At 47.3% G+C, this 143540-nt stretch overlaps 2 protein-coding genes across 5 annotated transcripts; one reads left to right on the plus strand and one right to left on the minus strand.

Annotated features, from left to right (window-relative positions):
* Nucleotides 1–811: 811 nt before the first annotated feature.
* Nucleotides 812–87654, minus strand: WHRN (whirlin). 3 transcript variants are annotated; one of them, XM_053281863.1, is made up of 13 exons: nt 86823–87654; nt 56882–57097; nt 43709–43834; nt 33113–33315; nt 31516–31552; nt 24889–25101; nt 23281–23493; nt 20168–20200; nt 13399–13473; nt 11657–12263; nt 7739–7917; nt 6305–6427; nt 812–1765 (listed from the first exon to the last, which is right to left on the minus strand). In XM_053281863.1, exons 1-13 carry the CDS (start codon nt 87651–87653, stop codon nt 1583–1585), a joined length of 3039 nt encoding a protein of 1012 aa, XP_053137838.1. In that variant the 5' UTR covers nt 87654; the 3' UTR covers nt 812–1582. The 3 variants fall into 3 exon arrangements, with proteins under 3 accessions (XP_053137838.1, XP_053137837.1, XP_053137840.1); XM_053281862.1 differs by having other exon boundaries at nt 7739–7944; XM_053281865.1 differs by lacking the exon at nt 812–1765 and adding an exon at nt 1786–2359 and having other exon boundaries at nt 7739–7944.
* Nucleotides 87655–132969: 45315 nt separating this feature from the next.
* ATP6V1G1 (ATPase H+ transporting V1 subunit G1) lies at nt 132970–141277 on the plus strand. Of its 2 annotated transcripts, XM_053281876.1 has the most exons (4): nt 132970–133108; nt 135386–135471; nt 138669–138769; nt 140572–141277. In XM_053281876.1, the coding sequence occupies exons 1-4, from the start codon at nt 133053–133055 to the stop codon at nt 140743–140745; spliced, it is 417 nt and encodes a 138-aa protein (XP_053137851.1). In that variant the 5' UTR covers nt 132970–133052; the 3' UTR covers nt 140746–141277. The 2 variants fall into 2 exon arrangements, with proteins under 2 accessions (XP_053137851.1, XP_053137852.1); XM_053281877.1 differs by lacking the exons at nt 132970–133108; nt 135386–135471 and adding an exon at nt 133135–133617.
* Nucleotides 141278–143540: the final 2263 nt, after the last annotated feature.

Below are 143540 nucleotides of genomic sequence, written 5' to 3' on the forward strand. Positions count from 1 at the left end.
TGTCCTTTTTTAGATGTGGTGGCCAGAATTGTACGCCGTACTCCAGGTGTGGCCGCACCATAGTTTTGTATAAAGGCAATATGATATTAGCAGTTTTCTTTTCAATCCCCTTCTAATGATCCCTAGCTTGGAATTGGCCTTTTTCACAGTTGCCACACATTGAGTCGACATGAGAAATGGCCTGAAATTCAGCAGCTTGACCAGGAAAAGGACAGGGAAAGGAAAGCCAGGTGGGATGCAGGATTTTACTAACCCTCAAGGTCTCTTCACACATAATATGTGTAAAAAAACCTATGCTTTTTAAAAGCGTACACCTAAGTGTGAGTGTGACAAAGAGGTGTTGAAGAATGCACCCAAGACCTGGCACAAGGGAGCTTGTTGAGTGTAGCCTTGGTGGCAAATCTGAATTTGTTGGGCCCTGTTCAGACTTTATGTTGTGTGTGTGTGTTCAGATTTGTACACACGTACGTGTATTTGTGGGAATGACTGTACTTGCGTTCATTTAAAAAGGCCTCCTGAAATACATGGTGCTGATCGGAAGTGTATTGCTGTCCCTGTGTTCAACGCAATGTGAACAACTGCCTAGGCATATATGTGTATATAGACTGCACTGTGTTGAACATAACATGTGACTACAGCTTTGGTCTGCAATGTGTGAAACGGCCTTCGTGTAACCAGCGTTGGACACATGGAGCGAAAGAAACCCCAGGGTCCCTCGGACTGTGCCGAAGCTCCTTTTGTCCGCATGCTCCATCTGGTGTTCGAATCAGCTGCCCCGCAATCCATCCCCTCCAAAAAAGACGCCACTTGGCTCTTTCTAACATGTTTGGTTTATTGAAAAATTAAAAGCACAAGCTCTTTTGTATATAAAGACAATGACATTGCCGGCCATTTACAAGGCATCCTCCGTTGCTGGCTGAATGGATAGGAAGGCAGAGTATTAAGAACCTCATGCCAGGGTCACAGAGATTTGGGCCCAGAGCGGGGCACTGCATGAGCATTACAGGTGGTGCCCCCTGGAGGTGACTCCCTCCTCTAGCGGTCCTCAGGAACCAGGGGGCGGGGCAATGCATGGCTCCTCCCCTAGTCTACTCACTGGTTCTCTGCCACAGCCACAAGGTGCTTCCATAAAAGTGCAGGGGGCAGGGCGCAGAGCTATTGGGGACAGGTGAGGCTGTCAGACTGGTGACTGGCCAAGTCACTCAGACACAGAGACAAAGGGTCAGAAATGGGACACCTAAACCATGGTTTACCAACCAGGCGAGGATGATGGATGCACACCCTTGTTTCTCCTCCACATTCTTTTGCTCCTTCTTCCCCCAGATGCTCCTCTCTGGCTTCTCAGGTCTTGGAGTGAGGTCAGCGGTGGGATACGTTCACAGGGAAGCTGCCCAGAGCCCACCAACCCAAAGTCTATTTGGCCAGAGTTCTGGGCCTGCTGCGTGCTGCGCGTACTTGTCAGGCTCCGTGCAGGAGGCTACTGGGGTGTCGTGACTGTGCACGGGTGTGTGTCAGCCCTCTCCAAAGCCTGAGCTTTCCTTCCCTCTCTCGTTTGGCTTCGGGGCCTTCTGCAGCCCCACCCCTAAAGTGCGATGTTAAACTCGGTGACTAGGAAATCGACGTAGTCTTTGTCCTTTGTCTTAAAGGCCTCGGCGATGAGGCGGGCCGCCTCGCGGTGTTCCTTCCCTCGCAAGGCCACGCCGTTCACCTCCAGGATCACATGACCCACCTTCAGCTTCCCGCAGTTGTGGGCAGAGCCTCCTCGCTGCAGTCCATGAGAGAGAGAGAGAGAGAGAGAGAGAGAGAGAGAGAGAGAGAGCCTATTTAGCATTACACAAGTGTTGCTGTCCTTCTTAGTCTGACCGGGTTTATTGCGACGGTTTCGCCTGACAGACTGGTAGCTGGTCAGGGGCCTGACCAAAAAAGAGAGTTTTATTTATTATAGTCCCACTTTTCAGCCCTAGACTGGCTCGCAGAATCCGCACAGTTCTAATTGGAATACTTGGAGGCGTTTAGGGTAGTCCCTCCTGGTCACTAGGAACTATCATAGTCCAGACTCTTCCCTCCGAAAGAGGGGGCAGGAATTGCTGCCGATGGGTCGTCAGGGGCCAGCTGATGCCACAGGTGCCAGCCCGCACAAGCCCCTCTCAGTTGCTTTCTGCATATTTCTTGGCATCATTGTGCATGCACTTGCCTAATGTGTTGCCTTTCCGCTAAACGCAGGGAAAGGCAAAGAGCTGAGCCGAGTTCTCTTAGGTCCTATCCCTGGATTCCTGGAAATTCAGCTTGCCTTAGAGCTCCCTCTTGCTAGCGGAGAAAGAAGCCGGGCGATGGATCCCTAGGCTTGATGGCTTGGCACCTAATGGGTTAAATGAGGAATTGCTTTTGGTGTAGCTGAATGTGTTTCCCTCTTTATCTCCGGTGTGTCCATTGACAGTCATGAAGCCTTTATATAGCCCCCCTCTTCAATCAGACCAGCAATTGTGAATGAGAGAGTTGTTTTGATTTCTCCAGGAGCAGGGTGTGGGTCACTTCAGTGTTTGTAAATGCTGCAGTGGGTTTGCATTCTATTTAAGCAGCTTTGTAGATCTTTATACCTGATATACTTTTTGTTGGCTATAGGCATTCTTCTACAATCGTTTGTTAATGTATTTATTTACTTACAGCTATTATGTTTCAGACTGTTTTTCACAGTTGCTAATTGTTCCATTTTGTTTTGTATCTATGTCTCGTAGTTCTGTTTTTTCAAACAGTGTTCATTTTTGCGTTAAGCACTTGCATTTCCATGTCCTCTTTCCCCACTGACTTCTCTCTGACTTCTTCCCCTGACAAAGATCTGCTGCTCAAAACACGTTGCGATCTCTGAAGAATACACTTGTGTTTGCACCATTCGATTTGTTTCCACATTACTCTGTTTATCCTGGCTGACATTTTCTAGCAGCTTTCTGTAGCCTTATGAGCTAGAGGAGTCATACACCTCCGTGGCTGGAGATGCTATCCCTTGATGGCCTGGGATCACTCTCCCCTGCTCTTGGAATGGGGTGCTGAGCAGGGGAACACTTTCTCACACCTTTGAATTGGTATGTGAGAGAGAATCGGGCAGATGCCAAGTTGAGCTGGACCCAAAAAGAGCTTAGGAGGGCTTACGGGGATCCAAGTGGCTACTCTCTTTGGGAATCTGACACAAGCTGGACAGTCATATGTTGAGGCTGCTCCAGTTCTGGATTCCTTGCCTTAAGCAGGAAGCTGGACTATATGGCCTCCAGGGTATCCTCTAGCTCATGGGTTCCCAGCCTCTTTTAGCAAGTGTGCCACTTCTGTCGCAAACCTTCAGCTCAGGCACTCCGTGCAGATTCGTGTGGGAATTGTGATTCCCACAATTTGTGTCTGGGAATCATGTAAGATTCTCCAGCTTCCATCCAGCTTATAAGCAGCCTTCCTGAAATTCATGCAAAGCTCACTTGTCCTATTGCAGTGGGAGTATTCCTGAGTAACTAAATCTGGATGTAAGCCAGTGACTGGAACAGCCCACCTTACAATTGTAAGTGTGACTGTGCATAAACACATATGCCTTAAAAACACAAGTGTGACCCCCTAGCAAGACCGGCTACTACAGTAATGGGCTCGCATCTGCACCAAAGTTCTCGTAACCTGTCTTATGACAGGTATTAAATTAATGGGGCAGCCAAGTTTACTTATCCAACCCAGTGCTAATTTCCTGAAGCCTGTTGGCAAGCGTGCTGAGCTTCAGGACATGGCCAGCCCATCGGGACCAGAGGGGGAGGAGGGTCTTCACCCTCCTCCCTCCTTCTCCTTCTGCAGTGGACTTAGCTGGGGATGCGTCTTCTCCAAGCTGGCAATCTGCAGATGAGGAACAAACAGCATGGCTGCCATGTGGGGAGGCAGGACGGTCCCCTTGAGAGTCCTTCATGTGCCTCTAGGATTACTAGGCCCCGCTCAACCCACTGGGAACTCTTGCTCTAGCTCTGGTTATCATCTTTGCTTTCCAGCCACAGGAGTGTTTATTTGCTTCCAATACACTCTGCTCACTTATTTGGAGCCCCCTAATGGTGCAGCGGGGAAGTAACTTGCCTAGGGAGCAAGTGGTTGCTGGTTCGAATCCCCGCTGGTATGTTTCCCAAACTATGGGAAACGCCAAATCGGGCAGCAGCGATCTAGGAAGATGCTGAAAGGCATCATCTCCTACTGCGTGGGAGGAGGCAATGGTCAACCCCTCCTGTATTGTCTACCAAAGAAAACCACAGGGCTCTGTGGTCGCCAGGAGTTGACACAGACTTGATGGCACAACTTCACTTATTTGGAACTAAAGTATTACAGAGAGATGGGGAGTCTCCTGGGCTGTCTCAGCACAATCCTATGCATACTGTATTTCCTCGAGAGCAAGTCTTGCGGATCTTTGAGTCTATCTATCTATCTATCTATCTATCTATCTATCTATCTATCTATCTATCTATCTATCTATCATATTTTTATACCACCTGATATGTACATCTCTAGGCCTGCCTAGGGTTGTACTGCATTTGTAGGGCTACCCCTGGAACTCCCTGATGCTTGAGGGAGTACGTAATGCTACACTGAGCTGCCCTGTCCAGACCCAAAAGGCCTACCAGATGGGCAACACTGGTTTCCTGGTGTCCTGAGCATCTTTTGGGCCTCAGAACAGCAGGCAGCCACACGGCAGCACCTCTAGAACACCGGGCTGATGGGTCCCCGCCCACACATCCCATTTTACAAAGATTGTTTCTGATAGCTAGGACTAACTATGGCAACTGCATGATGACTTCAGCAAACAGTTCCTTCTCTCACACCTCTGCAATTAAAAAAAAAAACCCTGAATGAACCCGAAAAAGTTGAGTGTATGCAAATTAGGTTTCCGATCTTGATCTACAAGTGACATTTTACGGCTATGGAAATCATAAATTAGAAGATTATGATCTCTAATCTTAGCTGGCATTCTTCCCTGAAGGTTCAAGGTGAATAATTCTTAGCCTGAAGGCCTGGCAGTTCAAAATAATATCTACAGAAGTTGTGAGTCATCTTTCCTCCCTTTCCTTCCCTGAACCCCAGATTGGCTTTAAATGAGGCTATTAACTAATTAAAGTCTTCAGTCAATTACATTGCAATCCTAAACACTTCCGGTGCAACTTATGCGTGTTTACCCGGGCATACACCCCATAAAATTCAGTGGGGTGTGTGCCCAGATATTCAGCCTCACTGGGTAGCCATCCATGCTGACCACAGCCACTTCTGAATCAATGAGCATAAGATGGCTCTGTTGGTTGGTTGATCAAGTCAACCAGCATTCATTTATTTATGCTAAATAAACTCTTCAAACAAAACAGCATGTATGTTTTCTTCTGTGGCTCATTGAGGAAGGGGAGGTTGGAACTGGAGAATAGGCGTGGGGGGGGGATTAATCCCCCTCCCTCTTTTCCACAGCTCTGATCCAGATTGTCCTCCCCCAGAGTATGATTGTGGAAAGGAAAAAAGATCGAGCTTCAAACACCAAATTCCCACATCACAGTACTGAGTGAGATGGACCAATGGATGGATGGGAGCAAGCCCCATGGAGCACAGGGTTGCTTCCTTCTGAGTAAGCATGCATTGGGTTGGGTTGCCAGCACAGAAGCCTTAAACTACGAGATGTTTTGTCATCCCTTGTAAATTCTCAGGTTTCTTGGGTCCTTTGATACATTTATATGCCACCGACTACAGAAGGCCGTTTAAAAAAACATAAAAACAATCCAATTTAAAAAACATACACAAATAAAAATCCCCTTAAAACAAATCAGTAAACTTCAACCAAAAGCCTGGCTGGAGAGAGGTGTCTTCAGTTGTTCCCTAAAAGCCATCCGGGATGGAGCAGCTCGAACCTCAGTGGGGAGTGTGTGCCACAGCCCTGGGGCAACTACACAGAAGGGTTGTGTTTGAGCAGCCTCCAGGCAAACTAGCGGCACCCTCAGTCAAACATCTCCGGACTATCTTAGGAGGTGGCGGGGTTCATGATGAAGAAGGCGTCCTCTTAGATACCCTCAGCCTAAGCCACTAAGGGCTGTATAGGTCAGGTCCCCAGACGTTTTTGGACTTCAGCTCCCATAATCTCCAACCAAAGGCCACTGGGGCTGGGAATTATGGGAGTTGAAGTCCAATAACATCTGGGGACCCAACGTTGAGAATCCCTGGCCTAGGTAGTAACCTCTTGGTTGTGTCTGCCTTCTGGCTTCCTCCATCTGCTGGAAAGGAGAGACCCATGCTTCGGAGACCCGATCGCCACCTCCCTTACCTGAATGGTGACGATTCGCGGCAAAGGCTGCCTTGTGTTGGCTCCCCCCTCGATGGCGATGCCCAGGGTTGGAGCGCTCTTTGTCACGCGGATCAGATGGGACATGGGTTCCAGGAGGCCCGGCTGTAGGAGGGCAGAAGAGAAAAGGACGGCTAGTGTGGTGGGAAGGAATTGTTTAGTGTGCAGACTGGAGGGACCTGGACTCCAGTCCCTATTTGGCCAGCCTGTTGCAGCCTACTGGGTCACTTTACATAGGAACATAGGAAGCTGCCATATACTGAGTCACACCATTGGTCTATCTAGCTCAGTATTGTCTTCACAGACTGGCAGCGGCTTCTCCAAGGTTGCAGGCAGGAATCTCTCTCAGCCCTGTCTTGGAGATGCTGCCAGGGAGGGAACTGGGAACCTAGATGTCCTTCCCAGAGCAGCTCCGTCCCCTGAGTGGAATCTCTTCCAGTGCTCACACTTCTAGTCTCCCATTCAAATGCAAACCAGGGCAGACCCTGCTTAGCTAAGGGGACAGTTCATGCTTAGCTAAGGGGACAGTTCATGCAGAGCACCTGGTGGCACAGTGGTAAAACTGCCACCCTGTAACCAGAAGGTTACAAGTTCGATCCTGACCAGGGGCTCAAGGTTGACTCAGCCTTCCATCCTTCCAAGGTCGGTAAAATGAGTACCCAGAATGTTGGGGGCAATATGCTAAAATCATTGTAAACCACTTAGAGAGCTCCGGCTATAGAGCGGTATATAAATGTAAGTGCTATTGCTATTGCTATTGTGACCACAAGACCAGCTCTGTCTCTCTCTCTCTCTCTCACTCACTCTGCCTGAGTGATTGTGTGTATTTCCTTGAAAGAAAGCCCCCCTATTTTCAACAGGACTTAAAAGAAGCTCCAGTTCTCTGAACATATATAAGAGGAACTCCACAGGTTCATGAAGAGGGCAAACAAAGAACCGTGGGAAAGTGCATGGAGCTCCCTATTTTTTTTATACCTTCCAAGCTGTGCTCCTCCAGATGTGGCTGAACTACAACTCCCATCACGCCCAGCTACAGTTTATTTTGGCTGGGGATGATGGGAGCTGTAGTCCAGCAACATCTGGAGAACCACCGCTTGGAGGCCCTTGATTTATATTTCGCTTTCCTTCCACGGCGTCGCTCAAGGCGCATGGGCCACACCTCAGCCTGTTTCGGCTGGGCACAGGGGTTGCATCATGATGTCCGTACATATTATTCTGGCTACCTGTCTCAATGCATACCGACATAGGTCTGGATGTTGAACACATGCACACTGAAGCACTATTGACCAGCATTGAGGACGGCCCCGTGGGCAATGCCTGCCTTGCTCTGAGGGAACTGCTTTCAAGCTGGCTCCGGGGGGTGCCCTCCTCACGTGCTGAGCTTCTGCCCGGGCCTGCATCCCTAAGAGGCCTTACCGGCTTGGGGCCAGCCTCTACCAGCCCATCAGCCCTCGGGGCTTCCTGGGGGCTTCGGCTCTTGATGGGGGCTGGCGGCCGACTCCTGTCTTTGGTGCTGGGCTCCGTGTCCCCGATGTCCACGCCGCTGTCCTCGCTGAGGGTCTGCCCACTGTCGGAAAGCTGGGAGAGGGTGGAGGCTGGGGCGGACGACAATGGCAAAATGGCTGTTAGAGGAGCAGCACAGGAGAGAAAGAAGGTAGGCGGGTGAGATGCGGCGTGCGGAACAAACACAAATCCCTGCATCATTCTACGAAACATAGCACAGGGCAGGGCTGGAAAGCCCTAGAGCAGGGGTCCCCAACCTTTGGTATTCCAGATGTTGATGGACTACAACTCCCCATCATCCCCAGCTACAATTACTGTGGCTGGGGGAGATGGGAGTTGCAGTTCAGCAACGTCTTGGAGTACCAAAGGTTGCGGACTTCCAATGTAGAGAGACTTGTGTTCTATTCAAGAACAATTTCACAGGGATCAGGGCAGGGTGTGTGTGGCTGTGGGTGGTGGGAGTTGTAGTCCAACAACAGCTGGAGAACCAAGGTTGCCCACCCCTGGATCAGAGGAAGGAGACGAAAGCACCAACCACAACAGGTTTTGGGTGGGTCGACCGGCGGAAGCTGTCTAATGATTTCTTAACAAAGAATGTCGAGCCTGCAGGCTGAGAATTATTCCTCTCTCCTTCAGGGAGTGCAGCTGACTAATCTGTAACATTAAAGATAATTGCTGTGAACTTATACACAGCTATCAAACATAATTTGCAGATTGACGCTGGAAGGATGGTTGGCATCAGCTCAATTTCCCCTGTTTTATTTGCTTTCTTTATTAGGAGGCAAGGTGGAACCAAGGCAACTTGGGTGGAACCAAGACCACTCTCCATCCTAGCTGAGGTCAGAGCAGAAGCTCGGGACAAGGACAGAAAGCAGGGTGCGTTGCTCTCTCATTCATCTTTAAGCCCAACAGGAGAGACACCACCAGCTCAGGTATTTGATCTCACCAATAAAACAAGTTCCCTAGTTGTCATAACGTCCCTTAGCATGATTAACTGATAGCTAGACAAACAGTATTAAGCCTCCTTTGTCCTGGCTCTTTTGTTACCCCTCCTCCTGCCCTGATATCAGTTTTTTTTAAAATAAACTGTTCTAAGTCCTAAAGCCACTCACACCCACCTATACTGGATATCTCATATCTAACTTTCTGCCTCTTGACCATACACAGTCTCTAGCTATGCTTAGCTCTCAACCAGGTATAGCCGTGGGTTGCTCTTACAAAAACATTCTCCGCATGTAGAAAACAAGCAGCAAGAACCTCCCTTCCAACCTCACCAACATCTAGACCTTGTTTTGTCCCTTTGAGGAGCCAGGTCCTTGATAACCCTGTGGGAATGCTATTTATAGAAGATGAGAATACTACATTGAATTGAGATATGGTGGGAGAAGGCTTACGGACTCCCACTGAGAAGGATCTACTATTCAGCACAAAATTAGAAAGAGTACGCTATTGACATTTTCTGAAGAACAACTGAACTGAACACTGGAAAAAGTTTCACCGGTTGTGTTTACATAGTTCACTATATCATACTGTTCTATTGTTCTTATGTGTATATTTCTGTTGATGTTTGGTTGTGATATCTTATTGATGTACTCTATATCAAGTATCCATATCACTATATACATTTGATTGTTTCACTTTTAATACAATTTATATTCCTACATCTAGTTGGTTCATTGTCTTTTGGTTACATTAGTGGATCTGTTTTGTTTTGTGTATAATAGTTCAGATCTTTTACATGGTTGATTTGGAACCCCATTTATGGAACAGCCTCCCCAGTGAGGCTAGCTTGGCATCGTCACTTTATTCTTTTAGACACCAGGTATTTCTGCTCACCTAGCCCTTTTAAAACAGGTTTTTTAAATAAGTTTTTAAAAAAAGTTTTTTAAATGTATGCCTATTCTATTTTGTATTTCTTCTTTGCATATTATTGTGATTTGTGTGTTTGGTTTTTGTTTTTGGTCTCTGTGTTTTAGCTTTATTGTTGTTCTATTGCAAGCCGCCCACAGACCAATTTGATAAGGGGCAGTTAATAAATAAAGTTGTTATTATTAGTTTATTTTATTTATTATAATACTACGATTACGAATATTTATATACCGCTCATCAACCAAAGTTCACAAAGCGGTTTACACAGAAAAATAAATAATACATAAATAAGATGGTCTCTTGTCTCCAAAGGGGCTCACAATCACAATCAAAAAAGAAACAGGGCAGATACCAGTAACAGCCAATGGAGAGATGGTTGGATAGGGCCAGTTGCTCTCCCCCTACTAAATATAAGAGAATCGCCACTTGAGAAGGTGTCTCTTTGCTCAGTTAGCAGGGCACTCCGTCTAAGTAGCTCTAGGTGGTTTACAATAAATAAAGAATTAACAAATATTACAATAAATCGTTCCCACTGAGGTGGGTGACTTCTGGGCTGCACCACTACAGACATGGCTTCTTCTTCTTCATGGCTCAACCACGGAGCTACAGGCCCAATCACTGTTGCTGTGCGAGGGGCAATATACGGTAAACCTCAAGGTGTCTCTGTTCTTGCCTGCATTTCTTACCCCAATGGAAAGGGTAACTTTCACATAAAATGAACAGTGCTTGTAATATGTCCACACCGCCACAAGGGGAAAGCAAAGTCTCAGCTACCAATCTGCTTGCAGAATCCAACACTCACAAGAAAACATAGGGAGAGGATTCTTGGGCTCTTTAGAGAGACTGGACTCTGGCGTCCTTTGGTAGGTGACAGAGAAATGGCTCTCTCCTTGTACTGGTATTCATTACTCGTGTCAGTGGCTTCCCTGCCTGTCAATGTGTGGAACTCATTGCCACAAAATGTGTTGGTAATGGCTGCTGGTTGAGATAAAGTAGAACTGTGGGTGGAGGAGGAAAGGTCTCTCAATGGCTGTATGGCCAATGGCTGTATGCCTCCATGGCCAAAGGCAGTATGCCTCTGGATTTCAGGTGACTGGGGACAAAGAACAGGGGGGAGGTTTTGTCTTTCTGACACTGCAGACTCTAGTAAGGCTACTGGGACAGCCAATTTAAGGGCCAAATGATAAGTGGCAATAAACAGCCATCAAATTGCACCCTTGTTTCTTTCCCTCTAAATAGTCATGTGGGGTGGGGAGCCAGATTGAGACTGTGGGCTTGGTGGAGGGTGTCTTTAACCCTTATCCCTTTATCCAGATTGGGGCTCCGCATAGCTAATAGTTGCTCCAAGAGAGAAGCTCCCATGAATACCAAAGAGGCAGCTCTAAATCTTTTGTTTGCTTTAAACCACAGTTATATTGTTTTGGTGGTTTTTTCACAGATGGGTTTTGATGGTTTTTCACTGGAGGGGGGGCAGAGGAGGAGTTTATGAATCTAGGGGGTTAATCCTGCAGATCAATGTGAAACAAGTGTTGGTAATTTTGTTTGTTTATTTGTTTGTTTGTTTGTTTAAGAAAAAACATCAGAGGATGAAGCCAGTTTAGAGTGAGGGCAATACTTCTTTCCCTCCCTCTGGAGCCTTGGGAGTTTAAAATGAAAAGATGACTCCACCAGTTGCACTGAAGCTTGTGTCTTCAAATAAGAGCAAAGGCAATGCTTCCAATTCTCCATATACTGGAGTCTTAGGAGTTGAAAAGAGAAGGCGGCGGGAGGGGGGGGATGAACGACATTGCATTGGGTCTTATAGCTTTTGTGAAGAATTCTCCACAAATCTAGTGTTTGTTTTAATGGAACACACTGTGCTTCGGTGCATTTTGTATAACTACTCTTTTCTCCATTCCAAATGCAAACTGCTCCTGATATGCCCTGAGTTGATACAGCAAGCTCTACAGAAAAAGATCTAACCTCTAGCTTGGGGCAAGGACCTCACTTCGTTCACATCTGGCTCACTGTTGGGACGATGAACTTCCACCATGATGAAGTGCTGGGTGGGACTAGCCTCTGGACCACCCTTCTCACTGGGAGGGGGAGGAGCTGGGTGGGGTGGGGGAGGGGGAGGAGAAGGCGAAGGTGCACTGGGGTTTGGGAGGAAGCCTGTGGGTGGAGCCTCAGGAGAGAGATTCTTCAACCGGGTTGGCGACTGGACCCTTGGGAAGGGCCCAATGGGATGTTGGTTGACCAATGACAAATGAGCGTCCATGGTTCTTCGGGAGGCGTGAGTGGTGGAGACAGAAGCATAGATAGTGCTCGAGACGGAGTCCTCTGTGGAGGAAGTAGCCGTGGAGGAAGCGATGCTGCTCGTGTCCTTCTCTGAGAGGCTAGGAGGTGGCGTAGGGTTCCGGGGTGCCACAAAGAACAGGCCCGACTGGGAGGATTCCGAGGAAGGCCGTGTCACGGTGTCTTTTGCTGCATTCTTGTTCAGGGGAGCGGATGGGTCCGCTGGTTGAGAAGAAGAAGTGGGAGGTGGAGGCTTGAAGGGTGGAGGGTCCTCAGGGAAAGAGGAGATGTCATCCTGATAAAACCACAGAGGGGGGGAAATCTTTAGACGACATTATAGAACTGGAAATGGTGCAGAAGAGGGCAACCAAGATGATCAGGGGTCTAGAGCACCTTCCTTACAAAGCAAGAAAAAAAGAAGACTAAGTGGAGACATGATAGATGTCTACAAAATTATGCATGGTTTGGAGAGAGTGGATACAGACAAAAATTTCTCCTTCTCTCAAAACGCTAGAAGCAGGGGCCATCCCATAAAACTGATGGCCAGGAAATTTAGGACCAAAAAAAGGAAGGACATTTCCACAAGGCACAAATCAGTCTATAGAATTCTCTACCACAGGATATGGCAACAGTCACCAGCTAGATGGCTTTAAGAGTGGCTAAGACAAATTCATGGTGGTCGGGTCTATCAATGACTTCTAGTCTAATGGTTATAGGCCACCTCCAGTCTCAGAGATAAGATGCCTCTGAATACCACTTGCGGGGGAAGAAACAGCAGGAGAGATGGCATACCTTCATCTCTTGCCTGTGGGCTTCCCAGAGGCACCTGGTGAGCCACTGTGTGGAAAAGGATGCTGGACTAGATAGTCCTTGGGCCTGATCCAGCAGGCCTGTTCTTATGATATCTTCTGGTAGTTTTTAATGCCTGGATGGTACAGTCATAAGAGGCTCTTCTTAATATTTAATTTTTTAATTTATTTTTTTAAAAAATTAATTTAAAAAAGCATATTATTTTCTAATATTCCGCATATCTAACACATGCTTGCTGTGGAATTTATGGCACCCATTAACACTCAAGCATGATCAGTGTGTTTCATCATTCCTATGACCTGCAAACCGCATAATGAGATTTCTAACTGACAGAATCAAGCTGTTCACATATCAACACAAGTGATTTTGAGCAAGAATATTGTAGGATAAATCCCAGATGGCTACTGACACCATGAGCTTGGCAGTGTCCGTGTGCGTGAAAATGAGATGCCAATTATGTTAATTTCCATGTGCCTGAAGAGACAGATTTGCTGCAACGTTCCAGATGACGAAATACGTCTTGCACAGCACCCTGAAGAAGTGTCCCAACCCTGATACAATGGGAGGGAGAGAGAGAAAGAGAGGACAGACAGACAGACAGACACAGACAGACATCTTACCAGGGAGATGTCAGGCAGGGCATTGACACTGCTTTGGCATCCGTTCCCGCCCCCTTCCAAGTCTGATGACGTATTCTAGAAACAGAAAATGGGGGTGGAATTATCCTCCACTTTTAGAGTCAGAGCAAAGCATTCTGTTCTCCACAGGGGCCAATCATATTCCTCCCCCACTGCCCAGGTTCTAGCCCAGTCCACTCCCTCTGCAGTGTTAGATTGCTGCTTGTGGGGACTGAAAAGCAATAGGGGAGCCTTTTCTAGTGTTTGATTTCTGGCTGGCTAGGGGTTTGTTTTTGACAGGGAAGTTTTGGTTTCAGTTGTGCCTAGAGAGACAGTGAGTGGGGATAAACTGCAGGCGAGTCACAGAGCTTGTGGGAGGGGACACTATCCTGAGGTAGCTCAGTTTGGAAGCAGCTCTTGAGAAGACAAGACTCAGACCAGGGGAGCTCTGCTACCCGGCGCTTTGTGAACAGGAGTTAGCTAACAAGTATCAAGGGTGTTTTGTGTGAAGTTTATCGGGGAAGTGTGCGGGGAGGCACACAAGCAGTCCCCCTTTATCAGAGAGGAGACTTCCAGCAGAAGGGGAAGGCGAGTACTACCCCACTTTTGTAATTTCCTCGGAGGACAGGGTTTGAAACCTTTAATTAGCTGACAACTGCAGCTAAGATCTAGCTTTCGAGTAAACAAGCTCTATATATTCTAAGTAGCCAATAAGACCAGTTATGAAGGTAGAATGCCAGCAGGGAAGGGGGCGCTTCGCAATGTATTGCACAGAGTGTTGCATGTATGATTGTCTGCCTGAGGGGCAGAAGAGGTGGGTGTGCACTCCATGCAAAGAGCTCCTGGCTCTCAGGGAACAAGTGGGTTCCCAGTTGGCTGACCTGGAGAAGCTCAGACAGGCAGAGAGGTATGTGGGCGAGACCCTCAGGGATGTGATAGAGGCACCCCACTCTCAGGCTGACAGCTTCCCTGCTATCATGGATAATGAAGGTCTTAGGGAAGGAGGACATCAGTCTGAGGAAGAAGAGAGGAATGCTCCCTTAGAAGGGACCCCTTTCTTGAGTTAGGAGCTCATATCCTCTTGCACAGAGGATACTCCTCCAGGGGATGGGTGCCTCTTAGTAGTGGGTGATTTGATCCTTAGGGGCATAGAAATTTCTGAAAGAACTCAAATGTGAAATTGCGGATCTCCTAGCAAAACTATGTAACTTGTCCCCATAATCAGGCTCTGTACCAGAGGACTGGAAATTACCTAATGAAACTCCAGTTTTCAAAAAGGGATCCAGAGGGCGGGGGGCGGGGGATCAGGAAGCCGCTACGTTTAACTTCTGTGTTCTGTGCTGGGTAAATTGATGGAAAGCATACTTAAAGACAAAATTGTTAAGCATATAGAAGAACAGGCCTTGCTGAAGTAGAACCAGCATGGCTTCTTCAAGGGCAAGTCTTGCCTCACTAACCTTGTGGAGTTCTTTGAGAGTGTCAACAGGCATGTGGATAAAGGTGATCCAGTTGACATAGTCTACTTGGACTTCCAAAAAGCTTTTTGACAAAGTTCCCCAACAAAAGCTCTTGAGTAAACTTAGCAGTCATGGGATAAGGGGACAGGTTCATGTGTGGACTGGTAACTGGTTGAAGGACAGGAAACAGAGGAGAGGAATAAATGGACAATTTTCACAATGGAGGGAAGTAAGAAGTGGGGTCCCCCAGGGATTTCTACTGGGACCAGTGCTCTTTAACTTGTTCATAAATGACCAAGATGTTGGGGTTACGAGCAAAGTGGCCAGATTTGCAGATGGCACTAAACTGCTTAGGGTAGTGAATCCAAGTAGATTGTGAGGAGCTCCAAAAGGATCTCTCCGAACTGGCTGACGGGGAGACGAAATGGCAAATGCGGTTCAGTGTAAGTGAGTGTAAAGTGATGCACAATGGGATGAAAACCCCCAACACATATACACTGATAGAGTCTGAGCTGTCAGTGACTGATCAGGAGAGGGATCTTGGGGTCATGGTGGACAGCTCGTTGAAAGTGTTGACTCAGTGTGTGGCAGCTGTGAAAAAGGCAAATTCCATGCTAGGGATCATTAGGAAGGGGATTGAAGATAAAAATGCTAATATCATAATGCCCTTAAATAAATCTATGGTGTGGCCACATTTGGAGTACTGTGTACAGTTCTGGTCACTGAAGGACATTGTAGAACTGGAAAAGGTGCAGAAGAGGACAACCAAGATGACCAGGGGCCTGGAGCACTTTCCTTATGAGGCAACACTACAGCATCTGGGGGTTTTTAGTTTGGAAAAGAGGCAGCTATGAGAAGACATTATAGAGGTGTATCAAATTATGCATGGAGTGGAGAGAGTGGAGGGAGAAACTTCTCTCCCTCTTTTGCAACACTAGAACCAGGGGTCATCCCATGAAATTGAAGGCCGGGAAATTTAGGACCAACCAAAAGGAAGTACTTTTTGACACAGCACATAATTAATCTATGGAATCATCTGCCACAGGATGTGGTGATGGCTACTAGGAACATAGGAACATAGGAAACTGCCATATACTGAGTCAGACCATTGGTCTATCTAGCTCAGTATTGTCTTCACAGACTGGCAGTGGCTTCTCCAAGGTTGCAGGCAGGAATTTTTCTCAGCCCTATCTTGGAGAAGCCAGGGAGGGAACTTGAAACCTTCTGCTCTTCCCAGAGCGGCTCCATCCCCTGAGAGGAATATCTTACAGTGCTCACACTTCTAGTCTCCCATTCATATGCAACCAGGGCAGACCCTGCTTAGCTATGGGGACAAGTCATGCTTGCTACCACAAGACCAGCTCTCCTCTCCTCCATGTACTAGTTTGGATGGCTTTAAAAGAGGCTTAGACAAAGCCATGGAGGACAGGGCTCTCAGGGGCTACTAGTCTGGTGGCTATAGGCACATCCAGCCTAAGAGGCAAGATGCCTCTAAATACCAGCTGCAGGGGAGCAACTGCAAGAGAGAGGGCATGCCCTCACCTCTTGCCTGTGGGTTTCTTAGAGGCACCTGGTCAAGACAGGATTAGATTAATTATGGAGGAGATAACAAGAATGGATTAGATTATAACACAAGAAAGGCTAATTTGCAGAGGACAGAACTATCGATGGCTATTAGCCATAGGTTAGTTAAGTGGAACATCCATGTACAGAAGCATGATATCTTGAATGCCTGATGCTGAGTAGAAAGGAAGGCCATTCCCTTTAGGTTCTACTTGTGAACTTCCCGAGGTACCTAGCTGGCTGCTGTTTGGAACAGTTGCAGCATGGTCTAATCCTGTAAAGTCATTTTGGCATTGTTACTGTCCATATGCAGTGCATTCCTCTTTCTCCACTGCCCACATTATTATCTCAGCCAGTCTCAGATGCACATGGGTGCCAGACGTTTCTCCCCCTGCCGCTTAAACTTATGAGCACAGCCCAAATGCCATTAGCAAATGACAAAATACAGCTGAGAATGAATCAAGGGAATCACCGACAAAAATTAGCAAAAGTTAAATTAAACAGCCAGCTAGTCTCTCCTGCAGGAGAGGACTTGGTGAGGCTGTCAGTCGGGAAGTTGCCAGCAACTGGAGCCGGGGAGAGAGAACGGGGAGGAGAAGGGACTCATCATCGGCAGAGCAGACAGACGGCACCTACCGCTGATATAATTAACACTGGGGAATTCACTAAAATGTCGTTCTTATGCATGGGGCTGACTGGGCAGACTTTAACTCTGCATTCAAATGGACCTATTAAGGATCAAACAGACGTGGAGAGAATTCTGAGCTGGGCGGGGGCCGGCACCCAACGGCCCAAAGGTCCAATCTGGCCATCTTTTGGCCCACCCGTCCATTTGTGCAGGGAGCCATTCACCTCCACCCAACCTTGGGAAAGACTGGAACTTGCCAGATTACGGCACCATTCACTTGTTTCCTGCAGGGCCCCCCTTTCCACTTGAAGACAGGCAATGTCAAGGCAGGGTTGTCCATGTAGGCAGGTGCAAGCAGGAGCTTAGGGCGGACAGGTTGAGAGGCACCCTCTGTGTCGGAAGCAGCAACTCCACCTACACCCGATGTGGCTTTCAGCATCGCCAGTCCAACAAGATGCCCCCTTCTGGAATGAGCTGCTGCTCAGGAGGGGCGTGAAATGCCAGTGCCCTCCCTGCCCTTCTGACATCTCCAGCTGCCGCCCCTCCCCGGCTCAGAATTCAGCCAATGGGCTCCGTAAACAAAGAAGATCCCCCAAGAAATGGCATTTCTGCCCATGGCCAAGCTGCTTTGCCATTCTCAAGGCACAGGGGTTGCCCGTGTGATGCTGACACGCCCAGCTTCTAGCCAATTTCCTGTTCCCAGGCAGGGTGGAGTGGAGAAGCCAGGGTCTTGGTGATTCCCCTGCAGCAGAGTTTGGACGGTAGTGATGGATCCAAACGGTCCTGACTAGCGACTATGGGTCTGGCCCTTGAAGAGGCGGGACCAGACCCAGACCCACGCTTGGGCCCTGGCACTGGGCTAGAGCTCCAGAGACGGAGCCTCTCAAGGCAGTACCCATAGAGCCTGAACCCCCTGAAGCAAGACCCTCGGGCCGCCCAAGGGCCAGGCTCCTCCCCACCATCACCCTCCCTGATATCTGCATGTCAGCACCAGTGACAGGAAAGGCAGGATCCACTGGGGAGAGGGAGGAGGAGGAAGGCCAGACTCCAGGCCAGACTGCCTGCCACTCTCCAGGCAGGGAGGTGTGTGGAACCCATCAGGAGCACTTAGGAAGCTGCCTTAGACCAAGTCAGACTACTGTTCTGCCTAGCTCAGTATTATCTACACTGACTGGCAGGAGCTCTCCAAGGTTCCAGGTAAGGGTCTGACTCAGCCCTACTTGGAGATGCTGCCAAGGACTGAGCCTGGGGCCATCTGCATACAAAACAGGTGCTTTGCCACTGAGCCACATCCCAAGGGGAATATCTTACAGCAGCCTCCTACCTTGGTTTTCACTTGCACACAATCGTTTTCACTTGCACACAATCGCAAAACGGGAGCACACCCAGCTCCCGGAGCTGGGTAGGATGCTTGTCCTACCTGGTTTACCACCATGAGAAGTGCCTTATCATCGGTGTGCCTTCTAGGAGGTGGTCCTTGGGACGAGGAGAGGGGAGTGACAAGCACGTCCCTATTTTCATATGTCAGATGCTGGAAGGGAGGAGGCAACCTCCGGTGAAGTGACCCTCGGATACTAGCTTTTTAGAAGAAAAGGTTGCCACGGGTGCAAAGTCAATGCTTGATTATTTATTTATTTATTGGCAGTAGCTTCCTAGGAGAGCCTCCATGTGCATTAAACTCACTTGTGTGGCTAAACACAGAACCACCCGTCTCCTCATAAATCTCGTAATCACATGGCGGGCTAAAAGAGAGAGAAAAAAGAATTCTCGTCCTGTCCCCATTGAGGCTGGCTCCTTTTAAAGCAAATTAGGAACCAGCACAACTCTGTGATCAGGCCAAGCTGCTCCAATTACCACAGTGCACAATTAACCTCCAGCTTACGAGACCTGCCGGCGATCCGGGCAGTCATTAGGCAGGGAAATGCTAAGCAGGCCAGCTGGTGTGCATTTGGGCAGGCACGGAGAGGAGCCAGCAAGGGGTTGTTTGGGAGTTGGACAGACACACCTGACAGCCCCCATCGGCTGTGTAAGCCATGCACAAGAAGCAAAAGGCCCAGTGGGGGAGACAGAGCAGACGGAGGAAATGCTTCAGACCATTCCTACCTGCTCTTTGCAGGTACAGGATTGAGCACGAGAACAGAAGGCCGACACTTGCATTTTCACAGGGTCATTCCCATGGCATGACAGACAGAAATCCAACTCGTGGAGATTTTTGCTAGAACATAAACTGCTCCATTGGATCAGAGCAATGGTCCATCTGGTCAACTTCCAGTTTCCAGAATGGTCTACCCCTCTTGTTTGTCCTTGGCAGCAGGCATTCAGAGATAGACTTCATTTGTACATGGAGGCTCCATTTTATTTATTTGTTTGTTTACATTTGTATCCCACTCTTCCTCCAAGGAGCCCAGAGTGGTGTACATGGTTATGTTTATCTTCCCAACAACCCTGTTAGGTTGGTTAGGCCTAGAGAGAAGAGACTGGCCCAGAGTCATCCGGATTTGAACTCAGGTCTCCACTATCCTAGTCCAACACTCTAACCACTACACCACGCTGGCTCTCAGCTCTCAAAACCATCCTCCATGAATGAACATCCCTGTGGTCAACTTCTGCTTAATTTGTTTCTAAAGCCATTTCAGTCAGTGGTCATCAGCACACCTTGTGGCAACAAATTCCAAAGATAACCCTGGCCTCTCTAGGTAGAAAAGCTACGTGTTTTTAAACCCTGGTGTGCTGTTGCCAGTCAGTGCCGAGGATAGTGAGCCAGATAGACCAGTAGTCTGACTCAGTAGAAGGCATCTTCATAGGTTCCATATGACTAGATCATTTTCAGACACACTGAGAATTCTGATTTGCATGCATCTCTAGGACAGGATCCTTCTTGGCCTCCAGTCCCATCAACTTTGCTAGTGAGCTAGTCACTAGCCCATTCCTTAGGTCACAGTGCAAGTTTCTTTTGCCAGACATCAGTGGGAACGGAAGAAGAATGGGAGGGGAGCAAAATCGATAAGCATCTATCCCATGACTCCTGCATCATGTAGTTAAGCTTCAGGTCTGATTCGGCTAAACTTGCTACCCCTTGTCACCAGGAAACAAATCATCACACTCCCCATTAAGAGTTCCTTACCTCCATGAGGTCTATTAGCCACAAGAGTCGCTCCTGGAAGGATGGGTTGTGAAAACATTTTTTAAAAAAAATAAAAGAGGGGAAGGGGAAATAGGTTAAAAGTTCAGTAACAAGTAAAAAAAATTTCAGGTATAATGACAGAACACTTCCCTCACTCAAACTTTGCAAGAAAAACAACAAATAAGGTGTATTTAGCATAATATCTTTTTGGTGTAGCAGATGGGAATCCATAACTATTTCTGCAATTGGCCTCTAAGAAATGCTCGGGATGTGCTGAAAATTCTTCTTATCAGAAGATTAAGTTCTTTCCAGATGCTGGAGTTCCAAATTACGTGGACTCATTTCTGAAAAGGAACCAATGCATCAGAACTCTCAATTTTCTTTCTGGATATGGTACAGAGCATTAAATCCTTTCTGGATTTAGTACAGAGCACCAGGTGTGTGGAGTATGTCATACTTTTCAGTTCCTTCTACTATTTGTCTTTCCCCCTTGACCACATTGCCACTATGCACCTTAACACAACTCCACAAAAAGAAAGCTTGATGTGTGATTGTATGTACAGTTGTTCTCTCGTCTTATTGTAGGCTGTTTCATCAATATGCTGGAGCGCCCGTAAAGTTGTGCTGTCAAGTCGGTGTAGACTCCTGGCGACAGCAGCGCCCTGTGGTTGTCTTTGGTAGAATACAGGAGGGGTTGACCATTGCCATCTCCCGTGCAGTCTGAGATGATGCCTTTCAGCATCTTCTTATGTTGCTGCTGCACGATAGAGGTGTTTCCCATAGCCTGGGAAACACACCTGTGCACATCAGTAAAACTCTGCACAAAAAGCATCTTGGTGCAGTTAGACAGAAAGGATTGCTGTCTTGCAGCCTCTTATCCACATGGATGTTCTTGTTGGTAATGCAGAAGGGAAACACATGCAGAAAAGTGGCAGGAACTGACACCCAAGGCAAGCTGTGCTTGAAATATTAGCTTCCTTTGTAAAACTCCTTGGCAAAATTGCAGACTGCAAGAACTTCAGCACAAAGAAGTCAACTTCACACACAATGGGGTTTCCATCCTAGGCCCTATACAAAGCATTGGTGCTGCTCTTTAAAGCGGCATATAACTTAGACCCAGGGTACCTAAAGGGCCCCCGTCTCCCCAGCAGCCGGCTCATATGTTTAGGTCTTCTTCAGAGCTTGAGGGCACAAATCACACTACCCTACTACAGAGGATTTGGGGGGCACCAGGGGTGTGGAGGCCCTAGACTTTGGCCCCAGAGCCTCAGCCCTCTATTTGAGACAAGATGAGGAACACACAGACAGAGGGCATTTTCGGAGGTGCTACCCACCAGTCACAGAACACTCTTCCTTGAAAGGCTCTCCTGGGACCAGCTTTGTCAACTTTTTAGTGCCAGATGGAAACCTTCCAGTTCACCAGGCCTTTTGCCTGTGATCTGAGCCCTCAGCAAATCTTCTGACTTCATCTGCTGCTTTCATTTGTTTCTGTTTTGCTTTTAATTATTTCCATTTAAATTATTGTCAATATGATACGAATTGTATCGTATCGTATCGTAAATTATTGTCTTGTATCAATTGTATTTACACTTCTGTATGTATGAGCTGCCAGTCCAAAGAAATGCCACAGCTTCCATCTTTCCCCAAACATCTTTGACCCCATGGCAATATCTGCCTTCCAGCAGCCACCACCAGTAGCTCCATTATTATGACAGGGCTTTCGGATTCTGAACCTGCTAATGCATTTATGATGAAAGGTGTTTTATTGCTGGCAAATTAATTCCGGGGCCGCAAGCCTGCACACTTAGAGATGATTATGATAATTTAATTAGACGCAGTGCGTGATGAGGTCTCTGATGTTAGAACAATGGCAGTGGCATTTCTGGAGGGGGCAGCGGGATTTGCGGAGGCTGGCTGGGAATGCGGATGGTCACATTTTCCCACATCGCCCCCCCCCCACAGAAAGGCGATGGGTGTGCAAACAATTCAAGGAGGTGGAAGACGTGGAGAAAATTATTTACAAGCCTTGCTGAAGAGAGCAGGCTTATGCCTACACAAGCCAACTGTTGCCTTAATTATAGTTACTTGGCTAGGGGAGGACCTGATTGAGGTTTATAGTTATGCATGGTGTGGAGAAAGTGGACAGACGTCTCTTCTCCATCACATAAAACTCAAACTTGGGAGTCGTCCAATGAGTTTGGCAGGAGATGTGCAGGGCAAGAAAGGCAAAAGAAGTTCCTCTTGCACACCACACTGTTGTCTTGTGGAACTCACCGCCACAAGATGTGCTGAAAGCTTTGAAAGGGGACTAGACATCTTTGTGGAGGAGGAGAGGTCTCTCAGTGTATTAGCCAAGCCAGATAATTATAAAATCTTAGTTAAAAGGTCTTGAAGGTCTTCAAGTTCTGCTTTTTTCTTTCTTTCCAAAATTAAATCAAGTTCAGTGGTGATTTTCCTCTGAATACCAGTGGCTGGAATAAAAACTAGGGAAAGGCTGTTGCTATCATGCCCTGCTTGTGGGTTTCCTGGGGACACCTGGTTGGTCACCATGGGAAATACGATGCTTAATGGGTCCCATTACCAGATTCCATTCCATTGCATTATCAACAAAAAAGACATTCAGCATTAACAACTTATCAGGGGGATTATTCATCCTCAACTGAAGGCCTGCCTGAACAGGATGGTTTCATCATTCTTCTGAAGATGAGAAGAGAATGGGTCATATGGGCTTTCCAGGAGAGAGAATTATAGAATCTGGGTGCTACAACCCGAAAGGCCCTGTTTCACATGTTTGCCTCCCCACCTCAAGTGATGGTGGGATGTGGAAGAAAGCCTCCCATGATCATCTGACTGTATGGGCAGAATCATGTGGGAGCAGGTGTACCCACTGCTTATTTTTAAATGTTCAGTGGAGGCCTGGGTTCCCAGGTTTCTGTCATTGTTTGATCTCTGCCATAAGCACAGGTTCCTCCCCTCCCCTCACACGACCTTGATGCCTTTCATTGAGCTCCTCAGGGTCCTTAAAATGGGGTCAGAAGAGATGATAGTGCCATGGCCGAAAACCTCCCAAGGCAAAACACTAGACCTCTATCAAGAAAGCCAGGCATACCTACCCGAGCTGAACTGACGGTGGTGGAAGTGAAATGGCTCCCAGCCGAAGAGACGGTGTCGCTGTACGACATGATTGAGTAGGAGTCCGTGCCGGTTCCCGTTCCCGAGGGCTGCCGGGCCTTCATGAATTCGATCTCCCTCTTCAGGACCAGGTTGTCGAAGCGGTCGAGGTCCTGAGGAGATATCACTCCTCTCACTTCGGACAAGAGTGAGAACTGTGGAAGAAGGGAATGTTGGAGGACTGAAATGAGACTCGCGAAGAGGATTTTTTGCCTGGACAACTGTGAAGAGATCTTGGCCTCCGGTATCTGTTGAAGTTGCTCCCAACTTTCCCTTTCAGGGTTGTATGGTGAGCAATGCAGGGAGCTGCTCCCAACGTTGCTCCCAACTTTCCCTTTCAGGGTTGTATGGTGAGCAATGCAGGGAGCTGCTCCATGAAGAATTAATTAAAAGAAAATAGATGGCTGCTGACAGATGGAAATCGAATAAGTGGTTTGACAGAACATGATGTACAACACTATCAGAGGATCTCGGCATCAAACTGGATGTGACATCGGAATGTGGGAAGCTGCCTTCTACCGAGCCAGACCTTTGGTCCATCTAGCTCGGTATTGTTTGCACCAACTGGCAGTGGCTCTCCGTGTTTCCAGGGAAGAGTCTTTCCCAGTCCTACCTGGAGATGCTGCCAGGGATGGAACCCAAGACCTTCTGCATGCAAAGCTCTTCCACTGAGCTATGGCCCCATCCCGCAAAGGGAATATTTCACAGGAGACAGTGCATCACCCATTCAAATGCAAATATCTCAGCGTAACTAGTGGAGGATAGATTTTTATTTTAAAAGAACAGAGAGTGAGATCCAGATGGGGACTGTGGCTCTTGATCTCATGCTGCTTCCCCATCAAAATCCCACCTCAAACTGCTATAGGCCCCCAAATGCCAAGGGGGCATTTCTGCAATGGCACTTTTAGAGGCCCACAGAAGCTAGGAGTGGGATTTTCTATAGGAAAATGGAGCAGAGGGGTGTGTGCCCCAGGATTGTGACCCAGACCAGGCTCCCTCCTGGCTGTTTTGTTGATAAGTAGAAGATAAAACCCAGAACTAAAGAATGGAATGTTTAACACCACATCTTCTTTAGACCTTTTGGTTTTCTAAGACTAGACAAATTCATGGAGGAGAAGATATTTACGAGCAGCCATGGTGGCTAAATGGAGCCTCCCTATCTAGAGGCACTATACCAGTTGCAAGGGGACAAAAATCAGTGAAGGGCTGTTCCCTTGATACCCTGCTTGTGGGCTTCCCAGGAGCATCTGAGTGGCCACTGTAGGAAAACAGACGGGCCTCTGGTACACTCCAGCAGGAGATCTCATGCATGAATTTGTTTAATCCCCTTATGGAGCCATCTGGAACCAACCCCCTTATGGTCACCTCCACAACATGTGGCAGTGAGTCCCATAGGTTATATTTGCATTCCCCCCCTTTTCATCCTTGCATGCTTCCCATGCTTTTGAGGGCAAGACACAGCAGCAAGGCAGGAAAGCTGGAGGTCTCTGAGCCTTAAACACAGATTGGTTAATGCCGTTCCTCTCTGCCCCAAGTTCTCTTCCCTTTACCTTGGCATGGGTGTTGAGCAGCTCAAAGAGAGCCATAACCAGAGCGTCAACTGGGATGTTGTTCTCCTTGTACTCATCCAGGTAGTAGCCCATCGTGGCTCTCTCGGGCTCATTCAGGAGATGGCGAGCTTGCTCCTCCAGCATGACGCGGCTTTGGTTCACCAGGCTGCTCAGGGTTACCTGGGATCCTGCCAGACCCCTGTAGAAAGACGGCTGTGGGGGAAGAGCATAAAACAAGACAGAGACTCTCTTGACCACTGATTAGTCAACTGACTAATAGCCCTAAGTGATTAGTGAATGAAATAGTTTAGTTCATTTAATTTAATTTATTTATTTGTGCAATTTATATACCGCCCTTCCTAAAGTGGCTCAGGGTGGCTTACATTAAAATCACACACATAATAAAACAGTTTTAAATCAGAAAACCTTTAAACCAGATTAAAAATAAAACTAGATATCATTAAAAGCCAGGCTAAGAAGATGGGTCTTCAATGCCTCCCTGAAGGCCTCTAAGGAAGATAATCCTCTCATATCCACGGGGAGTACATTCCACAACCCAGGGCCGACAACTGAGAAGGCACTATCCCAGGTCACCTCCAGATGAACCAGTGGCACCCCAAAACGGGCCCCTCCTGATGATCTTAATGAGTGTTGGGGATCTCGTAGAGAAATGCGCTCTCTCGGGTAATCCGGACCTAAGCCGTTCAGGGCTTTACAAGGTAATATCCAGCACCCTGTACCTTTCCCGGAAACATATCGGCAGCCAGTGCTACTGTTTAAGAACAGGCATAATGTGGTCTCTCTGAGATACCCCAGAGACCAATCTGGCAGCAGCATTTTGAACCAACTGAAGTTTCCAAACGACATACAAAGGCAGCCCTAAACGGAGCCCATTGCAGTAGTCCAACCTGGCATACCAGCTGGCATACCACCACTGTTTTCAAGTCATTATCCTCAAGGAACCGGTGGAGTTGTTGAATCTATTGTTCCTGGCCACAGCCTCAAGCTGAGGCACCAAGGTGGGACCCGGGTCCAAGCCAATCATGAAGACAATAGACTTTCTCCGCGATTACTCCCCAGCAGTTGGAATTCAGGTATATTGGCCCTGAAAATGTAAGTTCCACACGCCCATCCTGACAAATAGCCACTGACAGACCTCTCCTCCTCCAGGGATTGTTCTAATTCCCTGTCAAAGCCATTTCCCCACTTTTGCTTCCCACAACTAGTAGTGGGGACGCTCAGTGATAATTAGGGATGCTTCTGAAAGGAGATGCAACTTTGCGCCTATTTAACCATTGAATAATTTCCCCTGACAAAGATATTTGGGACGTGTTGGGAATTATTCATCAAACTATAAATGCATCTAATTGGATTTGCCTATGGCATTCTTGCTGCTCTTGGTAAGTCGGTTTCCTTTTGTTCCCCGAACACAGAGCAACAACAGCTGCTGGTGTTCCCAAAGAGAGCACAGGATCCGCTCTTTCAAGGGAGCCCTGGCTGAAAAGAACAAAGAAGCTGTGGTCAAACTGGACGACCCCACAAATGGATGCTAAAGGGACATGCTTCCAAACAGAAGCACCTTTTTTCCTCACCCAAAAGAGCTGGGGGATGCCCGATCCTGATTGGGACCAGGGTCCATGGGGAGGGGGATTAACTCTTTCTCCTTCTTAAGTGGCGCAGTGGGGAATTGCTTGACTAACAAGCAGAAGGTTGCCGGTTCAAATCCCTGCTGGTACTATATCGGGCAGCAGCGATATAGGAAGATGCTGAAAGGCATCATCTCATGCTGCGTGGGAGGAAGCAATGGTAAACTCCTCCTGTATTCTACCAAAGGAAACCGCAGGGCTCTGTGGATGCCAGTAATTGTAACAGACTTGACGGCACACTTTACCTTTACCCTTCTAACTGAGTGGTAGAATATCTGCTTTGCATGCGGAAGGTCCCAGGTTCAATCCCTGGCAGCATCTCCAGGTAGGGCTGGGAGAGACTCCTGCCTGCAACCTTGGAGAGCCACTGCCAGTCAGTGTAGGCAATACTGAACTAGATGGACCAAGGGCCTGACTCAGTAGAAGGCTGCTTCCTATTTTAGGAGGGATTGTAACCAAGTGGTGGAATATCTACTTTGCATGCCGACAGTCTCTGGCAGCATCTCCATGTAGGACTGGGAAGGACTCCTACCTGAAACATGGGAGAGCCACTGCCAGTCAGTGTAGACAATCCTGAGCTAGTTGGACCCACGGTCTGACTCATTATAAGGCAACATCCTATGTCCCTATGTAATTTTATTCAGGGGATGAGTTTACCTGTTTCAGTCATTAATAAATCAAGAGGGATGTTCTCATGACCATTAACCTTCTGTGGTCATGCTGGCAATTTCCTACTTTGTGTAATTTAGAACCGGACCTTGCTGATCACCAAATTCCCCTTTTCAAGCATAGCCCCTCGGACCAGGACAAATCGGTCCATAACGGACCGGGACCAGTTTGGTTCAAACTCGGACCAGCCGTCTTTTTCTTCTTCTTTTTTTGGAAGGGTGATGGTACAGTGGTTAGAGTGCTAGACTAGGACAGGAGAGGAGAGACCAGAGTTCAAATCCCTTCATCTATGAAACTCACTGGATGACTCTGGCCAGTCACTTATCTTTTAGCCTAACCTACCTCACAGGGAGGTTGTGAAGATAAACATCACTATGTGCACTGCTCTGGGCTCCTTGGAGGCAGAGCAGGATATAAATGTAAAAATGAATGAAAAAATGAAATAAACCACACACAGAAAGCTGTTAAGTGGAACAATGCTAGCACCTCCTTTCCGTCTCTAGGTGTGTAGAGTTGGCCACAAATCTCTATGACCTCTCATCTCCTGAGATGGTACCAAAGGCCAGAATTTGTGGACCTCATGGAGAAGCCCATGAGCAGAGCAGAAAGGGAATAACATTCCTATGACATGTTTCCAAAAGCAACTGCAATTCCAAGTCCGTTCTCTGCATGTGTGAATCTGCTCCAGGAAAGCCACAGCCAGTTGCAGTTTGTCCCCCGGAAGGTCAAATTCAGAGTGGTTTGAAAGCCCAAATCGCCAAAGCGACTCGAAACCTGACAGTGTTTTGTGCACAGCCCGATGTCCATTTTTCTGCCTTCCATGTGCAGAGGACACAAACTGGCTGTAATGAGATTTCCGCCCCGGAGGAAGCAACGGAGGTGGTGAGCCGTAAAGACTGTGAAACACGACATGCCAGAGAAAGACCCTCATAAATCTCTTATCAGCGAGAACCACCTGCAGAACCCGAGCAGCCGATTTCCATTTAAAAGGACAAGCTCTCCCAAAGCAGAGCTGGGTGGCATTGATATGTCCGGCAAATCGGAATTGCACACAGTGTTCGGGCTTGATGGAGCTCCCGAGGCTTGGATCAGCCTGGGACGCTGCGGATCCAAAAGCATCTGACAGAGTGTGGCCAAGGGAACAGATTCATGAATGGCAGCTCAGCTGTTCTGCGCTATCCGCCCTGTGATACTGACAGAAAAACACCAACATGCTTTGCTGATAAGTGCAGACAGTTCGGTGTTCAAAGGGCCAGTTTATATGATTAACAGGACCAATATGATGCATCCTTTCCTGGGCCGTACCACTTTGGGCAGTGGCTAATTGAGCAAAGAGGCATCTTTTGGTGGTGGTGATTCTCTTTATATTTAATCAAATTAATAATAATAATAACAACAACAACAACAATAACAACAACAACAACCAATGGCGAGGCACATGGACAGGTTAGCATTAGAAGAGGCATTTTCCAAGGGGACTCACTATCCCCTCTCTTGTTTGTAATCGCCATGACCCCACTTTCACAAATACTAAACAAAACAGGCCTCGGATACCAAACATCTAAAACATCAAGAAAAATCAACCATCTGCTGTACATGGACGATCTGAAGTTGTATGGAAAGTCCCAGTCAGAAATCGAATCACTGCTAAACACTGTCCGTATATTCAGTAGCGATATAGCAATGGAGTTTGGACTAGACAAGTGTGCTGCATGAATAATGAACAGAGGGAAAATAACAAAAACAGAAGGAATAGAACTGCCCAATGGAAGCAACATCAAGAACCTGGAAGAGAAAGAACCTTACAAATACTTGGGCATTCTCCAGGCTGATAACATCGCACACACTGAAGTTAAAATAAAAATTGGAAGTGAATACATCAGGAGAGTCAGAAATATCCTAAAGTCCAAACTCAATGGCGGGAACATCATACAAGCCATAAACACCTGGGCTATACCTGTTATCAGATACACTGCAGGAATAATAGACTGGACCCAGGCAGAGCTAGAGACGCTGGATCGTAAGACCAGGAAAATCATGACCATCAATCATGCTCTGCACCCCCGCAGTGATGTCGATAGGCTATACCTCCCTCGCAGCTCAGGTGGAAGAGGAATGCTGCAAGTCCATCAAACAGTAGAGGAGGAGAAAAGAGGCCTTGAACAATATATAAGAGACAGTGAAGAAGATGCACTTCAAATGGTCAAGAACGTGAAACTATTCAACACCAATGAAACAAAAGAGGCCTACAAGAAAGAACAAGTCAAGAACCGAGCAGAATAATGGAGAAATAAGCCCCTGCATGGTCAATATTTGCACAATATAAGTGGAAAATCAGACATCACCAAGACCTGGCAATGGCTTAAGAATGGCAACTTGAAGAAAGAAACAGAGGGTTTAATACTGGCTGCACAAGAACAGGCACTAAGAACAAATGCAATAAGAGCAAAAGTCGAGAAATCCACCACAAACAGCAAGTGCCGCCTTTGTAAAGAAGCAGATGAAACAGTGGACCACCTGATCAGCTGTTGTAGGAAGATCACACAGACTGACTACAAATAAAGGCATGACAAGGTAGCAGGGATGATACACTGGAACATCTGCAAAAAATACAAGCTACCCGTAGCCAAGAATTGGTGGGACCATAAAATTGAAAAAGTTGAAGAAAATGAAGATGTAAAAATATTATGGGACTTCCGACTACAAACAGACAAACATCTGCCACACAATACACCAGATATAACTGTAGTCGAGAAGAAAGAAAAACAAGTCAAAATAATCGACATAGCAATACCAGGGGATAGCAGAATAGAAGAAAAAGAAATTGAAAAAAATCACAAAATACAAAGATCTACAAATTGAAATTGAAAGGCTGTGGCAGAAAAAGACCAAAATCATCCCAGTGGTAATTGGCATGCCCTGGGTGCAGTTCCAAAAGACCTTGAAGAGCACCTCAACACCATAGGGGCCACAGAAATCACCATCAGCCAATTACAAAAAGCAGCTTTACTGGGAACAGCCTATATTCTGCGACGATATCTATAACAATTGACAATAAAATCCAGCCATCCCAGGTCCTTGGGAAGGACTCAATGTCTGGATAAAACAAACCAGTCAATAACACCTGTCTGACTGTGTAAACAAGATAATATTGCTAATATTTAGCAAGGGGAGAGCAACGGGCCCTATCCAAACACAGCAAAGCATCCCTCCCAGCGGCTGTTGCCTACTTAATCTTTCTTTTTAGATTGTGAGCCCTTTGGGGACAGTTTCTCAAAATAAACTGCTTTGATAACTTTGGTTGAAAAGTAGTATATGAATATCCAGAGGAGGAGGAGGACTGCATGTCTGAATGCTACCCCATGAAAAAGCTCTGCCTATATATCAGGGAGAGAAGACCATGGACAGCCAGGAAAACAAACCAATGGATCCTAGAACAAATCAATCCAGAATTTTCACTTGAGGCACAAATGACCAGGCCCAAACGATCCTACTTTGGACACATGCAAAGACACAGCTCCCTTGAGAAGTCCATAATGCTGGGGGAAATTAAGGAAAGAGAAGAAGAGGACGACCAACAGCAAGGTGGTGGACTCGATGATGACAGCCAGGAATGCACCACTGAGAGACCTTGAAGGTCAAGTTGAAGACCGATCATCCTGGAGAGAATCTATCTATGTGGTCTCTAAGAGTCGACACCGACTTGACAGCACTTAATCAACCAATCATATATCAGGGGAAGGCTAGGCTGTAAATCCCTGGATTCTTCATGAACCCGCTGCCTATTAATATCATTGGGGGAGGTCCAGTTGCAGTTCCCACCAGCTCTTTGGGTGGCGACCCCAAACCAGGTATTCTCTGGGGTTGCCCCAGGGCTCTGGAACACATTCCTATATGAAATCAGAACCTCCTCATCTCTGGTTTTTTAAAGCAATGCTTGAAAACACACTTATTTTATCAGGCTTTAGATTATAATGTTTTAGAATTTTATTGATGGTTATTTTAATGTGTTTTATATGATTTAAGGTTTTAATTGTTGGGTTTTAATTTGTAAACTGCCCAGGGATTTTATGTGGGGTGGTATATAAATGTGATAAATAATAAATAAAATAAAATAATAATTTGGGTGGAATCAAAATCTGACACCCCAAGTTTTTCTGACTCTGGTGAGATAGCAGTCTTCCCCAGTCGGTTATCTGGTATCTTTCTAAAGGGGATGAGAAACCTTTCATTTCCCAGTAGACCTTGGAATAAAGACAGACCAAAACCCTCTAAAGTATTTCTTTGCCCTGTTCCCATGCTTGTTCCTTACCTTTGCTATCACTTCTGCAGCATGATCTCCAGAGAACCTAGAGAGAGGAGGACCATTGTTAGCACCAAGGTGAGGATGATGAGGCATCAGAGGAGATGGAGATCTTGCCTACTGCATCTCAAAAGAAGAGATGAGTCCCTGAGCCAGGCCTCCAAAATTTGGCCATGGGTACTATCTCAAGGGATGAATGCTCAGAGTGATTTTTGACAATGTCTCCGCACTCCCGACCCAGCTGAGATGGAAAATAGGTGACAGCCTTGTGGCACTTACAGCTTTCTCTGTGTTAGCTTGATCCCTGAAGTCATTTTTGAACAGGGCAAAGAGCCAGCATAGTGTAGTGACTCTGGACTAGTCATGTATCTCTCAGCCTAACCTACCTCACAGGGTTGTTGTGAAGACAAAAATAACCATGTATCTGAGCTCCTAGGGGGGAAAGCGGGATATAAGTGTAAAAAAAATTTAAGTGTAACAATAGACAAAAAAAATAAGTTTAACAATAGACAAATGGTTGTACTCTCTCCATGGAGTAATGGTTTTAGAAGACATTCCTGCCAATTTTCATTTTCATGCCTCTGGCAACATCAACAAATGTTTATAGTAGTTGGTGTGCTTAAAAAAAACCTTTTTTTTAAAAAAAACCAGCTTTTAAAACCCCATTGCAAATTTGGCCACTACAGGCCCAATGGTCAGGACAATGAAAGCACGAGAACACACTGAAAGCTGAAAGCCTAGCAATGCTCTTGCCTGTTTTCCATCTCGAGGGGCATACAGGCCTTGTCAAAAATCACAAGCATCCGTCCCCCACAGGTGGTACCCACCTCCCCAGCTGGCTCATGGACTGTAAGACACTGGCACAATAGGTGGCCAGATTTCAGGATCTGGATTTTAAATCTGGCCAGTGTTTGCAACTGAACTTTGATGCTGAAGGTTTGCTTTGGAAAATAAAAGAAATGGAAATCCAAACTGAAGAGGCCAAGACCCCTGATCATGTCATGGTACATGTGTTCATTTAAAAAGGGAATCTGAGTTCAGGCACTTTCAAATGCAGGATACAGATCTGAAGTGCACTACTGTGCATGCGTTGAACATACTGTGTTAATAACTGCATGTGCATACAGATCTATTCTGTACACTGTACTACTGTGCATGCATTGCACAACTGGCATGCTAGAACATACTGTTTTAATAACTGCATGTGCATACAGATCTGTACACTGTACTACTGTGCATGTGTTGCAATACTGTGCATGCATGGGGACATACTGTGTTAATAACTGCATGTGCATACAGATCTGTACACTGTACTACTGTGCATGTATTGCAATACTGTGCATGCGTTGGGACATACTGCATTAATAACTGCACATGCATACAGATTTGTACGCTGTACATGGATTATACATGCATTGAACATAACACGTGACTAGGACTTCTCTTCAGTCCAATACAGTGGTCATCCACACATGAGCAGTCATTCACACAGCATATGCATGTGTACAGACACTTGAATGCACGCAAAGTCTGAATAAGTGCTACAGGCTTGGTGGCCACTCAGAGGAAGCAATTCCTACTAGCCTATATATGAAGTTAGACAGACCCTGCTGGGTTGACAACGGTCTCCTCAATCTGGGAGCTCGCTATCCACTTGGTCTCGTCCACCGTGGTCCGAGCGTGAGGCAGCCTCCCGATGTCTTTGACGGTCATGATGAGATGGCGGGAGGACTTGAGGAGTTTCACCGCTTCATCGTGCGGGATGCTGAGGAAACTTCTGCCATTCACCTCCAGAATCTGGTCCCCAACCTGCGGACAGTGGAAAAGAAAGAGATGGCATTGGAGAGTGGAGGTCCCAATGGACTTTAAGAATACAACTGACCACAAGGCCATAAACTCATCCTTACCCTGTGCATCCATCAAACGGATGGAGGGGGAATCAGCCCTGCCAATCACTGGCTTGGCTCCCCACAGCCAGTATACACACGGAGGACATTGTTTCTTCTTTCTCATACAAGCCAGTCCTTGCCTTCTATCAGTATAAACATGGGGTTACCATAAACTCTTTCATGGCCATAACAGGTTACATAGGAAGCTGCCTTCAACTGAATCAGACCCTTGGCCCATCTAGCTCAGTATTGTCTACTCTGATAGGTAGCAGGAAAGTCTTTCCCAGCCCTAACTGGAGATGCTACCAGGGATTGAACCCGAGACCTTCTGCATGCAAAGCAGATGCTCTACCATTGAGCTACAGCCCTTCCCCAAGCACTAGAATACCTAGTATAGTAGCACCATGTTCAGTATATTTCGGAAGTCAGCTCCTGGGAAGCAAGAGCAGGAGAGGGGGCATGCTTTCATCTCCTGCTTGTGGGCTTTCCAGAGGCATCTGGTGGGCCACTGTGGGAAACAGTGTACGAGATGGGACTGTAGCTAGTGGCAGAGCATCAGCTTTGCAGGCGGAAGGTCTCAGGTTCAATTGCTAGCCAGGGACTACAGGTAGGGTGCCTGGGCCTTACTATGAAGAACACTGAACGAAAGGAATGGAATGCTGTAGCAAAGTGCTTGTGCACTAGTTCTGGAGTTGATTTTAGAAATTCTCCCAGTTAAGCCAGAAATCAGGAGGAACAGTGCGGACACAGGGCAGAGCAAACCAAACCAGAGGAATGATCTCTCTATGGAACAGGAGATACTGGCTAATGCTTAAAATGTCAGAGAATTGGAGAGCACGATTCCACGGTCTGGAACTGTAGAATCGGAGAGCACAATTCTAGAGTCTAGAATTTTTGAATCGGAGAACATGATTCTATGGGCCAGAATTTTGGAATCAGGGAGCACGATTCTACTCCTCATCTAGGATGGAATCAAAGTCTTTCAAACCATTGTGAGTTGGAACAGCCACGTTTGACAGGTGTGGAGGATTAAGGTTATAGTTCTGCAGACCAAGAACTGTCCACTTTCTTTTTGCACACAAGTGCAAGTACAATTCATGGTTCTCCAGCAGCAAAAGCTGTTTGTTTTTCCTCCAGTCCTCGTCTGGGCCTTGCCATCACCTCTCAATTCAATTTGACCCATGGCTTAAACTACACATTAGGTGGAGCTCTATTATCGTTTTCTTCATTTTTCTTTCCCTAAACCCAAAGCAGCCTGGGGTGCCAGCTGCAATTGGATGGAATTAGAACAAGTGGAGAGAGACTGCTTGAAATGTTGCTCTCCTGTCAATTTTTTAGTGAAGAATCATTCTCCCCGAGCCAATTTTTCCCCCGTGGGAGGAAAGATATGGGAAGTCAAAGGTTTCTCCACACCATAAAATTGTCCTGTGCTTGTGGTACACACAGAAAGAATGTCAGTCTTTGAAAGCCTGGATTTGGGCAAAAACATATGGAACAACAAAACTGTCCATATTCGGTTGATTCTCATTCATTCAGATCAGTTGTTTGGCTTTTCTCCCACCCTTGGTAGAGAATTTAGACTGAGGGGAGGAGAAAAGAGTAGACATCTTCCTGCCAGTTCTTTGCCAGCGTCACCATGCCTCCTTCCCTGCTAGCATCACAGCGAGTCCTAATACCCGTTGCTATTTTTTCACTTTCCATCCCCAGGCAATACAATGAGCCAGAAGACCTTTCGCTTTGTCAGAGGTTCCCTCTGTGCGAGCGGAGGAATGACAGGCGAAACCTTTCCGCCTTCGATGCTCTTTTCCCCAGTCAATCAGGCCATAAATCATTTGCCAAGCTTAGGACAACACAGTCTGTCATTGTAGGATTTTGTGGTGTCATTTTGGAGGCCAAGTTAGGGGCTGGCAAAGGAAGAAACTGGACCCCTTTGAGCTCCCCCCCCACCCCCGCTTAGGAACGTAGGAAGCTGCCTTATACCAAGTCAGACCCTTGGTTCATCTCGCTCAGTATCGTCTACACAGACTGGCAGCAGCTCCTCTATGGTTGCAGGCAGGAATCTTTCTCAGCCATATCTTGGAGATTATGCCAGGGAGGGAACTTGGGACCATCTGCAGGCAAGCAGGCAAGTGGTCCCAATCCTAAGGGGGATATCTTGCCATGCTCACATCTATCCTCCCATTTAAATGCAAACCAGGGTGGACCTTGCTTAGCAAAGCAGATCATTCATGCTCGCTAGACCAAGCTCTCCTCTTTCCAGCTATCTGGCAGGTGTCAATGGCCTTCCAGACCTGCACACTTTTTGCCTCCCTACAGATGTGGGAACAATACCTATACAGCATATACAGGTAGTTTTAAATGCTCCACCCTTCCCTAAGTGGTAGGAAGTTCTAGGCAGCCATGGACAGGATCAGTCTCCCAATGAGACATATGGCACTTCTGCAATCTGTTTATTTGCAAATATACCCACTGATTGGTGGGCAGCAGGCAAACATCCAGGCAGACCAGTGTGAGAGGACATGGTGTAATGTTGGACTTGGAGTGCAGAGATCTGAATTCCAATTCTGATTCCACCATGAAGCTCATTGGTGACCTTGGACCAGTCACCAACTAACCCTACCCTAACCCAACCTGTTGTGAGGATAAAATCAGGGAGGGATCATGGAGAGCACCTTGAGCTCTTTGTAGGAAGGGTGGGATAAACATGAAATAAAGACATTTAAGCATCACCGGTTCCACCACACAGCCAATCCAGATAAATAGATGAATGGACAGATGGATGATGGATGAGAGCTACGTAGAGGGATGACAGAGAAGAAGATGACAGATGCAAATGGATGCATAAAAAGGTGTGTGTGTGTGTGTGTGTGTGTGTGTGTGTGAGAGAGAGAGAGAGAGAGAGAGAGAGAGAGAGAGAGAGAGAGAGAGAGAGAGAGAGAGAGAGAGAGATCTGTGTACGGTCTGGAACTCACTAATCAGGAAACCCAGGAAAATAAACCAATTTGGAAAAGCACATCTCCTTCTCACTTCCTCAATGTCTGGCAATGCATGGACCATGTTTCCAATGTCGTCAATGGCTTCTTGGTGCATGGGAACTAATTGCAATACTAATCATTCCTTTAACTCCACTCCTCTCTGACTTTCCTTTCCTTTCTCTCCCCCCCCCCCCCCCGGGCTCCATTGTATTCAGATCATTCCTACCCTCATCTCTTTTTTCGCTTGGCTTCTTATAAACAACACACCAGCTCTGAAACTCTCTGCTTTAACCACAGGCTTTGGTTCAGTCGGCTTTAAAAAATGAGAGAGAGAGGGGTGGGGGGGAGAGAACACTCCACAGTCTCTTTTATTTAGTGCTTTGATTTTGAGCTGAACAAACAGTTACTTTATATAACTCAGTTTGTAAGGATTAGATGCTTTGAGGGAGATTTTTTTTTTAATGTCCACAAGTAAAAAAGAAATGCCTCCCAGCTCCCATCTTCCTGGTTTCACCTTGGTCGTCTCACGTTTCCTTCACACAAGGTCAAGGAGGTCACTGACTCACTGAATGATTCCTCCTCATTTTGAGCCATATTAGCCTGCCCAGTTAGCCAAGTTACCCAGTTAGCCTGCCCAGTTAGCCAAGACTATTCTGCCGACATGGTGTGACCCCGGTCTCTCCTCACATCAGCCAGAATAGTGTAGCAGTTAGAGCACAGCTGCAAGACTTGGGGTCTCCTCCAGCTGTTTTTGGACTACAGCTCCCATCACCCCCAGTCACAGTGCTCAATAGCCAGGGATGATGGGAGTTGCAGTCCAACATCTGCCAGAAAACCAAAGTTGTACAGCCCTCCTGCAAGATGTAACGCTTGTGTCAGAGTGTGAGATTAGGGCTGGGGAAACCCAGGTTCAAATCCCCATGAAGGGTGACCTTAGAATACCACTGCCCTCTCAGTTGAAGCACACCTTGCAGGGTTGTTGTGAGGCTAAACAGAAAGGGGTGGAATCATGCAAGCTGCAATCGCAAATCATGGTTCTCAGGTAATGGAAATCAAGACAGGGGAGCTAGGCCCAACAGAGCACTCTTGATACGATGGCACGCATGGTTGTACCTAGTGCTTACTTGTGCGCTGCTTTGCATAAGCAGGAGCGCATTTCAGCATCAGCAAAACCCTGCACAAAATTCAAGTTGCGGCAATTGTATACCGAGACTGCTCTTTTGCAGCGTATTGTTAGTTTAGAACAGGGCAAGAGAGATGCATAGTAGAGACTGTTTCGAACAGAAAACCTTGGCAAACTGTGCATGCAATTCTGGAAAGAAGTTGAGCAATTCCCCTAGCTGAATTGGAATTCACGAGGTGTTGAATGTATGGCAGAACAAAACAGAGAGATGCAACAGGAAAAATCTGATTAGCCTTAGAGGAGCCACCTAATGGTGCAGGCAGCGGGGTAATGACTAGACTAGCAAGCCACAGAGGTTGCCGGTTCAAATCCCCGCTGGTATGTTCCCCAGACTATGGGAAACACCTCTATCGGGCAGCAATGATGTAGGAAGATGCTGAAAGGCATCATCTCGTACTGTGCAGGAGAGATGGCAATGGTCAACCCCTTCTGTATTCTACCAAAGACAGCCAAATGCCTCTGTGGTCGCCACGAGTCGACAGCACACTTTCTCTTTAGACCACTGTGGTTTTAAAAGGTAGGCAGCTGTGCAAGTGTCTTTGGAGGAACATATGCTCAGTTTGCAGGGGGAGGTCTCCTGAAGGAAACATTTCACTGGATGATATGCAGGAGGCAAAAATGATTGTTTCGCCTTTATGCAAAGTGATGGTGCACCCTCACCTTGAACGAGATGCTCCTCACCTTCGTCTCTCAAAGAGAATAAAATAGAAAGAACAGAGATGAGAAGAAGGGCAGCGAAAATCATTAGCAGCCCGCAGAGGCGACAGAGAGTGTTTGGATGGGCAGGCAGATGGAGGAAGCAAAAGAGATGAATGAGGAAAAGTGACAGATTCATTATGCCATGGAATGAATTCGGAATAGAGATGGGGAACGCAGGGCCTTCTTGATAAAGGCGTTAAGTCAATGCGAGCAAACAGCAGAACATTTAAGAGCAAGAACAAGGAATGTGTCTGGTTCTTTGGTCAATGTAGCACACGATGAGGTGGTGGAATTCAGCATGGTGAGGAACGGTGGCAGCCCTGTGCCGCCATATGTGGATCTGGGCCAAAGGAGTATAGGCTTTGCATAAGTGTCACTGCTAGGCAATGTTCATCCAGGAATGCAAGGGTGCTGGAAATATGAGTCCCAACAGAATGGGAGAGGGACTCTGGTGGCAGGCTACTGCATGTGCTCAGTCGGTCCCTATTTAGCCAAGGACAGTCCTAATTAGGAAGCTGCCATATACTGAGTCAGACCCTTGGTCCATCCAGCTCAATATTGTCTTCACCGACTGGCAGTGGCTTCTCCAAGGCTGCAGGGAGGACTCTCTCTCAGCCCTATCTTGGAGATGTTGCCAGGGAGGGAGTTTGGAACCTTCTGCTCTTCCCAAGGCGGCTCCATCCCCTGAGGGGAATCTCTTCCAGTGCTCACACTTCTAGTCTCCCATTCATATGCAACCACACTGGTGTGGACTTTGCATGTGGAAGGTCCTAAGGTCAATCCCTGGCAGCATCTCCAGGTAGGACAGGGAAAGACTCCTATCTGAAACCTTGGATTGCTGCTGCCAGTACACACACACACACACACACACACACACACACACACACACACACACACACCTTTTAATGAGAAAAGGCACTCCTTCAGAATGGCTGAAGTTCCAGAAATAATCCAGAATGGGTCTGATATTCATGACTTAAGCCCCCTCGCTAGGCTCCAGCCGACACCAGCCGTGTTTACATTGTCCGATGATGAAACAGATGTTGTTGTCGACATACCACCACCCTTGCAGGGGACTAAATAAGTAGGTGAGCTGGTCTTGTGATAGCAAGCATGACTTGTCCCCTTAGCTAAGCAGAGTCTGCCCTGGTTGCATATGAATGAGAGAATTGATGTGTGTGAGCACTGTGAGATATTCCCCTTAAGGGGTGGATCCACTCTGGGAAGAGCATCTAGGTCCCAAGGATCCCTGGCAGCATCTCCAAGATAGGGCTAAGAGAGAGACTCCTGCCTGCAACATTGGAGAAGCCACTGCCAGTCTGTGAAGACAATACTGAGCTAGATGGACCAAAGGTCTGACTCAGTATATGGCAACTTCCTATGTTCCTATGTTCTCATAATCCAAAAGTACAGGTGAAACTCGGAAAATTAGAATATCGTGCAAAAGTCCATTAATTTCAGTAATGCAAATTAAAAGGTGAAACTGATATATGAGACAGACGCATTACATGCAAAGCGAGATAAGTCAAGCCTTCATTTGTTATAATTGTGATGATCATGGCGTACAGCTCGTGAAAACCCCAAATCCACAATCCCAGAAAATTAGAATATTACATGGAACCAATAAGACAAAGATTGAAGAATAGAACAATATCGGACCTCTGAAAAGTATACAGTGTACTGTGCTTGATTGGCCAGCAAATTCGCCTGACCTGACCCCATAGAGAATCTATGGGGCATTGCCAAGAGAAGGATGAGAGACATGAGACCAAACAATGCAGAATTGCTGAAGGCCGCTAATGAAGCATCCTGGTCTTCCATAATAACTCATCAGTGCCACAGGCTGATAGCATCCATGCCACGCCGCATTGAGGCAGTAATTGCTGCAAAAGGGGCCCAAACCAAGTACTGAATACATATGCATGCTTATACTTGAAACAAATTAAGGCTTGACTTATCTCGCTTTGCATGTAATGCGTCTGTCTCATATATCAGTTTCACCTTTTAACTTGCATTACTGAAATTAATGGACTTTTGCACGATATTCTAATTTTCCGAGTTTCACCTGTACTTTTGGATTATGAGAACATAGGAACATAGGAAGTTGCCATATACTGAGTTAATGGACTTTTGCATGATATTCTAATTTTCCGAGTTTCACCTGTAGCTTATAAAGAGAGCAGGGAGTAGGGAAGGGTGTTTCCTCCTGATCCAGCATCTATTTTCGGTATTTCTTGATCAGCATCTCCCTGACCTCCATCCTCCTTCAACCGCCTGAAAGGAAATTGCTTATTTTCTTCCTGGTTCTCCTAGAGCTGTGGCTATGTAAAATGCCAATACATCCGACGCAGACAAGAGAACATCAAGCGCAAGGAAGAGATACAAAATCATAACCTCAGGCGTGTTAAGAACACCAACCTGCGACAAACAAGCCATTTCACATTTTCCGCTGACCGTAATATGTATCATTATCGTTCCATCTGTCCTTTCATCACCATTTCCAGAAAGGAGGGGATAATAATGAGAGAAGATCTGCCGAGTCTAATCCCTGTGATTTTTTTGTTTTCCACCCACTGCCTCGGGGGAGTTTAGGATGTGTTGGTGTCGTTTGCTATGCAAACGATGCAGGACAAAGTTGTTTTGCACACTGGGACTTCTCCGTACAGATATATGATGCCTTTCACGTCATCTTATTGTCCGACTAAAATAAGTAAAGACGTAAAGTCGGTTTTGACTCCTGGCACCCACAGAGCCCTGTGGTTTTCTTCGGTAGAGTACAGGTGAGGGTTTGCCATTGCCTCCTCCTGCTCAGTATGAGATGATGCCTTTCAGCATCTTTCTGTATCGCTGCTGCCCGATATAGTAGCAGTGGGGATTTGAACCGGCAACCTTCTGCTTGTTAGTCAAGCATTTCCCCGCTGCGCCACTTAAGTAGTTTTCAGACTTTCTGCACTGAGAGAACTGCCATCAAGCCAGATATCTAGGGAAATAACCCACCCATCCTTAACTTCCTGACTCAGAGAATGCAGAAGGTCCCAGGTTCAATCCCTGGCAGCATCTCCAAGTAGGGCTGGAAAAGACCCTGCCTGAAACCTTGAAGAGCATACTGAACTAGATGGACCAATGGCACAACTCAGTAGAAGGCAGCTTCCTATGTCAAGGAGGACCCATAGCTCCATGGCAGAGCAGGTCTTCTAGGTGCCATGGACCAGACCTGGGACCCTCTGCAGACAAAGCACATATTCTCCATGTTATGGACCCTCCACATATGAATGCAGAAGGTTCCAGGTCTACTCCCTGGCAACATCTGGGCGCTTTCCAGGCTAGCTGCTCATCAGCAGCAAAATGCCTCCGTTCAGGCAAGCTGCATTCAAAATGTAAACAGCATGGGGGAGCAGTCTCGCAGCAACTCACAACCTGAAAAAACAGCAACTTTTTCATGCTGGATATATGATATCCTTGCTCTATATTGCTCTATATTGCAAAACAAGGCACTGGAAAAGTGAACAGTACCCGGCTGTCCGCCTAGGGACTGCGGTATCACGATGCAGGAAGTGTGGAAGCACACTTCCGAGATACAACCTGACCCCGTTGCAGGGTCTAGTCTGGAAAGCGCCCTGCAGGCAGAGCTGCGGAAGACTCCTGCCTATAACCTTGGAGAGCTGCTAACAGTCAGGGAAGACAAGAAGACTGAGTTTGATAGACCAGGGGTCCGATTCGATTGAAAACAACTTCAGACAAGAAGAAGAAAGGAGACTATCCTTTGAATGCTTTTGCATTCTTTTACTAGTCAGCGTGTAGACCAGGTTCCCAACTTGTGGCCCTCCCGATGTTGATGAACTCCAACTCCCATCCTCCCCACCCACAATAACCTGAAGCTGGGGACGAGGGGAGTTGTAATTCAGCCACATCTGCAGTACCACAGGTTGGGAACGCCTGCTGAAGACCATCCTGAGCTTCAGCTGAGTGAGACTGTCCCCTACCTCGGGTCCCTCCTAGTTTTAAATCACCCCCTAATTTAAAGCTATGAGACAATATGGATGAAAACGGAGATGCTTCACCCAGCCTTGTGTTCCCAAGGGATGGACGGCACTCGCAATGGACAGCACTCGCAACCCCAACCACTTTCGGACGCCCTCCCTGCTGCCCACGCTTGCAGGCAGAGGAGCCCACTTTGGGGCACAGGGAAGTCTAGCAGCAGCAGTGACGCAGAAGTGCCCTCCTCTGTCGGCATGAAAGTGGATCCCTGGCCCTGCCTGGGCTGCTGGAGATCATTAGAAACCACGGCAGCCGCACACAGCTGGGCTGGACGGTGCATTATTCATCAGCACGAGGTGTTTTCATGACACTGCGCGCTGGCTGCTGTCAGGCCAGAGCGTGAGGAGGCAACTTGGGGCACTCCTCGCTCCGGAGGGCCCACACCTAATAAGGCAGCCAAGCAACTCCATTCCTAGACTCCATGTCACAAAGGACAACGGTGAAGAAGTTCTAGGATGGTTCATTAACACGGCATACAGTAGCGCCGGCTTTCCTTTCCTTTCCTTTCCTTTCCTTTCCTTTCTTTAAACTCAAGACATGAAAATGTCACCCTCTGCCCAGGAAAACAAATTAAAGATTCATAATTGCAATAACAGTCTGAAATGGAATTCAATTGCTTTTGTTGCCGGCGGTTTAGTGCTGCTGTCGAGAAGAGAGCCGGCCGGCCCCGCCTCGTTTTAGGGGCTTTCTGAAATTGATTCTGGATGCTTTTTAAAGAGGCCCTGGAGAGAACTGCCAATTCTGCATCTAACTCAAGGCTCCTTCCGTTTGCCACGTGCTCCATGAGTAGTCCGCCATAATGGGCTGTCATAGAGGGATGGGGGGGGGGCGTAATGTGTGGAGTCTTCCCTTGGGACTTCCTTATCATTAACAAGCTAGAAATGAAGCCATCACAGGCAACAAGGAATAGTGGGGAATTTTGCCTTTTTGCCAGTTTCCATCTACTCTCTTGCCAGCTTTGCACACAAATAATAGTTTGCATTTGGATGGGTGACTACATGTGAGTGCTATAAGCTATTCCCCTTGGTGGATGGAGCTGTAGCTCCGTGGAAGAGCATCTGCTTGCAAGCAGAAGGTCCCAGGTTCACTCCCTGGCAGCCTCTCCAGGTAGGCCTGGGAGAGACTCCTGCCTGAAACCTTGGAGAGCTGCTGCCAGTCAATGATGACAATCCTGAGCGAGATGGACCAAGGGTCTGATTCCGTAGAAGGCAGCTTCCTATGTTCCCATGTTGGCATGCAACCACCAGCCTGGCTTGCACCACACTTCTTGCATCTGGCCCTTTTCACCTCACTGCCCTGCCCCAAATGGACTACCTCCATTGTAGATGGTCTCAGAGCTTGGCCAACCCCAGACAGACCAATGTAACCACTATCCTGACACACTCTTACTCAGTACTTCCCAATCTATCTACTCTCACCTTCAAGCCGGTACTTTCTGCTTCTGATCCTTTGTCCACGCCTGTGATGTAAATTCCAAGAGCATATTCGGCTCCTCCTCGGATCATGAGCCCCAGAGACCGCCCTTCGTTCAGCACCAAGTTCACCTGTGCCCAAGAAAAGTGGTTAATGTTGGAACTCAATGTATTCTAATTCCCCTTTGCAAGGGAGGAAACAGAGGCACTTTTCCGTTGATGACTTCACAGAGAGCCAACCAAGTCAGTGGCAGAATGTCAAAGAAAACCTCAGTGAATCAGCACTGCCCGAATTTACTCCACTGTAGGATCTGGCCCCAATTCTCCTGTAACTGAATAAGAATTCCATGCTTTGAAACTGGCCTCAAGCTGACCCTATCTTCCCTTCATTCTGGTGCTGGCCTGCCGCCAGGAATTGAAGACAGAAGCTGCAGGTGACACAGGCGACCCCCAATGACCTCTACAAAGGAATCAGTAGAGGATGACAGCATTCAAGGACCCTGAAGCTGCACACCAAGGTGGGGAAGACGGCAGGCATTCAATGTGCTGGGCGTCTCAGCCTCCCAGGCCACTGCTTTGGGGAAATGGTTACTGATCTAGAGAAGTCTGAGCCAAAAGTTCACATAAGAGAACTTTCAGCTTGAACTTCAGGGCCTCCAGCGGGCAAAAGGTTTCCCAAAACTAGCTCACCCTCTTTCTTTTTTTACCACTAATTGTACAAAAGCCCTGGTGGTAGCTGACTTCCCAGGTCTCCTGGTGATGGGCAACCGTCTTCCACCCACCTCCCAGCATTCCCCTTGGCAAGTACAGGATGCACCCCCCTCACTCTGCTCAACGAGAAGAATCCTACGTGATGTCCTGAAGCTACCAGAGTGAGGGCGATGCTCCGGGCCCCATTTTAGGAAGAATGCAGGGAGCCAACATGGTGGCCACCAATTGTGGGGAGAGAAGGGCGTCCCATAGCTAAGTGGGGTGCTGGTTTTGTGGTTCCCTGAATGTCTCCAGAATGCCTCCCAGACTCTGCACTTTATGAACAGGCTAGTGGAATTTATTTTGGTGGGGGGGGGAGGTATGTTGTGCCAGGTCTGGGCCAAATAGCCCCTCCATTTTGCCACCCCATCCATGGCTGGTGAGATTGGGGGCCATTTCAGCAATTTGGGGTGGGTGCTTATTGGGGCAGCCACTGGTCCTCCAGCAGACCCCTATTTCCCCCTGTGAACAATACTACATCACTACTTAGCATTGTTCTGAAGGGAACTGAGTTTTTTAAATTTTTTATTTTTAAAAGCAGCCATCCTTTTGAAGAATAATTTCCCTCCGGACGATGCTACATAGCAAGGCAGTGCATATGACTGTCAATTGGGGAGGACAAGAATCCTAGCCAGCTTCGGGAGCTGTGCCTGCTTCTGATGTTTGATTGTATGCTAGCAAAAACCTAGGGAAGAGAAGCGAGGAGAGATCATCTGCGAGATGGGAGCTGGGCAGGGCAACTAATAGTGTGGACTGCCTTAATGGCATAGTGTCGTTCCAGGGCATTCTGGGGGGAAATATTAGCTACCAAGATGGCCATCGCTGTCATGGCAATGGACAACAAAAAATTCAAAAGGGGAAAGAGGCACACCTGTACTGCCATCCTTTCATCCCTGAAATCCTCTGTCCCAAAAATTAACTGGGGAAATTTCCAGCTAGTTCCATCTTTTGGGGGCATGGGGTGGGGGAGGGGAGCAAAGGGGAGAGAATATATTCTCCCTGCAGTCTCCAAACTTGATCAGCTTCTATCATGTGCACCTCTTCTCCAAGCCCAAACACAGAAAGCTTACTGATCACTAGAGAGTAATTAAAGCAGCAAAAAGCCCTCTATTTACAGATCGAAGCTGGATCACTGAAATCCCGAGTGCTCCATCAGACATGCAGGAGTGCCTGTCCTGGCTGGGGTGGTGAATGCTTTAATTGCAGTTTTTCAGCCAACTCGGAGTCTCCCGGAGTCTCTCAAGATAAAACCAGCTCCGTTTTCTATTAAAATTCAGGCTAAGTACTGCTTTGGTAGACACTGAGGCATAAAACCTCCCCGCCCCCCCCCCCCGCCCCCTTTAAATACTACAGCATATGACTTATTGACAAACTGTGGCTCTAGACTGCACGCTGAGGCACTTGGAGAAATCAGATAACAAAAAGAATGAATTTATCTCTCTTTAGACTGGGGAACAATTATCTGGGCAAAATAGATGGAAGAATTATGAAAGCTTTCCAGAAGACTCGCAATCACGGAGACAGACATCCTTTATTGCAAAGCAGAGTAGGGAAGTACATTAATCCCATATTAATTGGGGTGGGTTTGTTTTTTAAAGCTGCCACTAGATAATACGACAGAGCTGAAGATACCGATACATTTAATAAGGGGTATGGTGCTGATTTGGGGAGGGATTTTCATACGATTCCTGACATGATTAACTGCAAAATAATAACTTTCAGCGACAGAGTTTTATGTGACATTGACTTAAAGGGGAGTTGTAGGAACTATTTTGGAGAGATGGGGGGAATCATGTGCTTAGGGCCAAGGCTGATCATTACCATGATTATGTTATTCTCCATCTTTCCTCCAAGGAGCTCTGTGTAGCATACATGGACCTCCCCCATTGACACCCCTGTGAGGGAGGTTAAGCGGGAAGAGAAAAAGCAGCTGGCCCAAGTAACCCAGGAGCTCCATGACTAGTGGCCCAGAGGATGGAGGGCAGGAGCCAACCGAATAGATCCTCCCCGCCCCTCCCCTTCTCAGGGCAGCCCTTTCGTGAGACCAGGCGAGTCAGACACCAGAGGCGCCAGCAGGGTGGCCAGATGCCCCGGCTCTTTGGGACCCTGGCAAGCTCTGCAAAGAGGGCCTCACTCTTCTCCTATTCCCTGCAAAACCTGCAAGGAACACAAGGAGAGGAGAGGAGGCTGCCAGCAGGCTTCCCTCCCGTGCCACTTTCAAAGCTTGCAAAGCTCAGATCTGAAAGGGAGGCTGCCCCCCCCGACCCGGTGGTGTGGGGCAAGGCAGCATTTGGCACCCCACCTAAGGCACCGCAATACCTCGGGCCACCCCCACGGCTCCCAAAGGCATATGCAGGGGCGTAACTACCATTAGGCAAGGGGAGGCAGTCGTCTTTTAAAATCTTGTCTCTGGGCCCCCTCCAACCTTGCTACGCCCCTGGGCATATGCTTTCTCTCCAGCAGCTCTGGCACCCATCTAGGAACATAGGGAGCTGCCTCATACCGAGTCAGACCCTTGGTCCAGCTCAGGATTGTTTACCCTGACTGGCAGCAGCTTCTCCAAGGTTGCAGGCAGGAGTCTCTCTCAGCCCTATCTGGAGATGCTGCCAGGGAGGGAACTGGGAACCTTCTTCTGCTCTTCCCAGAGCGGCTCCATCCCCCAAGGATGGAAACCCAAATTCCTCACACATCTCCCATTCAAATGCAAACCAGGGTGGACCCTGCTCAGAAAAGGGGACCCTTCATGCTTGCCTCCACAGGCCCAGCTCCCCTCCCTTGGGGCTTTCCCAGACAGCAGGCTTCACCGTGGGCTTTCTGCAAGGCTTTAATGAGAGTTCCATGTTGCCCCGCAAAACTGACACAAAAAGTTGTGTTGGTTTTTTGTTTTTTTTACCCTGGATAGATATCGGGCTACACTCTAATGCACAACGAAAAACCCAAATTGTGCGTGATGTGCTCCCCGATAGCTCACAGGGACTTTGAGGTAAATTGGGCCGATATGTGAACACACCCCTCTATTCCAGAGGTGATGGGAACTAAAAGCCGGGTGTGAAAAACGTCTTGGCGAGACTGAAGATTCGCCCTTGCAGAGAAGTCACTGCATTAGATTGAGTTCCTCAGAGTGTGACTATGCAGCCAGGTCTGCAACTACAGGAAGAACAGTGTTTGTTCCTTATTCATTTTAAAATGCATATCCTGCCTTTTCCGTGGAATTAACATTTTAAACGACTTTCATATAATTCATATTTCTTACAATTAGATGTTCCTCTTTCAAAGGAACTTCAAAGGAGTGTCAGTGCATATATCTCTTCCCTTACCTCTTTTATTCACAGTGACCCTGCAAAGGACGTTAGGCCGGAAAGGGGCCCTTGGCTCAATGGTGGAGCCTCTGTTTTGCATGCAGGAGGTCCCAGGTTCAATCCCTGGCAGCATCTCCAGGTAGGGCTTGAAACTCTGGAGAGCCGCTGACAGTCAGTGCAGACAATACTGAGCTAGATGGACCATAGGAACACAGGAACACAGGAAGCTGCCATATACCGAGTCAGGCCATTGGTCTATCTAGCTCAGTATTGTCTACACAGACTGGCAGCAGCTTCTCCAAGGTTGCAGGCAGGAGTCTCTCTCAGCCCTATCTTGGAGATGCCAAGGAAGGAACCTGGAGCCTAGATGCTCTTCCCAGAGCAGCTCCATCCCCTAAGGGGAATCTCTGACAGTGCTCACACTTCTAGTCTCCCTTTCATATGCAACCAGGGCAGATCCTGCTTAGCTTAAGGGCACAAGTCATGCTTGCTACCACAAGACCAGCTCTCTTCCCGAGGGTCAACTTGTTATAAAGCTGCTGCCTATGTTTGTAGGATAGAGAATTACTGATCCAATGAACTTAACGGGTGAGCGGGAATTGGAACTTGGGTCTCTCCATCCTGGCCGGACACTACTCTTATCTAGTCTGCCCATGACAGTTATTAACAAAGCATCATCTATGGGCATGTAGCTGTACCAAGAACAAGGAGACAGGTTCCTGCTCCCAAAGGGCTCACAATTTGCAGCAGACAGAAAGGAGACAGCAGAGAAAGGGGACAGAAGCAGAGATAAGGCTGAAGTGCAGAATAAAATGCAATGACTTCATTTTACTATGCATAGGCTTTGATACAGAGGAGTATAAAGATTAGGGAGCTGGGCCAAAGTCTTCATGGGGAAATTCATAAAAGATTCAGATTCACCATCTGAACTTAGATGGGCAGTGACCAGGAAGCAGGGCCTTCTTGGTCATGGCCTCCGTGTTAAAATTTCTGCTCTAGGTGAGGTTGTTTTTCAGCACAGAACAGAAGCTGGAGTTAGCACTGGTTTCACCCACTCTGCTGAATTTGTACTGCTCACCCACTTCACTCACTCTATTCTTTGGTTCTGCATCGGTTTAATTATACATTTCATATTTGATTTTTTTAAAAAATATGAGATTGTTTTCATATTTCAGAGTTCCGCACTGCAAAACATGAATATTCACTGGCTGCCTTTGACCTGATTGTGATGCAGCTTTGCTGGTCCCTTTGAGAATTTGTGGGGTGAGAATCCAACCCATAGAAATCCAGGTGAAGATCCAGGTGAAGATGCTTCTGCCCTGAATCTCCTTCAGAAGAGAGTGTGTTCCTTCACACACCAGCCAAACTTACCTCAAAGTCCCTTCGAGATTTTTGGACCCACTCCACACACAAACGGGGCTTTGTGATGCAAATTTTAGCTTATCTCAACATATGTCTGGGTTTTTAAAATGTAGGTTTTGAGCTACTTTTCCTGAAAACGCAGGAGCAAATGGGAGAAGCACTGACGTAGAATCACTAGCATGATCAGAGGCATGGTCTCTTCAGAAATGCAGATCTATCTCTGCAGGAGCTCTCTCCCTCCCCCCCCCCTTCATTAGTTGAAGGAAAACACGGAGTGTGCTGTGTGGACTTCTTTCAAAAGAAAACCGAGAGCAGAGGGGAGGGGGTGCTTCCCTCAGTGCCACGGGCGTATTTCAAAGTGGCATTGCTCAACATTTACCCCGAGGCCTGAAGCCAAGTGCGAATAACTCCCAGCTGGTAGTCCTGGTGCATGATTGGGGGGGGGGGCAGTAGGAGGCCATCTCTGCTAATGTAAACCTTTTTTTATCTTGACTCTAGCTGATGGATCTTGGGGCGAGTCCACTGAAAATAATTGAGTAGACCCCACAAGCTTAGAATCTGCCCATCCCTGCTTTAAGGCACATGGCCCTTTTCAGGAAGGGGAGCTGGTCTAAGGAGGAGAGCTGGTCTTGCAGTAGCAAGCATAAATTGTCCCCTTTGCTGAGCAGAGCCTGCACTGGTTTGTAACTGGGTGGGTGACTACATGTGAGTGCTGTAGGATATTCCCTTTAGGGGATGGGGCCAGAGCTCAGTGGAAGAGAAGGTCCCAGGTTCGCTCCCTGGCAGGACTGCGAGAGACTCCTGCCTGTCTTGGAGAGTTACTGCCAGTCTGTGTAGATAGATGACACCGAACTAGAGGGACCAATGGTTTGACTCAGTAGAAAGCATCTGTCTATGCTCCATTTTTTGTACAATTCATGTGGCTGAACCAGAGTCCCTGGGCCAGAGTGGCATACCAACCCAATTCAAGAAATATACAGCTCTACTTCCAGCTGCTGTGCTTTTTGCATTCTCCTCCTTTCCTTGCCTCTCTGCTTGAATCCAGAGACCTCTACTTTCTCTGCCAGAAGCTCATTTGAAAGCTTTTGTTTGTTCCAACACATTTCACGCTGATTAGAAAACAGGAGGAAAGGAAGAGGAAAAAAAGAAGGGGGAAAGGGGGAAAAAGAAATATTGATGGATTTGGAAGCTGATTAGACATCAAAATTGTTCTCCAGGGTTGAGTTACCCTGGGCTTAGCACAGCCAGGAACACATCGTCCTAATATAACATATGTGAGCAAGAAAAAGGATAATGAAAATTGGGGGAAAGAGTCGTCAGAAGACTGATTGGTTGAATGAGGAGAGAGATGTTGAGAAAGTACCACATTTTCTCTGAAACTCTTGGAAGAATTCTGATAAGGGCTAAAACTGGGGTGCGTCTTTACCCACTGAAGGGCATTGCGGTGTGTGGTGGGGGAGGGCAGTGAAACTCTTGCCTTTTTGCAAACGTGTCCCAGTTCTCTTGCGGAGTCATATTCACATTTGATCACCGCCGCAAAAACCTTTGGTTTTTAGCTCCACAAAGGAGAGCCACCTCTATGTAAACAACTTGCTTGAGCATCCTTGACTGCAGAATGGTTGCTGCCTCCAAGAGCTGTGCCGAATGCTGATGAAATAGAATGTGTGGTGTTGCTGTTGTTGTTGTTTCAAAGGCATTGACTCGACACTTGTAAATCCGGCTTGGGTTCCTCATGCCTGCCTTGCTGCCACTAGAAATCCTGCTCCTCTGCTCTGAAGGTCACAAAAGCCTGCGAAAAGAACCCCAAAACCTCTTCATTCTGGCACATGTGTTGCTTGCTTCATTTTCAAACATGTACCCCTGGCTGTCACTGCAATTGTCACCCGATTTCCAAATCCAAGGTAGGAAGGAGGAACATGCGCACATATAGGAAGATGCTGAAAGGCATCATCATCTCATACTGCGCAGGAGGAGGCAATGGCAAACCCTTCCTTTATTCTACCAAAAGAAAACCACAAGGCTCTGTGGTTGCCAAGAGTCTTGGGTCTCTGTGGCCTGGAGTCTTGGGTCTCTTGGGTCTCTGTAGTTGCCAGAAGTCTTTGGTCGGAGAGAAGAGCTGGCCTTGTGGTAGCAAGCATGACTTGTCCCCTTAGCTAAGCAGAGTCTGCTCTGGTTGCACATGGATGGGAGACGATGTGTGATCACTGGAAGATATTCCCCTCAGGGGATGGAGCCGCTCTGGGAAGAGCATCTAGGTTCCAAGTTCCCTCCCTGGCAGCATCTCCAAGATAGGGCTGGGAGAGTTTCTTGCCTGCAGCCTTGGAGAAGCCGCTGCCATTCTGTGTAGACAATCCTGAGCTAGATGGACCAGTGGTCTGACTCAGTATATGGTAGCTTCCTGTGTTCCTATGTCTTCGGACACTGGCTCGACAGCACACTTCAGCTTTACCATTGTGAGGGGGACAATGTGCTCTCCAAGGTTTCAAGCAGGAGTCTCTCCCAGACCGACCTGGAGATGCTGCCAGGGACTGAACCTGGGACCTTCTGCCGGCAAAACAGATGCAGTGGTGACAGCCAACAGCCTGGATGGCTTGAAGAGGGCTTTGGATAACTTCATGAAGGAGAGATCTATCAATGGCTACTAGTCAGAGGGCTATAGGTCACCTCCAGCCTCAGAGGCAGGATGCCTCTGAGTACCAGTTGCAGGGGAGTAACAGCAGGACAGAGGGCATGTCCTCAACTCCTGCCTGTAGGCTTCCAGGCCACTGGTGGGCCACTGTGTGAAACAGGATGCTGGCCTAGATGGGCCTCCTTGGGCCTGATCCAGCAGGGCTGTTCTTATGTTCCTATGTTATGTTGTTCTCTACCACTGAGCTATGAGGGCATAACTGAAGGCAGGGAATTGGCATAGTGCCAGAGTTAGAGCTTCCTAGGCTATGCCATGGCCCTGATTCAGATCAGTCTGCCTCCTGTGGCTGGCTGGCACTCACACCCACACCCTGTATGTATGTCTTAGGGAATTGTAAGTATGGAACTGTTCACAGTTAATGTGGCCCTTTACAACGCGGGTTCTGGGAAAGAGATGCAGCAGGGCTCCCATTTTCTGTCCTCTCTTGTAATCCAAGGGGCTCCAGTGACATGCGTACCAAGCTTTGGCTGTCTCTCTCTTGTGTAAGCGCATTCACTGTTTTGACACTTGTTAATGGGCTTATACTGACACCAGAGATAGAAAGGCGAAACTGGTTACACATTTTGACACTAAGATGAGCGACCGAGGCCCAAGCGACTCTACGTATAATTATTTGCATGCTTATAGCTTTGATTTAAAACAGAAATCTCATAACACAACACACTCTGCATGCGCGCAGAACCTGCTCCTTCATTTCCGCCTTCCTGCACACGGGCATTCCACGTTTGGGGCACTTATCGGCTAGAAGGGATATACATTTTTTTCGCAATGCGGACCGAAAGGGCTGCCACACGCTGTATACATATTATCCACAATTGGCTTGATGTGTGTCGTGATCCCCATCCCAAAGCAGAGGCATCTCTCTAAACACTGTAATGCAGGTCTGAATAATCATTGGTGCTACCAGCCACTGGGGACTCCAACCGTAACCCCTGCATTTCGGACAGTGACTTTGCTCCACCAGAAGGAGCTGGGACTAGTTCATGCTGGGAATGGCACCTTCTTGCCACCATTGTTGTGTGGCTTCAACTCCCAGTCTTACCAGCAAGGCCGGGAACCAGTCCCAAGAGTCAGGGCTGTGGCAAGATTGCTGAAGTTGTCCAGTCAAAAAGTCACCATAACTTATCGCTTAGCAGAATAACTAGGCAGCAAGTGGAAGATCGCTTTGCTTCCCCAGTGGGCCTGCCCCTTCCTTAGTGGGGCCCAGATCTGGAGCACACTTTGGCTTGTAGTTCCCAATTCTCAGCAGGGGTGAGAGAATATACTTCCACTTGTCCCTTGGGACCAGAAAGCTATCTTCTAGTGTGGTTGTGGTGTCAAGGAAGGTGTTGGTCAGAGGCTCTCAAGATCTTCCCCTGCACTGCAAGATGAGTCTTCAGCCTGCCTATATACCCAACCTGGGACTCAAATACCAGGGAGTTTTGCACTGTGCAACAGTTTGTGCATCCGATTGCTACATTTTCTCTACAGGTCTGATGATAATATCCTCAATGCTGCTCTCGGAACACTTATCTGCCATAGTGTATCGGAGTCTTTAAAGAGCATGATTATGGCTATCTGCCATGTTCTTCCTGGATTGTCCAAGGCATGGAGGCCATAGATGGCTCTAATCTTTGAAGACGGAGACAAAAAGAGAAAGCGGGGGAAAGGAGGAGGACGGCTAAAGGAACACATCCTGTCTGCAGCTTCAAAGGCTTCTCACTCATGCTTTATCGCATTGACATGAAGGCGACACAAAGCAAAAGAAGAGCAAACCGACTGAAGTCGTCCTTTCTTTGCAGTCATGGCTGGTTGCCTTTTTTCTTCCCTTCTTCGCTTTAATTTCAACAGCCGTCAAAGACAGCCAGAACGTAGGGGCCAGCTCAGCCATGCAAAATCCGCTCTGTACCGTCTGTCTCAGGGAAATGCATTCTGGGGATGCATGTGTGCGAGAAACGTGATACATGGCTGAGGTTGTCTACAGATACAGCAGAGGGACCAGGAAAGAGTTGGGCTGGGTGGTGGAGGAAATCTGCTACTGTGACCAGCTGAATGCATGGGCATTGTGGGTGCGGCTTGCAGGTGCGCTGACTTTGGGGGTGGGGCCAGAAGGCAGAGTGCCCCTCCCCCGCCATGGAAACACATGAGGGGGATGAGCGGACCCCGCTTATGTGAACACTCATCTGGAGCTAGTTGTGGTGGACAGTGCAGAAATTACTTCGCATGTCTGAACACGCTTTCAGGGAACCCGTTCAGTCATCCGGACTATACTCCACATGATATATGGGGAGCATCAAATCTGAGTGTTCCTTCACATCCAGCAAACCTTGTGGAAAGACATTGCCAGGGAGAAGATTTACATCCTATCCTCCCCCCCTGCCCACCCCCCGAGCGCTCATTTCCTATACTTGGAGATTTTCTTTTAAAAATCAGTCAGTCCTGGAAGGCCTACACCACAGAAAAGTCACGTTTCTGAATGTGCCATACAGCTCGGAGAGTGCCCTGCCCTGTTTTGCAGGATGAGTCAGCCAAACATCTCTGTTCTGGGGTTGTTGCTTGCCCACCTCTGTCCCCACCCAGAGCTGCCCTTGAGGTGGATCTGGGAAGTGTGATTGCTTCTTCAGCCATCAAAACATGGGATGCCACGAAAGGAAACGGGAATGACATTTATCAAACCTTAGCTCAGAATTTACCAAGCCACTCAAAGCAAACAAATCAATGAGGACTTGCTCGTGACAACAATGCTGCCGGGGACAGGTGGGAGGAGAAACTACCTTCAGTTGTCTGAGAGGTGAAAGAGGATGATGAAATGTTTGTCCAAGTGGCATTCAGTTCATCCTCGCCACAGAGTCTGTGTAAGGTAAAGGAAAGTGTGCTGTCAAGTCGATTTCCACTCCTGGCTCCCACAGAGCCCTGCGGTTGTTTTTGGTAGAATACAGGAGGGGTTGACCATTGCTTTCTCCCGTGCAGTATGAGATGATGATGCCTTTCAGCATCTTCCTCTATCGCTGCTGCCCAATATAGGTGTTTCCCATAGTCTGGGAAACATAGTCTGGGAAACATACCAGTGGGGATTCGAACCGGCAACCTTCTGCTTGTTAGTCAAGCATTTTCTGGGTGCCAAATCCCAAGATGTCTCTGAATAACCAGTTGCAGGGGAGCAACAGCAGGAGAGAGGGCATGCCCTCACCTCTTGCCTGTGGGCTTCTCAGAGGCATCTGGTGGGCCACTGTGGGAAACAGGATGCTGGACTAGATGGGTCTTGAGCCTGATCCTTTAATTTTTTATTTTTAAAAAAATCTCAGATGCTGTTCTTGTTTGTACATCGCCCTGAGTCTGTGGACTGAGTGGCATATTAAATACCTTAATAAATAAATAAATAAATAAATAAATAAACAAACAAAATGTTCAAAGGAACATCAAGCTGACCCCGAGAGAATTTCTTTTAAAAAAACAAACAAACAGAAAACCTGTCCCTTACTAGGAAAACAGGCCCTTTTGTGGATCACATGCTAGGAATAAGCATCCTCATTTGCGACTAGAAGAGCTCAGTTTCTGTTTAACTCTAGAACTGAGCTGTTGCTTTTGGATTCCAAGGTAGGGCACAGTTTAAAAAGGGAAAGAAAGGCACTGCAGAAGGATACTTCCTAAATACATCTCAGCCTGCCGCTGGATTTCTCTTGAAGAGCCGAGTGCTCTAATGTCTTTCATGGATTCTGTGTTTCGTTGTTCTAAGGCTACCCAGCCTTAGCAAAAGGAGAACTGCAGCTGTTGATATGGAGGTGCTTGGTCAAGGATGCTGCTCGCATCCCAGACAAACCACGTGCATTGTAACTCAGGAGTTTTTGAATTATGTTAGCAACATAATTTTTTCTGCAGCTACAGAAACACCAAGGCTACTGATGGGCAAACACCCCTTGGCTCAATTCAAAATTGGCTCGGCAAACGGAGGTATTTGAAATAGCTCTTTTTTTCTGAGCCAAATTCCGCATTCATTAAGGATCTGAAGACCACATCTGGATCCCAGGTCCAATTTGGTTTTAATTCTGTGCTTGGCTGACGTTTTTAATTATTTATTGTTTTAACTGGGCTTTAGCTGGCTTTTTCTGATTTGCTGTTCACCATCCTGTTTCGTTTAAACAGTTTACATAGGAACAGCGAAAGTTGCCTTATACTGAATCAGGCCATTGGTCAAGCTCGCTCAGTATTGTCCACATTGGCCGCATTCGCGGTTCCACTCCCCCACCCCACCCCGCTCTCCTGTCTATATTCGGATTTCATGGAGAGCACTCTCTCTGCAGCCAGCGAGACTGCAGAGAGGAGGGGGGACAGGCTGTGCAGGCTTCCTTTGGGCATGAAGGACGGCCTGTACAGCCAATCATGGCCAGAGGGAGGGAGGAGCTTCTGCTGTCCTCTCTCAGGGAACACAGCCTGCGGTTCTGAATTCGGACGACATGCAGGCTACGTGGAACCTGGGGACGGGGCGATGAAACTCACCACAATCCAAGGGTTCAGATTGAAGTTTCAAAACACATTTGGACGTCACAGTAAGACGACTTCTGCCCCCTTAAACTCCAGCTCCGCGTTATGTGCGAAGGCAGCCAATGACTGGCAGTGGTTCTCCAAGATTACAGACAAGGCTCTCCCAGCCCTACCTGGAGATGCTACCAGGGAGGGAATCTGGGACCTTCTGCATGCAAAGCAGATGCTCTTCTACTGAGCTATGGCCCCATTCCCTAGGGGAATATCTTACAGCACTCATATTTAGTCTCCTATCCAAATTCAAACAGAGGCAGACCCTTCTTCATGCTTGCTGCCACAAGACCAGATCTCCACCCTTCTCCGCAGTTTGAAAATGAGGAGAAAAATAAACTAAGTGATGCTTCCTGTGATGACCACATTAGGAGTGAATTAGGGTCAATATCAGCCGGGTTTCCCTTTGGGAAGGAGCTCCATAGCTTGTGGGCTGGGGGAAGCAGCCGTGGGAAAGTTTTGCCCAAGCAAGGAGCCTTTTTCATTGCCCAAGCAAGGAGAAAAGGTACCTAACCCAACCTCCAACAGAAGGTTCTGCCACAGCACCACTTCTGCCATAGGGCTCACCTTTTTTTCATCCCCTTCTTGCAGAAGCTGAAGGTGGCTCCTTTTCTCGCCGTCCTTGCGTAGGGAGCTGCTCTGATGCTGGGGCAGGCCGGTCGGTGGAGAGACGCTCCGGCCCTGGGGATCCACCCAGGTGTAGATATGGTTAGTAACGTAGCCGCCAGGGATACGCCCCACTGAGTGGACGGAAAGGTTCAGCTTCTTGGAGCCCTTCAGTGCCTGGAATAGATTACAAGAGGTCACTGGCTTATTCAAGACATCACAACAACCATGGCTTCTGCTAACCATAGTTCAGAACTCAAACATGGTTTGAGCATCCAATAAACAAACCATGGTTCAGAATGGCATTGTTTACCATCTGCTCAGCAAGCAGCTTCAAACGCCCATTCCTGCCTTGTTAGCAGCCTGTTGAGGCAGGATGACAGCCCTCGTGGTCTGTGAATTCAGATGTAACAGCAAACCCTTAGAGCAAACGAGGGAGCTCTTCAGTGAGAAGAGCTCTGTGGAGGTCTGTGGGAAGAGCGGGTTTGACTCACCTCCACGCAGACAAGCAGCTCTTCATCCTGGAGCAGGCAGATAACTCACCAAGACGAGCAGTGGCTCCCACTGCAGCTTCCAGGGTCGAGGTGCCAGGACGCACCGCCGTACGTCCCCCCCCCCCCCGGAGCTCAAATAATGCACCATGCAAATGCACGGTGCATTACTGGGATTCCCACAACCCGCAAGTGTGCCAGCTGCGGCTTGTGTCTCATTTAAGAAGGAGGCTACTTAGGCGGGTTTGCAACAGTGTAGCTGCTGGGATCGGGCCCGAACCTGGTGGTTCACATGAGTGTGCAAAACCATGCTGGCCTAGAGATGTACATATCAAGTGGTATAGAAATATGATAGACAGATAGAGAGAAATATGGGCTGCTGGGCAGGTACTGGATACAGCAGATGAGAATCAGAAGGCCAGAGGCAAGATATGTCATTAAAGACAGACTGGTGCTCAGTAGACAAAGCAAGCAAGGCAAGGCGAATCTCTGTTGCCACCCAGTCAGACAGATGGCTCAGACAGAGGCCTGAAACCCAGAGCAATGTTTATACAGAGCCAGCCAGGTCTTAACTGAATGTTTTTAATGGTTTTTAAATAGTTTTAAACATTTTTTTTTAAAAATTAGGAACATAGGAAACTGCCATCTACTGAGTCAGACCCTTGGTCTATCTAGCTCAGTATTGTCTACACAGACTGGCAGCGGCTTCTCCAAGGTTGCAGGCAGGAATCTCTTTCAGCCCCATCTTGGAGATGCTGCCAGGGAGAGAACTTGGAACCTTCTGCTCTTCCCAGAGCAGCCCCATCCCCTCAAGGGAATATTGTACAGTGCTCACACATGTAGTCGCCCATTCAAATGCAAACCAGGGCAGATCCTGCCTAGCAAAGGGGACAATTCAAGTTTACTACCACAAGACCTACCACAAGTCATTGCTTTATATGACTGTTGGTTAGCTTTCTGTCTTCTTGTGCACCGCCCAGAGCCTTTGGATAGGGCATTATAAAAAATGTAATAAATAAATAAATAAATAATATATTGGTTCCTCGGGTCACTTGGGCTGAAGAAATGCAGTACTGCTTCTGCCATTATAAGGGTGACGCTGTAGTGCAGCAGAGATCAGACTGGGAACTGCGTGAGGCTGGGGGGCCCCTTGGTGGCACAGACAGCAAGGTCCTGAACTCTGCTTCCAGACCTCTTGGTTTGAGACCCTTGGTACCTTGCATGTGTGCATAGTCTTGATTGTAGGCAACAAGGGTGTGTATGTGTGCGTGGGGGGAGGATGCAGCTCTCAGATTGCTACATCATTAGAGGAAGTGCTATTATCCAAACTGCCAGTTCTGTGGGATGTTTGCCTGAATGAATGTGGTATTCCATTCAACAGAACACTTAACCAGGAGCCAAAACGCACAGCCATCATTTCCAAATCAATAGGCCTTATTTGTCAAAGAATGAAGCATTTAAGGATGTAATTTAGTATTTCTAGGAAAGGGGCTGGAGACAGCCATGCATTTCCGAGATTGTATCATTCTGGGGGATGCTTTTTAATGGGGCTGTTTGGGGTGGCATCTTTCCTCAAGGCATCGTCACTATTTTTAGGAAGGACTAGGAATGATATGGACAAGGATATTAGTTCATATTATGGAAAGAAGAGAGAAAAGAGAAAAAGAAGGAAAAGAATTCTTTACCAAACCTTTGAATTTGAGATGTAGAAAAGCCAAATGGCACCACAGGCAGAAGCTGCCCATTGCCAACAGCAGCAGTTAGTTAGATATTTATTTTATTTTATTTCTAATTTATATACCACTTTTCAACAGCAGCACCAAGGTTCTCAAAGCAGTTTAGGGAGTAAAAGGAATGAGAAGATAGTTCCCTGTCCACAAGGGGCTCACAAAAGAAAGAAGGCACAAGCAGCAGCCACCGGAAAGATGCTGTGCTGGGGTTGGATAGGGCCAGGTGCTCTCCCCTGCTAAATATAGGAGAATCAGCCCCTGAAAAGGTGGCTCTTGGCCCAGTTTAGAAGGAGTTAAGTTTCCACAGAGTAGGAAAAGGGATCCATCTTTAAGGGGCTGAAGAGGGGAGAAAGAAAAAGGCTGATGGTTTGTGTCTCGAGTGGATGGATTGCAAGTCACAACAAGATTCTGTGTTGAAGGTGGCAAGTGAAAGAAAGAGGACATATAGGAGGGTCAGCTCCTGGAAAGAGGCCTCTGTTGTGCCTCCTTCCCATTCGATACCACCCTCCTCCTCACTACTCACTGTACGGGTGGAAAAGGCAGTTGGTGGCAGCTCGGCTTCCGATATGAGTGGCCATTGATCTACGTGTGCAGGCAGGGGAGTGAGCAAGCAACCAGTGGAAGCAAGGAATGGCGGCTCCCTGCTTTCAGCCTCTGTGCGGCAAGGAACAGGGAAGAGGGAAGGAGAAGCTGCCACAGGTGGTGGCACAGAACTAAGGAGCAGGGGCACCAAAGGGCAGGTAATAAGTGTTGGCAGGTGAAGATGAAAGATACTGGCAGCTCCAAGGGATGCACAGCAGGAAAAAAAGATGGTCAGGAGTCAGGACCTTGGATAGCTCTGAGCAAGAGAGCTGGGTACAACAGGAAAGATGGGTGTTGCTCCAGCAGATGCTTTAATGCCAGTTTATGTGGCTGCTGCTGAAGAAGAGTGGATTGCTCCTGCCCCCTTCCCTGGAGAAGGCCCTGTAGCTTAAAGGGTCTTTCCTGATTTGTCAGTGTTGGCCATGCTGGGCTGACAGGTCTTTAATGGACTCAGAAGGTGTGTGTGTGTGTGTGTGTGTGTGTGTGTGTGTGCGCGCGCGCGCACCTTTAAAAAGAAAAGCAAATAAGAACAAGAGATCAAAAATAGTAAGGAAAAACTCTGAAAGTTACAGAGTGGTATGGGGAAGATAAACACAATGTGGAGACTGCCATTTTCAGCAGCAGCTCAACATTTCAGAAAAATGTGTTGCTTTGTTTTACTACAGCCAATGGTGGAAGAAGGACCTGATCGAAGCTGGTTTCCATTGCCGGCTGATGCTCTCCCTTGCCGATCTACATTTACTGCCCACTTCCGACCCTGTTGATTATACTTTGCCATTGGCACCTGGGGAACTGCTCAGTGTGACAGCAAGGCCAGAAACTCACTTTACTTGTCAGGACAGAGTGGGGGAAAGAAAAAGCCTGACAATGCTGAAGGTCATTTTCTTACCCAGTGAACAATATTCAGCAAAGCCTTAGAGAACAATTGCTGAAGGAGAAGGTCAAAGGAATGGCTTCAACTTATCCTATAGCCTCGAGTTGTATCTGACTCCAAAATCCACCACTGCGGGCAAATGTAGCTACTGTGGGTTTTTTTAGCCCCTCCTTACGAAAGGCTAGACTGACTCTCTCTCTCCCCTCCACAAAAGGATGCTGAATGTATCTAATGGAGCAATTTCATGCTAACTAGCAAGGCAATGAAGTGTACCTTTTAAGTCTTATATACAGACATGGAAGGTCTAGCAACATAAAGCTGTCACTCAAAGTCTAAGTTGATTAATCATCAGAGTTTTTGCTGATTGCTTCATCAAAATTAATTTGTTTCTGTGCTGAACAATAGTCCTGAAACAAAAAAAAGCACACTACCTTTGTTTTTAGATGAGATAAAAGGACATGAGATATCAAGTTTTAAAAAGATGGATATCCTGTCAAGTGATCCTCAAGGTGGCTCACAATCGATTGCAACAATAATTTATAAACACACACAACCCAGCATTCTCAGGCTTCTTGTCAATGGCAAAGGCCAGAAATTGCATCTTTCAGGAATCCAGCCTGGTGTCAGGGCATGGGGTTGGGCTCTTCTGGACCAACTGCTCTCCACTTCTGAGGGTTAGATTCTTCACGACTGCTTAGCATGGGCGGCGGCAGCCATGAAGCTGATGTTCTTCTGCATCTTCTCCAGCTGCTGCTGCTGCTGCTCTGAGCAGATGATGTCAATGGCTTCCATTCCTTAGAACCTTCAGAGACCGCGGCTGTTGGAGGCCTGGAGGGGTACAGTGATCTATAAAGTCCTCTGTGATGCATAAAGTCCTCTTGCCAGAGGTTCTGCCTCACCAGCGGTCACTGGCAACAAGCCCACTCCGCAGAAAATAGGCTACCAGTCTTGTTTACAGCAGGCCAGTATATTTTGTCTCCAAGGGGTCCTGCCGGTATACAAGCACTCCCACACTCCCCCCATGGTAAGAGCAGCCATTTGGATAGTAGATTTTATCAGCCGGACATGCGGTAACACGTCGCAAAAGCCAAAGACCGGGATGCAGTGTGATTTCATAAGACTATCGATCTCTCCTAAATGCAATCTTTTAATTATCTGTCGAGTCGACTATGATTTAAGTAAATTGCCTTGTTAAGAGAAAAAAAGGAACGCGTTGGAAGCAGGGAATAAGAGCGGGTGTGCTTTTAAAATAGCATTTCCCCTCTGGACTCTCTTCGTTGAGTCATAAATAGCAACAGACTGACAGCAAATAGCTTGGGGCTCTATTAAATGGATTTGCAATACAGGATTTTATTTGCTGGGATCAATGGCAGTGACATATGCTATCTTTCATGCAAATCCATTTATGTCAATAATCGCTCCTGCCAGCCAGGGTCAGGCAATATTGGAATGATCTGACCCAGAGTTGAAACCAGTTATTCCAACATCCACGGCAGGCTCCTAACTGCATGCAGCCTGCTTCCCTGAGCCCAGCATGGCATGATGGTCAAAACATCATTGGGAGGTTATGTGGAACTGGTGACAAAGGTTAAAGTCGAAAATGGCATAGCCTCCAACTGGGATATGACCCTGGGAAAATCACTGCCTTTATTTTTGCATCTTGGGGGTGCCTTGTTCAGATTTTGTTTTTCCCTGGCAAGCTGCTAGACTTGCCAGTCTTCAGGGTGTTCTTGTCCAGGGTTCTGCTCCCCCCTCGGAAATTGGGCCTCCAGGTGGTGGGGAGGCAGATTCGTCCTGGCTCCGGTGCATCTGCATATCAAGGGGCAGGGGTGTATTGGACGGGGGACGCACAGGGATGGAGGGCCGGTACCTCTCTGCTTCTCTGGCTTTTGGGGTGGGCCTGGCCATGGGGGCTGTCATGGAGAGCGCCTTCTGCACTTCTGAGCTGGCAACGACATCACTGTCAAGGGGTGCACCCCCCACAAAAGACAGTGGGCATGGGGCGGGGCAGCGATTCTGGGTAAGAGAATTGGTTGCTACCGCCAGCTATATTCCTGTTTTAACGTGTACAATGTTGGACGGTACAACCTTGGCTCATCTGCTTTGGTAATCTAGAATCATGTGCTCTGCGTGGACCTGATGACCTGCTTTCTATTTGCGGCCTGCTTGCAGACAGAGCTGTACACCACGCCTCCAGGTTGCTGGGCCACCCCCGCAACACATTCACAAGCATGCTCCTATTTTCATCGGTGAAGTGTTGGAAGGCACGCAGTAGTTACCCAGGGAGCGGTCACACAGCTGCCAGGGCTCCTGAAAAGCTTGCAGAGTCGAAGAAGAGGAACCAAGGAAGATGCCAAATACCAAAGTCAGTCCCTTGGTCCACCGAGCTCAGTAATGTCTACACTGACTGGCAGCGGCTCTACGGGGTTTCAGGCAGGAGTCTCTCCCTGCCCTACCTGGAGATGCCGCCAGGGATGGAACCATGGACCTCCTCTTCCACTGAGCTCTGGCCCCATCCCCTAAGGGGAATATCTTGTGGCACTCACATGTAGCCACCGATCCAAAAGCAAACCAAGCCAGACCCTGCTTAGCAAAGGGGACAATTCACATTTGCTACCACAAGACCAGCTCTCCCACACACATAAGAACAGCCCTGCTGGATCAGGCCCAAGGCCTATCTAGTCCTGTTTCCCACAGTGGCCCACCAGATGCCTCTGGGAAGCTGACAGGCAAGAGGTGAGGGCATGGCCTCTCACCTGCTGTTGCTCTCCTGCAACTGCTATTCATAGGCATCGTGCCTCTAAGGCTGGAGGTGGCCTATAGCCACCAGACTAGCCCTCAGCCCTGCAACCTTGGAGAAGCCGCTGCCAGTCTGTGTAGATAATACTGAGCTAGATGGACCAATGGTCTGACTCAGTATATATGGCAGCTTCCTATGTTGACTAGAGCCATTGATAGAATTGTTCTTATATTCTAAGAGGAGCAGGGTTTATTATAAGCTTTCCCCCGCCCCATGGCACAAGCAGCCCGTGCAAGCCCCTCCCCTCCCCAATCTGTGAGCTACTCAGAAAGTGAGTTCTAATTGAAAAAGGGAAGGGAAAACCTGTTCTTTGCGGAGGCAAACAGAGGTGTATCTAGGGAAAATAGCGCCTAGGGCAAGCACTGAAATTGCGCCCCCTGTCCAAGCATCTGACACCCATCTTTCAGATAACTTTACCATAATATCAGCTGAAAAATACAAGTCAAGCTCGTTAATCTTTTAATATTTCAAAAACTATTTAGCAGTGGACGTAGCCAGACCTAAAAATGCTGGAAAACTACAAATTTCAGTATGCTGGGGCTAATGAAATACCCAAATACTATGTGGAGGTGTACTTGGAAAACTAAACAGAAGTGCCTGTCTAATTCTCTACTATGCATTGTAGCATCACTATTACGTAAGTTTTAAAAATAAATGGAGAATTTGACTTTTCCAAGATACTTTGAAAATAATTAAAGGATATTCAGAGTAAACTGTGTCACTGCTTGGAATATATTCTAGTATTTCATAAAGACAGTTAAAATGAGAGAAAGAGAGCAAGAAACTCCCAGTGGGCCTTAATACTAAGGATTTCACACTGATTCAAAGACAAACTCACCATTAATAGCCATATTATTAAGACATCACATTTAACTCACTTATCACAAGAAGCAAAGTAAGAGCAAATGAATACAATCCTAGCTCATATGCTTCAGTTCAGTATTCATAAGCCCTGATTCTCTGTACATAGTTCCAAACTAAATATGTGTACAGTGACTTATATTATACATTTTTTTAACCTGTAACCCCTTCAGGAGGTTTTCTAAAGGCTGTGGAGGGGTCTGCAAAGGTTCCCCCTTCCCGCGCTGGCCTCTAGGGCCTCACAGGGACCATTTGAGCATGTGTCATGGCCAATTTTTAAAATATTTTTTTTTAAAAAAAATAATGGCTGCTCAAAACAAAATGGTCACTGCGCATGCTCAAATGGCCTCTGTGAGGCGTGGCCTGGCCTAGGGCCTCACAGAGTCCATTTGAGCATGTGCCATTTTGGTTTTGGTGGCCATTTTTTAGATTTTTTAAATTTTAGAAAATGGCGCCCCCCTTCAAGTGGCGCCTGGGGCACGTGCCCTGCCTGCCCTACCCTAGATATGCCCCTGTAAAGAAGAGCAGGGAAACAAGAGAAGGAAGGGAAAAGAAGGTGTCTTGCAAAGAAGGGAGGAGATTATCTTCCTTCCCTAACTATAGTTGAGGAGTGAGGCCTTTCCCCTCACCCATTTCTACAACTCTGTTCCTTATTAAACCACCATATCCCCAACTGCACACCAACCTAGTTCCTACTGCACTCACTCCCAATCACTGCCCAAAATTGCTCAGCTGCACATTAGAATAAACCCTGAAGAGGGTGGCGGCTTTGGGCCGGACATATTTGCACTAGTAGCACCCCCTTCCCCTCTGTCTTGAAACCCCCTGCAACAGCCAGAACCCAACCCACCCGGCCCCTCTGTTCCCAGCATCATGGCACCCCGCTAAGCCTCCAGGGGTTCCAAAAGTTTCCACCTCCTTTGCCAACGGAGCTCAGACTCTTCTCCGATCACTCGGTTTTCTCTCTCCTTCTCCCTAGAAGGACTGCAGAGGCCATAAATCAATGGCCATTAATCACTCGTTTTCTAGCAGCCAGACGAACTCCCCAGCACTCGGAGGGAGCCGTCCCACTTGCTTGTTAGCGCTCTTAACAAGATGAGCAGTCGAGCCCAATTCATTTGGTCGGTGGCAAACACGGCGGCAGTTCGCAGCAGACAGCGAGGAGTCTTAACTACCGCCCTGGCACTGCACTCCCCCACAAAACTTCCATTGATCTAACCACAATGGCTTCTGGAGCACCACCCATTCGAAGAATAGCCCTCACAAAAGCATCCACTGCACAATAGCTAATGATTCCTCCCCCCTACTACGGCATTTCCCAACAACAAAGGCTGGAATGAATTACTGAAAGCTTCTCACATTGTGCAGCCAACAGCTCCATTCAAAATAAATCACTGCATGTGCGGCGAGAGAGTAAAGGCGCACCATCCATTAGGGGGCTTTAGATGTTCCATTAAACATGTGTCAGGCATCAGGAGGGGGTCAGGCTCCCTGCTCTGGGGCTCTGGGACCAGGAAGGCTGGTTCTCTGCTCATGTGGAACAGAGGTAGCCAGCAACCAGCTTCTCCTCTCATGGGAAGCTACCTGAGCTGGAATCCAACCAGTGGTCCCTCCAGTTTGGTTCTGTCTGCACTGACTGGCAGTGATTCTCCAGGGTTCCATGAGGATGCTTTCTGTCTGGAGGTGCCAGGGGTTGGACCTGGGACCATCTGCATGCCAAGGAGGTGCTCTTCCACGCAGTTATGGCTGTTACCCTCTCAGTATTGTCTGCTAGGACTGGAAGTGGCGCTCTGGGATTTCAGGCAGGGGTCTCTCCCAGCTCTACCTGGAGATGCTGCCATCTGGGACCTTCTGCATGCCAAGCAGATGCTCTGCCACTGAGCAACAGTCCCTTCCCAAGCAGATGGAGCTGTCTTCTACTGAGTCAGACCGCTGGTGCAGCTAGTTTGGTATTATCTTCGGGACCTCAGGCAGAGAATAGTCTCTCAGCCCTGCTTCTTGAGAATCTTTTAAAAGAGACTCAACCTGGGCTGTTCTGCATGCAGAGCAGATCATGCTCTGCCACTGGGCTACACCCCCACCCCAGGGACGAAAGGCCTTGGAGGCCACCGAGCATCATTCGGCCCACCCTTGAATGCCCTAGAACCGTATTATGTCATGCTACAGTGTCATACTGGGGGGAAAGAATAGCAGCCACTAACTGCAATCACCAAGAGTCACTACTGCTAAAGAAGTGGTGGTGGCCCAAAATAAAGACAAAGATAGTTGCCACGGCCACCATCCAACTAGAAGCCCTCTTGGACCTTTTGTCAAACTTTGTCCCTGAAAAGCGAAAGTGGAAAGGCTGAAAAGGCTTCCTATAGATATCTGTGGTTTAACATCTTTACCAGCCTTTTAGAAGAGCCTTTAAGACACATTTTTCTAGTCTGGCTTTTAGTAATGACTGAATGTTCTAAATTGATGTTTTAATAGCTGTTTTGTTTTGTTTTGATTGTATTTGCTTGTGTGAACTGCCTAGAGCCTTTGGAGTCAGGTGGTATATTTAGTAAATTTTTCTTATATACTGCCTCCTCCAAAGACTCTAGGCGGTGGACAACAATGCCAATACCAATACCAATTAAAAATAAAAATAAATTAAATTAAAGGGCAAACGCTTGGCTAAACAGGTAGGTCTTAAGAAGGGCCTTAAAAGCAGCTAGGGAGAGGGCTGAATGAATCTGGGGGTATTGCTCTCTGGGGGTATCTCTATCTGGGGGTGTATATTTAAATAAAATAAAAATTTTAAATTTTAAAAAATGGTCTTGATTTCTTGCCATCTGCAAATAGGGCAGTGAAAAGGGGACAGGCCTTTGGGCACTTCTGAATGGCATGCACCAAAAAACACCACAAACAATGCACCTAGTGTACAGAGAACCAGAGTTAAAGACAGACGTCCTCTACTCTTGTTACACAGAAGAGGGAATTTAAAACGAGGAATTTAAAGCTCTCCCACCCTGCAAGTCGAGTTGTATGTCTTGGAATTCTTTTATGCCACATGAGTGCTAAGGATGCAGGCGTCCAGTTCTCCTTTGCATCTGTTAACTATGTAAGGCAGCTCAAACTGTAAATTGGAGGATCAGCCCCACCTGAGGATTCTTCTCTTTATCTGGGAAAGCATTTCTACATCTAACTGACCAGCCGCTTCTGCATGGCCTTGAAATATTTTTGGTATTCAGCAGAGGCAGGTGAGTAGTAATAGGTGGTTGTACAACCCCAGTGCCCAACCCTCTGGGCCCAATTAAATGGAGAAAGACATTATGAACAGATCCCCCAGGAGCAATGGCAGCACCGGCAAGCCAATTCTGGCTTGGCTTGTGGAAGCGAGAGGAAGGAGAGACACAAGGTAGTCTTGGAAAGGAAGTTCATTGGCCAGAGCAACAAGGAATGATGACAACGACAAATATTTAGATAATGTTTTTCAACAAAAGTTCCCAAAGTTCCCAAATAGAGAAATAAAAAATAAAGATGGATCCCTGTCCCCCAAAGGCTCACAATCTGAAAATAAACCTAAGAGAGACACCAGTAACAGCCACTGGAGGGATGCTGTGCGGTGGTTGGATAGGGCCAGTTACTCTCCCTCTGCTCAATAAACAAGGAAGACAATAAGAATGGTAGAGAATCCAAGAGGAAGAGGAAAACAGACTGCCTTCTACTGAGTCAGACCACTGGTCCACCTAGCCTAAGATTCATGGGTGGCCTCGGAAATTTTTGTCCTTCTCAACCCTTTTGCATCTATGGACCACCACCTCATTTAATTATTTTTGTAAGCAGAAGCGTACTTACCCCTGGACTTATGGGCCAGGATAGTTAATTCTGGGCCAGTACTCAGGATAGTTAATTCTGCTCTTGTCAACAATGGAACTAAAATTAAAAGAGAACCCTTTGTCTAGTGCCCCACTGAATTCTGTGACAACTGCCCCCTCTTGCCTCTCCCCACCAATGCCCATGCTATGATCATTTTCTCTGACTGGCAGCAGCTCCCCAGAATCTCAGGCTGAGCTCTCTCTCATCACCTCTTTTCCTGAAGAACCCAGAGAGTCAAACAGACCTTCTGCATGCAAGTTTGTATTCAGCTCCATCTCCCAAATGACTGAGGAACCTGCCTTATATAGAGCCAGATGATTGGTCTGTCTAGCTCAGCATGGTCTACTACACTGACTGGCAGCCGCTCTCCAGAATTCAGGTGGCGGTGGTCTCACCCAGCCCTACCAGAGATGTCAGGGATTGGACGTGTGAATGTCTGCATGTGAAACTTTCAATGGTAGAGTAATAGCTTTACTACTAAAGGTAAAAGTGAAGTTGTGCCGTCGACTCGTGGCGACCACAGAGCCATGTGTGGTTTTCTTTGGTAGCATACAGGAAGGGTTGACCATTGCCATCTCCTGTGCAGTATGAGATGATGATGCCTTTCAGCATCTTCCTATGTTGCTGCTGCCCTATATTGCTGCATAGTCTGGGAAACGTACTAGTGGGGATTCAAACAAGCAACCTCTTGCTCCCTAGGCAAGTTACTTCCCTACTGCACCTACTACGAATATTTATATTCCGCTTTTCAACAAAAGTTCTCAAAGCGGTTTACATAAAGAAATAAATAGCAAGCAAGCAAGCGAGGACCATCCTCTGTTGTTCCTGTGGGGCGTTTTTTTTGCAGGCAGCAGTTATCCCCCAGAGCCTACCCATTTCAACATGCAACACAGCATACTACAAGACACTGCATGTCAAGCATTTTGAACACTTGGGAGTGCAAAGTCAAGGCTAAAGTATTATCATCATTCACTTCCTCCTAATATGGAGATGCAGCAGAATCATCCATCCCCGGAATCTTTGGATGCATTCTGGAGGCTTCTGGCCTTGCCTCCTTTTAGATGGCTTCTGTCGGGGACAGCTAATTCTCTTGCATGTCTGCATCATTCAAACATGCCTGATAGTAGTGGTGGAGCTAATGTGGGGTAGCCCCTCCAGCGGGTGCGATTGGACTATGACTCCCATAATTCCCAACTACAGTAGCCAAGAGTCAAGGATGATGGGAGCTGTAGTTCAACATCTGCAGGAGGACCAAAGTTGTGCAGCCCCTGCTCAGCCATGAACCTCACTAGGTGAGCCTGGGCCAGCCGCTCTTTCTCTTTCTCTTCCTAATCCACCTCACAGGGTTGTTGGGAGGACATAAAAGAAGAACCCCATAAACTGGATTTTTCCAGAAGCAGTTCTCTCTCTCTTATATATCTACCTATATCAATATATCCACAGTGATTCAGCTTGAGATCTAATTTTCCTAATCCATTGTTCGGTTTCCCTTTTGCACCTCCTGCAGTACTAAAAGAGGAAATGAGTCTTTGTTATTCTTTCGGAACAAAATGTGCCTCTCTTTGTACTTTATTATTTTCCCCTTCTACGTTTGCTTTTTGGTATTTTAAAAATGGGGGTGAGGGGTGGGGAAAATAATTTTTTTTCTTTCGAAGCTCTCTTGTTGAAGTTCTCAACAAGAGAACTTGAATGTTCATATGTCGGAGAGAGACTTTCCACGAAATCTACAGCTCAGTGCTGAAGAGCACCAGGTATGTTGTCAACACAAACAGCATCACAAGAAGAACACTATAATTTCCCCAAGTGTTTGGGGGAGCAAGGAAGGAGATCATGAGACTCCTTCAATCTATGTGAGGAAAATGAATACATATTCAGCCGTGAATTACTGCTGTGTGATGGAACTCACACAACCTGGAATAATGATTTCCCCAAAACTATTTAAGTGGAGGTGGTGTGTGGGGGAACAATGCATCATTTCATCTGATTATGCATGTGGTTAAGTTTCTGCCGAGAACACTTTTGTTGTTTCATTGGTTATGTTGATGGAGAAGCTTTTGGTTTTATATGCAATCTGTCACAACCAATGAGAAGAAAACACAGGAAGGGAAAGAGGAAACAAGGAAAAGGGAATTGGTAAGGGGTGAGACTTCAGTGGTAGGAGGGAGGTTGTCAAAACAGACTGATGAGGGGCCAGTCTGGTGAGAGCTGCCCAGCAAGTGGGAGCTCTAGGATCCAAGGGCCAAGAGCTTCACAACAGTCAGCCGGAGGCACAAGCAGGCTTCTGTGAGGAGGCGAGCTTAAAGGCCCGAACTCCGAGGCTTGCAGCCTCAATCGTTGCAAACACAGGCTACAAAGGGGTCCCAACACGCTCTTTCCAGACTGGTCCCATCCCTTAAGGGAAATACCTTACAGTGCTCACACATGTAGTCTCCCATTCAAACATAATGACACATTGCGACTGATCTTCGCCAAAAGGGCGAGATTCATTCAAATGCAAGCCAGGGTGGACCCTGCTTCATGCTTGCTACCACAAGACCTGCTCTCCTCTAGCTGCCTGGCCTCAGCTGACATTAATGCCAAGAGGGTGGTTGTTCTTTTGGTAACGATAGGCTAGAAAAGCAGAATTATACTGCAACTGTGTTAGCAACAAATCCGATAAAACAGTGGTCTTGTTCAGGGTTTCCTCTAACAGGGATTCCCAGATGTTGTTCACTACAGCTCCCAGAATCCCCAGCTGCCATGGCTTTTGCTTGGGGATTCTGGGAGTTGTAGTCAACAACATCTGGGAATCCCTGTTGGAGGGAACACTGGTCTTCTTCCCTATTGTTCACTCCTAAACAGTGTTGGAGGAGTGCCCGGCCAGGGTAGGAGAGCCAGGCACTCTCTCCTTCCCTTGTTTTCAAAGAGTAAGGTAGGAGGAGGAAAGAATGATTGTGTGGAGGCCGGAAGCTGGGTAGGACTGGTGCTGCCCCCTGTCCACATTCTGTCCCTAGCATTTTATTGAGGGGGGATGAAAGACCATCCTACCACACGATTGTCCTTCCACACGATCACTCTCCCCTCCTCCTACCTTGATGTTTGGATTCACATGACCAGTTGGATTCACATGACCAGTTGGATTCACATGACCAGTTGGGAGCACACATGGCTCTTCTACCCGGCTGGTGCTCCTCTGACCTTGTTTAGGGTCATGGGAACAAACCTAACCTCTGCAGTGTATGAAATGTTGGCCTATGCATGGTTTGGTCCCTTAGTGTCCATGCTTGCAGATTTACTTTCATGTGTGAACAAAAACATTCCAACAAGGCATTCCTCAAAACGCAAAAAGAGGGACAAAAAGGGCAGTGATTTTACCAGCGACAGGTATCAGAAAATAGTGGACCAGTGTTCCTTGTGCCAAGGATTCCCAGACGTTTTTGACTACAACCTCCATCATCTCCAGCCAAAGGCCATCGTAGCTGGGGATAATGGGAGTTGTAGTCAACAACGAGGTTGTCCACACCACTGGGCGGGGCAGAAGGTTTGTTAAACTCCCCTTCCCTCCGGACGACTGCTGTTCTGTTGCTGGGAGCATGAGCTCTGGAGGCTGGAATGACATGTCCCAGCCTTCAGCTATCCCATAATGCACAACACGACATGCACAATGCACTGAGGGATTCCCCCAGGAGATGGTTGCTCCAGGGGTGTAGCTAGGGGAGAGGGGGCCCGTGTTCATCTGTCTCTCTGGCAGCCCCCCAGAGTGAGGGAGATAATGAAGAAAATAGGGAGGGATGAAGCTGGAGGGCCCTTAGGAGCTGGGGGCCCGTGTTCTTTGAACCCTTTCACTCAATTATAGCTACGCCCCTGCTAGGCGCCTGTCTCTGTGTCCGCTGGGGCTGAACGTAGCCTCAGCAAACACACAATCCCGGAGCCCGGGTTAAGGGCTTCCTCGAGCCCTTAACCCTAGCTAAGAGCCAGGTTTTAGAGTGGGGCAAGGCAGTGCTGCCCTGCCGGGATTGGGCCCAATCCCGGAGGTTCTCACGCACAGCCTAACCCAGGCTGAGCTTCCCTAGCCTCGGTTAGGGTGTGCATGAGTATAGCCTCAACATCTAAGACTCTCTACCACAGGCAACACTGATAGGGACTGTCCCTGGCAAAGAGAGACAGTTGGAGGGTATGACAGTACAAAATGGAATGGGGCAGACTTGATTAGAGTCCATATGGAAGCTTTCAAACCAACAATGCCAGTTTTTCGCTCCAGGACACCATCTTTGTCAGCTGCCCTGATCAATTAATCAAGCACTAGGGGAAAGCAAGCGAATGAGACTCATTTCCTTTTAACACACCTGGCAGGCGGCATTGTTCTAGACCAATTAGATCTGCACGTCTCCTTGGTTGTGTCTCTGTGGCTCCTTCGCGGCATCTCTCCCAGGTGCCCGAGTGGAGGCACTTGAAGCTCTTTCTAACTCGCAGATGACGGCTGCTGGTTTTTTTAAAAGGTCACTCCATCCAGCAGCCAAGCACAGGGAACATTAAAATAATTACTAGGAGATTTGATTCTGAAGAAGGAAAAAAACAATTTAAAAAAGATGCCTACTTGGCATAATCGGTGTGTGAGATGAATGCTATGAAAGTGCATCTCGGAACGAATATACCTCCAGAGGAAAACAAACGCGAAAGAACACATTTCACCCTCCAGCAACCTAAGTCTGGCAAGCCACATGATACAGCCGAACCTTCTTAGACAGAGCTGCAAAACGGGGGATAAACCTCTTAGCTTAGTCTTTCAAGGCTTTCCTTTCCTGTGTTTGTTTGGCTCCAATTTGTTCCACCACAACCTCTCTCCTGACTCCTCTTTCAGGAGTGGGAATCAGCTGCTTCCTATAAAATGGCCACACCTGGTCACAATTCAGCCAGTTGTGTGGCCTCAGCATGGAGCTCGGCCGACAGAAGCAGAATTTAGACTTTCCGTTTTCCAACTTTGAGCTGGAAACGGCCTTGGACATCTCTTCCAACTTACTAGCGAGACCATTGTTTGACTGACGATTGATCAACCCTGTCAAGTTTAGAGACCCTATGCAAACAGAACATTCATTTATTTGTATTCATAAAAATATTATAGCCAGAGAGAGCCAGGGAACATGACTAAGGAATACCCATAAGAACAATCAAAACAAACACTGAGGTCATTCCCACAATCAAAAACTGTGTTCTACCTGGGTTTGGTAGCTGCATGTGCTCCCAATTTTCACTTCTGTGAAAGCAAGGTAGGGGGAAAACCTGGGTAGAACCAATTGTGTGGAAGCAAGGTAGGAGGAAAAGCTACCCAGGTTTTCCTCCTACCTTGCTTCCACACAATTGAAGACTGGGAGCACGTAAGAACAGCTGGATCTGGCTCAAGGTCTATCTAGTCCAGCTTTCTTTTTCACACAGTGGCCCACCAGATGCCTCTGAGAAGCCGAGAGGCTAGAGGTGAGGGCACACCCTCTCTCCTGCTGTTGCTCCCCAGCAACTGGTTATTCAGAGGCATTTTGCTTCTAAATTGAATCCCAGTTTGAAGAATATCCCAACATTACTCTAAACTAGAAATTCATTCTGACAGCAGGGTGGATAAATCCCTTGAGGTCTCTGTTCTGGGAGTCTTTTAAAATCTTCACAGGCTGCTTAGCTTTCCATCAGCCAAGGCAGATGTTTTGCTACCCAGAATAGCATTTCTACAGGTTTGCAAAATGGCATCAATAATGAGGCCAAAAGGAACAGCCTGTGGAAAAACATTCAGGAGCTTGGAGGCCCTTGTTGAAAAGGCCCTGCACCTTGCAAATATGGCATCCTCTCAAAATGGCAGGGTTTCCCCAGATGTTCTCAAATGCAAATGGAAGGGAGGTGAACTCTGATGGATGACAACTCTCATCAAAAATATTAGCAGGCATCTCTCCCATAAAGGCCAAATACCAAGAACAAAATCAGGTTTAAGCTGATTTTAAAATGTTAATGTTAACATATAGAGGTGGGCCAGTTAAGAGTGGAATCAAAAGCTAAAGCAGAAGTCCTGAAAATTCCTCAGTCACCTAAAAAACATTGCCACAAAGTAGTAAATCGTGTGTGTGACCCATCGCTTCTTGTCCTCTGGCGCCCATTTAGGGGCTGTCTTATCTCGGCTCTCAAATTCCACTCTAAAAAGGTAACTTGTCTTTATACAAGCTTTCCAGTGAAATATGACAGCATTGTTTTCATCACTGGAGAGAAAGAGCAGGCAGGCGCAGCCAAGAAAGCGAGGAAAAATACCCACAGATATTTCAGCTTGTCTCAATTTGTAGGTGGAAGAATGTGAACACGAGCCAAAACAACAAGCTCTAAAAATGAAACACAAGTAGCAAAATATCTGCCTTGGCTGATGGAAAGCTAAGCAGCCTGTGAAGATTTTAAAAGACTCCCGGAACAGAGACCTCCAGGGATTTATCCACCCACCTGTCAGAATGAATGGCTGGTACAGCCTAGACTTTTTCATCACCTGTGCTATGAGATGCACTCGTTATATCAGATTGGAGCACTGGTCTGTTACACCAGTGTACTGAATGTGTCACTGGAAGTTACCTGATGTTCTGGAAGAATGGAAGAAGTGTGCTGTAATGCACCGAGCCTGTGAGCTGCGCCACTTAGGAGAGTTATCTGGGGACTCTGTGCTTATCGCTTTTATCCATCAGGAAAGAAGGACTTCCATTGCCGCCAATTTAACTATTCGGCAGTTTTGTGTCTCCAGAAATGCCCTGCCACTGCTGGCATTCACAGCTCTTCCTTAGAAGTATTCACAGCCCATCCTGGACAAAGATGCTCCTTCCATATAGCATTAATTATTTTAAATAATTAATTTTAAATTGTCTGTCTTGTACAATAAAATTGTTATAATCTTTTTATTCTGTTTTATACTGTATTTTAATTTATATATACCACCTAGGGATGCAAATATCAGGAGGTATATAAATATGAGAGAGAGAGAGAGAGAGAGAGAGAGAGAGAGAGAGTTAGTTCTTGCGTGGTCGCTCTCTCCTTGGTTTTAGGCAGCCTCCAAACCACAAATGGGTGGGAGGAGTTTCTCCCTGGAGACTGGAATTCCAAATTGCTTGGTTTTGTTTCCAGAGTTTAAGTGAAGCACTGGGAATCCTTCGTGGCTCCATAGTTTTATTCCCAAATTTTGTACAGAGCACTGCACATGCAAAGTTTGCTGCAGCTTTTGCTACCTTTGTGTGTTCAGGGGGGAAGTGTAGCTCTGACATAGAGCACATCTTGTGCACACAGAAGGTCCCAGGTTCAATCCCTGACATCTCTAGGTAGAACTGGGAAATATTTATCTGAAGCTCCGGAGAGGCAATACTGAACTAAGTGCAAAGAAGAAATCCATTCCTTCTTGCCTAAAATGGCAATTCACCAGCAACAATAGACCTCCTAGAACATAGGGCACGCTCACAACTCTCTTCTGAAACAGCAGCACCTTACCCCTTTTGGATTTGAGACTTGGGGGGCCTTCCAGCCGAGTCCCTTGCTCACAGTAGGGAACCATTACAGCATCCCTGAATGACGGCCATCCAGCCCCTGTCTGAACACCTCGAGCAAAGAGCCCACCACTGCATGAGACAGCTCATTCCACTGTCAAACAGCTCTTATCATTCAGCACTCAAGACACACCAAAGGAAACAGGAGGAGTTTCAGTCAGCATTATATACATACTATTTACCCAGATCCACCCTCTCACATAACACTAGAACCAAGGGTCATCCCATGAAATTGATTGCCAGGAAATCTAGGACCAGCAAACAGAAGTATTTTTTCCACACAACGCATAATCAACTTGTGGAATTCTCCGCCACGAGATGTGGTGACAGCCAACAACTTGGATGGCTTTAAGAGGGGTTTGGATAACTTCATGGAGGAGAGGTCTATCGTCAGCTACTAGTCGGAGGGCTGTAGGCTACCTCCAGCCTCAAAGGCAGGATGCCTCTGAATACCAGTTGCAGGGGAGTAACAGCAGGGGGGAGGGCATGACCTCCACTCCTGCATGTAGGCTTCCAGGGGCATCTGGTGGGCCACTGTGTGAAACAGGATGCTGGACTAGATGGGCCTTGGGCCTGATCCAGCAGGGCTGTTCTTATGTTCTTATGACTCTGAATTTAAGATGACCCACTTAACATAAAAAGGTTATACCTGCATTTACCCAAAAGGAAGAGGCCTTTGAATTTAAGACAAGCTCCCAATTCCTGACATTAAAGAGCTTGGAAAAAGCTTAGCCTTATATTTAGGTAAATACCGTATTTGCTTGAACCACTGGCCATTGCAGATAGGACAGGTTGCCTTCTAATCTCAGTGCAGTGTACAGAGACAACTGCTGAAGTTATCGCAAACACACCCACCAGACCCACAAATCCAGGGACATATCTCTGCAACAGCCCCAATGCCAATCCCTTCCCCCTATCTACCCAGAAACTCTTATTGCAAGACCAAATAGCAGCCATAGCACTAGGGGCTGGCTCACCTATTCCTCTTCCAACATGATAGATGCCCTCGCCTGTCAACAATGTTCCTCTTCAGTTTGTCCTAGTAAATAGTTCAGTCTCTAGGCAAGGGAATAGATGGATGCACAGAGAACATCAAAAATAGCAACTCTTAGAAACCAGTAATGGAGTGTTGCAGTGTCCCTGGACGTGCTGCAGATTTGCAAAGTCTCCATACTTCAGTAAAAGAAAAAGGGGGGGGGGGTGGGGAAACCCAAAGGAAGGCTTCCGTGTAATGCTGCATACCTGGAATTCATGAGCAAATTGAAAGCATTGAATTGCTTCTCAATCATGATTAGGGGTGGCTTTTACAGCACAGAAAGAAATGCTCTCTAGTTACACTCTGTATTTCTTGCTAATTTATCATTGCTAGTTTCTTGGGGGAGTTGATCATTCTGACATTCATATTCCATACATATAGATTCAGCAGAGGAATGAGATGCAGCTATGGAGGGAAGCATGTAGCTCGGTGGTAGAGCACCCTAGCTTGCACATGGAGAAGATCCTAGGTTCAATCTCTAGCATTTTCCAGGTACGCATTGCCCCACCCCCCAGAACTCCGATAATGCTCCGTGGGAGTGAGCGTTGCTCTATGAGGATCTCCCCTACACTTCCACGAAGCCACCCAGCAGCCCCACAGTCTGGCAGACAAACAGTAAAAGAGGGTTAGGAGAACATTTGCTCTCCTAACTCCATTAATGCCACTAGCTTGGATGGCTTTAAAAGGTGCTTAGACAAATTCATGGAGGAGAGGTCTATCAATGGCTACTAGTCTGGTGGCTACAGGCCACCTGCAGCCTCAGAGGCAAGATGCCTCTCAATACCAGTTGCAGGGTTGCAACAGCAGGAGAGAGGGCATGCACATACCTCTTGCCTGTGGGCTTCCCGGAGGCATCTGGTGGGCCACTGTGGGAAACAGGAGGCTGGACTAGATAGGCCTTGAGTCTTATCCAGTAGGGCTGTTCTTATGAGGGTGGCTTTGGAGACAGGTTTGCTGCCAAGGCACTACCAGGATTGGGCAAAATCTCAGCGGTACACACGTGCAGGCAAAACTTGGCTGGGCTTCCTTTAGCCCGGTTTTGCCTGCGCATGTGAATAGCTTCTATTTGCTGCCATTGATTCCCCCTTTCCCCACTACTGTTGGTTTGGTGACATTTCCCTCATATTACTCCTGGGTCTTCTTCCTGGGAATAGTCACAGGGGTGATCCCAGCCAATCAGGGATCATACAGTGAACACAATGTTATTATGATTTGATTGTATGTTTATTGTGGTCACAGACCAGATTAACAAGCAATAACAATTAATAGCATTGATAAGAAAATTCAAAAATTTCAAAAGTTTACAAAATCACAAACTATTCAAATTACCAATACAGTCTTTACGGAGCTTCAGTGCCACAAAACAGAACTTTGCCACATTATCTGAAATTACAGGTTTAAAATTGGCCAGCATAATTTCCAAATAAAATTGGTCTGTGTGACCAGGATAAATGGCTAAAATAGGAGCAATAAATTAATAATATTATAATTAATTGGTTTATTAAAACTACAATGGTTTCATGAAGACATCACTGAGTGATAATGAAGCCAATTAAGAGTAAGGCCAATGATTCCTGGATCAGCACTGCCCTTGCTCTGAATGTACAAGTACTTTCACCTGCTTTCAGAACAACCCCTGGAAAACTGCTCACAAGGGGAAGATGATTTTCAATGCTGCCAAGATGGTTTGAGGAAAGTACCCCCTCATCCCCATTTCATCTGAGCCCTAGTTCTAAACATTGCCTCTCATATTTCATACAGCCATCAACACTAAAACCAAAGCAGTGGGGGGAGGACACATCAAGATATATTTAATATTGATCTGGGGATGTTTCTGCATCTAAGCCATGCAGTGCAAACTTAGCAGTAGATGGAATGCCATTCTCATTTAATGTGGTGTAACTTTATAGATTGCTAGCAAAGTTCCTTCAGATTTTAGAAAAGGATTGCTGAATAGAATCTGGCATGCTTATTCCAGAGGGGCGTCATGCCGCACAAACATTGAGGATGGAGTTGATTGCCTCTTCTTGGGAGGAAAATGGGTGAGGAATGCAAGAGCAGGCAACGGAACTTGCAAAAAAGGAAACTGACACTTTTGAACTGAGTGAAAGAGTGAGGCTGTGTGAATTCAACATCAAGCACAGAATTAAGCATCCTGAGAACTGGCAACTTCTTTCTTTAAAAAAAAAAAAAATCTATTATGGCTGCAAAGAGAGGACTGAATGTATACGGGCAACAGTCAAAGCAAAGGAGCATCCAAGAAAAATTGCCAGGACTGAACAGCAAAGATTGAGGTACTCTTTATGGCATCTGGTGGACACGGATTGGCACCCAGGGGTCAGCTGCCTGAGTGCTCAGGAATTGGTATTGCAATGTAGGCAGTGCTCCCAAAGCACAGAGCTCTATCTGCCAGGCTTGCAGTAGCAGCAGAGTACCAGTTCTTACTTCCCTCTATGCAAGAGCTCTGTGATAGCGGAGCTACTGAAACAAACCAAGGTTAACCTATGCTTGCAGGTGCAGCTAGTACACTAAACCATGGTTAGGACAGATAAACCAACTTCAAGCCTTCGGTTCAAATGAGGATTTGACTGTCCAGAATAAGCCACGGTTTGTTGGCTGGCATGGGTTCAGACATACAAAGTAACCACAGTCAAGACAAATAAGCCATGCTTCTGCACAATGTATGAATCTGCCAAGGTTGTCTGATCCAACAGCTGGGACTATGCAGACTATGATCCAACAGCTGGGACTATGTTGATTGATTGATTAAGTGCCGTCAAGTCGGTGTTGACTCTTAGCGACCACATAGATAGATTCTCTCCAGGATGATCGGTCTTCAATTTGGCCTTTAAGGTCTCTCAATAGTGCATTCATTGCTGTCGTCATCGAGTCCATCCACCTTGCTGCTGGTCACCCTCTTCTTCTCTTTCCTTCAACTTTCCCCAGCATTATGGACTTCTCGAGGGAGCTGGGTCTTCGTATCATGTGTCCAAACTATGATAGTATGAGCCTGGTCATTTGTGCCTCGAGTGAAAGTTCTGGATTGATTTGTTTTATGATCCATTGGTTTGTTTTCCTGGATGTCCATGGTCTCAAAAGTCTTCTCCAGCACCAAAGTTAAAAAGCATCAATACTTTTTCTATCTTGCTTCTTCAAAATCCAGCTTTCACATCTATAGAATGTCATGGGGAAAACCATTGTCCAAACGATTCAAATCTTTGTAGGTGTAGACATGTCACAGCATCTAAATATCCTTTCCAAGGCCTTCACTGAGACCCTACCAAGTGCTAGTCTGTGGCATATTTCTTGACTGCTGGATTCTTGACTGTTGATGGTTGATTCTAAAAGGCTAGTTGCTGTACCCATTGTCATGAATTTAGGAAACCTGTGTGTGAGTGTGCTCGATTCAGTCCCTTCTGCACTCCATTCCCAGTGAAACAGCTGATTAGGGGGATTTAAGCTAAAAACCTGGGAGAATCAAAAGGCCTCTGCCTAAAGGTCAACAGCATACATCAGTGTTCTTCACTGTAAGGCCTGGGGACCAGTGGCGGTTCCCGTCAACCCTAAGTGCAGGTCCCCGGTTGTCTGTTGGACCTCTGTGAAACTTCAGCCAAAGCTGAATACTCTGCACAAGCCCCCTGGCACCATGCAGAAATTACCACTCCTACCGTGCTGTACTGCACTTTGTCCAGCACCACAGAGCTGGAAACAGAGTCATCTTGAGCCGCTGCACTATCTTGGAAGGTGTGCACCAAGTGCTGGGAAGTGTAGCCCTTCCCAGCGCTTTCCCAATAGATCTCTTAAGAGAGGGCTCTGTCTCTTTTAAAGCCCCCTCACAGCTTTGAGGAAAGTGTGATATGGTTCAGAGCCCAGCACAGTGGGAAATGGCTGTCTGATTCGAGGTGTTTTGCCAAAGGTGTTTCTGCAAATTCACGTCTGTCCCGCTGAGCTGTCTAGGGTTGTGAGGGGGTTAGTAGGCACCCCCTCCCCCTTGGAACTTGGAACCATCGGTCACTCAATGTGACATTTTAAATGACTTTTTTGCGGACAAAATCTCTCATATTCGGGCCAAGCTAGATTCCACAGTTACTGCAGAGTCTACTGTGGAGGTGTCCAGCAATTCCTCTTATAGGATTAGATTGGATCCATTTTCAGCTTGTGACTCCTGAGGAAGTAGAAAAACTGCTTCGGACTGTGCGTCCTACAACCTGTTCTCTTGACCCTTGCCCAACTTGGCTTATCTTATTTGATAATCATATGATCAGAGAGAGTCTGGTAAATATTATAAATGCTTCTCTGAGGGAGGGCAGGATGCTTCTTTGTCTTAAGGAGGCTATTATTAGATGACTTTTGAAGAAAGCTACACTGGATCCCTCAGAGTTAGCTAATTACAGTCCTGTTTCTAAACTTCCATGGTTTGGCAAGATGGTGGAGTGGGTGGTGGCATCTCAACTCCAGGCAGTTTTGGATTATGCAGATTATCTAGACCCATTTCAAACTGGCTTTCGTGTGGGCTATGGGGTTGAGACTGTTTTGGTCGGCCTGATGGATGATCTCCAACTGGCTATCGACAAAGGGAGTGCAACTCTGCTGATCCTTTTGGATCTCTCTGCAGCTTTTGATACCATTGACCATGGTATCCTTCTGGACCTCTTGATGGAGTTGAGATTGGGTGGCACTGTTTTACAGTGGTTCCGCTCCTACCTCTCTGGCAGATTCCAGATGGTGTTGCTTGTTGATTGTTGTCCTGTAAAGCAAGAGTTGGAGTTCCACAAGGCTCCATACTATCTCAAATACTTTTTAACATCTACACGAAATGGCTGGGAGAGATCATCAGGAGGTTTGGTGCTGGGTGTTAGCGATATGCTGATGACACCCAGATCTACTTCTCCATGCTGACCTCATCAGCAAATGGCATATCTTCCCTAAATGCCTGTCTGGAGGCAGTAATGGGCTGGATGAGGGATAACAAACTGAAGTTGAATCAAAATAAGATGGAAGTATTGACTGGGCGGTGGGGGAGGGTCCAGGACCCAAGAGATGGTTTAGATCGGCCTGTTCAGGATGGGGTTACACGCCTCCTGAAAATCAGGTATGTAGACTGGGAGTGCTCCTGCACCCAAAACTCTCCCTAGTTTCTCAGGTTGAGGTAGTGGCCAGGAGCGCTTTTTATCAGCTTCAGCTGATACATCAGCTACGTCCATTTCTAGAGGCAAATGACCTTAAAACAGTTGGTAACCTCCAGGCTTGTATGGTAACCTCCAGGCTTGACTACTGTAATGTGCTCTACGTGGGGCTGCCTTTGTACATAGTCTGTAAACTACTGGTACAGAATGCGGCAGCCAGATTGGTCTCTGGGACAACATGAAGGGACCACATAACACCAGTTTTGAAAGAACTGCACTGGCTACCAATATGTTTCCAGGTGAAATACAAAGTGCTGGTTCTTATCTATAAAGTTCTTAACAGCTTAGGTCCAGGTTATTTAAGTGAGCGCCTCCTTTGTCATAAATCCTGCTGCCTGTTACGATCTTCTGGAGAGGTCCGGTTATGAAAGCCACCGGCTCATTTGGTGGTGACCCAGGACCAGGCTTTCTCTGTGACTGCCCCAGGGCTTTGGAATATGCTCCCTGCTGAAATAAGAGCATCTTGTTCTCTGTTTGTTTTCAGGAAGAACCTCAAGGCTCTCCTGTTTTTGCTGGCTTTTCATTAGATTTAATTTTTAATAATTTTTAAAACTTGCTATTTTATTCTATTGTTTTTATTGTTATGTACTTTAATCTGTTACTTTTAAATATTTTAAATTTTGTACATCACCTAGAGATGTACATATCAGGCAGTACAGAAACAGGACAAATAAATAAATAATAAAATAAAGAGGCCCCTGCTTGAAAAATAGTGAAGATCATTGGCATAAGTCATTGGCAAACTCCCCTGGGGGAAAAAACGCCACATATGAGAAGCCACAACTGAAAAGGTCCTGTCACTACCTGTCCCACCTCCAAAGACAGGGGCACCAGAACAGGACAGTAAAATATTCTCTCGATGCACAGGTCGACACATATGTTCCTTCAGCCCCATAGCAGCCAATATTCTGCCTTGAATAGATAGTGGTGCACAGTGCGAGGTGATGCATCTCAGTGAGCTGAAGGTAAGGATCCAGCTGAGCATCGGCTTTAAAAATCAGACCCCTCCATACCATTCCACTCCTCGGTATGAAATTCAAGCTTTGCCTTTCTTTTTCTTCCCCAGTCGCTGGGATCAAAGAATAAAAGAGCAATCATCAGACTCTGTTTTGCAGGAAGCCTTCAAAAATAAGCCATCAGGGTTCCCTACAGAGGTGGGGTGGGCTCACATTCAGAGGAGCAAGTTCCTTTCAGGACCATTAGAGACTATCATGTAAATTTTCTTTGATTCAGCTGAATGAAGAGGCTCCAAAAGACACCACCTCAGCCCTGTTCATAAGATGAAACAGTCAGAAAAGTTCTGGCAGGGGAGACAGAGATGTTCAACACACCTCCGTTCTTTCCTGAATCACTGCCAGTTCTCCCAAAGCAGATCAATGGACAAAGAATTAAACAAAACAAAAAACAAAAAACCCACCACAGAACAGATTTGATTTTACAGGAAGGATATTTCACATATGCTCAGCGCTGTTCCAACCAAGCCCTCCAAGAATTTTACATAAATGCTCATTAGCGACACCTAACACTGCACATGGCGAGCAAGCAAATATAATTATCTCCATTTTAGCATCAAGCAAACTGAGGTGCAGAGATGCTTAAATGAATTACTCCAAACAAGCCTGAGAAACTGTCATCCTGTTTTTCCTCCAGCACTGCTTCGTGATGAGCTGGTAGCAAGCATTACTTGTCCCCTTAACTGAGCAGGGTCCTCCCTGGTTGCATATGAATGGGAGACTAGAAGTGTGAGCACTGTAAGATCTTCCCCTCAGGGGATGGAGCTGCTCTGGGAAGAGCAGAAGGTTCCAAGTTCCCTCCCTGGCTTCTCCACGATAGGACAAGATTTTTTTTTTTTAAATAGGACAAGATTTTTTTTATTACCAAACTACCAAAGCATACAGTACGTTGTAGTACTAAGATAGGGCTGAGAGAGATTCCTGCCTGCAACCTTGGAGAAGCCACTGCCAGTCTGTGAAGACAATATTGAGCTAGATAGACCAATGGTCTGACTCAGCATATGGCAGCTTCCTATGTTCCTGTGTCTTCTTTCCCTCTTGCAAGTGCAAAGGAACATCCCAATATCAGGAAACCGACGTGATTATTTGTCCACAATTTACCCAAACAGTCAAACATAAATTATTTTCATCAACATTCACCCCTCCTCTAACAGTGAATATCCCTTTCCATGCCTGCAATGAATGCTCCTATATTATTTGCAGGTTTCAGCAAACGAGGAAGTATTACGGCCAAAAGTCTATCTAGCTTAATCACTCTGCTTTCCACAGCAGCCAACCAGATACCTGTGGGAAGCCCACAAGCAGGGTACAAAGGCAGCAGCTCCCCAGTAACTGTTATCCAGAAGTAGACTGCATCCAAATATGGAGGTTCCATTTAGTTCTAATGACTACTCATGGATTGACCTACACACCCTGCATTTCTCTAATCTCCTTATAACGCCATCTGCATCCATGGCCATCACCACAAATTGTGGCAGCAATGAAGAAGTCTGTTCTTTGTCTATCCTGAATCTACACCTCATCCATTTCATTCTGCTTTTTCCATACCACACATAACTTGACAAACTTCTGTCAGGTCCTTCTCTTGTTCATCTTTCCTCCCTAAACCTCCAAATCCCCCACAACTTTAGCCTTTCCTTCTCCGAGGGAAGGTACTATGGTATCAAATAGCAAGACACTATTGACTTGCTATTTGTAAAATAATAATTAAAAAGGCAAGTCAGAAGTTGCACACTACGATTCTTTAGGTGTACATCCAAGATGCTGTAATTGGAAAATGCAAAATCAAACACCAAACAGGGACAAATTTGTCTTGGCGACACATCTATCATACACATGAAGGAAGCCAAGACTGGCTGGGACTTCAATTCACTGGCAAATCCAGATTTTCCACTCGGTAATGTGTAAAAAGAACCTGAAGAACAGACTTTCAATGAGAGGATGCTTCCTTGTCATGTTTTACCGACATTCCAGAAACAGCCCACGGCTGCAGAACAAACAGATGTACACACATGCAAGTCAGGGGCCCGATCCACCAGGAAACCCTTCTGTGCAATCCCCCTGGGGCATAGACAGGTACTGTCATCATGCCTTTTCATTTCTGTGGAAGTTTGCAGATGAGCATCTACAAATCCACTTGCCAGCTCACTAGTGGCTGGTGTCTGCAGCCCTCTGGCAAGCAGGACACACAGCACCACATAGATCTCCTCCCCAGAGGTGTTATTTTCGCTGCCATTTCTGAGAAGGTAAAGAATAGCAGGAATCCTTTTTGAGCAGGGCTCCCCCTGTACCTCCTCATCTCCATCTTCCATGCAAATGACAGAAGACCTGTTTCTCTCCTAAGCCCTCTGCCTGTGTCCCAGAAAGAGATCAGATGGAAGAGAGGGGATTGGTGATGGCCAGAAATAAGGGCTGGCCAGTGAGCTGAACCTAAATTTGTGGGTCCCTGCTTGCTCATGAGACATTCCTAATCTGGTGAAGCTGGCCTCTAATAATAATACGTTTTATTTGTTAGCCACCCTATAACAAATTGTTCTCTGGGCAGCTCACAACATTGATACCTGGGGCAACTAAGTAGGAATTCTCGTCTTCCCAAATCTACATTCTAGGACATTTTCTATTCTGCTCAGCAGAGGAATGTTTTTCTTAAGTACTGTAAACTCTTTGGGTCCTGTACTTTTATAGTTTGTAAGCACTGTGTGGATTGCTGGCACTATAAACATATAATGGAAGAAACCTTGCGAGTCTATACAAACATTTTGGAACAGCTAAATGCTTCCTAGATTGCACTCTTTCTTATATAAGGGAATTAAACACAAAATAAACATGTCTTGACAGACCGCAGTTTGAAGAAAGTACATTGTCCCGTGACGAAAACGACTTCTCCTTCTCAGACTTGCCCAAACTGACATCCTTAGTTCTACGATTAGAAAATTACTAATCATAATTTTCTAGGATATTTCCAGGAGTGGGAAATCATGGGGCTGGGTGAGGAGGTCAGATGATTGCTTAGGTCTTCCTCTAAGCAATGGAATCATTTCCTTTGAAGAGCGGCCAAAATTTGAGCCCAAGCATCTTTTAATAGTGTTGTCCATTTTTTAAAGGCCTTGTCTACACAGTCCATAACCCAGTTTCTTTTTGCGTAATAGACCAGCAATTCCTTCACTGCCTTATACCCAGAAAGATAGATGCAGAACCAGATCTCTCTCACACAGGTGCTTAGTTTTGCCCATTTCACCAAACATGAATAAAACTGACCATGTTCTGTCTGAACCTTTTGTGTAACAGAGATATTTTTAGCTGCCTAAATAATCTTCTTTGGAACTAACATTCACACCCTTTGCTGTTCTCATCTGTTCCTCCCTCCGATCTTTTCAACTGGGAAGTAAGCTGCTTTTTACATTTCTTCCTCACACCTGGATCCCACCAGTAGCTCAGGGCGACATACCTGGGGGTCACCCTTCACCCCATTTTATCCTCCCAAGAACAATAAACCTCAAGCAAGTATGTGTGTGACCAGCGCATGGTCAACAATGAACTTCAGGGAACTGGAGATTCAAACCCAGGTCTCCTTGCTCCAAGATGTACTGGGACCACAACAACACCCTGCCTTTCTTATGAAGAATACAGCCTGCTGCTGGGAACACGCCTTGCATTTCAAAATGCTGGGTCTATGGCCCCAAATGCCTCCACTTCACTGTGATGATCCCGTGTCCCCACTTTCCCTTAGAGAGCTCAGAGACGGCACGGCCAAAGCCAGACTTCCCCAGTTCAGACCTCACCTCTACCACTAAGTGGCCTGCGGAAGCCACTCCCCCGGCACCTCTGCAACAGGGGGGCAATCATTCTCACCTCACAGGGGTGTGGCAAAGCTGGCAGGTAAGATGACGCTTGTGAAGCGCTCTGAACCCCTGCTGCAAGTGCGATACAAAAGCAAAGCGGCATGGTCCTTGTTACCTTGACAGCTTCTGCGTGGGTCACCTTGTCCAAGGGCTTGTCGTTGACTTTTAGGATCTGGTCGCCCACCCGGAGGCCTTCCTTCTCCGCCAGGGAGCCCGGTTCCACCAGCGAGACGTAGATCCCGACTCCGTGCTCGGACCCGCCTCGGATGCTGAAGCCTAAGCCCTCCTGGGCCTTGTTCCTCTTGAGGGTCACTTGCCTGACCTCCCCGCGCAGCTCCTCCAAGCCGGAGGCGCCCAGCGGCGCTGTCCCCTCGAGGGTGGTGCTGAAACCCGGCTGCGACCTGAGAGAGGCTAGCGGCGGCGGCCAGAAACGGGCAGCCGGCGGCGGAGCGGGAGGCGGGGGCGCGGCGGCAGCGGCGGCCGGCGCCAGAGATCTTGGAGAGCCCGCGGCCGCCGCGTCGTCGGGGGGGCCCCCGGGGCTGGCGCCGTTGGCGGCGGGCAAGAAGTCCGCCTTGAGGTAGAGCCCCTCGGAGGTGTACTGGTCGAAGAGCAGCTGGTCGGAGCGCGGGATGACCAGGCGCAGCATGGGCAGCAGCTGCCTCTTCTCGGCGCCGTCGAGGAGCACCTTGAGGGTCTGCACCAGGTCGAAGACGTTGCGCCGGCAGTGGTAGGCGTTCAGGCAGTGGATGAACTGCTCGCGCTCCGCTTCGCTCAGCAGCAGGTTGAGCGCACCGTGCAGCTTCCTCACGTTGGCCGACAGCAGCCGGATCCCCGCCGCCCCGCCGCCGGCCCCGGGCTGCCCCCCGAGCGCCGCCGAAGAGGGCGAGGAAGAGGCCGTGGAGGAAGCGCACGAGTCCACGGACATGCGATCCAGATCCGCGCTCATCGCCCCCTCCCCGAAGGAAAGAGCTGGGCCAGCCGCCGGAGGCAGGAGAGCGGAGCTGGGGCGGGTGGGGGGAGGGGGTGCGGCTCAGGCGGCCAGCGCCGGGCAGGCCATCGGGTCGGACTGGGGCGCAAGCCGGGGAGACACCGCAGCACGTCAGGGCATCGGACAGATCTGTCGGCGCTTAGACGGTCCTGCTTCAGTTGGGGGGCGCCGCTCTTCTCGCACTCGCCGGCCCCAGGAGCAATCCGGTGGTGGGCAGAGGAGCCATGCGGGGAGGGGGCGGCGGCGGCGGCGGGAAGGACGCCTCCAAGCCGTCCAGGCACCGGGAGTTGGCAGGTCGCTTGCTCCTGCTCGGGCGGAGGAGAGGAGAAGTCCCAGCAACTTCCCGCTGGCGACGACTGCAGCGCAGCCTGGGGGCGGGCGTCTTCTTCGGTGCGCCCCCTCCCCAGGAGGAGGAGGAGGAGACAAGGAGAGCTGTAGGTAACTGGGTCCGGGGGGCGGTGGGGGAGGGTGTCCCAGCTGTGGGTCCCCCTGCACCCAGATCGACGCCGCCCGTCCTCCCTTCCTTCCTTGCCTCTGGCGAAGGAGTCCCGGACTGAGCCTCCCCCTCGGCGGCGCTTCCTCCGGGTGCGATTTGCTGCGAAGCCCCAGCTCGCCGCCAGGCACCCCGGGCTGGCCGCGTTCCTCCTCCTCCCGCGCTCGCTCCTAATGCCCTCAGTCTAAGGGGATCGCATTGCACGCTCCCCCCGCTCGGAGAGATCCCGGCTGGGCTGCCCGAAGTCCCTCCTTGCAGATCTGGCCGCGCAGCTCCGAGCAGAAAGCCGGCCGGGGCGCGGCGGAGAGTTTGCAAAACTGTTGAGCTGCTGCCCCAGCCGCGGCTGCTTCTGGGCTCGCTTCGCCTGCCTGCCAGGGCCCAGTCTCTTCTTGGCAGCAACTGCTCAGGAAGTGACGCGCCTCCCCCGTTGCCAGGAGACCGCCTGATACAGTCCGGCTGGCTCAGCCCCGGGGGTGAAGGTGCGCAGGCAGCCCGCAGGGCTTGGGTTGCAAGGAGGAGAGCCGGACGGCTAGGGTGGTAGCTCCTGATAGGAGGGCTGCCGCAGTTCCTCCGCCGACCGTCCCAAGGGGCGCGGCAGGTAGAAATCCGAGAGGTGGAGGCTCCCTGCCACTTGCAAAAAAGCTGCGCCGGTTGAATTCCTGCATGCTCGGGAGTCAGCAGGCCAAGTGGCTGGGATGGCAGCTCCTCGCAGGTTGTAAGAAGTGCCACCAGATAAAGTCCAGCAGCAGGTGTGTATCTCCAACCAAAATCCAACCTAAAGGCTGCGTCTACTGGATTCCTGCTTATAAGGCAGAGATCCAGGCAGTTAAGATGGCACCCCAGGCTTTAAAAGGCACGCAGCAGACAGATATTCAAGGGATGAAGACCATTTTACCCCTTTTGGGTGGGGAGAGTTGCATGCATTAAATTCCTGCCTGTTCAGCAGCTTGGGTTGGTTGCAAAGGGATCCAGGTAGCTAGGAAATGCACCTAGTCCCTTAGATCCTTTCGCTTGCTTTGCAGGGTGCAGCAAACGCTGACGCCCGGCCCCAACCCTGACTGACAGTGCAGGGTTCAGCCCGTTCTTCCTGTGGACATGCAAGGTGCTGCAGTTCAAAGCTGCTGTCCCTTCTGAAAGCACTTTGGCCAAATCCATTATTCTGGCCAGGTTTGAAAAGTGGGAATTTTGAAAAGCCAAGAGGCTTGTGAACATGTGCAGAATGCATTTCTCTCCCCAAAACATCTCAACACACCCCACAAATCTGGAATTACTTTGGGCTAAATGGCATGTGGCATTAAAACATGTTACCTAGTTGGGGGCTTTCCCTCTCTCTTAAAATAGTAGTCACTGAGGGAATCTGGATCAGAATCTGGATCAAGGTAGGGTTAGTGACCTGCCCAAGATCACATGGAGAGGGGAGCTGGTCTTGTGGTAGCAAGCATGAATTGTCCCCTTTGCTAAACAGGGTCTGCACTGGTTTGCATTTGAATGGGAAGCTTCATGTGTGAGCACCGAAAGATATTCCCTTAGGGCATGGGGCCGAAACTCAGCGTAAAAACAACTGCATGCTTGCATGCAAAAGGTTCCAAGTTCCCTCCCTGGCAGCATCTCCAAGACAGGGCTGGGAGAGACTCTTGCCTGCAACCTTGGAGAAGCCGCTGCCAGTCTGAAGAGACAATACTGAGCTGGATAGACCAATGGTCTGACTCAGTAGAAGGCAGCTTCCTATGTAGGGCCAAGAGAGACCAGTAAGCTTCATGGCTAAGCAGGGCTTTGAATCCAGGTTTCCCCATTCCAAGATCTGACTTGGACTTATGATAGTCCACTGCCTGTCATTAGAAGTGAGGGACCCCTACACATCACCCTACTGGATCAGACCAAAGGCCTGTCTAGTCCAGGGCCCAGGGTTGGCAAACATGGCCCTCCAGCTGTTTCTGAACTACAACCTCCATCACTCCCAGCCACAGTGGGCTCGGGATGATGGGTGTTGCAGTTCAGCAACAGCTGGAGGGCCTGGTTTGCCCACCCCTGGTCTAGTTCAACATCCTGCCTCAAACAGTGGCCAACTGAATGCCTTTGGGAAACCCACAAGGAGGGCATGAAGGAGCCCAGGCCCAGTGTTTACTCCCCATCTATCCCCCCAGCAACTAGTATTCTGAGATACATTGCCCCTGGCAATGGAGGCTCCAAGGAAGTGCCTTCAAAGAAGGCCTGGTCACCAGCATTTTTCACAGCAGATCTCTGTCAGTGCCCTAATGTGTGAAGACTGATGGTTGGATTCTCAGTGGTGAAATCACTCTGTATATGCTACTCAGGGCACCAAGGCTGAACCCAGGCAACTGTACAACAGGTTCAGTGGCTAAACCCTGTTGCCCCTGGACCTGAAATGAAGCCCTGGGCTGAATACAAGTTAGACCTCCCTTCGCTGTGCAGAATCGCTGTTTCAAATGTACGCACCGCACTTCTGAGAAATTGCTGTCATTAAAAGTGGGGATTAATTGTATGCAAAGAAGCTAATCTTCTTGAAGTGAGTTTTATGTTCCTTTGCTGTGTTGCCTAATTATAACAAAAAGGTTTCATATTTACCAAGCACTTTCCGCCTCTAAAGTGCTTTAGAAAGCGCCAGCCAATTAGCTCCGAGCGTGCCGTGCACAGGAGTGCGTGGGCCACAGGAGTAAGTGTGTGAGAAGTGTCCATAAAAACAGGCCAGAGTTTTAATTTCAATCCTGCTTGGGTGAGAAAGGTTAAGTGCCTTTGTGGGAGGCACCATGTGGCGTCAGCCGCAGGGGCGTGAGGAAAGCTCCCAAATGTGCCCAGATTGCCCTTATGCCTCACTCTTCGCTGCTGGTACTAATTTCCAAAGGGCTTTTATGGCCGCTCATGTCTTTGACCTTTGCCAAGATAAAACTCTTCAGGGAAGGTCATTACTAGACCCATTGCATATTTGGGCCAAAGAAAGTTGACTTGCAGAGTCGCCAGGGGGTGGCTGAATACCTGTGTGTACCTGAGGCAGGGTACCAAATGCCTCCTCCTCCATATGCACACCTTCCTCTCCTCCCTCTTTAAAAGCAGGGAGTCGATGGGCATCTTGTCTGCTTGATGGTGCCCCAACAATCTGCTGCTGGAGGCGACCGCCTCATGGAAGGGCTGCCCTTGGAATCGTCACCTCAGAGCAACACAGTTTGGCTCAGAACGTGTACGAGGTAGAGACGAGGGGAAGGGCTAAGAGCTAAGGCTTTTCTCTGCCCTCCCTTCTTTCTCTCACAGCAGTACCAGGAGCTGCTTTGGAGCTGGAGCAGCACAGTAGCCAAAAGACTGAGCTAGGAGTCCAAAGGTTCCTGGTTTGAGCCCTGTCAACCCTGTTGCCAGATCCCCTTCAACTCTTAAAATTCTAGGATTCTACAAGTATCTCCTAACTGTAAGAACTGCTTGACAGACAGCCCGGCTTGCACAGTGGAATTTAGGAATATAGGAAGCTGCTGCCTTGTAGTCAGACCATTGGTCCCTCTACCAAGTTTAAGACTATCTACGCTGACTGGCAGCATCTCTCCAAGGTTTCAGGCAGATGTCTCTCCCAGCTCTACCTGGAGATGCTGCCTTCTGTGTGCAAAGTAGATGCTCTGCCACTGAGCTCCAGCCCAATTTGAGTGGTTTTCAAACAGAGGCTGGATAGCCATCTGCCGGGGATTAGCAGATTCTTAAATTGTGCAGAAGGCCTCCGAGGTCTCTTCCACCTCTAAAATTCTATTAATCTAACCTCTGCCATGAATTCACTAGTTGGCTTAGGCATGCCATTTTCTCAGCACCATCTGCAATATCATCAACTCCTTTGTCTCAGCGAGTTTACCTCCAAGCAAGCCAGAATTCAATTTCTCACATATTTGGGCACAAGAGAGCAAGAAGTTTTGCATCTCACACGGGGGCCCTTGACTATTACACATAGGCAAAGATTCACTCTGGTGACTGGTGGATCTGCTGCTGGTGGTGACATGGCCCCTGGCAGTGATTGGTTCCCCCTGCATACCTGTCACAGAGGGCTCAAGCAATCAGAAGGGCCTCTGGCTGCTGCTGGTTGAAATGCTCCAATCCGAAGGGCCCAATGGTTCCCATTGGCTCTGCTGTACTGCCCACCATCTGGGCTGCTCTGAGCTTAGGCTGCGGCAGAGTTGGTCAGTTGGCAACCCGGGTATGCAACAGCTCAGGACCAGTTGCTAGATGGACTGTAGTTTAGTGCTGGATCAAGCCATCTGCCTGTGGCTGACCCTGCTAACACAAAAAAGAATCTTGGGTTATGATAATCAGTGCCCTCCACTTTTTGTCTCGTTCTGTGTTTCAACTTTATTCTGTCCCTTTCCCAGATCGCACTGAGTAACCCAGTCTGTTTTATTCCTTACCTCTCAGTAGCACCCACATGACAATTAGCAATCTGTGTGTGGCTGTGTTGTTTTTAAACAACACACGGCTGTTTATCAACAGCAGCTTTGATAAACAGAGTGACTTGCAGCGTCAGCTGTTATGGCTCTTTCATCTCATCTCTGAACGGAATGAATTATTTTGCTGCCACAGAGACATCTGATAAATTAAATGTAATCCTTTCCCACTACTTTGGATTTAAACCACTTCAGCTAAAAAGAGGGAGGGGATTAAGGGCGGTGTAGGGGCTGGACTCTATAATGCAAATGTTCCTTGGTAACATGAAGAGAGAAAAAATTGTATGAATGGAGATGAAAACAACTGATATATTTGAAGTTTACATAGCGGCGGTGGTTGGGGGGGGGCACTGTTCAAAGTGTTGAGGAAGTAGGCACTGAAACTCTACCAGTAGCTTTGTGCCTGCATCTTTTGACTTAGTTGATGAACCTAAAATATCAGGGAAGATGCTAGACTAGAAGCAGAAAGCTAGCTTGTTGGGGAAGCTGCTAACCTGGAACGTTTTCCTAACATGCTGGCTTTCCAAGGATGGGGAGGTTTTTTGTTTGTTTGTTCTAATGGGGGAGGCATCACCACCTGCATGCTGAGATTTTACATCCCAGATATTAAGGAGACTGTATCCTAAAATAGGCTCTTCTTTGTATATACAGGAATACAGAATACAGGAACACAGAAAGCTGCCCTATATCAAGTCAGTCCATTGGTCCATCTAGCTCAGTATTGTCTACTCTGACTGGCAGCGGGTCCTCCAAGGTTCCAGGCAGGAGTCCTTCCCAGCCCTCCCTGGAGATACTGCCAGAAATTTAACCTAGGACCTTCTGCATGCAATGCAGATGCTCTTCCCCTGAGCTATGGCTCCATCTCCTAAGGGCAGAGAGTGCCACATGTAGTCACCCATCCAAATGCAAACCAGGGCAGGTCCTATTTAGCAAAGGGAACAATTCATGCTTACTACTGCACCAGCTCTTTTCCCCAAGCCCTGAAATCTGGCAATGCCTTAAGGGAAGTGTAAAATGTCTGAATTTGGCAGTTTGGCTGGAAAGCACTGACACTACAGGCATCTGATGGTGGGGTATGTCCCTACTGATGTCAATGTAAAATGAAACTGAATGAAATAGATTTCATTCAAATTGTTTTCCTCCACTCCCACCCCCGGCAAACAAAACAAATAAAACCAAAAGGGACACATGTGTTTTCATTCCCATTCGTTCTGAAAACAGATGGACATGTCTGGCATTGGCTCCTATTGATGAAACATCAACCATTGGGTGGCTTTAAAAGGGGCTTAGACAAATTTATGGAGGACAGGGCTATCGATGGCTACTAGTCAATGGGCTACCTCCAGCCTCAGAGGCAAGAGGCCTCTCAATACTAGTTGCAGGGGAGCAACACAGCAGGAGAGAGGGCAGGCCCTCAGCTCTTGCCTGTGGGCTCCCCAGAGGCATCTGGTGGGCCACTGCGGGAAACAGAGTGCTGGACTAGATGGACCTTGGGCCTGATCCAGCAGGGCTGTGCTTATGTTCTTATGTAACCAGCCATTCCAGGCTATCATCTAATAACCTGCCTATCAAAGGGATAGTTCAGTTTGCTACTTCTTTATCACTGAGGCTGTCATTCAGGGAAGTCTGGAATTATTGCCTTTCTCTGTGTTGCCTTGCATTCTCTGCTGCACCGGAGCAGATGGGACCAAACAAGATAGTGCAAGAAGAACTCAAAAGAGCGATTTATCACTACTAAGCAGCAAGAAGAAAAGCTAGGACAGAGTCTTGCTAGAGAAGTGTTTATCATCGAACCCTGCAAGCTGGAGGCTCGTCTCTCTTTAATAAGATCGCAGCCCATTCATTGGCAACACATGCTGTGCAAATCAGAGCATGTAGAACTTTTTATTAAAGAGGAGTTTGGCTTTATGGGATTCAAACACACATTTTCTTTTAAAGGAAAGAGATCAACTGCAACAACTAAGGCCTGTTTCAAAAACATACCCTCCAACATTTTGCAGATGAAAATAGGAACACACTTGTTCATAACACCCCAGTTATCATACTAAGGATCGTTGTCTGATGATACATTACCGAGAGCCCCACTCGGTCTGACGTCTTTCTGTCTTTCTTTCCTCTGCTGAAGCCTGTCATTTCCGGAGTTCAAAGCAAAAGAAGTGGTTTGTTCCTAGGTTTAGATATGCTTAATAAAAACCAAACCAAACCAAACCATAGTTGACTTTCATTAAGTACATTAAAGCCAGGGGTGTTGCCCTACTTTTGATAATGAAACTCAATCATACCACCCCCAAGAACAATTATGCATGTTTTTAAAAGTCTCTAATATTATAATATAAGACAAATGAAGGTGGAAGCAGCAGAGATCTAGGTGAGGCTAGAGGTTCTCTTCAAGTTCCGTGCAGGTGCCTCCATTGCTGAACTTTCTTTCTGGAGAGAGGTGGCTGATGAGATTCTGGGCTCTGGTCAATTCATTGGGGGCCATTTTCCATGGGTCACCCCTTAATGATGCTCCTTATTAGAGCTCTGCTGGATCAGACCAAAGGCTGAACTGGTTCAGCATCTTATTTCTCACATGCCTCTAGGAAGCCCACAACCAGGGCATGAAGGGGCAACAGACCTCTTCCGCTGCTGCCTGCCCCCACCAGGAACAAGTAGAGGCATACATCTCCTCCACACAGTGACCTGTCTTATGGACAATTGTTGCTGTTCTACCTTCAGAACCATTGAAGTGGCACTTTATATGCATGGGACTACATTGTGTAAAATAATGGGTCCCTGTCTCAAGAAATTAGCATTCTATAGTTTGCCAACAACAACAGAGGAAGGAGAAGGAAATGGAAGGAGAGGTAAACAGGGGACGGACATGTTGTTATTTTCATTACATGGACTTGCACTAGGCAGCACCTGCAGGTTGGGCAAAGTATAGTAGTTGTCTTATGTCCAGGATTGTACTTCTTTGCACAATGTGTAGTTAAACTATGGAATTCATTGCCGCTGGATGTGATGCTGGCCACTGATCTAGATGGGTTTTACAAGGGGATTCATGGAGGATATGGCTCTCAATGGCTTTTAGCCTGGATAGCTGTAGATTTCCACCAGGATCAGAGGGGGCACGCCCCTAAACACCAGGTGCTAGAGAACATCAATGAGGGGACAGTATCCCTCTTTCCCCCACTTATGGGCTTCCCAGATGCACCTGGTTGGTCACTGCGTGAAGCAGGATGCTGGACTGGATGGGCCTTTGGCCTGCTCTTATATTCTTATATTCTAATATCATTGTCAAGTTATAGGAAGGTAGAGGGACTAGAAAATTGTGCCACAGGCTTCATGGAAAAGGTGGGTTTTGACAAAGGTTTTGAAGAGAGTAAAGTTACTATATGTAGGCACTCAAGACAAGTGAATTCTTCTTCTTCTTCTTCTTCTTCTTCTTCTTCTTCTTCTTCTTCTTCTTCTTCTTCTTCTTCTTTTTCTTCTTCTTCCTCCTCCTCCTCCTCCTCCTCCTCCTCCTCCTCCTCCTCCTCCTCCTCCTCCTCCTCCTCCTCCTAGCATCTCCCATGTGCCTTGATGGTGGGAAGCCTGTACAATGTATGGTTGGTATTGTGGTGATGAGGACTCCATTTCATGAGTACAAATAGATCCATTCGAAATGGCCATTAAAAGTGGAGGAGATGAAATTAAAAAGAATTCAGTTGCTTTTCTTGCCATCTGTTGGTGAGATTCCATCTCACACACACACCCCGATGAGAGACTTGGGCCGTTCAAAGCAGGCAGCAGCACAGAAATGTCACATCAGCAAATGCCTGCTTGTGCCATCTGGATCTTTTGCAAGTGAATCTATTATTTGGCCTGGGGACAAGGACATAATGTCACGGGAAGGAGGGGTCTCAAGAGATTGGGAGGCGTCCCATGCATTCCCCAGAGTATTGGAGCACATTTATTTAGCATATTGATGTCCCTCTTTCTATCAGATGATATTTGGGGCAGCTGACACAGAAGATTAAAAATAAATAAATATGGAAATAAACTTAACTGGAGGGTGGGGACAGACGGACAGAACTGCTGCTGGACACCAGCAGTGTAACAAGTGTGTGACTGATGATTATCCACAGTTAAATCTTGACTAAAGCTTGTATGAAGTTTTATTTGACTAAGTTGGAATCTTGGTCATCTAGCTCAGTATTGTCTGCTCTGACTGGCCGCAGTTCTTAAGGATTCCAGAAAGAAGTGGGATGCTTCCAGGGACGGAGCCTGAGACCTTCTGAATGCATAGCTACTACTGAGTAGCTCCTCTACATTTAATGGTCCCCAGTTCACGTCAATAAAACAGTTCTGGCATCTAGTCCATGCTAAGCTGATGTATCTGGGCACAGATACATCTGGGAGAACAATCAGGGAGCACAATCACAATTATACAATCAGGGAGCCACAACAGAGAAGGACCTGTTGTTGGTTACCACCACCTAACTTCTGAAGGCGGAGGAACCTGAAGTAGGACTTCTGATGATAATTGCAGCAAATGGGCAGGTTCAGGAAGAAACAGTGGTGGTGAAGCAGTCCAGAAACTGTCCGTTGTTTTAATTTTCTCAGGGCACTGGTGGGCCCATAGCTGAGGGGGGGAGGGACCCCAAATTATTATCTGCCCCTCCGGTATTACATTTTTCTGGGGGGGGGGCTGCTATATTTTAATGTGATGGAGAGCAATAAGGTGGCAAAATCTGCCCCCTTACTTTTTTGGCACCCCTGTTTTTGTTTTTTGTTTCCCCTGCTAAATGTTTAGCCTGGCTGCGGGCCTGAACCAGAGGTAGCATTGCTCCAGAGTGAGGCTGCATAGAGGGGATTAACATGTGCCCTCCAGCTTCTCACTGCTGGGGGAAGATTAGGGGGCCTGGCCAGAAGGCTAAGCATCAGTGGTGGGTCTGCTCTTGAGTGCCCTGAATGGACAATCCATTGGGGCTTGAAGGAAGAGTGAATGGACCAGTTCTCAGAATCCTTATCTGGGCAGAAGGAACAGCAAGCCTTGCCTGCTCCCAGTCGGCCATCGTAAGAATCCTACAAGCAAGGTAGGAGGAGGGGAAAATTCTTGCCTGCAAGCTGGGGAATGGAGGCGGGGAGTAGTGGTGAACCCAGAACTTGTACCCAGCGGCAGTGTGAGGGTGCAGGCAAAGCACTCCCCATGCTTCCCACCATTCTGCCCAGCTCGCAGATAAGCATTTTTTTTTTCCTGCCTTCCACCTTGATTGTAAATTTCTCATGATTGCCAATCAGGAATGCTTTATGGCTCCTGCACCCAGCCTGGCCGCTCCACCTACCCTGAAGAGGATCATGAGAATAGCCTCAGTGTGTGTGTGTGAGAGAGAGAGAGAAAGAGAGAGAGAGAGAGAGAGAGATTGAGAGAGAACAGTTTGGGCCCTCAGATGGACAGAAAGAGCTATGAGAATTGAGGCTTCTCTACTCTCCGGGGATGTGGCACAGAGTAGCAGCACATCCTGTTTGCCTCTGGTTATCTTCCACTTATAGATCTGCAAAAACCAAACCAAACAAAAACCACCTACCACCAACCTCCAGTGCTCAATCCCCTCCAAAGGAAATCAAACTCAAGCAGCCCAGTCCCAGAAACTTCCCTCTGCTTCTTGCTAGTGTGGGGGTGGCGATGGTGGGGGTGCATCACATTGTTTGCCCTGTGCTCCAACAAAATTGTAGCTGGTGGACAGCCCCCAAAAGCCAGCAGTTTGGGCTTTTTAAAACTTTGCTGTCCTGCTTTGGCCTTGTCAAGAGCTCTGGTAAAGAGTCTTCCTCTGCCAGGAATTCTTCTCCATTAGGCCGCAAGGTTGTTGAGCTGTCCAGATTATGTTCCCAACTGGCCCTTTAGCAAATGAAGCTGGCTGCCTGGCCAATTGCATGCAGCAGCTGGACAAAGATGCACGGAAAGAGAGCGATCCTGCACTTAGACGTTTGATGCTCTTGGATTAATTATTGGCTACATGTTCATTCTTTGTCTACCCAGTTCTTCCCCCCTTCCCCTTCCCCAACTGTATTTAACAGATTACCCCTTTATGAATTCAGCCTATGTCTCCCGTCTGTCTCCCGTCTGCTAATTGATTGTGAAGAGGCTATTAATAGCTTTGGAAGCCTTACAAAATCCAGGCCAGTCATCGATAGCGCCTCTTGGACTGGCTACTCTTTTTTAATGAAAGTTCATTTGATTAAATGTGCAATTTTTTCTATACTTGTGATAAGTGGAGACTCTTTCTTTTTTAAAGATGGGTGATATATATCATTAGGCAGGGCTGACTCCAAATTTGAGGTGACCCTTGCTAAACTGCCCTCTTTGAGCCCCCTCCCCCTCACTGGAAGAGGAGTCCCCCAAAGAGTCACTTTATCTTCACCCCCATAACCCCCCAAAGGTTATGGCAGGGCTGTCCTTAGAGCATGGTGGCCGCCCCAGGCCCTGCTCTTTTAACCTCCATTAGAATTAACTGGAAGGGGGCCCCACAGTGGCTGATTTGTTCCGGGCCCCACACCCCACCAGGGCTCTCTAAGGACAGCCCTGGGCTATGGGCACAGAGGTGCTCTAGTTCTAGGGCCTTCTGAGGACTCCAGCTCTCAGCAGATGTCCAAAGATGCCAACCTTTGGCATTGTAGTGTATAAAAGAATCTATTTTTTTTTGGTTGGTGCAGCTCTCTGTAGGTGGTGTTTTATTTTGTACTAGGTATAGGTAGTTAACATTTTAAAGAGATTTGTGTTTTCAATATTCAAATTTAATATTTGCATCGTTTTAACTGCTTGAGTTAAAACAAACTGCTTTTGAGTTAACAAAAGCATTTGCATTGTTTTTAGGAGTGTAGCAATAGTAGTAGTGTAAACCGCCTTGGGATTGTTTTTAATGAAAGGTGGTATGGAAATTTAACAATAAATATAAATACATAAAAACCCCATCCTATCCCAAACCCTCTATTCAGTCTCTTGTTCCTTCAGAGTAAACTATCCCAGCACACTTAGGAACATAGGAAGCTGCCTTGTACCAATCCAGACCAGGACACAGGAACATAGGAAATTGCTATATACTGAATCAGACCATTGGTCTATCTAGCTCAGTTTTGTCTGCACAGACTGGCAGCGGCTTCTCCAAGGTTACAGGCAGGAATCTCTCTCAGTCCTATCTTGGAGATGCTGCCAGGGAGGGAACTTGAAACTTTTTGCTCTTCCCAGAGCAGCTCCATCCCCCAAGGGGACTATTTTACAGTGCTCACACTTCTAGTCTCCTATACATATGCAACCAGGGTAGACCCTGCTTAGTTAAGGGGACAAGTCATACTTGCTACCAGAAGACCATTGATCCCTCTAGCTCAAAGTTGTCTACGCTGACTGGCAGCAGCTCTCCAAGGTTTCAGGCAGGAGTCTCTCCCAGCCCTATCTGCAGAAGCTGCTAGGGGTTGAACCTGGGACCTTCTGCATGCAAAGCAGAGATTCTACCACTGAACTATGACCCAATCTGCTAGAGACATTGGCCTGGTGTTGATATGGTATATAAGGCATATTGTCATAGAACATCGGGAGTTTCCTTATACTGAGTCAGACCCTTAGCCCATCTTAGTCCAGCTCATCTACACTGCTGGCAGTGGCTCTCCGAGGTTTCTCAGCAGTCTTTCCTAGCCCTAACCTGGAGATTCTGCCAGGGATTGAACCTGGGACCTTTAGTGTGCAGAGCAGATGCTCTACCACCAACCTACAGCCCCATGCATTCAGCATAAGGAAACAGAAAATTTCCGAGAAGGCAGAATGGACTTTACCACTTCAGATGGGGGTGTGCCCAATCCTTTTGAATGTTGCGCTACATTAAGCCAAGAAAAAAACTCTCCCTGCAAGGAGAAAATAGAACAAGGTTCTAGTCCAGCCTGCTCATTGCTACACTAGTTCTCTACTTGCAGGAAGTTGTGTGTGTATGTGTACATAATAGATCAACGTAGATATAACCGGAACATAGACATCTGCTTATAAATAGATAGATACAACATAGAAATATATTTGACAAAAGCTGGTTGTGTATATCTCCCTGCCTTGATTCAATTGTATGTGTGTGTCTCTGTGTGTGTGTGTGTTTCCTCACAATTACCCTCCCCAAAGAAGTCACTTCAAATGTCTCTAGGGACTTCATTATGCTCCTGATTAAATGGCAGTGACAACAGAAAAACCTCTGTTTCCAAATGGCAGCTTTGCCCAGGAGAGGAAAACATTCCACTGAGCTGTGGAGAACAGCAAAAGCGCCAGGGAGAAAGAAGCAGCCTCCCATTCTGGTTAGCCTTCTTAACAACAGCATTAAGAGGCTGGCTAGTTTCAGAGCCGTCCCTTGGCCAAATCCTGGCTTAGCAGATTGGCTTACCATCTGCCCTTTATAGCTGGCGCCTGGGATGTGTTGCCTTCAAGGCTGAATTGATGATGTGGGCTTTCTTTTTGCGGGGTGGAATACCCATTCAGAACACAGTTCCTTTCTCTCAAAATATTCCAGGCTTTTGCTGCTCCAAGCAGTGGGATGTGAAGGGCAGCCTTCACGGGAAGCCTCTCAAAAAGCATGGGAGAGTTGAAGACATGATGTCTGGGGGCCTGGCTTGCTGCTTCCAGAGAGATGAGGCTGACCACAGTTGGTCACAGGATGATGGGCTAGATGGACCCTTTGTCTGATCCAACAGTTGTTGTTTTTTAAACTATGTCCTTAAAAAATATTCAAACTTCTATTGCATCTTTCCAAAATATCCAGGTAAGTATCCAACAGGTTCTATGTTGTACATTCAGTGGCATGCCCTTCTTTTAGGTTAGGTTTATGGACTGTCTAGACCATAAGGAGCACAGCATATTTCTACATTTTCAGGCTGGGGACTAACTTGTAATTCCAGCCTGCCATATGGGACCCAGTTTTAATTTTCCAGCACACGTGTGTTTTCTCCTCCTCCACCACCACCTCCTCCTCCTCCTCCTCCTCCTCCTCCTCCTCCTCCTCCTCCTCCTCCTCCTCCTCCTCCTCCTCCTCTCTTTCTCAGAACATATCTACCCTTCATCAGAAATACTTGTGTCAACAGTCATTCCTTCTCCCTGGGGAACACTTGGGGTTGTAGTTTGGTGCAGGCAGGGAGGAGGTCTTTTGTAGGGGAAACCATGGCAATTCAACTAGTGCAGTAGCAGTATACATTTGCAATGCCAATGTGTACTCATTTTCTCTTTCTCCTTCTCTCGCTTTTATATTCCATTGCCACTATGGTAAGCCACCTGAGGCCAGGCCACAATCCTGACCTGCTAATGGGAGACCAACAACCTAGCACATTCTGCCTAGGTCTGCTTCCTCGGTGGTCACAGAGCAGAAGTTTGGGAGTTTGCATTCATGTGCGCCAGTGGAAATACTTTGCCCTCTGTGTTGCTAATGCAGAACTGAAAGATAAGGACTCAGAGGCAGCAGAATCCATCCTAAATGCTTCATGTGTGCCTGTTTATCAAGGACAGTCTTGTTGTACTGTTCCTCTTTTGTCCTTGATTTCCTTTGGGGGCTGCTTTGTGAACATGTCATTAATATGACTTGCTTGAGCTGCTGGCACTCTGCAAGGTTTAGTTGCTAGAAGCCGAATCTCTGGTTGGTGGGGCGGGGTGGGTGCATTTACATCCATTTCAATGCACGGCCACCAAAGCTAAGGTGCCATACAGTACATAGCCTGCAATTTTGCACACTGCAGCTGCTACAGAGGTATGTTTTGAAGTGTGGATAACTTATTGTACAGCTATTAGGTTTTTCTAGCACCTCTTTAACCAGGAGAGCAAACACCCCCTTGGCTTTTACATTCGTGGAGGGCAGGCTGGAGCAGAACAAACCAATATGGCACACAGGTAGGTGGAGTAGAGCTTCCAGCAATGTGTAATAGTTGGGAGTGAGGGGTCAGGCAGTGGTCATAGAAACAAAGGAAGCTGCCATCTACTGAGTCAGACCCTTGGTCCATCTAGCTCAGGATTGTCTACACAGACTGGCAAAGGCTTCTCCAACGTTGCAGGCAGGAGTCTCTCTCAGCCCTATCTTGGAGATGCTGCCAGGGAGGGGACTTGGAACCTCCTGAATGCAAGTAGGCAAGTGCTCTTCCCAGAGCGGCCCCATCCCCTAAGGGGGACATCTTACAGTGCTCACACATGTAGTCTCCCATACAATTACAAACCAGGGTGGACCCAGCTTAGCAAAGGGGACAACTCATGCTTGCTGCCACAAGATCAGCTCTCTTTCTCAGTGGGAGAATTTGGATGTTACTGTCCTGTTCCCAGCTAGGACCCCATAGAAGTTGCTGGCAAGATTTAGCAAGGAGGCCAGCTAGGTGCAGGAGATCAGGACCTGGGTCAGCTCCCAGTAAAGCAAGCGCCAGCACCCCGGTTAGCTCCCACTGGGGCATGGGAACAGTAGCTGGCTGCATGGTAACTCAGAGCACCTATTCAGGGCACTGCCCCAGCCAGCAACTGTCTCTGTGTGTGTCACACATACACACACACCAGCAATTGAATAGTCCTTTAATAGTCAGGGCTGACCTTAGTGGGCTACCTAGGCATTCATCCAGGGGATGCCCTCCTGAAGAGGATGCTGAGCTGAGCCTAGTGGCTCACTGTCGGGCGAGTGTACAAGCTGCAACGAGCTAGGGAGAAAGAAGGCAGAAGAAAATGGAAGAAGGCCTGGGAGACTTCACTGGGATCCCAGAACTGGAGCAAGAGGCCATTGGCAGCACAGCAGCAAATTACGGAGAGGCAGCTCTGGGCTTTTTTTACAGGCACTGCTAGGAAAATCTGGGGATAGTCTAGAATGTTGCACTACTAGGTGATGCCATCCTGCATGCGGCCATGCAGCTTGGCAATGCTGGAAAGAGGAAAGGGGCATAAAAGGCATTCCTTGGCCACAGCTGGAAGTTAGGGTGTACCTTCTAGCTCTGCCACCCCCTGAGGAATACAGATCCTCATTAGAAGCCACACCCTCCTCCTCAGGCACTAATGGGGAAACTCCTGCTGCTCCTGGCTGTCAGGTGATATCAGCGGGGTGTCATCTCTCCAGGTGGAGGATTCCAAGGAAGAGGGCAGGGCTACCTGCACAGGTTGAGAAGAGGCTCCTAGAGCTTCCCTTTCAGGAGAGTCTCCAGCAAGGTAGGTATTTGGGGGGCCTTCTCCAGGCAAGTTTCCTGTCCCCAGTTCCACCCCACTCCAAGTTCCCAGGTCTGAGTCCCCGGCAGTCACAAGCATGTCCCTATTTGCATCTGTGAAATTGTCCGTGCTGAAAGCATTTTTGTGCTCCTAAGGAGTGGGGGAAACAGCAGGGTAGGGTTGCCTGACCAGCTCTTTCCCTCAGCAAGAGAAAACATTCTGCCATGAAGCCATTTTTCATTTATTTCCCTCTCAGTCTTTGGGCAAGAGACGGGATGAGGAGTCAGGGGGAGAAGAGAAGTCATATTATTTATGCTAATATAGTGTGCCTGATGGGCATGACAATTAACACTTCTGCTTTGCATATCATGCAAATTAAATTTGCCTGGGTTTCAGAAGGGAAAGAGATTGGAATTTTTGCTCAGGCTGTAATGAATAAGCAATAAGTAAAAGAACTTTTTTTTTTTTTGCAGAGAGGAGAGGGTTTTTACCTATTCCTTAACTGTTCCTCTGGTTTGCTCTGCTCTAAACCTCTCCTGAATTTTGCTTTGAAGAAGAGATTTTCCCATATTATTTTGAGAATTGGACCCTGTTGAGTTGGCTGCAGCTTACAGCTCCTTCAGGTAAATTACATCACATTCCCTACCCTGTCTACATTATCAGTTTGCACATCTGGGTGTTTTGGGGTTTTTTTAAAGCAGTCTGGGTGCAACTTTATGATTGCACCAAGATTTTTTCCTAGTTGTTGCTGGGTTTGACTGATGTGCAACATGTGCTCCTGTGAATGGATCACACACGGCACACAAGACGAACCTCGAGGCAATTGAATGTGCAATCACATCTAGGCCGCTTTTTTGTGGTGTTGTGCACAGTGATAATGCAGACACCAATGGAAGGGAGGAACTAGAAGGTGTGGCAAAATGCGCAGCCTCAGCTAACACCCATGCCTGGATCTGGCTGGGCAAGGCAGCCAGGGCGCTTTCCAGATTAGACCCTGCAATGGGGTCAGAACAGAAGTGTGCTTCCAGTGCATCATGACACCACAGTCCCTACATGGACCGCTGGTTGCCATTCATATTTCCAATGTCTTGTCTCGAATTTAATCACTGCGAAATAGTGCTATGACATCGTATATCCAGGGTAAAGAAGTGGCTGTTTGGGGGGGGGTGGGGTTGTTAGTTTTTGTGAGACAGCTCCCCCTGCTGTTTATGTTTTGAATGCGATCTGCCTGAATGGACGCATGCTGTTAAGCGGCTAATCTGGTAAGTACCCAGGTGGGAGCCAAGAAGAGTCCAAAGAAGGAAATGTTGAACCGGCAAGGCCAGTCTTTGAGTGGAGGAATTATATAGCAGCCAGGAGCCGCCCCACTGCTTCTTGGAGCTCAGGACAGTCCTAGTCTGAGGCAGGTGCCTGAGCTGGCCTCCCCCTCCTCCCAAGTAAGCCCATTGAAAGAGAGACCTAGAGCAGCCACACCAGCACTTTGCCTCTGGCGCTGAAGTTCAGCCCTGGTTCAGCATCATCCTCACTTTCGAGGCCCCAGGGGTGATGGATGCGGTTCCAGGGATGGGACAGACAGAAGTCCTGCCTGGTGGACATGAAGTTCATGTCCATGTGGACATGGTGATGGGCTCTGGTCGCTCAAGGTTTTTTGGCTCAAATGGGCTTTCAGTGGGTCCGGGGTCTTGGCTGGGGTCAAGACTGGTCCTCTGAAAAGGTCTCCTTGTGATCTGAATCCAAATGGGTCATAACAGCCAGTGGGAAGCCACAGGCTTCCACAGGCTTTTTGGGGAAGCCACTTGGACATCCCAAAAAAGGTCAGGCCTATAAGGGTATAGAGATTGCGATGGCGGAGGAGAGAGTAGTGATGCATCAGGACCTCTTTGCAGGCACTGGACAGCAGCTGCATCCAACATAGCGACCGGATTTCTCAAAGCACACTTACGTCCCCTTTGTAACACACAAGCCTGGTTTACATGATCCAGTTCAGGGCAGGAGAGGCCTCACAAACAGGAACACTTGCAGCTCTCAAACTAGAGTAGGAGGCCTCTTCTACCCTACATCAGGACCCGCAAGCGCTCCCGTTTGCTGATCATACGTGAGTTAAAAACAAGGTCCGAGGTGCTATCGGTGTTCATGTGCCAAGCAGCAGCTGGGTTGGAGGGCTCCCTCCTATCCAGCATGCACCCTCCCATCCTGCGTGCACCCAGGACTTTAACAAGGTAGGAGGGGAAGCCTCTGGTGGCAGCTGCTGAGCACACAATCACTGGTGGCACCTCCAACCTTTTTTTTTTTAAACTCACAGATGAATGGCAAATGCGAGTGTTCACAGCTCCCAAAGTAGAGCTGGTCTGGTGGTAGCAAGCAAGTATTGTCCCCCCTGCTAAGCAGCGTCCACTCTGGTTTGCATTTGAAGGGGTGACTACATGTGTGAGCACTGTCAGATATTCCCCTTAGGAGATGGAACAGCTCTGGGAAGAGCACCTGCCTGCTTGCATGCAGAAAGTTCAAATTTCCCTCCCTGGCAGCACCTCCAAGACTCTCTTGCCTGAGAAGCTGCTGCCAGTCTGTGTAGACCATACTGAGCTAGGTGGACCAATGGTCTGACTGCTTAGAAAGCAGCTTCCTATGTTCCTAGGGTAGGAGGCATCTCCTACCCTATTTATAAGCATGTTCATCCAGAGGGAAGGCAAGAGGGAGAAGCTCACACACACACACACACACACACACACACACACACACACACACACACCCGATTGAGCCAGTTCCCATTGAATTCAATGGGGCATGCTCCCAGGGAGTGAGGTATTGGATTGCCGGATTTGTACCCCGACGGCACACTTTACCTTTACCACCCCGGGAAAAAGCCCTGATGTTCAAAATCATGAGAACAGCCCTATAGTTTGGCAGTTGCAGCCTCCCATTGGCTTGTATGTTTGCACTTTGCAGCAAACAAATGTGCCAAAACTGATGGGTGTGTGTGTGTGTGCATTACTGCATCTGTCAGAGTTGGGATCCGAAGACAGACTCTGCAGAAATGGAGGTTAGGGCAATTATCTCCCCCTGTTATGCCCTCTGTTTATGAGCTTCTTCTACATAATCTGCAGACAATCAGCCTCATGTAGGCCAGTGAAAGGATCTGAAGGCCTCTGCGTTCTGGTTATGCACTTCCTCCTGATGTAGCTTTAGTGCCTGCATATTCCTCTGTGTAAAATGACTGTTTAACTAGCTCATCCTGGCCCCACCGTCCCTATCCTTTGTATCTCCAGGCAAAAACTCCCTCTTCCTCACCTTTTTAATGAAGACCTTTCTGCAATGAACATATGCAGCTGGCTAGCGGCTAGATCCATAAAAGCCCCTATTAGAGTAATAAACTCACTCAAGGAAAAAAGAGAGACATCTGCCTGCTGGCCTGGTTTTAGTGCAGTTGTGAGACCACAAAACAGACGGAGGGCAAGGGACTGGCAAACAGAAAGGAGGTTGAGGCAGTATCTGGATCATGGGGGGAAAGGGGTTTTTTGGTGCTGCCACATGAGGGTAATAACAATAATTAGCTTTTCTAGAGCTCTTGTAGTATGTTCAAGGTACTTCATTCATATACTCTTAGCAGTCCTTACAGAAACCCTCTAAGGTAGCCCAACATTCATCTAAAAGCCTGGGTAAGAAGCCAAGATTTCACTTGCTTTCTAAAAACTATGATGGAGACTGAGGAGTGGATGCCCACTGGGAGAGCATTCCAACATCTGGGGGCCATAACTGAGAAGGCCATGTCCTGTGTGCCCGACAGCTGAGCCTCCCTCGTTGTTGGCACGCAGAGCACAGCCCACGTCAATGACCTCGCCAAGCAGGCAGAAACCCTTGGGAGCAGGCAGTCCCTCAGGTATCCAGGGCCCAAGCCGATAAGATAAGAGAATATAAATATAAATACAAATATAAATATAGAGCCTGTTTAGCCAGGCTTTTAGTTTATAGTTTTAAAGCTTCAGGATTTTAGAGTTTTTATTTGTATTTAAAATTGTTTTAATTGTATTCTTGTTTTAATGTTTGTTTGTTTTGTTTAGATGGTGAACCACCCAGGGCCTTTTTTTGTATTTAGAACTGTACTAAATATATAAGGAAAATAAATAATGTAATAAATATAAAATTATATTAAATCTCAGAGAGAGATATCTATCTCCTCTATACATTCATAACCTTGAAAAACCTCCACACAATGCAGATGCTGTCTTCTGCACACTATGCCAAGTTACCACCTGGGAAACTGAGCCGTAGCTCAGTCGTGCAGACCCCTCTTTGCATGCAGAAGGTCCCAGGTTCACTCCCTGGCAGCATCTCCAGATAGGACCGAAACCCTGGAGAGCCACTGCCAGTCAGAATAGACAGCTAGATGGACTAAGGGCTTGATGTCCTAGCAAGCAGCTCTGTATGTTTGTTTATGAGAAGGTCTCCCTGGCTCTGTTGCAGAGCACCCTCTTTGCACAGAGAAGGTCCCAGGCTCAGACCCTGGCATCTTCAGCTTGGCTGGGAAAGGCCAGTGCCTGAGATCCTGGAGAGTGCTACCTGGCAGTGCAGGCACTACAGAACTAGATGGGCCAAGGGTCTGACTCAACAGAACACAGCGTCACAGCTTCATATCATTTTCAGTATTTGTCATAGATGGCCAGAGCTCCACCCCTCTACACAACAATTCAGGAGTAAGTCCTCTTGAGCACAGCCGGGCTTCATTGGGGTGTCATTCAAAGGCGCAGAGGACGAGACTCCAGAATACTGCCAGATTGGTTAATGAAGTGCTAATCTCTGTTGCCTTGTCAGATCTGAAGCAATAAGCAGCTGCTGCCATTGATTAAACCAAGAAGTAAAGCCCAGGCATTTAATCAATCACACCTTTGCTCCCCCCTCACTTCTTGCTGAAATTAATTGGGCACCAGCAAACCTCCAGGGCTGTTTATCTTCTGAGCAGCAAAAAGGTTAGAATACCCCCAGTTCATAGGCGCTGCTTAAGGCCAAAGACACCCCACGCCCCGCGCCTTCCTAACGCTCCCTGGAGTCGAACTTAATCATTGCTCCACAAACATTCTGTCAATCACGTTGCCAGCACTCCTGCATGCAGATGAGTTTGAACAGAGCAGTGCTGGAAGGGCTTACCTTGTTTCGGTTTGATTTTCATCTGCGTCAGGAAGCACCTCCCGGTGTTGATGATTTTTGATGCTAGAAGACATGTTCAGGTTCTCGAGAGCCTCTTCTTGGTGCCAGGTTCCTTCTTCTTTGCCCTCACTGGCCTTGACCACACTTAGTGTGGCTAGCCTCTCAGGTCTGAAGGCTGACACTTGCTGAGGTCTAACCCTGCAGCCTCAGTCTTGGAGAAGTTCATTTCCACAGAAGCTTGCCAAAGTGCAATCGGAGATCAAGACCTGACAAAAATGTGGGAGTGAGGGAAGGTGAAAGAGAAAATGAATGCCAACATGTTTTCCAAGTATATGCACTTGAGAGATCGCTGGAAGAGGTACGTTAGCATGCACAAAGTTGTCAGTCAGAGACAGAAACCAAACTCCTACAGCTTGGAAAATGACCCTCAGTTATGAATCAGGCCCAAACTCTCCAGAATTTTACATAGGAAACTGCCTTATACTGAGTCAGACCCTTGGTCCATCCAGCTCATTATTGTCTACACTGATCAGCAGCAGCTCTCCTGGCAGGAGTCTCTCCCAGCCCTACCTGGAGATGTTGCCAGCCAACTTGGGGCCTTCTGTATGCAAAGCACAAGCTTTACTACTGAGCTATGGTGGCATCCCCAAGCCAGGGCTTGAACCTAGAACCTTCTTGAGGGGACAACGGGCAAGTCTGGAACATAGGAAGCTGCCTTATACTGAGTCAGACCTTTGGTCCAGGATTGTTTACACTTGGCTGGCAATGGCTGTCAAAGGTTCCAAGCAGGAGTCTCTCCCTAGCCCTACCTGGAGATGCTGCCAGGACAGCGGACCTAGGACTCTCTCCATGCAGAGCAGATGCTCTCATCCCTGAATGTTGTGCTCGGCTTGCAATCGCTTGCCATCTTCATGAGGACCAGAGGCTGAAGGGCAGATGAGGAGGTTTCCAGTGAATGTTGGAGAAGAGCCTAGCTGTTCCTGCCAAAGGCCGGAGGTGGAATGAGGTCTTCAAGCCCTCCCTGTTCAGACAGCCCCTCTCAGACTTGGCCTCTGTGCCTGGAGAACAAAGAGATGTAGAGGAGCAGCCCTCTGGCCTGGAGTCAAGCACTCCTCTTCTGTCCCATCCAGTCCCCCCTGGGCTCTTGCCAGCATTGGTGTGCCAGCTTGGCCGGCAGGGGAGGGGCATGAGATACTTGGCATGCCAGAGGCCAGGCCATTAGGGAGGAGAGCTGGCCTTGCAGTAGTGAGCATGGACAGTCCCCTTTACTAAGCAGCATCCACTCAGGTATGCATTTGGATGGGTGACTACATGTGAGACCTGCCTGCTGCAAGACATTCCCCTTAGGGTATGGAGGTGTAGCTCAGTAGTAGAGCATCTGCTTTGCATGCTGAAGCTCCCAGTTTCTACTCCCTGGCAGCAGCTCCAGGTAGGGCTGGGAGAGACTCCTGCCTGAAACCTTGGAGAGCTACTGTCAGTCAGGGTAGACAATATTGAGCTAGATGGACCCATTATATAAGGCAGCGTTCTGTGACCTGAGCTGACTCAGGCTCAGGTTCTGTAAGTGCTGGTCACTACTTCTGGGCTTTTTCAGGTGGCAGGCTCAGGTTCCAGTCTGGTAGTGGGATTTGGGGCTGGCTCCTCCGAACCGACAGCCCCCCCCCCACTCCTCAGGGTTGGACTCTGCACTACTCCTTAGGGCTGGGATAATGACAGCTAACCTTGGCAGAGACTTGTCCTGGACCTGGAAGCGTGTGTACCTAGGCCAGGTCTGGAGTAACCTGCTTGAGCGGTGGAACCATCCTGGAGAGGAGAAGAATATGGATCCTTTATCTTACAGTTACAGAGGCTCAACACAAGGGGGCATCGATGGACAGATGAGAAGGCTCAGTCCAGACCTCCCAGCTCCTGACAACGGTGTTGGAGGATCACAACTGCCCTTTATTTCCCCCGAGTGCTGCCACAATCAGAGATATGCTCCCCACATGCCACTTTACCAACCAGCAAACTATCTGGAAAGAAATGAATCCCACAGGGTGGAAATGTAGCTAATAATAGTGGAACTGGTCATGCTAGAGAAGAGAAAGAAAAACTGAGCAAGCTGAGCATCCAAGCTGCTGCTACCTCTAGAAGCATCAAAGGTGGCTGGAAGGTGGTGGTGTTCCAGAACTGGAGGTACCAGGAAAAATTGTCCAGCAGGTAGACTGGCCATTCCTTTAGAGGTAAAATAAATGAAGTCTCTGATCTCCAGGGCTCACCCTTGCTAATGCTTCCAGACGCGTCTCTAATTCCTTCCATTTTCATTCATTAACCAAAGCATCAGAGACATGACAGGCGCGCCATGTTATCGTTTAAATCCTGTTGCATCTCCCCAGTGACTCCAATTACATTTTCAAATATTTATTCATCATTCTGCCTGGCAGGGCTTCTCAGGCTCGGTGCTGGAGAGCATGCACTCAGAAGGGTGTGCAGAATTGTTGGAGGGGAGAAGGCAGGAGCACATACCGGAACACCAACTCTTCCCTCTCTCCAATCCCTCCCGCCCTGCCATGGAGCTTGAAAAGCAGATCCAAATCCCATTCAGCCATGAAACTCACTGGGTGACTCTGGACCAGTCACTTCTCTCTCAGCCTAATCCACCTCACAGGATTGTTGCGAGGATCAGTATAGTCATGCATAATGTTTTGGGTTCCTTGGAGGAAGACGGAAGAGAAATGCAATAAATAAATAAATAAATAAATAAATAAATAAATAAATAAATAAATAAATATCTGCCCGAGACTTTTGATTGCCATTCGAGTCCCTGGTCTCTAGCTGCCTTTCTCTGTGTAAACCGCCCTGAGACATTTTTTGGAAGGGCAGTATCGAAACTGAATGAATGAATGAATGAATGAACTGTTTGGTGGTACCAAAAACAGGGTTGTTTTGATGATGAAGTCACCATATTTGTGGGATCATCTTCTCGTGAAACTACAGCAGATCCCCCCCTTCTTTTTGCGGTTTTTCAGCGGTGCGCAAAAACTTAATTTCTCTTCATCAGGCCTTTCACCTTATTGTCTGATCATGTGAAGCCATAGATGGTTTCTGCACTCTCACTTCCAGATCGGTTTTGTTTTGCATGTTATTGGACTTTGTATCTGCTTGCTTGTATTATAATTTCTTGGCTATTGGATTTTGCATCTGTTTGCTTGTTTATTAACTTTTGGCTGGGCTTGTTTTTTTACAGGGAAAGGTGGGGTATCATTTTAATAAATAAACATCCCTCCCCCAATCTCGCTGCTGTCTGCATGTGAGAAATCACACTCACACATGCATCACTTAAGTGATATTTGTATGTATGTGAAAGCATAAATGGAAACGCTTGCATGCACACACTTCTTGGAGGAGCTGTCCAGTCCCTGCTGTTTCTGTGACAGTAAGGGGGGGGGGGAAATCCTTTAAAAGTCACCACGAGGCACAGAGGATAAATATTTATGGCTACTCTCATGGAGCTCTGACTATCTTGACATTCCCCAAGTGTGTCACAAGTTCTGATGCTTTTGCTTGCTGCTTTGGTCCTATGCCTTTATACTTTTCATAGACATCACGAGGGGTTTGAAAGGGTCCAAAATGGGCTTGGAACTGTATTTGTTTTGTTAAAAGTTATTTTCCAAGTCGGGGGAAATTTTTTTAAAAAAGCCCAGTCCTGAACCTGGCTGGAGGGAGCTCACCGACACCCATCATGAGGCCCTGGTAGTCCCCAACACGACTGCTGGCCCTTGAAAAATTGCATGCAACAAGGACCATGCCAACCACCCTCCCTGCAGGATTATGGTGTGGTGTTTCCAAGGGGACAATGAAGGCAAAAGGGCAGAGGAGTGCTGAATTCATAAATAGGCTGACCGAACCACGGCCTCAGGCTTGGAGTTACATCATTTGTGTGAGTTCCTTCCAGAAGCTGGAAACGTCCAAAGTATCTTCTTGTGTGGGTTAACCCACGGTTATCCCCAAAGCTACTGTGTGGTGGGGGGGGGGGTGTCTCTTCAAAAACCCACCGTAAAATCCACTCTTGGACTGGGAATGGAGTTTCCAAGCCACAGCAATTATTAGGGCATTTCACATGACCATAAACTGTCTAGGAGACTAGTCCTACCCAGGAGCTGGGGGCACTTCTATCTGCTGATCCTGTCAGTTATAAAAAACATCAGAGATCCCAGCTGGGTAGAATCATTTTTCTGCCTACCTTGTTCTAAAGCTGGGGATGGAATCTGGGAAAGGCAGACTTGTCCTACCCAGCTGCGGCTTGACAGACGGTGATGCTCCCCACCTCCTTCCTTGTTTTTATCCACCACATGATTGCAAAACAGGAGGGCACCCAGCTCCCAAAACTGGGTAGGACCCACCTCCTACCCAGTTTATGAATGTGTGAACTGCCCAATTATTTATTTTTAAGCACCACCAGTAAGTGTCAGGGGTAGAAAGATTTCACATGGGTTGGATCTACTTTACTCTTTGCTAGGACCCTGACACTCCATCCACTGCATCCAGGTGCAAGACAGTGATTGGGGTGGTGGGGGAGGCGGAGTCAGATTAAATATAATTAAAAATTGACAAGCCCATCTAAAATGTCCAGTTACATTTTTGGCATTCAGGTGCTGTTTACTGTAGACCTCCCTTGGAGGGTTTCACTTTGTAGATGTTGGCCTCTTTCTCCCCACTTCCTGCAGCAGCTGAGCCAAAGGATTAATTGGAGTTTTCATTTCTCCAGCCCTCCCTCTGGTGTCCGCAAACTGTAAATGCCACATTTTAATTAGATTTTTATCTCAGGGTCTCCCGCGGCTTTGTTTTAATTACTTTTCCTATAGAGGTTGTTGGTTTTTGAGATCTTGCACCCCGACAGACTTGGAGTCCCATTAGTATTGCACACAACCATACAGTCCCGGTCTTTAGAGAGGGACTCCCACGCCCCAGCAAAAAACATCTGTAATCTATATATAGAAACACAGAAATTAGAACTCCTCTTATTTCTTCCAAGTGAACTTTGTAGCTCCCCTATCAGATCTTGATTGGACTCAGCACAGCATAGCACAGCAAAGAAAAAGAAAAAGAAACCCTTTCAAGAAGGTATTGCTCTGGGCAGAAATACACCTCAGAAAATATTAAGTTTCAAAGGCTTCTCCCTCAAGAGAGGTTGATCTGCTAGACCCACATTGCCTCCAGCCATTTCCCGCTTCCACACATAAATTGGTCTGTACTTCCAAACTCAAGTGAATGTTCAGGGGTGTGTTTTTGGTTTTTTTTAAGAGTTAGACTGGAGGATAAGAGTAACTTGCAACTAATCTGTGATGCTTATTGAACGTAGATGGGGAACAGCAGGTGAGAAATGATGGGGAGCTTATCTTCTAGACCAGCTCTGATAAGTTCCTGGCCAGTTCTTGAACGATGTGGGGGACAGATAGGGAGGGCTGTAATGAAATCCACAAGCCCCTGCCCTCCCCACAACTCCTCTCACTGCAGGCCAGGGGGCAGCAATCAAGGGCATGGGTGCCAAACGTGGCACGTGGAATGATTCTTGAGTGGCACTCACACACTGCTGAGAAGACCGGGAGCTACAGTACCCACTGCCTGCCTCAGGTTAGCATGCCATGGCTTGCTGTAGCAGGCAGCGGACATCCAGGGGCGGCTGTGGCAGCCTCTCTGGCTCTCTTGCATGAGTGTGTTCATTTTTCCAAAGTGCACATGTTCAAGAGAGACAGCCAGATAGCTGGCACAGCCAGAGAGAGCTCTGCTGCTGATTCTGGATGTCCGCGGCCAGAGGCAGGCAGCGGGCATCGTAGGAAGAGAGGTGGCAGTCAGCACGGAGCTTCCGGCCTGGTGGAACAACCTTACTGTCCACCAGTGGCTGAGGGTGTGGCCCATAGCATGGAGAGTGGGGCAGCGATATGGCCTGACAGGTGCAAGGGGTGGGTGGGGCAGAGCTAGTGAGGAGGGGGTGCCAACTTCACCTCTCCTCAAGCTGCCCCAGGTTGCTGGCCCCTGGTGTAGGTCAGCAGGGTTGCCAACTCTGACTGAAGCTACATACTGGGCTTGTTCACACGGCCAAACTGCGGTGGGGGTGGGGGGAATGCAGCTGGAGGCAAGGCAGGATCCTAGCTTCCTGCTCCCAGACAACCAGAGCCTGTTCATGGATCTGCCACCCATGTGGCCACATAAACAGTACATGTGATCTCCATAGCTGAGATCAGTTGCAGGGGGGTGGGGGGGACCAAGCTGGGTTCTCCACTATCCTACAATGCACTGCATTGTGGAGAGGCAGCCTTCAGTTACAGCAAGTTTCCCTGGCTTCACAAGCCTCAATGTTTTATGGTAAACATGACCACCGCGCACCCGGGAACAGTCTAAAAGCGGCGGGGGGTGAGGGGAGCAGCACAGGCAAACCAAACAAGAAGTAGGATGAGCTCAGTTTTCTTCCTTCCTCAATTTCAGCTTGGGAAGTGGATCTGAACTACCCAGGCTCAGAGCTGCTGGGACTCCTGATGCTCCAGACCGCCAGAGATTGCTGGTTTAACCCTCTCCTACCCAGGAACCTCTGGTCGTGAGAACAACCTTACTGTCCAGTGTTTCACCAGTAAAAACAGACATGTGCCAGTGAATCTGCAGAGGGCATGGCCAAGTGACCTGGGAGGCATGGCATGTAATTCTGAATACAAGCATGCTACAGATGTCAAGGAAGTCATGCAGAGCATGTTCTTCCACGTGACCGAAGCAAAGGAACTACCATACCTTCCAATATTTCACAGACGAAAATCCTAGGGGTAAGCTTGCAACCCCAGTTCTCATTACTGCTCAATTAAGCACGTGGGCTGTAATGACACTCTTGATGGAACGTGCCATTTTGCCCTAAGGCAGTTTGGAAACAGGGAGCATATTAGGGATGGAGTTGAAGGCCCAGTGGTGGTGAGGATCGTCCTCCCATCTCAGCCACATAAAGCTAGTGAAAGACAACTTCTGGAGCATGCAGGACTATTGCCAGACTGGCATCAGTCCAGATGTGCAAGGCCTGATTGCAACCCGTTTTCACAGCAAGCAGCAGGGGGAGGTGGATTTGAGAGACAGGCACTGCCAGAATGTGAACAGAGCCCTTTTTTCAAAGTATTTCCACGGCCTCCGAAGCAGGACATTAAGACAGGCGCAGGCTGTGTTCTCTGCCAGCCGCTCCATTAGCCCCAGGCTTGGCGAGCTGAAAGATCAGCTCTGCTGGAGACTTTGTTGCAAGACATCATTAGCTGAGGAAGTTTTCTTATTTGCTCACTGGAAACAAAAGGAAGAAAATAAGACAATTTGCTTCCGATGGGAAGGAAAGGCAGCGATACAAGTAAATGAGCAAAGCGCCAGTAGAATCCCAGCTGGTTTGGTGGAACTTGTTTACATACGCAGTGACATCTTCCCCAGGCACATCGGAGGCACAGGATGAGAGAAATGATGCCAGAAGACTCCAGGATGTTGAATGCTCAGGATCTCTGCCCTGCCAGCAGCTCTTGATGGGGACATGTAGTTGATTAGATGCCAGCTCTTGCTTCTGTTTTCTTGTCTCTTTCAACATGCCACTGGCCCTCAGTGCTGCTAGGCTGTTGTCAACTCCCCTCTTTGGTGACATATCACCACACTGTCAGCCACTGGAAGCACACTAGGTTGAAGGATAAAAGTAATGCCTTATAATGTACTTTGTGTAGGGGTGCCCTTGATAACAGCTGAGAAACTTCGATTGATTGATTAAATGCCATCAAGTCGGTGTCGACTCTTAGCAACTACATAGGCAGATAAAAGTATGTGCTGCATCATGTGACTAAACGAGGCCAGTTTGTTGCAGGGATAAGAAGCTTTAGCTGATGCCAAATAGGATAATCCACCTTCACACAGAGTCACAAAGGTCCCAAGTTCAATCCCTGGCATCTCTAGCTAGAGCTGGGAGAGACTCCTGCCTGAAACCTTGGAAAGCCACTGCCAGTCAGTGTAGACAATACTGGGCTAGATAGACCAATTATATAAGGCGGCTTCCTATGTCCCAGCATCTCCCTTTTGCCTTTCTTAGAGCCACAAAGGAATGCAAAGAGGTGTTCTTGGTGGCTGTTCCTCAGCTTTGGAATTCTTTTCCCTGGAAACTAGTCAAAGTCAGAGCATGCACATCTTCTGGAAGTAGTGTGTTTTTATTCTCTGGTGTCCAGGGATAGGGAGGGACAGGGCAGAAGAATTAGACAAGACTGCAGAGTGATTAAAGTGTCAAGAGATCTGGTTCTAATCTGCACTCAGCCACAAAGCTCACTGGGTGAACTTGGACATTTGTATGAAGACCGGGGCGTAGCTATAATTGACCGAAAGGGTTCAAAGAACACGGGCCCCCAGCTCCTGAGGGCCCTCCAGCTCCATCCCTCCCTATTTTCTCCATTGTCTCCCTCAATCTGAGGGGCCGCCAGAGGGATGAACACGGGCCCCCTCTCCCCTAGCTACGCTCCTGACGTTATGGTGCCTCAAGTGGGCTGCTTTTCCGACACTGGGCCACAAGTTTGTTTGGCGATTCACCCTGTCTGGGCAACTTGTTCCAGTCTTCAGTTTCCACTCAGTTGGGAAGCATTTCCTGATTTCCAATCTATCCAATCTGCTTTGCTTCAACCTCAACCCATCAGCTTCAACCCATGTAGTTCTAGCCATGGTTAATTCTCTGTATTAGGTCAAAATTGAACACAGCCTGTTTCAGAGCCAGTGAAATTGATCCCTGCTAGCTTTAATCCTGATGTCATTGGCCCTTTGTAGAAACATTTCCAGAAGGTATCAGCTAATTCGCATTTGATTGCTGGCAAGCAGAGCCTCCGATACAGAAAAACAGAATTTATTTTCCCAAGGAGAGAAGCCAAAAGATGGAAAGGAAACCATTTACTCCATTTGCCACTGCTGTCAACACTGATTTTCGAGGGAGGGACATGAAACCAAGATGAGGCTGAGCCATCCATTTCTTGTGAGAGGCAAACCACTGCTTAACAATTCACATGGAGACCTGCTGTCCTAAAGCTGAATATGTTTATATTATGTTACAATAAGATGAAATGTTTAAGCATCACTAACGGACATGCCATGCAATCTTGAAGATGTCATGTTGTCATTTTGGTGATTTCTGGTCATGACTTCTTCTTCTTCTTCTTCCTATTATTATTATTATTATTATTATTATTATTATTATTATTATTATTATTATTATTATTATTATGCTATTTACACACAGTCTACCAGATGTTATTGACTGGATTCGGTACTTTAATTATCGGGCCCTTTCAAACAATAGAGCAGTAAAACAACCAGAGACAATACTATCTACAGCGAAAAACACAAAACATTTAAAAACATTTTCAAAAGCCATTTTAAAAGCCTGGATGAACAAAAAGGTCTTCACCTGGCACCTAAGAGAGCAGGATGATTGTGCCAGGTGAGCCTCACTAGCGAGGCTATTTCATAAACGTGATGCCAAAACCAAAAAGGCCCTGTCTCTAGTCGCCACCTGCCTTGCCTTAGTTGATGAGGGCACCTGAAGGAGGTCTTAAGGTCTGTGTAAGGACCCTGTGTAGGGTGTGTGTAAGGCGCTCTTTCGGGTAGCTGAAAATTCATTCATTGTTGTTCTTGTTGTTAATACCTTAAGAACTATTTAAAAACAATATTTAATATATAGAAAAAAAAATTTATATACCTTTTTTAAAGAAGAAAAAGGGTTCTCAAAGCTACATAGCAAAGGTTACAGGATAAGGGCTCACAATCAAAGAGAAACTATCAAGAACTCCTGGGAAGGATGCTTGCTTGCGATCAACAGGCACCCGTAAAAGTTCCTCTTTGCCTAGCAGGAGTAGGACTTGTCATTCGTGGAGAAATGGAAGATGGACGTCTTGCTCTCAGTCTGTGTTTGTACTGTACTATTTCAGTCCCCAGCCAGTAGGCTCACAAGATGGAATAGGGGGGAAAAACAACAACACTCTACACAATGGAAAATTAGCACATCAAGGAAAAAGCTGGCTTATAAACACTTCTGCATGACATCTGGTTTTCTATGTGGAGAGAATTGTTATAAGAACATGAAGCCCTCACCTGCAGCTTAAACTGCTATCGTGCATGTGGCAGATGCTGGGTGGCTCACCTGAATGTGGGGAAGGAAAGGAAGGGTCACTCAGGAGAGCATGCATTGCTCCAGGCAACTGTTGCCATGGGATTGTGGAAGAAGGGTGGCAGCTTCAACAGTGGAGGTAGGAAACTGGGGAAAGCAGAAGCAGAAAACAAAGAGTGCTTCTGGCACCTGACAGCATGTACTGACTGAGACAAGAGCCAGCTCTGAGTGCATGAGCAGAGGGTCTAAGAGAAAGCAGTGAGCGACAGACGGAGCGGCTGTGAGGAGCTGGAGGTCCACAAACCTGCCCTACAGAATGATTGTGTAGTTGTCATGACTCCAGATGTTAAACCACCATCTGCCAACTGGGGGGCGAGGCAGACAGTTCAGCGGGTGAGACAGGGTGAGAAGAGCCTATAACCCAGTCTCCTCCCAGAGGAGGAGAGCTGCTTTCATGGTAGTGAGCATGAATTGTCCTCTTTGCTATGCGCAGGGTCCGCCTTGGTTTGCATTTGGACGAGTGACTACATGTGAGTGCTGTAAGATACTCCCATTAAGGGATGGGGATGTAGCTCAGTGGAAGAGCAACTGCATGCTTGCAGGCAGGAGGTCCCAGGTTCAATTCTTGGCAGCATCTCCAGATAGGGCTGGGAGAGACTCCTGCCTGGAACCCTGGAGAGCCACTGTCAGCCATTACTGAGCTAGATGGACCAAAGGTCTGGCCCTGTATTACTGTAAGGCAGTTTCCTATGTTCCTGTGACCCAGCGGGGCAACCCTGCACCTTAGAGACTCTCCATACCACAAACGGAGGAATCAAGGGCCACCCACCCCACAATACCAAAGAACAAAGCCCCGCCTTCCTCCTCTGACTCAGAGCTGCTCAAGGACCCGACAGCTCAAGCAGAGGCTCTCCAGAACTACCAGAGCCAGTGGTGAGAAAACAGATCTAGAGATGGGAAGAAGGCCCAGAAAAATGGATGGAAATCAGAGTGGTGGTGATTGTGGTGGCTTACCTTCTATATTTGGATAAACGTTATTTCCCATTTTCCCAGTGCAAAATAAAACAATGGCTCTCTGTTCCAAAGAGGTTCACAGTCTAAAAACAACAACAACAAAAAATAGACAGATGAGACTTCATCAGCGGCATTCACCAGAAAAGATACTGTTCTGGGAGGCTTGCTTGACCTTCTCTATTAATGATCATGTGAACAAGCCTAGTATTTTAAAATAATGCAGCTATCACCTTTGCACTCCTACAAAACTCCTTGAGCTAAGATTTGGAGGCAGTAATGTTACTGATGGTGTCATTGCCTTTTCTCTGGCTGATCAAACAAGCAACCCTCTTGCTACTTTAGATTCCACTGAGAGATTAAAACATTCAGTGGAACTTTTCTGAGTCTCTGTGAAGGGAAAGCTATTACAATCCATGTGCTGCCCAGCCTTTGTTGGCTGATTTTATCCTCTGCTGGTTCTTGTCAAATAGAGTTCCTGCTGTGCTTTCAGCAATCTGTCACAGGCTTATATGCTGCATGATGTGTTTGTTTTATTTATTGCATGTGTGCTTTTAATTTGTTAGCCACCTCACGACGGTTTTATTGGAAAAGGCAGGTTAAAAATACCAAGAGATGAATAAATGAATGGCTAACTTTCATGCGTGCTTCAGAAGCCAGTGCAGGACAAACTATTTGAGGAAGAGACTGGTCTTAATTGTCCTTTTTGCTGAGCAGGGTCTGCCCTGGTTTGTATTTGAATGGGTGGCTACATGTGAGCACCTTCGGCTATAAGATATTCTCCTTATTTGGATGGATGGGGCCAAAGCTTAGTGGTAAAATACCTGCTTTGCAGGGGCGTAACAAGGTTGTAGTGGACCCAGAGCCCAGATAGAACATCATCCTAAATGATATTTTAAAAGGTTTGTAAACTGTGGATTATGCAAGTCATTTAATGGTACTAGAGAAAGACATGCTGTTCTGGTAGCTCCAGGTCTTAACACTCACATCAATTTTGGAGGATGAATACAACTGAAGGAAGCCCGGGTGGGTGTGCGGCTGGGGGAGTCAGTCATGTGACTTGCCTTTGGGGGGGGGCCAAGGCAGTGGGCCCCCAGACAACTGTCTCTCCTTGCCCTATTATAGTTACGCCCCTGCTGCTTTGTACGCAGAAGGTCCCAGGTTGAATCCCTGGCAACATCTCCAGGTAGGGCTGGGAAAGACTCCTGATTGACATCTCAGAGAGCTGCTGCCTGCCCACTCACTGTAGACAATACTGGGCTAGATGGGCCAGTGGTCTGGCTCAGTAGATGGCAGCTTCCTATGTTCCCTTTCTGTGGCAGAGCACTTGCCTTGCATGAAGGAGGTTCCAGGTTCACTTCACTCCCAGAGGCAGATTAAGCTTTTTGCTGCCCATAGGCAAAAAGGCTTTTGCCGCCCTCTTACCTTAAACAAAAAATGATTTGCCTTCTTTTTTTTTTAAGGTAAAAGGGGGGACTTTCTCCTTGCCCACTCCACCCTTGCTGCAGCCTTCACTACCCACAGAGAGGGGTGACAAAATTTGAGGGGGCAACATTTGCTGCTCCGCCATAGGCAAATACCTACTCTGCCTCTCCGTTTATCCATCACTGTTCACTCTCCAGCAGCATCTCCTGGAAGGGCTGGAAAGACTCCTGCCTGCAACCTTGGAGAAGCCACGGCCAGTCTGTGTAGACAATAATGAGCTTCAGGCCTGCTCAACATAAGCCCCCGCAGCTGTTTTTGGACTACAACTCCCATAATCCCCAGCCACAGTAGCCAACAGCCAGGGATTATGGGAATTGCAAGCCAACATCTGCAGGAGGGCCGAAGTTGAACAGGCCTGAGCTAGATGGACCAGTGGTCTGACTCAGTATAAGGCAGCTCCCTATGTTCCTATTTCAGAATAAAGAAAACAATCTAGAAGAGAGCTTTCAGCAATGAAAAATTGTGGTGGTGGTGATGAGCTCTTGGGTAGTGATCCCTGGCGGTTAAGATATGGGTAGTGTAAAAATACAGGTGTGTCCCTTTTTCAGTGGGATGGTGTGTGGTTCTCCTTGGCCTACCTGAGCAAAGGCAAGGAGGTCAGGAATGCACTTTACTCAGGCTTCCACCTCATGCTGAAATCGCAGTCCTTCAGCCGGAAGGCAATTTCTCTGCTGTTTCAGTGCAAGCACACGGCCCGTGCGCATAATTTACCTAGGGAAAAAGACGTGCAGGCTTTACAAACAGCCATCGGCACATGCTCTTTTGCTCATTCCTTCCCAAACCCCCAGACAAGAGGTCGTGGTGGAAAATGCAAGGACAGAAGCGGACTGCAAATATCTCTTCCTCCCTGCTGCTACATTTGGGGGCAGAGAGGACACTCACTGGTGTGTAAGGCAATCACTCATTTCTCCCATACGGAGTCAGCAGGTGAAGGACACTTGGAGATGCATGACTAAGTAGTGATTACCCGTTTTTCCCAATCAAGCCCAACCGAAAGCCAAATTACATATGAGGCGGGAGTCCCATGACTGGAACTTTCTATTTTCAAAAAGAAGCTGCCTGGGAGAAGAAGGGATTTGGATCAGGGAGGTCTTGTGGTAGCAAGCATAAATTGTCCCCTTTGCTAAGCAGGGTCTGTCCTGGTTTGCATTTGGATGGGTGACTAGAGGTGAGCACTGTAAGCTATTCCCCTTAGGGATGGGGCCATAGCTCAGCGGTAGAGCATCTGCTTGCATGCCGGAGGTCCCAGGTTCACTCTCTGGCAGCATCTCCAGGCAGGGTTGAGAAAGACTGAAACCGTGGGGAGCTGCTGCCAATCAGTGCAGATGATACTGAGACAGATGAACTAATGTATCAGTATAGTTCCCTCCCTGGCAGTATCTCCAAGATAGGGCTGAGAGAGATTCCTGCCTGAAACCTTGGAGAAGCTGCTGCCAGTCTGTGTAGACAGTACTGAGCTAGATAGACTAATGGTCTGACTCAGTATATGGCAGCTTCCTATGTTCCTAAAGTAGTATAAGGCAGTATTCCTGTGTTCCAGAGAGAGGGTTAACATTCCCCCTCCCGCAGTGCCACGGCTTGGATCCAAATTCCCTTCCTCCTGCAGTTGCTTTTAAACCTTAAAAAGGACATCAGAAGATCCGATCACAGATATCCCATCTTCAAGTCTAGTTTGTCCCTCAGCCTGCCTATGCGGATTCCAAGCAGAGCTGTTAGGGGAGTGGAAAAAGCAGTGAGACAAAACCATAGAAATGGGAGAACTGCACCCCTTTAAACTACATTGGGGGTGAGGGTCAGCCAATATATCTGTGATCACTGCTGCTTGTAGGAGCTTGTGAAATGGGACAGCTCTGATACAGCTAATTTTAATGCTACAAGACTGTGTTAGGAAATTGATTCTGCACTCAATTCTGTTCATGGCTCCATGAGGTGTCGCATTAACAAGGTTTAAAATGGTCTTGAAAGGTTTGAAAAGGGCTTTCTTTTTAAGTGTCAATATCCACAGAAGTGTTTAGGGCTCCTTCTTTACAAGGTGTCTGGACTGCCTCCAGTGAATTCAGTGGTTGCAGGCATTGCACCACAGGAAGATTTGTGGTGTGTTTTACTAGATGCCAGGGTCCTTGCAACCCACCTGTGACTAAGGGTCCCCACATATGGAGATTTTTCTTCATATTGTCTATATGGACCCACAGTTCCGCCCTGCTCCCCACTCTCCCGTCTGAATTCGGATGTTCAGGAGAGCTCCCTTTCTGCTGTCTCGCTGACTTCAGAGAGGAGGTCCAAATCACTGTCCAGGAAGGGAAGCCAAGGGTCCATTTTCTGTTGTGACTACAGTTGCCCGCATTTGGACATACAGATTTTGAAAATGGAGGTCCCTTCGTCTTCAGTTTCATGTTATGTGCGAACGAATGCAGCCCTTCTCTCTACACACACAGCCCTGTCAACTGGAGATGGGACCATATCTCAGTGATAGAGATTGAGCTAGAATGACCAATGGTCTGACTCAGTAGAAGGCAGCCTCCTATGTACCTGTGTAACTGACAATAACACTTCCTGCACCTGAGCAGGTGGGCTCTAGTCCACAAAATTGTATGCTGTGCAAAACGTGGTAGCCTTTACAGTGCCACGAGACTCTACTCTGTTTTTGCTGCTTGCACGAGAGTAGAGGAGTGCCCATGGAAGTTAAGAGTGTTTCTTGCCCTCCATCTCCAATGTATGAGGATTCAGAAATGAAAATAGAGTGGTTTTAAGATGGTGGTTCCAAATGGGTAGCCTGGCAACATCGATGGGGAGGAGAGCTGGTTTTGTGGCAATGGGTATGAATGGTACCATTTGCAAAACTGAGTCCGCCTGGGTTTGCATTTGGATGGGTGACTACATGTGAGGGTTGTAAGATATTCCCTTTAGGGGATGAGGCAGTTGTTTAGTGGAAGAGTATCTGCTTGCATGCGGAAGGCCCCAGGTTCAATCCCTGGCAGCATCTCCAGGTAGGGCTGGGAAAGACTCCTGCCTGAAACCTTGGAGAGGCGCTGCCAGTCAGTGTAGACAACAATGAGCTAGATGAACCAATAGTCTGAGCTAAATGGACCAATGGTCTCAATAAGGCAGCCTCCTATGTTCTTCCAAATACTTCATTCCCCTTCTCTCTCATCCTACAGGTGAAACTCGGAAAATTAGAATATCGTGCAAAAGTCCATTAATTTCAGTAATGCAAATTAAAAGGTGAAACTGATATATGAGACAGACGCATTACATGCAAAGCGAGATAAGTCAAGCCTTAATTTGTTATAATTGTGATGATCATGGCGTACAGCTCATGAAAACCCCAAATCCACAATCCCAGAAAATTAGAATATTACATGGAACCAATAAGACAAGGATTGTAGAATAGAACAATATCGGACCTCTGAAAAGTATACAATGTACTGTGCTTGATTGGCCAGCAAACCCGCCTGACCTGACCCCATAGAGAATCTATGGGGCGTTGCCAAGAGAAGGATGAGAGACATGAGACCAAACAATGCAGAATTGCTGAAGGCCACTAATGAAGCATCCTGGTCTTCCATAACACCTCAGCAGTGCCACAGGCTGATAGCATCCATGCCACAATGCATTGAGGCAGTAATTGCTGCAAAAGGGGCCCAAACCAAGTACTGAATACATATGCATGCTTATACTTTTCAGAGGGCCGATATTGTTCTATTCTTCAATCCTTGTCTTCTTGGTTCCATGTAATATTCTAATTTTCTGAGACTGTGGATTTGGGGTTTTCATGAGCTGTACGCCATGATCATCACAATTATAACAAATTAAGGCTTGACTTATCTCGCTTTGCATGTAATGCGTCTGTCTCATATATCAGTTTCACCTTTTAATTTGCATTACTGAAATTAATGGACTTTTGAACGATATTCTAATTTTCCAAGTTTCACCTATAGGCAGACTGACTCCTGCCCTACCCGTTTAGAGGAACACACTCCCTGCCCCCACGCTCCTGCCGTCTCCCATGGAGCAGTGGGTCAAAACCAATCTGCTCTCACACTTCTGTTGACATAACAACTCTGTTGAAATAAAAGCCTCCCCTTCTCTAAAAATATTTTTAAAAGTCTCTCAAGAATTACTTTTTCACCAAGGCTTTTAAACTGGACTGTGGTTTTAATTTGTTTTAAGGTTTTTATTGTCAACCTGTTTTATGTTATAAACCACCCAGAGATGGAGGTTTGGAGCGGTCTACAAATTTGAAAAACCAACAAATAACCTAACCCATCCCTCTTTGCACTGGTATCACCCAAGACTTGCTTATTAAATTTCTCACACAACCAATTATCTGGCACACACAGACATGCACACACGTTGCCCTCATTTGTCTCTGGTCTAAAATGTTGGCACAGTTGAGTGATAGCTATGCCTCGGATTATTGTGCTGTGTACCTGTGATGGATGGACGGACAGACGGATGATGAATGAGCATCGAAATGGCAGGGATCTTATGTGGGGCAGAACCTCTCTTTGCCTATCCCCACAGCTCGAAGGAGAAATGTGGCTGTACTTGTCAAGCGGATGCTGGTTTCCTCCAGCATAACACTGCTTTCGGCTTGAGGTGGTTAGACTTCCACACGCAGTGTGCAAACTTTCTCCAAGGCCTCTGAAAACCCTTGAACCACCTGTGGCTGTGTGGGAAGATGATTTATTGTTCTTGATGACTGGTATGTTGCCATGGTTATTTCAGGTTAATCTGAGCTATTAATTCCAGAAAATCTACAGAAATGCAATTTCATTACATGGAGCTCCAGCATGCCTCCCCACTCCAGCCTTCCCCTCCTCCCAAACTCAATTAGTTGTTTGGTTGCTGCTTCTCAGCATTAGCAGCTCTTTAATATTTCAGTCTGGATGGCCTTGGGGCCTGCTCCACAATTGCCAGACAATGAAAAACAAGTTTTGACAGCCAAAGGTTCGCTGCTAGGGGAACTCTCAACACTGATGGATGAGGTGGAGAGAACAGAGATTGATTTTTTTTCCCCCTCCCAGCATTTCCAATGTACTTGCACAAGTAACAGTGCGCAGCGAGAGGGAGGAGGGAGGTATTGCAGCACAGGATAAATATGGACAATGGAAAGGCGGAATAAAGCAGCTTATTTTGCAGATTGCTGAGCATCAAATGTAAATTGGAATTCGCCACTCAACCATAGTATTACCTGCTCTGGGGAGGTATTTAACTAATGTTCGGGGTGGAAATGAGATGATTGGAAGACGTCAGGTGTGCACTTGCCCACAAAGACAGTTCATTCGTTTATTATTTTATTTTGAATTCCCCACTTTTTGGTAACCTGCAAAATAAGCAAAAGAGGTGTGTATAAAACGGATGCTTAAATCATTCATAAAAGCATAGATAAAACCAGCAGTAAACTAAATTCATAAAATAACATCACAGTACCGGATTAAACGCTTCTTGGGACAGAAAGGTGTTTCCATCTAAAGGTAGCTAGAGAAGGTGCCAACTGGAGGTGCCGCCATTGAAAAGGCCCTGTTTCCACCATCTGCCTACTAAATTGGTCTTGCTGGAGCGAGCATGGATGGTCCTTTGCTAAGAAAGGTCCACCCTGGTTGGCTTTTGGGTGGGTGACTACCTGTAAGCTCAGTGGTAGAGCATCTGGTTGCATGCAGAAAGTCCCAGGTTCAATCCCTGGCAGCATCTCCAGGTAGGGCTGGGAGAGAAACCTTGCAGAGCTGCTGCTAGTCAGCTGCCCATACTTTTGCTTTCTCAACGAAGGAGATTGATGATATTTTGGGCAATTGCCCCTTAGAGGGTCTGGAGGATGAGGCTGCCACCTCATCTCCCGATTGGTCCTCATATGTCAATGCCAGTCAGTGTAGGCAATCCTGAGCTAGATGGACCGATTGCCTGACTCAGCAAGGCAGCTAAGTCCGTATGCATTTTGATCAAACAGCAAGATTGGAAGCCAAGCGACCACCAGGGGCGTCATTAGGGGGTGGCCCATGTGGCTCAGAGAGAGCCTCAGATCTCATCAGCTAGCTCCCGCCTCCATGATCTCATCCAGAAAGGAAGTGCAACAGTGGAGACACCTGCACAGAGTGTGGGAGAGAGCTCCCGGCCTCACCCAGCTCTCTGCTGCTTCCACCTTCATAGGTGCTGTGTTACATTACTAGAGACTTTATCAAACATACCCAATTATTCTGAGGAGGGGGGATGATTGTGTTTAATTATCAAAAGGGGGGCTGTGGTCTTGGGACCCAGATCTTTTAAGTATCCGGCAACACCCTTGAAAGCACCCATTTGATGTATGCTTCCTTGGGACTGTCCTCCCTCCCTCTGTAGGGCCATCAAAGACCAAGCTGGCTGGCTCTGACATGTGCCTTCAGAACAATATGAGCACTAGAAAACCAGGAGGATATGATTCTGTGTCTAATGTTAGTTGTGCAAAGCCCTTTTTAGAGTTAATTTTAACTATCTATTTATAATTGTGGAAATGGTGATGATGGTGATGGAAATGTTTGTTCCAGATGGCAAGTTAAGTATCTGACTTGATTCTAGACCCCCTAGAGCCTTTGGAGTCAGGCAGTATATAAAATAAATAAATAAATAAATTCACGTCTGACTTGTTCATAGGCAGGCAGTGGAGGTATTGCTCACAAATCCCTCAAGACTTGTTCTTCAGAGCCTCTTTTGCATATCAAATGGGAGTGCACCATGATGTGTGAATGGGTCACACAGCCTCCTTCCATGATTGCAGTGTCTGGGGAGGCATTTCTGCCTCCCCAGAGGGAAGCACATGTGCTCCTCGTGTGGCTATAGCTCCACGGTATTCCCCCCCCCCTCCACACACACACACGATACCAGAAGCATGTCAAGGGGAAGAAAGATGGGCAGGGTATCAGGTCATGAAGTATTCTACAGAATTGAGTGTGCTGGAGCTGAAGTCGAAGTTATCATACATACAAGCCAGAATTCTGGTTAGCAAAACAGGGCACGTTGGCTTCCTGGGTAAACAGGGTCATTTGTAACAAGCTGTTAGCACACCTTGCAGCTGTGACGGCAGCCTAGCATTAAACACCAGGGGGTTGAGGACCATGTGCTGAAGTGCCTCATATAGGCAAGATTCCGGCTATAGATGATTTTGCTCTTTTTTCTTAATTCAGCAGAAGTATGACCTTCAGTCCACAGGTCTTATATTTAAAGCATTCTGTGAAGGCTTTGAAGCTTTCTTTTCTTTCTAGCTGGCCACCTGTGTTCTCATTAGTGCCTGGCAGGAAAACATTCAACAGGAAAAGCTTTCCCCATTATCTAGGAATCCCAGGCAGATTTTTTTAAAAACAAAAGTGTTCAGTCTTTCAGACACTATAGCAGAGGAGATTTATTTTAAGCTGTTGATAACATTTTATAAGGCAATTTTCTGTTAAGTACATCTCTAACTCAAAGGGGGACAAATGCTTTGCTTTTAAATGGGTTCAGGCCAGGCTGTTGTAGAGGAAAAGACTGCAAAATACAGCAGGCTGCATATTGCATTCAGCATATTGGCAATGTGTGATATATAGCGTGTGGGAGGATCCAAGCTGTAATTCTTGGTGTGAGAATAGGACTATTAATTTAAATATATAAAGAAGTGTGCAACTGCCATCTGAGAAGCAATGCCTTAGGATGAAACTAAATGTGTGTGTTGGATGTGTGTGTTGGGGGTGTGTGTGCGGGCGGGTGGAGAATGGGGATCTGTGACTGGATCTCCCATCTATTTAATTGTTGTGAAAAGTAGTAGCAGGAGGGCCGGGTTTGGATAGGATCCACAGTCATGCAGGTGGTTATGTTAATCCTTCCCCCACCCCCACATTATATTCCCAATGAAAATTGCTCCCTCCCACCACCATGCACAACATGCTATTTGCACTGTACAGAAAAATTACATGTACTCCAAACTTTTCCCTAAGGGGCAATCGGCAATTTGTGTTTATGTGTGCATGTACATGTATGTAAAGTTACTCAGAGAAAGAATTCATTCCACCCCCAGAACTATGGTTGTTATCCAAATCACCCCCCTGCCACACAACTCCCCTCCTCAGCTCTTTGCAAAAATTTACAGATGAGAAATTTTATCATAGATCTTCATTGCCTTATCTGTTTTGGCCCTTAGTCATTTAAGCAGATGTGTGTTTACCTAATTCATAAATTAATCAAAAAAACTATATATGCAGAAATACATATACCAAGACATAATAATTAAGAAAGAAATGGCATAATTGTTAAATATCAACTAAAAAAGATGAAAATTTGGGAAATGCCTGATATAAGGGCTATGACAATGGGTTAGAAAGGTCAAGAGGAATATAAAGGCATACAAACAAGAATTATGTCCGTATATGAATGGGAATACAATGGGCCTTTGTTTTACCCAGAGCTTAAATCAAATCACCATTCAGCCATGACACTCGCTGGGTAACTCTGGGCCAGGCCTTTCTCTCTCAGCCTAACCTACCTCACAGGATTGTTGTGAGGATAAACATAACCATCTTCCTCTGGGCTTCTCAGAGGAAGAGCAGGACAGAAATGTAGTAAGTACATACATACATACGGACATACTTACATACAATCTACCTTGTCTTTATGCAGTTAATTCCTTAGTTTATTTCAGTTGGTTGCATATTTTGATATTGTGGAGCAACTTTTAAAGTTTTCCTCAGGATCAAGATAATTATCGCTGTGCTGTGAAGCAAGAGAGCATGACAAGGTAGCTTACAAAAATTGTTCTGGCAAAAGCCATTTTCAATCAAATTGCCCAAAATACGCAATTCTCTCACTGCCATAATTAAAAACTATCCTTTTAAGGATGCTGATTTAAAGGGCTGAGGTGACGTCTTTAGAGAAGCAGAAGCCAATGGTTGCATGTTCTCTATAGGGCTCTGTGATGTACAAATTAAATATTAAACCATAAGCTAAAGAAATGGTTTTAACAAGAAATTACTCTTCTACCTTTGCACAAACCTAAATGCACAAACTTTAAACTTCAAGCGTGCACAAACAACAAAAAAGGTTCTTAAAACCTTATAACAATCGATAAAAGGTTATATCCAAACAGTTAGATAACAGAGATTTTAAGTTAACTGGTGCCTATAATTTAAGCCTTCTGGAAGTGTAAAAAAGTGGTAGTTAATTTTTTTTTCCTGCTCAGTGAATATAGCCCAATGGCACAGATATTTAAAGCTGATATTTGAGCAACAATCAGTAAAATAATTCTTTTACTGGATTTAGACTTCTCCATTATTTTTATGGACCTATACTAAAAATGTATCAGTGATTTATTGAGCAATGATTGCCAATACAACTCGAGGTGCTAGGATTCTGTATGCCAAATGCTAGAGATTAGAAAGCATACCTAGCATTATTAAATGGGATAATAAATTACATTAACTTTCCACCATTGCCAAATTGATACATGATATATAGACAAGAGAAGGAAGACAATAATGTCTTTAACAACTGGCTACCCGTTATTAAGTAATAGAAGAGCAAGATTTATCCATCTGGAAGTAATGATCATATTTTTTATGCTGATATATTTTAGCTGTTATCCTTGCAGGGGTTTTGTGTGTGTAAAATTAAAACAAAATTTGGGGGGGAAATGCAGGCCATTTTATTAAAATGTCAATTGACACTGTGAAAGAAATGAGGTGTACAACATTTGGAGATTTACTGGTAGAAAAGGTGGCTATGGAAATCAAAGATTCAATAGAAAACTTCCAAGAAAGATGAAGCACCAATAGAGTTTTATTTTGATGGAAAACTTATGAGGCAAAGACTTTGTCTACTGAAGATGAACTTAGTTAGTACGGCATTTTTCATAGAGAGTGCTAGATAACATTGCTGGTGAATGGCATCGTTATTTTTACTTGACTGCCTAAGATTTATTTGCCTAAGGCAGGGGTTCTTCTTCAGAAATGTATTCACATTTCCTGTATGTACCTGAGTGTGCATTAAAATATATATATTAGGAGCACTTTGTGGACCATACTTTGACATTTAGGGGTGGGAGGGAATTCTGTATACTGCTCAAAGCCATATCAAATAAATAAATGACTCTGTGGAAGAGGAACAACACTGTGTGAAGAGCTTCAAAGTTTCAAGCATTTGCTAAACTTTGTTTGGCTGGAGGAGTGAGGGGAATTTACAAACATTGTTGTTGTTGCTGTTGTTGTTCTTAAGATATATAAATATTTTTATATAAATGTTGCCACTTTTCGGCCAAAGGAAAGTTCACGAGACGTCAATTACATTGCCTCATAGGTTTTCCATCAAAAGAAAACTCAGTGGGTGCTTCGTCTTCCTTGGGAAGTTTTCCATTGAAAAAATTGGTCTTCCATTTGGTCTTCGTTTGAGCTTCGGTTCTGTTCTTTGAGATAATTATGTATATACTTGGAGCTGGCAGTGAAATAAAACTCGTGTTGATTGATTCAGAATAATTTACTTATTGTATTTATTTACTGCCCCTGATTCAGAATAATCTGTATCAGAATCTGTCATTGTTTTAAATTTTTTTAATGTTTGTTTTATGCTATCTTATTGTAAACTACCCAGAGGCACATGTTTAGGGCAGTATATACAGATGCTAAATAAAAACAAATCTAAAAAGCTGTCCTCTTCTGCATGCTTGGCACAACATTATATTTCATAGCCTTGAAAGTAATTCACCTGAGCTGCTTTCTGCCGTTGAAACTGATAATGCGTATATTTATTTCATTGCCTAGTTTTCTCAGGCTTTTGATTAATTTTCATTGATTTTATATCATTGCTTGAATCATTCTATCCTGTTTTTATAGTGTATTTTAACTTATGGACCCCGCCTAGGGATGCACATCATGTCAGGTGGTAGAGAAATGAGATACATAAATAAATAAAAATATTCTGCAGGAGAGCAAAGCGGGGTATTCTGTTTCTAACAGACTCATTCAGATGTCTTTGAGAAATGAGAAAAGCGTCTAGACTTTCAGAGAAGGAGAAAAGGGCCTAGATTTTGAGGATACCAATGGAGCAAATGTGTATTTTAAAACACTCCTAAAATACATAAGCTTTCCATTATCTTGCAATTACTTCAGACTGAGGCACTGCCATGATGGCTTATATTGGACCCTTGAGGCAGTTTCCCGCCTTTTTCGCCCTGAGGAGATTTCAACCAAGGAACAAGCAGGTGGCGGGGGCGGCTCAACGTTCGAAGAGAGCGCGCGAGGGAGGCTGGAGTCTGCGCACTACAGGCCGCCAACATTGGACAGCAGAAGAGGAACCGTCACCGACGAGGCAGACACTCGAGTCTGCGCAGTGCGCAGTGCGCGCAGTGCTGTGCGAGAGAACGGGCGTGGAGGGGAGAAGGCGCGCGCGCGCTTACAGGATTGGCGCCTGCGCACTTGGGCAGGCGAAGACATTGGATGAAGAGGAGGGGCTGCGCTGTGCGCCCTCACTCAGATCCGCGATTGGAGTAGAAGCAAGCGTGGAGCAGGTCACGTGATCACGCGGATGAGGGATGGGGCGGAGACACCCTAAAGATAAGGAAGTAAAAAAGAATCTGAGATACTTCAGGTCGAGCCTAAAACTTACATCTCCTTAGATACTACTACCTAATATTATTGTTTATGTAATACTAAAACACAGTTTTAGACATTTTGCGCTGTTTAAATTTAAAAGAAAAACAACCAAAACGTCTTGCAGACGTCAAAAATGTTCTCGGGCTTTCCTGCCGCTGAACATCGCACTGCAGAGCCGAGGGGGCCGAGGCCTAGAGCGGCCCAACCACCCCGCCCCATGGCGATGCTTCCGGTTTCTTACCGGAAGCTTAGCCCACGTCAATCCCCGTTCTAAGGCAGCCTTCCACGTGACCCGTCACCTGATCCCCTGCCAGGAGCTTCTCTCATTGCTGGCCTGGGGAGCGACGGAAGCGGAGTCTACCAGACCAGAGCTGAGGAGGGGCCGGCAGGAGCTGCAGGGGGGCGCCGCGGCCGACACCGTCATGGCCAGCCAGTCGCAGGGCATCCAGCAGCTGCTGCAGGCCGAGAAGCGAGCCGCCGAGAAGGTCGCCGAGGCCCGCAAGAGTGAGTGCAGTGTCATCGGGGCGGAGGGAGGCAGGCAGGCAGGGAGAAATAAACAAGAGAGGCTGCCTTTGATAGGAGAGCTCGTCTTGGGGTGGCAAAGCATGAATGGCCTCCTTTGCTAAGCAGGGTCTGCCCTGGTTTGCATTTGAAGGGGAGGCCACACGTGTAAAATATTCCCCTTCGGGTTTGGGGCCGCTCTGGGAAGAGTACCTCGACGCCTACATGCAGAAGGACCCAGGTTCCCACCGTGGCAGCATCTCCAAGATAGGGCTGGGAGAGATTCCTGCCTGCAACCTTGGAGAAACCGCTGCCAGTCTGTGAAGACAATCCTGAGCTAGATGGACCGATGGTCTGACTCGGTAGAAGGCAGTTTCCTTTGGCCCTATGGATGGGAGGCTACATGTAAGGTCCTTAGGGGATGGGGCTGCTTTGGGAGGAGGTCGAAGGTCCCAAGATGCCTTCCTGACAGCATCTCTGGGGTAGGGCTGGGAGAGATTCCTGCCTGCAGCCTTGAAGATGCTGCTGCCAGTGTGGGTTGACAATACTGAGCTAGATGAAGCAATGTTCTGACTATATAAGGTATAAGGCAGCTTCCTAGGTTCCTGTGGTGGTGGTGGTGGTTATTATTGTTGTTGTTGTTGTTGTTGTTGTTGTTATTATTATTATTATTATTATTATTATTATTATTATTATTATTATTATGGCTGGCAAGGGTGGTGTAGTCAGCATTAGCATCCACAAGCTACATCTGTCTATTTAAAGAGGCAGTTTTCAAGGACAATATAGCTATCTATTTTGATCTCTCTAGTATCTGTTTAGGTTTTTAATTCTTTTAGCTTTTAAAGATAATTCATCTATTGCTTGAGACAATACATACATGTATTTAGAGAGACAATTGTAAAATCTGCAAGCAGAACTCCATACAAATATTTTTGAAACTGAAGGTTGGGAAATTTAGGACTGACAAGAGGAAGTACTTTTTTCACACAGTGCATAATTAGTTGATGGAGTTCCTTTCCATGGGATGTGGCAATGGCCACTAGCTTAGATGGCTTTAAAACAAATTCATGGAGGACAGGTCTATCAATGACTACTAGTCTGGTGGCTATTGGTCACCTCAGGCCTCAGAGGCAAAATGCCTCTCAATACCAGTTGCAGGGGAGCAAGAGCAGGAGAGAGGACACGCCCTCACCTCTTGTCTGTGGGCTCCCCAGAGGCATCTGGTGGGCCACTGTGTGAAACAGGATGCTGGACTAGATGGGCCTTGTTCTAATTCTTCTCATCTGTGTGCAGAATGAGTTTTTTTCTGGGTGGCAGTGTCAAGGCAGTGTGTGCGCACATGCATTCAGGGTGGGGTCTTCCTGATTCAGCCTGAGCAGGATCTATAATTTACTGAGCAGACATCAAAAAACTTTTGAGTGAGGGAACACTGGCCTTGGGCCTGATCCAGCAGGGCTGTACTTAGTTTCTTATGTTCCTGTTTTTTGGATCCCAGGAGGATGCTGCTGTTCAAAAGGAATTGTATAAATGTATTGGCTTACAAACAGAATTATAATGGGCAAGACACTTTTTTCCTGTCTTTTTCAGTTGCTCTGAGCCATTTTGGAAGGGCGGTATATAAATCAAATAAATAATAATGATATATATCACGTTGTTTGATATAGCAATTGAAGAAGGTAGAAGCTGAAACATCTTGCACATTATATTTCTGTTAATCAACAATAAATTAATACATCTAACTCCTTATGTTTCTATCTTGCTTCTCCAGCACATTACTGGAGAAGTTCCTTGGTGTGCCTTGGCATGGAAGCACAAGAATAAAACCACAAAACAAACCTAAAAAGCAAGCAGGCAGTAAGTGAAAATGGTGGGCAGGATTAACGAACCCAGTTAAACCTGACTCAGATCCTTGGCCTATCTAGCGCAGCCTTACCTGAGAGCACCTCTCCAGGGTTTCAGAGGGATAGTTTACAGCCTTCTTGGTGGATTGAACCTTGAGCCGTTTGCATGCAAAGCTCCTGCTCTTCCATTCGGTTGAACTTGGTGCTTGATCATGACTGACTAGTCTGGATCACTGTTCCCTCTAACAGGGATTCCCAGATGTTGTTCACTACAACTCCCAGCATCCCTAGCTGCAGTGGCCTTTGGCTGGGGATTATGGGAGTTGTAGTCAACAACATCTTGGAGTCCCCAATAGAGGGAACACTGGTCAGTATTATTGGCGGTATTTAATAGGATTAGTAATTCATAATGCTGCTGCTGGTGGTGCATCCAGACCAAGTTAGTCATGACTGTTGCTTAGTTGTGACTTAACTAATCTGGATGTGGCCCAGTGCTGCTGGCATTCATGATGATGATAGTGGTGGTTGTAGAAAAGATGTGTGTGAAAGTCTGGGCTGTGAGGTCCCTGGTTTAGATCTTAACCTCTCCCAAGAACTTTTCTTTGGAGCTTGCAGATGGATCTCTCCGCCCTCCTCTCTGTCTCCCTTAGCTGTCCATCTGCAACGTAGGGGGTAATACATTGATCCTGTAAAGTAGGTCACCAATTGCAGATTCCTGAGAGAGAGAGTGGGAAGCTGTTCCTTCCCCCAACCCAGAAAGTGCTCTGTAAATGCACAGTAGTACGTGCATCTGTAGAAGTATTAAATTTAGTTCTACTGGGGCGTGTGTGTGATGTGAAATGTTGTGCTTCAGTCTGGTTCTCTGAAGGTTTACTCAAAAGTAAGGCCTAAGTGTTTAATGGGACTTTCAGGGAAGTATGTGCATAGGTTAGAGTGCCCAAACCTGTGTGTGTTGCCTTGGAGAATAAGGTGTTCTGTCTTCAATGTGACTGGATTTCTAGAAGTCCGTAGGAATGCAGCAAAATGGGAGTGTGTGGCGCTTTAAAGATACATTCATTTATTTTTTACTGTAATGGGAAATTGTGTAAGTGTGATGCTTTCGTCCAGATGTTTCCCTTCAAAAGTCACTAAGAAGGAACAGTAACTGTTCCAAAGTTGAACAACACACAAGTCGATTGTGGCTGAAACAGTCCCCAGCTCTGTAGACTAAAACGAGTCCAGTAGGAAGTTAACATTAAAAGATCTCCCCAAAAGAGGAAGGTCTTGACTTTGTTCCTGAAGTCTCAGTCATGAGCATTACTGTGGTGGTGTTGGGAGGGGGTCGGGGGAGGAGAGTCGATAAAGCCAGGGCAACGACCGAAAAAAGCAGACCTGCTCATGTGGGTGACAGAGATGCCCCATCATCTCTGCTCGGAACAATCAGAAGCTGCCTTATAGCAAGTCAGATGGTTAGTCCATCTAGCACAGCATTGTCTACACCAGACCTGCAGAACATAAGGCCCGGGGGCTGGATTAGGCCCACAAGGACTATTTTACTGGCCCCCAGGTATCCTGCAGCAACACAGCAGCTGGAAACTGCCTTACAGTGTCATCCTATGCAAGTTTTCTCAGAAAGATGTTCCATGGTGTACCCAGTGAGTCTTACTCCCATGTAAGCACGCCGAGGATTGCAGCCTGAAAACAACGAACATTTAGGGAGAGGAGAGGACTTGGCATTTGTTTGGAGCTGGCAGGCCTTTCAGGAGCCCCACTGATTGAGCAGGGACAGGACCTATTTTTTGGCCACTATCCTTGTTTAGAACTGTGAGTCCATTGATAGGGGGAATAGATCCACAAATAACTAATAGTATTGTTAATTTTAATGTAATCATGTGCTAGAAATTGACCTCGGCCCCTACACGCCAAGCTGTGGATGGTTCCGGCTCACTCGGGCACTTGAGTTGTGTAGCCCTGGTCTACACTGCCTGGCAAATTGCCTAATGCCTGACGATTGGTGGCCACGGCTGAAGATGATAGTAGCTGTAGTAAAAAAAAATAGATGGGGCGGGGGGGTGAAATTATGCAGCCCTTTGGTAAAGGCTAGGTGATGAGGATTTGTTGCAGGGGCAGAGGTGGCTTTTCGGGGAGGAAATGTATATATGTACACACCTATAGATAAAATAAGTTTTGAATCTGATTTATTTAAAATATTTTTGCATTGGCTGAGATCAAAAAGCTGGGTATATGGCCCCCAAGGAGTTGGGGCTAGTTTGATTTTTAGCGCTCTCTTTCTGCCCATCAGTTGACAGTGGGCCACCCCTCCCTGCAGTGGGCCGTTGCCAGCTGCACTTGAAAAGCTTCTTAAGGGTTTGGGTGTCAGTTTGCTGTGTGTGGTGTGCTGAAGTAGTGGTGCAGTTCTTTGGCTCTTGGCCGTGGTTTGTGGAGAGGCTCCAAGAGCCTTTTCGACTGATGGAAATTACTACATGGCTTGGGATCGGTCTTCCCTGTAACAGGGATTCCTGGATGCTGACTACAACTCCCATCATCCCCCTCTGCAATGGCCTTTGCGAATCGCTGTTACAGGGAGCACTGCTTGGGATAGCTCATGCCCAATAGCCAAACTTGGATGTGATTTTAAATCTCTCTGTAGGCTTTTCTCTGCTTCCCTTTAATCCAAAAAAGGCTGTTTGCGGTGAAAAGAGCTAGATCTGCTCCACAGGTGTGAGTTTTATTTTTCTCTCCTGCAGCTACAGCAGCTTGCAGGCACTTAGCTTCTGAGAGAAATTTTTAAGCCGGAAAGTGGCACCCGGAAAGGGTGAGCACCCTGCCCACACACCGTGGTCTCCATCTAGATTGGTGATCTCTGGGGCTGCTTCTGGGTTAAAAAGCGGGGGCGGGGGGGAGGAATCTTCAACAGATGAGTTTAAAGTTGCACTTAGCTTGGCCCAAAGTGTCACTTAAAAGCTTTACGCATTCAACCAAGTGCTTGGATTTTCACCCACAGTAATTTCCAGTGCAGGTGAAAAGCTGACTCTTAAAACCGTAGACGGCCCCTGCGGCTGCTTCTGTCTGTCCTCAGCAGCGAGTCCCTGACCTCATCCAGACTGCCGCAGCTGTGGCTGAAATCTGTGGACACTTCTGTGCACTGTTGAATTTATCGTTTAATCCTGGGTAAGCTGCTTAACTGCTGTGAAATCTCAATGCTGCTGCCTCTCTCTCTCTCGCAACAAGGGAAGAACCGGCGACTGAAGCAAGCAAAGGAGGAAGCCCAGGCTGAAATTGAACAGTATCGCTTCCAGAGGGAGAAGGACTTCAAAGAGAAGGAAGCCGCGGTTGGTGAAATCTTGTCTCTCCCCTTCTCCCCTTCTGAATGGGATGCTTGTTCTGGAGGACGCAAGTGATACTCGGAAGCCGGGGAGCTGGAGGGTGGTCCTGTACACATATTACTGGAATACAGGCAGACCTCTATATCCACCGATTCATTATCTGCGGATTCACGTATCGGCAGTCGGGTAAAAGACACCCGACCTTGGCGGGGGGAAGTGGGGTGGCTGGGAACATGCCGGCCTTGGATATCCGGAGGCCGCGGGTGGCTGTAAATGACCGCGGAGGACATTTCCAGCTGCCATTTTGTGTTTCGGAGACTCAAATTGGCTCCGTACTTCTAAAATATGAAGAAAATTGGTGATTTTTGATTGATTGGCGGGGGAGCATGATTCGGGAGGAAGCAGATAAGATGGTAGGCAGCTTCCTCCCCGCGTCCCCTCCCAAAACCTACTGTTTTTTAAACCATTTCCTTCCAACCGGTAACCTAACCTAAATATTCCCCATTGGCCTAATGCCTCGATATCCGTGTTTCCGTATCCGCGGTTGTACCATGGAACAGAACCCCCGTGAATATCAAAGTCCTCCTTTAGCTGCAACTCCTTGGGTCCATAAGCACAGACCCGCCTTTGATGGAGCACAGCAGTGTTCTCCATTGTAAGGCCTGGGGGGCGAGTGGCGGCCCCCATGAATCCTAAGTGCCACTCAATGTCTCATTCATTGTTGGCCCTGTGTGAAGCTTCAGCCAAAGCTGAATACTCTGCGCCGTCCTCTTGGCGCCAGGTGGTGGTGATCTGTCTTACTGTACATTTTGCCCAAAACATGGGGGCTCCTTTTAAGGGCCATGGTGCCCTTGCACGATCTTGGAGGGCGTGTACAGAATGCAGGGAAGCCTAGCCCTTCCCTGCGCTTTCCTCCTAGAGCTCTTAAGAGGGCTCTGTCTCTCTTAAAGGGTCCTCCCCGCACTGAGAAAAGCGCAGTTCTGTGTGGAGGTCAGCACAGTGGGAAATGTTTCTCAGGCTGAAGTGTGTGTGGTGGTGCTTTGTGCCAAAGTGGCCCCCACTTGAAAAAATAATGATCACTGCAGTAAAACTACCGGTTTCCCAAATTGGCCGATTAGATGGCAGAAATAACAACACGCCTAAAACATCATGGAAAAGTGCTTGGCCGGGGAGGTCGCGGGGAGCAAAACCCATTCAGACAGCACTCCGCACGTCGTCAGACCTAATGCGTAGAAAGGCCAGGTGAATTGGCCGTTGCTGGAGAAGATTCTGGAAGGGGAGGAGCCAGATGGGATCTGGTCCCAGAGGAGCCCGTGGGATAATAATTTTAATACTGGGTTTTAAATCTTTTTACTTTAAAAAATGATTTTAATTGTTAAATTGATTTGATGTTTTAAATGATTTTAACGGTCAACCGCCCAGAGATGCAAGTTCTAGGCAGCATAGCAATATTTTAAATAAATAAATGAAATAAGCATCAACTAGGGAGAATGAGCATGCCCTATCCAGCTCTTGTCCCCAACTTCTGAACAGCATAGGAGGGGGACCCAGCTGACAGTTGGGAGACGAGCACGCTCCCGTTCTCCTCTTTGGCTTTTTACTTGCACCTGGCTGAAAATCAGCAGCGCACCCAGCTCCTGAAATTGGTACAGGCCGTTAGGCACAGGATTTCAGCCTTGGGCTTCACCAGACAGTGGCTGTGCTGAGGGCAGGAGTCTCCATGAAAGGAGCACAGAGAAGGCCTCTCAGCCTAAAGCGACTTCTTGGAGGGCTTGCTGAGTACCTTCTCTTGTTCTCGTCTACTCTAGGCTCTTGGTTCCCACGGCAGTTCCACCACGGAGGTGGAAAAAGAAACCCAGGAGAAGATGGTCATCCTGCAGAACCACTTCCAGACCAACCGGGAGGAGGTCATCAACCGCCTGCTCAACTTTGTCTGCGAGATAAAACCAGAAATCAATTTGAATTACCGCATCAATGGATAGGGGAGTGGTCCAGCTTCCAGGAAGTATTCAGCGGTACCACCATCACTGTGTCAGGCAGGACTTCAGCTGTACTCCTCCTTTTTGTAAAAGATCTCCTTTCCAAGAATTGTCAATCACCCCTTTGGCTGAATCCTCTTCTTACCTCTTTTTGTAGCGTTTCTGGAGCTCATCCAAAGAGAGATGCTAGTTCTGTGTCTCCAAAAGTGCTTTATGTTACAATAATGGAAGTGGAAAGTTAACTTCTGGAAAGTATTAGAATTGGCATCTTGTATTTGAGAGGCAGGAACGATGCATCGTTAAGTTGTAAAACAGGTGAACCAGATAACTTTGGCAAGCAGCAGTCCCCACCGAGGTGTGGCGTTTGTTCATCAAGTTGTGAATTTACCATACAGGCTAGTCCAGTGGTTTGTGAAAGTGTTTGAAGTAGGATCTATTCTAATAATTATACTCTGTATATTCTCCTGTTTAACTTGAACTGGAAGTCTGCCCTTAGGGGCCCTTGAAGAAAAGTAAAGCTCTAATTTAACCTGGAGTTGGATTGAAATGATTTCTGTTCTCCTTTCAGCCGTCTCTCGCTTCCTCATTCCAGTTGAACCACAAGACAATGACGAATAAGTCACAGGACTCGGGTGCTCAGTTTAAGGCAACCAGTTCATATAGTATCCTGTTCCATCATAACCAACCTTATAAAAACATGGCCAAAATAAAACTCACAAACTTCCCAAGACCAGGATCAAAGTGTATACAAATACTGTTTATACATAAACATTTATTCAGAGAAAAACAACATATGCACGTTGATTCACATCAATCGAATTATAAATAAAACATTCCCCCCCCCAAAAAAAGCCACAGATTGTCAGAAACGATGTTCAAATAATCTATTCCATAACAAAGTTTGAAATTGCCAGGAATGGTGAAGACTTGATCATTTTGTATTGAAACTTAATTCTGCTGTATAATTCATTTAGATCCATTGTTTTTAGTTTTGACTTGGACTTGTTTGAACTTGTGCTTGTCTTTTTATGTTTTGTGGCTGAAATAAATATGACTTGACCGTCTGTACATATGATACAAGCTTCAAGTTTCATTTGTGATTTCAGCATTTGTGGTTCTCTACAATATTTGAATTTTTCTGACAATCTCTGGCTTTTGGTGAGGCTTTAGACTACATTGGTATTCTTATGGCATTGGTGGGTGGGTTCATGTGCATGTATGCACACACATATAGTATTTGCTTGCATATATTTCTGGTCCTGGTCTTAGAAGGGTTGTGTATACCTGTTTTGGGGTTGGGATGCTGAGCTTGGAATGGGCTAGATGTTTTGGGTCACCCATATACCTGACATACTCTATTTAAGGGGGGGGGGGAGCTGTGACATCTGAAAACCATTTTACATAGGAAGCTGCCATATGCTGAGTCAGACCACAGGTCTGTCTAGTTCAGTATTGTCTTCACAGACTGGCAGCAGCTTCTCCAAAGTTGCAGGCAGGAATCTCTCTCAGCCCTGTCTTGGAGATGCTGCCAGGGAGGGAACTTGGAACCTTCTGCTCTTCCCAGAGCAGCTCCATCCCCTGAGGGGAATAGCTCTCCTCTCCTTTCCAAGGCTGCCAAAATCCCACCAATGGCAACAGCCCATTGTCCACCCTTTCCCAAATTCTCCATAATTAGTAGTGGAGTGGGGGAAGAAAGCAGGTCTTGTGGGAGCAAGCACGAATAGTCCCCTATGCTAAGCAAGCTCCACCCTCATTCCCGTCTTGATGGGCTACTACATGTGAGCACTGTAAGGTATTCCCCTTGGGGGATGGGGCCCTCGCTTAGTGAGAGGAGAGCTGGTCTTGTGGTCGCAAGCATGACTTGTCCCCTTAGCTAAGCAGGGTCTGCCCTGGTTGCATATGAAAGGGAGACTTGATGTGTGAGCAGTGCAAGAGATTCCCCTCCGGGGATGGAGCGGCTCTGGGACGAGCAAAAGGTTTCAAATTCCCTCCCTGGCAGCATCTCCAAGATAGGGCTGAGAGAGACTCCTGCCTGCAACCTTGGAGAAGCCACTGCCAGTCTGTGAAGAAAATTATTGAGCTAGATAGACCAATGGTCTGACTCAGTATATGGCAGCTTCCTATGTTCCTATGAAAGACTCCTGCCTGAAACCTTGGAGAGCCACTGCCAGTCAGTGTAGACAAAGCTCAGCTATTTTTTTTATTTAGATGGCTAGATGGACCTATGTTCTGACTTGGTATAAGGTGGCTTCCTCGGTTACTATGGCACCTTCATGCTGACTTGGCAAAACGTGCTCCTGCTTACCAGCCTTGTGCAAAACAAAAGCGTCGACCTCTCAGCTGGGCAGAAGTTCATTCTCCACTCGCAAGCACCTGCAGATGACCGCCGAGGGCCGAGTCTGGTTTCAGTCTGCGAGAAGAATTTGCCGAAGTAGCGACGCTGTGTGCTGCTGCTGCTGCTGCTCAGTGGCAGTGCAGGCCAAAGGTCCCGAGCGATCTCAGCAAGACCAGCTGAAAGTATCACCTGGCGGGGAAGAGACCTGCCTGAGGCCACGGACAGCTGCTGCCAGTCAAGGGCAGACCGTTTGGATCTAGACCCATGTTGGGCTTGGGTATAAGGCACCTTTGTGGGTATCTGCCTGCACCAAGCCAGCTGAAAGCGGTGGGTGCTCTCTTCTCGAACAAACCGCCGCCTCGGAGTGATTTATGTTGCACAGAGCAGCCTTGTGTGGGAGCGTGCTCCGTCCGTGCTCCCACCAAGCAAAAAAGGATCATCTGGGGGGAAGGCAAGGTTTGCG

This window comes from Hemicordylus capensis, chromosome 17 (genome assembly GCF_027244095.1).
Source record: "Hemicordylus capensis ecotype Gifberg chromosome 17, rHemCap1.1.pri, whole genome shotgun sequence".
NCBI classification, from domain to species: Eukaryota; Metazoa; Chordata; class Lepidosauria; order Squamata; family Cordylidae; genus Hemicordylus; species Hemicordylus capensis.

Excerpts from the sequence above, each read along its gene's own strand:
- ATP6V1G1 (XM_053281876.1), top strand. The coding sequence starts at position 133,053 with ATGGGGCGGAGACACCCTAAAGATAAGGAAGTAAAAAAGAATCTGAGA. Across the intron at positions 133,109-135,385 it reads AAGAATCTGAGATACTTCAG|CACATTACTGGAGAAGTTCC; the intron begins GTCGAGCCTAAA and ends TTGCTTCTCCAG. Across the intron at positions 138,770-140,571 it reads TCAAAGAGAAGGAAGCCGCG|GCTCTTGGTTCCCACGGCAG; the intron begins GTTGGTGAAATC and ends CGTCTACTCTAG.
- WHRN (XM_053281862.1), bottom strand. The coding sequence starts at position 87,653 with ATGAGCGCGGATCTGGATCGCATGTCCGTGGACTCGTGCGCTTCCTCC. Across the intron at positions 7,945-11,656 it reads GTCCTTGCCCCAAGCTAGAG|CCATTTTGCCATTGTCGTCC; the intron begins GTTAGATCTTTT and ends CTCCTCTAACAG. Across the intron at positions 1,766-6,304 it reads CGCGAATCGTCACCATTCAG|CGAGGAGGCTCTGCCCACAA; the intron begins GTAAGGGAGGTG and ends CATGGACTGCAG.